A 144,179-nucleotide genomic window follows, 5' to 3' on the forward strand; every position below is an offset into this window, starting at 1 on the left:
TGCTTTCTTTTTAACAGGGTGGAAGATTATTTGTATTGTGTATCAACCTGATGCACAGTACAAAATAAATTTATTTAAGACACAAGCACACAACTGCCAGCAGCCCAAGAGTACAAAAATGACAGGTTAGGCCAAAGGTCCTTCTAACCCAGCCACCTGTAGCAACCAACAGCAGATGCCTAGTGCACAATACAAAACCCAGGAATCATGTAGTGATATTTTCGGAGAGCGATGTCCCTCTACTTAGCTGCCCATGGATATTTCTTGCATTTGCCCAATCACTTACCGAATGCATATACACTTTTACAATGAGCAACACTACCACTATAGAATTTTTGTAGTTTATTTTCTCACTGTATGGAAAATCACCTCCTGTTGTTTGTTCTGCATCTGATGCCTGCTTGCTTTATTTGAGAATAATAAATCAATAAATCAATAAATCAATAAATCAATAAATCAATAAATTTTTGGATTGTAAAACCCAATTGTCCTCTGTCTGTTCTGTGTGTTGCTAATGGCTGCAGAGGCCTCTATATTGTATTCCCTCCTCAGCAGTTCCTCTCTCATGCTAGCACTTGTTCTTCACAGAGCTGGTCCAGACCCTGATCATCTCTGTTGCCCTTCTCTGAACCCATTCTAGTCCCTGGGATGGGAAAGTCGTAACATCTCAGAGTACCCAAGGTGCAGGCACAGGGGTTTTATACAGAGAAAAATATAATGTTCCCTATCCTGTTCTCTCTTCCTTTGTCCTTTTCAGTACTGGATTTCTTTGTCTGAACCAAGCACTTGAGCATTTAGGTGACATTTTATTAAAATTCGCAATTCCAATGAAGAGATCTTTTCCCTGAATGGTAGTAGCAGTAAGAGCAGCGATTATTTTATATATAAAGTTTTCCTGTGTGAATTGTCTGATCTTTAATACTTTTCTCACTCTTGGTTTTGTTCCCAATACTCCTGGCCTTTGTTACCAATAATTCAGTGATGATTTCAAAAATCTTGTTTTGCTTCAGATTATTTTCAGCTGCTGCCTATTTTGCATGTTGGAAGTACATATCCAATTATTTGATGTAAATCAAAGCTTCTAGGCTATTACTCAATTTAAATTCTACTTCAAAGCCATGCCCAATTTGAATAGAAAAGGTTAATATCCCCTCTTTTTATTCAGAGACTTATTTTAATTCACCAAGTTTTTCATCACACAGAGCAGGCTAAGATTTCTACCTTAGATCATATGCAGTACTTTTTTAAAAATAAAACGCCCTTATACTTTTTCCTCACAAAGAAATTTTCATCAGTTTGGGGTTTTTTTTGCCATTAGATTAGATCTATCATCCCTTATTCTGATCCCAATTTACTTTTCTCATTCCTTGGAAGTCCTTCATAACTATCCACTTTTCCTTCAGTGGCATGTATATTCCATGTGGAAATAACTAGGTGTGAAATTTCCTGAATTTGTGAATTCCTATTTTTTACAAAATTTATGTTAAAATCTGACAAACTGCACTTGGTCATGCTGCAATGTTTTTTTAAGATTCAGGCATCTGTGAAGCAATTCAGAGTTCACAGACCTGTACAACATTCTATATTGTCACTAATTCTTCTGTCCTACCTATCTTGTGCATTTAATCCCTTTAGAGATGCTCTTCTGTTGTGCACTGTCGGTGTCACAGAGGCGGAAACTGCAGCAAATGTATTTTCCCTGTTTATCCTGTCTTCTTCTGACAAATACTTTCTGTTCTGACCAAAATTTGTCATTAACTGCTTGCTGATCATACTAAATAGTCATTAAAGAATCCTCTCTGGGGGAAAAGGCTATCGGCAGTTTTGAAGGCACAACATGTGATGTTTGGATAGGGAGAAGAGAAGAAAAAAGGAAATACTTTTTGTTGTTGGGGTGGTGGATAGAAGTCAGTGCGCTTGTCCTGGTTTCCACTGGGATAGAGTTAATCTTCCTAGTAGCTGGTACAATGCTGTGTTTTGGAATAGTATGAGAATAATGTTGATAACACACTGATGTTTTGGTTGTTAAGTTGTGCTTACTGTAAGTCAAGGACATGTCAAGTTTCCCATGCTCTGCCAGTGAGCAGGTGCACACGAAGTTGGGAGGGAGCAGAACCAGGACAGGTGACCTGAACTAGCTAAAGGGATATTCCATACCGTCATGATGAATATATAAACCGGGGGGAATTGGCTGGGGCCAGAACCAGGACAGATGACCTGAACTAGCTAAAAGGATATTCCATACCGTCATGATGAATATATAAACTGGGGGGAATTGGCTGGGGCCAGCTGATTGCTGCCTGGGGGCTAGCTGGTCATCAGTCAGTGGGGTGGTGAGCAATTGTATTGTGCATCACTTGCTTTTCTTGTGTTTTATTCCTCTCTCTCTTTTTGTTACCTCCCTTTTCATTACTGTTATTGTTATTATTTACTTTATTTTAATTATTAAACTGCTCTTATCTCAACCCACGGGTTTTAGCTTTTTTTCCATTTTTCCTCCCCATCCCACTGCAGGGGCCAGGGGGGAATGAGCAGCTGCCTGGTACTTATTTGCCGGCAGGGGTTAAACTATGACAACACTGAAACAACGTTATACCCAATTCATATTGTATGTGCAATTATATGCTCAAGAAAAAAAGGTAGCAAAAATATTTTTGAAAGGTTTTAAATTTCTTTATGACCATATCTCATTTCTCTACTTGTAGTACTCCAGTGAAGGTGTACAGCAGTATCAATCCAGTATATTTTCCCATTTAACAGTTTGCAGGCTTTCAGGCCACTTAGAATATTCATAGAATGATAGAATTGTTTAGGTTGGAAAAGACCTTTAAGATGCTGAAGCCCAGCTGTTAACCTAGCACTGCCAAGTCCACTACTAAACCATGCCCCTAGGGTACCAATGGGGCAAAACTCCCTTCAAGCTTACAGACAGTCGCACTGCACTCTACAGCATCATGTGCACACGTTAATTTTGCCACTATCAAAAATAATTGAAAAAAAAAAATACAAGGAACAGAAGTAGCATTCTTAAGTTAATTCTGACATGTTCAGTTTGAATCAAGAGAAATTAAGATCAGAAAACTAAGGTAATTAAACGACAGTTGTACAGCACATTGTTTCATGTCTGTCTCTTTAAAATCTGCCTTTTACTAGTGTGCTGTTTCATCAGTGGTCTATCCAGTATAAAGAGATTAAATGAGAATTTTGACCTGCTTCATTGCTTCTGTAAACAAGTGTATTCAATGAGTTTCAGCTTGTTCATTGACATAATTATCTAGGTCATCTGGAGCTTGACCAAAGCCCACGAAAAATCAATGGAAATACTTCCATCAGCTTTAGTGGATTTTGAATCCTGCCTTTGGGGCTTGGAATAAAGATGACAGCAAGGAAGCCATCTATTTCTGAGCTTAAAAAGAACAGATCATACTTCTATGTTTTTTTTTTGATAATTTATTGACTGGCTTTTAAATACTGAATTGAATACAGACCTCATGATGTTTCTAATTGTGTTATGAGTGTCTTGATAGACATTTTTTATAAAGAAAACAGGAATATAAATGAAATAAATTTAGTAGTGGTAAAATAGGATGATGCAGAATGTCAAAGGGGGAGCTGTTTGCACGTCTTAATTTTAGTTCTGAAAAAATATAGTTAAACTAGTAACAACATAGCATTTTGTGTTTTTAAATAAGTCAGTGATGTATGCTAGCTAAAGTCTTTGAAGTTATGTTGGTAACTAAAGAGGTAGATGGGGTCTTGGGGCCATTCAGATATTTAAGCACGGAAAGATTTAAATAAACCATTTTTGGAACTCTTAATAGCCAAAACTAGTGATAATTTAAATGAATCCATGGTTGTTGAATACTGCTCTAGAGTTTTAGTGGGTTCTTTTTTTTAGGCAGAACACCCAGAAACCATCAGTAATAACATGAAACCAGACTAGTGCTTTGCTTCTAGAGTAAAACTTGTAACTGTAAAAAATTTACAAGTCTAAACTCAAGACCTTATGCAGAAGAATAGTTCACTTTAAGGACTGAATGAATTTAATCAGTTTTAACTCAGTCATGTTTTAGCAATATCATTGCAGAATAAAATTCACTATGGTAAAGTAACAGCATGAAGAGTGTCTCCATTGGAATCTTATTAGTGTTAGTTCCCTTTATGTGGAACAGTTTCCAGGAATGGAGATGGATCACTATACTTTTCTTGCAAAAACTACCCATTTGAAGCTGCTAGGAAATGTATTTTAGTCTTGGAATTCTAATTTGACAAAAGATTTCCCTGTTGCAAACCTCATTATTTTATGAAATTACTTACTGCAACTAAAAATATCACTAAGAATGCCTGTTGAGACATCAAATTTACTTCAAAAAGCCAAGTAAGCTCATTAGGTGTATTCAAAAGACTAGCTGCATCCATTATCTGTTCAAAGTCAATTAACTGACTTACTTAAGACCAGAAATCCTTTCTACAACTGTGCACACTTTTTTCAGTGATAATTAAGGGACTAAACATATGTAAAAAAGTAAGAAAATTTCAGAATACGTTTATATCTAGGTCTCTCCCCATCATAAGCTGCTCAAATCTATTTCCTTCCAACAGAGCTTGTAGATGCCACAAAAGAAATGAAGTATTTCAGTCCTCAATCCTCCCAGTTTCAGTTGTTCTCTGAACTGTCCAGACTGATGCCATCAAACTAGACTTAGGCAGCTAAATGTTGAGGCCTAAGAAACTCCCTCAATTACTCATCCAATCTCTTGCACAACACCAACTATGTTTGGCCTTTTGAGTTTGTCTATAGAACTAAGGAGCTTTAAAGCTCCAAAGGGGAGAAAGTATGTGGGGCTGAAACTGGTTATACTTAAAAAGCTCATTTTTCCGTCTTACCTAAAGCAATTTATTTTTTTACCACCTTTCTCTTCCAGACACATTTACAATAAAAATATCTATAGTTGTAGTGTATAGGGAGCAAGCGTGATAATATTTAGCAGATCTAATTTCCGATAAACAGTAAAGACAATAACCTGGAATTTATAATATTCAGTATGACTTATTTGATGGTTAACAAACTGCTTTTCAGATTTGTGAATATCCAAGATTTTTGAGGCTGTATTTTGGAGCTGTTTGGTAATGTGATGCAATGTTTCCTCTCACCACACTTGGGACTATGTCTGGAGATCAAGGAATTTGGTAAGATTTCTTTTGTGACTGTACAAATCTGAAACATTACTTTTTTCGTTCCTTAATATTAGATAGGAGAGAGGTAATGCTTACTATAAAAGAGCAATGAGACTCTTTGAATGGAAATGGTAGTTCATCACAAAGAGAGTTTACTAGACACTTGTGACTCATCAAAGGGGTATTCAAAATGCATTTACTGCTCAAGTTGCCATAGCAGCAGGAAACTTTAAACCCCCATGGGTCTCAAGTATGGAAAAACCCATGATTCTGCAATGTTTTCTAAAATTCAGGCTCTTTTGCATCAAATGATAAACTGGGAATAAGTTCTACAGTAGTAGGCTTGCTGGAAGACTGTCCTAAAAACCCCTACACTCTTCTCTCTTAAATTGCATAGGTGCAGCGTTGGCACCCTAACTATCAGATGTCTGAGACACTTTCCAGCAATCTACAGGTTCAAGAAAAATTTAAGCCAGAAACGTATAAACTTCTAATATTTTCATCCCTTTCTAAGAAATTAAAAGATGCCTCTTAAATGTGATTTTGATCCAGAATGAGGCAGTTTTAATACCATATTGTGTCTCAGGGTTGTATTGAAGGGCTCATATTTCCTAAAGCACAGCCCTGTCTCATGCCATTCTCAGTGCTCTGTGCTGATAGAGCAGCTCCAGTGGTTTGGGGTGTTAAGCTGGAGAAAGGAAATTAAGTTCTCAGACTTGACAGAAACATGTATTTACTAATTCTAGAACCCTGAGAACGACTAAAAACATTTCCTTCTAATAGTTCATCCCCCTTACTTCTTCAAGAATTAGACCCCATAAATACAAAAGTAAAACACAAGCAATAATGATGACCTGAATTTCTGGAGGAAAACAAAGATGGCCCCAAACTCTTATTTTGCCCTTCTTCATTTATTTTAAAGAAAAAGGCACACACCGAGTAGACTTCTTCTGGATTTACATTACTCTTGAATATTTTCTCTAATATGAAACTAGGATCCTTTTATAAAAAGTCACAATGTAAAATTCTTTTAAATAAAGGAATGTCATATAAGACCGCTATAGCTTTAACAGGGTTTAAATATATATAGCTTTAACAAGGATGATCTTCTACCTGTCTTTAATTTCCTCATAGATGACAAAATATAAGCTTCACAGGATGGCTAATTATCTGAAAACACTCTTGTAATAGTTACAGTAAATAAAAGCAAAGTCTAAGGCACCTTTTAAATTTTGGTAAGTTGGGGAAGGAAGTTCCTACTGCAGTAGGGCAAATCTGCTTTCATAGAAGTATGAATCCAGTCAATTTCTAAATAAAAAGACATATGGTTTTGTTATCTCACAACAGCTAGTGCTAATACAGGTAGAAAACACCCACACTGATTTTACCACAGGTTTGCTCATTGCTGTTAGGTAAGCCTCTCCTATTTCTCCTAGACAGGTATACTTTTCCTTGTATGAACGTTCCCCTAGAGAATCTGAAATGGATGAATTAAGCCTGAGGAGCCAGTGTGTATGGCAGTGGTTCCAAGGAAAGCACTGGGTGTTCATGAGATGTTGTATCAGGATTGCTGCAAGGTTTGTTTTTACCAGATTATACCATATACAGTAGTAATGGATTGTGTTACTGCATGTATATATATTTGGAAATGAAACAAATACCTAGCAGAGTATTTATCCCACTGAAAATGTACTATATCATTGGCTTAGCTGCAGTGTAGCTCAGGATCAGGGGAGTGAGGCTTTATCAGTGTACGTTTAGGGGTGGAGAAAAGCAGATACTGTGAGTCACTGAGGTCACCAACAAATAGGGACATGAATGGAAATATTAGAAACGTTGGGGCAAGAGAAGATAGAAAAATGCCAGACTTGCATTTTTTCCTCCCCAAGGCTTGAAGTGCAAGTTTCCCTAAACTGAAGGTGAATGTCTGTAGATGAAGTTTATAGTGTTACAGTAATATATATATATATTCTGATAACAAAACATGAAGGCAATCTTTACAGAGTATAGCAGCAGGGTTACGTATTGGCCACTAGAGAGCAATAGATAATCAGTAGTTGTATGTTTGGTACAGAAAACCTGAGCCCTCTATAGCCATGTGACGCTTTTAAAAATACAGATGCAGAAATTAACATAATAATGTAAAATTACCCTCTTGACACTTCTTAATAGTCCTAATGCCCTCCAATCAAACGAAATAGCAGGAGGGAGCACTATGGCAATTAGCAGCAATCTGTATGTAAAGAAACCTCTAGAACGCATGATATAACATATGCACTTTGCTTAGCCACTTGAAGCGGAAATGTATTGTACAGCATTAAGATCAGCTGCAGAAATGCAAATACAACAACTAAGCTAGTTCCTTCAGTTTCAGAGTCCAAGCCTGCGTTATGAGGGGCTGGGAAACTTTCAGCAGTGAAAGTTCTTTTCCTGCTATTTTAAATCCTGAGTATTGTAATTGTATGCAGTTTGTGCTTGCGTTACCAAATTTTGTAACTGGAATGTATGAGCTAACTAACAAATACTATATGGACATATGGTTTTGTTTAACAATCTGCACGTATTCTTGAAGAAACAGAATGCATGCGTTATTTCAACTCAGGATGTCCCATGCAAAGAACTATCAAGGATGATTAACTGAAGTAATTGCTGCTTAGGACAAGGCAACTTTGAAGAACAATTACATCCTGGAAAGCTGGCAAAGACTCTGGCAATTAAGATGTATCTGATACTTGTTAGACAGCCAAAGATGGGTCCTTATGCAAGCTACCTTCATTATAATACTAAAAATCACACCCCCTACATACACCAGGTACCCCGACCCACAGCGAGACCCTTCCTCAATGATCTTGCATAGTTAACCAGTAAGATTGCGTAACCATTATGTAAATTACCATCCAGTCAGTGTTAGAGGGTTGGAAGTTTACAAGTTAATATTCATGTAATTGTATATAAATCTGATTGTGGAAACTACCAAGCTGTGCTAGTTCACCTAGCACCCAAATTTGCACAACTTTGTATTAAAGGCAGTATCTCGTCTTCTTAGACTTTTTCTTCAGTTCTGCACACTGGGTAACTAACTCACTTTTGAGATGACACTTGCACATTTTGGAAAACAAAAGATGGTGTTTTTCTTTTCTAAGTGCTCTGAATACTTACAAAGTAATGTATTTTCACCCTGGAAGCCAAAGTATTCCATGTGACGTAATTCAGATCTACCAAGTGCATTCACAGCGTACATACCCAAAACCAGCTCTTTCCTCTGTGCTCCCAGAGTTCAATACTGTGCTATTGCATTATTGCAGCCTAGAGAGTGAAAAATGACATCCATGCGACTATAGTTAATGCTAGTGTCCTGAAGGGGGATAGGAGAAGCTGTTATGTGAAGGTACTGCAGTGGCTCAGAGAGAAATTCTGCATGTCTCCAAAAAGCACCCTTTTTAATTTTCAACTTGAGTTATCAATGCTGGTTTTCACAGGTTTTTCCAGTACGTTGCTTGCTTTGTTTTTGGGGAGGGCTTATGAATTTAGTAACATGCAAAGCAAAACTGTTCCAAGAAAAGCTCCTAGAGCACCTGATTAATCTTATAGCCTGTTTACTCACCCTCTTTATTCTCTTTCCTCCCGAGTCTTCTCCAAACACAGCAGTTTCACAGTTTTGCAATTGAACTGCAAAGCTGAAGCTCTACAGCAGCAACTGTCTACTTGTGGGTCTCATGGCTCTACAATCCACAATCAGCATTTCATGTCAGATAATCTTGTTAGAGGGTGGAAAGAAATGCAGGCTGACAGCAGGACAAGCAGTAGCAGCAGAGGAGTCATGCTGAATTCCTAGTATGTTGGTGTCCCACAGCAGATGACAGGACCAGTCTTACAAGGGATAGCAAAAGATACAGGAAGGGCATTGTGCCTTTCCTGTAGAAACTAGGACCCGCTGCAAAGTAAAATAGGCTACTTGCTTGGATGCTGCTTCTATTTGCCAATTAGTAGCATTACCACCAGCATCTCCTACTTAGGTGACAAGTATTACCATTACTAAGTGATGACCCTCCCTTTAGGGCCCTCAGCAGGGACCCTCACAAGTCCCTAACTAGGGTTGTGGGGTGGGTGAGTCACAGGACAAATTGAGAAGGAACAAAAGGCTTCAAGAGAAGTGGGAAATCAGAGGTCATAAAAAAAGACTAGCAAATGGCAAAGGAAAGGGGAGCGATATGGTGGTAACTGCAGCAGAATTACTCCCTTTCTGATAGTCTAAATAGGTTCAGGGCTGGAGACTAAGAGGAGCTATGATCTGGTCTGACTCATCTCTGCTAAGACAACACTCGCATGATAGGGAAAGGAATAGCTTTGAATGCAAGATTAGAAAATGCAGGGAAAGGACTGAGTTTATGTAGCTGGAAAACACTGAGGAAGATGCAAATTGACTCTCAAGCTTTCCATAACAAAGCCTCTTCTGGATGATGTTTAGTCTGGCCTTATTTAAATACTGAATAACCTATTCGAATTTGTTACAGGCAATTACCTTTCTAAGTTCAGAACAGGCTAGCTACACGTATCTACTAAAGAGTGGTAAAAGTCCTTAATGTTGTGTATCAGATAACTGATTCCATTTTACTGATATGCAGTATATTTATTGCTCTCTGGACTGTTGCAGATAAAGCTAGACGAGCTGAAAAGTAACAGTTTGACTAGCAAACTGTTTCTTCAGTTATCACTTGTGTTAGAGAATATAATTTTTTAATTTTAGGAATGTCTCAAATTTTTCAGGTTTTTAAGAAAATTATCTGCGAAGTGAAGCTCACTGTTCCAAAAATTTGCAACTGCCCCGTGCTGACCAAGCTAGGAAACAAAGTATAGAATTACATGGGTAAATATTTATCTGCATGAGGTGTCCCAGCCAAACTGGGTCACCTTGATGGTGGTTTCATACAGGGTTCTTACACCCTTCAACCATTCAGGTACAACAAAATTTGACTAATTACTAAGACCCACACTATACCAATTACTAATCCTAGTAAAACTTTGTAAAGCAACTGTATTTCTGCAGCATTCTTGCTGCTTTATCTATTAATCCAGATGTCCCTGGAGTCAATCGTGCTACAGTTACTTATCTATGATGCCAGATGACAACTGGGAGGGTTTCAAAGACATATTATTTGCGCTAGGATCCTGGCTTTATCTGGGTTGTCTATGGGTATCCTTTATCCTTCCTGGACAGCTCTGTTTCCAAGAAGCAAAGTCCTTTTCTCCAGGGCTGGGTTATCCTTTAGTTTGTTTTAGTTGAGCATGTCTCAGTAAATTCTGCTACCTTATTACATTGCAATGTATAATGTGAACTAATACATATTAACAAAGTGAATACACTTTCATGTTATACAGACTGAGTGATATAATAGTTAGGGAAGTCAAATTTTCTAACACCACATAATCACCTTTGCAGAGTAGCTGACACAAGCCAGTAAGTGCAAATTGTCCCTGGTGGCTTTCATGGGGTTCACACACACAATTCCCACCTCTAAGTGTTTACATTACAATATACACTCATGATTTTTAGCCCTTTGTTATATCAATAGTCAGCTTTTCTCAGACAGAAGCTTATTTATATGAAAGGTGAGTAAAGTACCTTTGATCACCATTTTTACCTTTCATTGAACCTTTTCCACTACTATTCTTTCCTGAGCTCAGGGAACTTGAAACCACAAACAGATTTCACGATGTGGTCAAATCATATATTTACACAGCAGCATAAGGATGCTTTATTCTCTGCTCCTTTTCAAATCTCAGCATACAGCTTGTGTTTCTGAACTCCATTAACCATTAAAGTGAAAATTTCACAGAAATATATTGTAATTCCAAGATTTTGCTCCTGCACAGTACATCAGCTTGGAGCTCATTATTTTATATTTGATGTTAGGATGTTCTTCCCCACTGTGCATCACTTCTACCTATCCAAAATGTAATCTGCCATTTTACTACCTAATTATTCATTCTGATAAAGTCGTTCTGCAGATCTTCAGTGGGCTTTTGTCCTTAAGTCCCTGAATAGCTTGGTATCATCAGAAGGTTGTCACTTGAGTGTCCAGCTTCTTTTCCAAGTCACTTATGAGTATGCACTACAGCAGTGCACCTTTGACATGCTTACAAAGTACTGCATGCTCACTCTCATCCCCTGTGCACCATCTTTAACCAATTATTCATTCCAAGATGTTTGGTCTTATGTAATTACTGCTTAGTTTCCTTGACAGTCTTTGCCAAAAGCATTCTAAAAATCCAAATGGGCTCTATCAGCAAGATGACATTCTTCAGAAATGTAAAAAATGTTCAATAAATTCAATGTTCCAAAGTCCACCGTTAACATTGTTTTCTTACACTGCTGATCAAATGATGTAACATCGAGGGCAACATTTCATTTTGGAACAAAAAAATTCATAGCTGAGAGGCCTCTTTTTCCCCAAAGTTCCCCCTCTGATAGATTTAGCTTTCCCTTTTTTTTGTGACCCGAAGGGCCTATCCCAAAATCTGAGATCCTTGAAGATCTGTGTTCATGTCTAGACAATGGTACGAATAGGTCAAGCCTGGTTTCTAATCATTCCAGTACAGAATCAATCAGAAGATGTAAGTTACTAGTGGTTCCTCTTATCACACAGAATCCATGAGAACAATCAGCAAAACATGGTTTTACGTCTAAGCCACATACAAAAATAGCTTCATTTTAAAGATGCCATCTGGGAAGACTCTGGGCCCTGTGTAAAATACGGTCTCCTTTTGAAGCAGAGTGGTTAGATATTGCAGTGATGTTAAAGGTACTTTTAGAGGGCAAGATGCTGGCAGTTAAAATCGTACTTTCTCCCTTCAAATTTTACTAATAACAGTTTATTTAAAGAGAAATTTGGATTTTATAGGAAGCATATGAAAATGTGCTATTACTACATCACTGCAGTACTTAACTGAGGAACCCCTGTGGTATGTTTGCTGTGTTTGCCCGCGCCACATGCTCATGAAACGTGGTGGTATCAGGGGTAATGCGGAGAGATTATTGGGAACAGCAGTTCTTCCTGCGGCCTGTTGTCCCGAGCTAGCAGGCATCAACACAACAGCGCGTCTTATACACCCTCGTCTGCCATCCTGTCGTGTTTCAACACCAACCAGCTTCTCCCACCATGGCTCGCCCTGCGCTCCCCGCGCGCTGCTGGCTCCCACGGGGGTGACAGGTCCCCACGCGGGTGCGGACTGCGCTCCCCGGGTCTCCTCAACGTGTCACCCCCAGCGCCGGGGCCTCCCCAGCGGGGCCCCCCCCAGGCCGGGCCGGGCCGCTGTGCGCAGCGCGCATGCGCCGCCGCCGCCGCCGCGCCCGGGGCGCCTCAGTAGAGCTCTACACGGCGCCTGGCGGGAGCGGCGGTGCGGCGCAGGCCAATGGGGTGGCGCGGCAGCGCAGCGGCCGCTGAGGTCAGTTCCGTCGCCGCGGTGGGCGGTGGGTCGTGCTGAGGCGGCGGCCCGCGCTCGCTCGCTGACGCTGCGGTAAGTACCTCAGGATGGAGCGGGGGGGCGGGAGCTGTGTGCCGGGAGGATGAGGACCGGCGCTGCGTTTCTCGTGCGGCTGGAGACGAGGGGAGCGATGGCGGCTGGCGGGGTCTGCCGCTGAGGCAGCCAGCCACCCACCCACCCACCCAGCGCGCTCGCCCTTTTCTCAGCTGGTCCTTCTCCGAGCCAGGTAAGGCTCACACACCTCGCCTGTGCCGGCCAGGCCAGCGCCGCGGACGTCGGCTGCCCGGAGCCGCCCTGCCTGCCCGCCCGCGCGGCGGGCCGAGGGGTCCGAGCGGCGAGCGCGGGCTGCGGCTTGGCGGGCCGCGCGGTGCTGCCCCCTGCGGGCCGGCGGCGGCACTGCGCGGCGGCGCGGGCGGAGCCGCCTTCCCGGCGGCGGCGGCGGCGGGCCGAGGTCAGCGTGGCCTGCGGAGGGTCCGCCAGACGCCCGGCAGCCTCTGCTTGGGCAGAGGCGGGGCTCGGCCTCCGGCGACGGGCCCTAAGCGCGGGAGGACTCTCATCCCTGGGGAGGCGGCAGCCACTTCTGCGTGGGTGGGCTGGATGCCCAAGGAAAGGGGAATTTTTGGTGCTGTTGGGCGGGCGCTGCTGTCTGCTGCTGTCTTGTGGACGCCATCAAGCTGCTTCAGACTCGTCTGGACTGTGAAGCCGTTGTCCAGGTTTGTCATCTTGGTCTTCTTCCTGAAGGAAAGAAGCTTATGGGTTAGTGACTGTGTTACTGAGCAAGGTAGGGCATCCTGTATTTTGTGTTTGAATTGAATAGTTAGGCATAAGATACACTTAATTAATACTAAATTAAATTTTGTTGCAAGGGAATCGGTCATAAAGTATTACATTAGACACTTAAAATAATGTAGACCTGTAATATGACTTAGATTTTTTTCTAAATGAATGATCCAGTCTTATCATAGATGTAGCCGAAGTGTCCCAAAATGTACGTTTAATGAAAAAAGTCAGTTTCATTATTAAGGCGACTAATGGCATTTTGCAGGATTTTGCTAGCATTCTCTTCTGCATTGTTGCTACAGTAAATGGTTATAGTCGAGGCCATTTTCTTGCACATGCAGATTGTATGTGGCTCATCTTAGCAGGAATTAAATCTCTAGACATGAATTTCAGCATCTACATAAGTGTTTTAAGGACTGGACATGGAGGGATATGTACTTTTAATGGGACTCTCTCCCATTTTATTCAGTGCCATACTTCCTTGCTTTCTTGCTTATGCGCCTTAAAGCATAAAGTAATGCTTAATATTAGTATGTTTTGGATATACAGAAAGATTTTGAGAATGGTTGTAAATTGTGTGATACGATGAAATGTGCAGAATAAATTTAAAAAATGGTTTATACATGTAATGATAACTGTATAAACATCTCTGAGCGCTCTCAAATACTACTTTTGATACAGTAGTTATTTGAGAATGCCTTGCTTAGCTTATTGCAAGAAGACACCAAGCAATTGAGTGCTATGTTAGAAATGTGTATCTTTTAGATACAAATAAAGCTAGGCCTCAGTCCTAGAGCCACAGAGAAGCAGACCTCCTTTTCAGTAGAGTACTGTATAGTGCATACGTGTACCTGCCTTCATACAATGCCAATAAATGTTAATGGCTGGACATTTGTTCACCTATGCATTTGAAAAATAGTGATTTAATCAGCATTTTGCATAACTTTAAGTAGTAAAAATGTTGAATAATTATTTTTTTCTGTAGAGTGAAATAGCTGTATATTTTATAATAAAAATAAGCTCTAAAAACCTAATGAATGGTCTTTGCTCTTTTTAATTCTCTGCATTGAGATTCCTCATTCATTTTCATGGAAAAACTTTGTGTGAATTTCAAATACAAAAAGTGTTATGTTAGCTGTTATTGTGAAACAATGTCTTTTTAAGAAGAAATAATTGTAGATAAAATTTCCTTGGTGTATTTGACTGACTTGTTTTTCATACAAACCCAATAATTTTAATTAGTACAATATATTATACTTGAGTGAAGCACTTAAGATCTCTCCCAGTCACTGGGCCTAAAATTAGTGACTAATAATCGACAGCTGCAGTTGGGTCAGTGGAACAGTTAACTCTGCTTATCAGAGGTTGTCAGTTGATGTTCAATGTGTAGTATGTTGCATATATATAATTGTAAATTACAGGCATGATGATTTTAAGCTTACACAGTTATAAGCTTTTCATAGACTCAGATTTAACACACTGCATCTTCCTGATACAGTGATGCACAGTGTCTTCCAGGTCTGTTTCAACTGCTATCTTAGGGAATGACTTATGTGTGCTTTTCAGTACAAAGCAGGTGTTCATAGCTGGGTGCAGTCTGTGTGAGGTATTTGCTTTGCCAAAGTAAGGTCTTACTTATTTGATCCCATATGATAAATGCATACTGCTTTTCACAGCCATCTCATTGATAGCAGCATATAATTTGAGATAAGAAAGGAACTAAAACACTGGAAAATACATTAATATTTTGTTCATCATTTCAAAGAAAAGTATTTCAGGTAAATGGAAATTTCAGGCATATAGAATAATGGGAAGGCACTGGTAGTTCTTGTCTTGACAGTGGCCACATCAGTGTTTTGTAATCTACTGCAGTGCAAAAAACCTCATAAAAAAACCTTGAAGTTGGCATCATCAGGCTGCAGAGGATGTTTCTTCCTGTTTTTCTTGGTTTTAATTGATCTTTGTTTTCTAACCTTTATGTACTTTATATCCACTGTTTGAAATGCATTTTGACTCCTGCAGATCTGTTGTTCTCTGTGTGTTGAGCAGCAAGTTTCAAAATACACTAGTGTTGTGTGAAAGGCAGGATTATTTCCTTTTATTAAATGCCTGACTTTTTAATGTTGAATGGCAGGTGTTTGAGCAAGGTTGGTTTACCTTCCTTTTGTTGTCCTTTTTCCATGTGCCTCTAAATCTTTGCTGCTTCAACACCCCCACCCCCCCCCCTCCCCCAACTAGGGCTCTAATTTTTTTTCATGTCTCCAAATTCAGGTACCACCAGTTTTTTTCTGAATCCATTCCTATAAAGCCAGTGACTGGAATTAATTTTAACACTACTAGTGTCTCTTACTCCATTCTTCATTCATCCTGTTCCTCTTTGCCATTTGGACTTCATACAGACTTCTAGGTCTTGCTTTAATGATATCTTTGGATTGGTCTGTGTGCTCTGCATTTGATTGTAACTGGAAAATATCGCATATCGCCTGTGTCTTTTAATTAAATATTCTGAAGCATGTCTTTGTTAACCCTTTAAATACCAAAACAAATTTTCAGGGGAATCCCTCTGGCCAGGCCCTGCCCCCCCCCCCCCCCCATATGGAGCAAATGGGTGCTGGATTTTACCACCCCTCTGTCTACATTGATGACCTCATTTTTCTGAAGTCACCAGAAAAAGCAAATAACTTTTTAAAATAAGAGTGACATTACAGTGTACTGGTTGGGCTTGTTTTATCCAAAATAATGATACAGTGGACCTGTTTGCATCAAAACTTTTCTTACTAACTATTCAATGTTCAGGAAGGATTGGTGAATAACTGTGTAGGGCGACAACAGTGATTTCACTTCAGCATCAACTGGTTATTCAGTTCTTTTTTGTTTTGTGCTAGGTCTGGCTGGGGTGGGGTGAAATTTCTTCATAGCAGTTTTTACCGTACTGTGTTTTGGATCTGTGGCTGAAACAGTGCTTATACCAGTGTTTTGATTGTTGCTGAACAGCAGTTTTACAGCATCAAGGTTTTTTTTCCCCCCCATCTCTGCCTCAACTGCAGGGAGTAGGCATGCGGTGGACAAGAGTTTGGGAGGTCATGCTGCTGGGACAGCTGACCAGAATTGGTCAAGGGGATATATTCCATACCATACAATATTATGCTCGGCAACGAAAACTGGAAGTAGAGGAAGATGGGGAGAGTGGGCTTGTCTTCCAAGGTGGCTGTTGCTCAGAGACTGGGGCATTGGTCTGCTTGTGGAACATGGTGAGTGATTTCCTTCGCATCACCTCCCTGCCTCTTTCCTTGACCTGTTAAAGTGCCTTTGTTCTGACCCATAAGCTTTCTTGATGCTTTTCTCCAGTTCACTGCCCTTCCTACTCAGGGAGGGGTGGAGAGCCAGCGAGCAGTTGTGTGGCTGCTTGGCTGCTGGCTAGGATCAACCCACCACACATCTGGAACACAGTTACAGTAACTCCAGCAACATTCAAAACCTGGGTTCTAGCAATATTGTATTTGTCACAGGTGTGAATGAAAGCTTGGTTTTGGGGTTAAAACATGACAAACCTGTTTGCTTCTACTTTCATATATAAAGCAGTTTGAGTTAAAAAAGTTTAGAAGGATTACTATCCTGTTGTTTGAATTATCTCTGTTACGCTTTTTAGTGTCCTCTTGGGCTGAGCAGCAGCTCAGATCTGTCTGGTAAATTGGAACATTCTTAAAATGTTTGACAGCATTTCTTGAACTTTCTTGCTCTTTAAAGGTGGTGGATCCTTCTTCATATTGTCCCATAATGTGATGTTTATAGTCATATAAAAATAGAAGAAATAGTAATTAAAAAATACAAGAAAAAGGGTTTTAATATTGTTTTTTTGTGGTCAAGGTTGTTGATGGCATAAAATGCTCTATGCTTATCAGTTCGTATGGAAGGCCTTTTCAGTATCAATGGATAGCTGTTAACAGAAAAAAAAAAAGGGCAAATATTGATCAGACTTTCAAATGCAATTTCAGTTTGTTCTTAAAGCTGTATAGAACTCTTCAAAGACTCTTTGGTTTGGATCTTGAGCTTATCAAGATCTCTTATCTTTGTCCCAAAATAAAACAGTGAATCTCCTGAACATAGGCTTACCGTCACACTTGTGTGTCAACAAGGTTCATCTTAAGTCTTAAGAAGTGATGTTAGTAGGGGAAGAATAGTCCACCTGAGGCTACCAGAAATGTATGTCTTCTTTCCTCTATGTCCTCTATTATCCAGATTCTAAAATGTTACACTAGAACATTAGACTTGCTTAAGACAAGTTTTCAGACCATGATGTAATAGTCATGTATACTTGCTTCCTTCTTGGGAGCCTGCCATTGATTTGTTTTTCACATGGGGATATAAAGGTTTTTTTACATAGGGGTATACAGCTGTCTGCGTTGCAATGAAATGAAGTTGCTACGCTCTTAAGAACTACCTGCTGAGGAGTTTTGCAGGGGTGCTGGCTGCCATCCATCTGCTAAAGAATGAAAAGCCCATTATGTTGTCCCTAACCAGTTTTGTAACTTTATTTTTACTGTTGTTTGGGATTACATCAGTATACTTGCTCTTAGCAGAGCCTTACCTTTAGGGCAGCATTCCTATAGCAGTTAGGGATTTTTGGCAGATGAGCACAGGGAGATGCAGGAAAAACTTTCTGGATCAGGTGCTTACTCCTGTCAAGCCATTGTGGAGATGTACCATAGTGTAAAGCTTTCCTCATTCATGTAGGATTATTGTAATAGGTTGCTGCTTAAGTGATCGCAGTGCTGTGCTTGTGGAGCCCAAATCGGGTCCTGATTTCTGTAGAACAGATTTGTAGAGGAACTGGATTTCAGAAGTAGAAGCCTTCTCTAGGATATATTGTTATCTAAAGGAACCTGGAAATAACCTCATGAAATAGGGTCACTACATGAATGCAGATGTGTGCAACAGTATGTCTGTAAGTAAGAATGTTTGAATAAGGAAGAGGTAATTTTAGTTGTTGCTGTTAGCTTTGGACTTTGTTTTGTTTTGTGTGTGTCTGACTACTATAGTTGTTCATTTTCCAAATAAGTGGCCTCATAGTCTTGGCAAAAGCTTAAAGGCTGAGATCTTGTTCATGTTAAATATAGAAGAGAGACAGTTAAGAGTGCTGGAACCTGTGGGGCCAAATCTACTGCACCAGTTAATGTGGTTTTACACTGATACACTGGTATTACTGTTCTCCCTCTGCCTTCTGTTGCGTTATTTTGCTTGATTGACACATTCTGTATTGCCAGGATGGAATGAATTATTTATATACTTGTCCACATACATAGAAGTGATTGCACTGTGATATTTATAAAGTGAAAGTAATTAATTTTGCAGCTGCAAAAGTTTTGACTTCATTACTTTGAACACATGTGAAGTATAAATCACATCTTGTTATGAATTAGTGTTCAAGACTGTTCGAGTCTGAAACATGGGCACTGATTAGAAAAGAACTTCCTTCTGTACTTCAGGAATTTCCATGCTAACTTAAAATTCCTTATATTTAAAAACAAACTCACAGTTGCCTGTTTCTAGTAACTATTGTTAGCCACTCTCCCTTTTCCTGCTGAGATTCACAAATGAGTGGCACTTGCAGTGTTTCATATCTTTTCCCCGAGTTAAGGGCTGTATATGAACTGAAATCCTATTCTGCTGCTCAGTTCTGTTACCAGGTGTCTTTCCTGTTAGGTTTATAAATACATGTCTTCAATGTAAAATATTTTATGATTTGGAAGAAGTAGCATGAACTCTCTAGGTTTTGATGCATAGCAAATAATTTTATGAATTTATGAACATTTTGAAGAAAAGCAAATGTTGAAGGATTATTTGATTGGGTATGTTTTGCTTAGAGTTAATGGTGGTATGTGTAGAATACAGTCAGTGGTATATCAACAGTAGACTTGCACTCCATAATTCAACTGTAGTCCACTAATAGTTACTAGTTCATTGTATTTCAGCAATTGGTGAATCATTAACTGACTTATTTTTCTGCTTTTTATTCTTCAGTGCTAGAAGCTGATAAAATTAAGAACATGGAATATAATACGGATGCAGTTGCTTGAGCACCGTTTCTTCCAAGGTCTATATTCTGCAGATTGGTGGCCTGAATGATTGATTAATGAGCAGCATACACAAGGCTAATATCAAGAAAACATTCAATCTGTTGATGCTCTGTTTGACAAAACTGGTGCAGAGTCACGTCTTCTGAAATGCAGTTGAAAAAAATGAGGGAAATTTTACCAAGATTGTACCCTGGCCAAGTCAATGATAAAAATAATTCTTTAACTACATCCCCAAAGCAATCTCCTGAGGATAAAACAAATCCATCAAAAGGGGATGATGACCAAAACTGTTGCTACCAAGGGACTGAGGCTGAGAACAATCAGTTGTCACTGATAAGCTGTATAAAATGCAGAAGTGTTCAGAGAATTTCAATGCAAGATACAGAGAAGCATAAGAAGCTTGGGTGGACTGAAGACAAAAATTTCATCTGCAAGAAGTGCAGTCATATTACACCACCAGTTTTCCATTTTGTTCCTGAGGGTGCCAATGCTGTTGAAAAACATGAAAAGAAATCCCCAAGTAAAGCCCAGAGAACGTTTAAAGTTAAAAACTTTCTGCCAGGTAAATACTACTGTGATAAATGCAGGTTTTCGACAAAGGATCCTTTACAGTATAAGAAGCATGTAGGTCAACATGAAGAAATTAAATTTATCTGTTTCCACTGTAGTTACGTATCCTACACCAAAGGAGAATTCCAGAGGCATTTGGTAAAACACACTGGGGTTTTTCCATATCAGTGTGAATACTGTGAATATGGTGCTGTTAGACATGACTATATAGTAAAGCATACAAGAAGAGTACATGAAACACCCACAAAACGGCTGTCAAAAAATATCATAAACCACAAGCAAAAGAAGCAGAGTCAAAGCATTTTATTTGAAAAGCAGAAATATGATAAAATTCCTTTTCAGAATGAACTTCCAAATTCGTCTTCAAATATGGTTTGTGAGGTTCCAGGTAAAGCAACTAAAACAGTCTGTTTGTCTCGTGATGTAGAATGTAGTGTAAACATGGCACCAGTCCAGGATAAAACAGTATTGGAGCCATCTGAAATAAGTGTATGTGAGAATCAAAGTGTGGAAGTTGAGGTTTATTCTCCAAAAACAGAGCCTTTAGAACCTGGGATGCCTTTAACAGTAATTGCACCATCTGAACTTGTAGTTCCTTCTAACTGCTTAGCCCAGATAGTAGAGATTAAAATAGTGAATGGAGCACAACAGCTGGTTCTTAAACTAATTCCTATGAAAGAAGCGACTTATAAACCTGTGAACAATCCTGAAGAGGAACTTGAGAATCAAGGTATGGAACGATCTGCAGAAGGACGAAAAACATCTTCTGTGTCTCAGAATGAGTTACTAACCATGGAAGTGAATGTTGACAAACTCTCCAGCGTTAGTAGCCAGCTTAATTTGGATAGTACCTATGACAAGAATTCTGAATGTCTTTGTTCTTCTGATTCTCAAATCTCAGACTATAACTCTGTATCTGTACATAGGGAAGAGGCGTCAAAATTGTGCTTTCATTTAGTGAAAGGTATTGATGTCCATTCAGGTGTTATAGAACTTTGTTCTCAGTCTCTGGTGATTAATAGTACCGAAAAAAAAAATAATCTCAAATCCTCACGGTGGGAAGTAGATGGGAAAAATAATTTACATTATGACTTGTATTGTTATGAAGAAGGTGTGGATATACCCTGTCCAAAATATGCTGCTATTTCTGAAGATAAAAGTTATGAGAACACTTCAGTAGAGGCTGCTCAGGAGGGCAAAAAATCTTCTGTAGTCCTTGAACAAAAGGATCCATTGCCTCTAAAAAGTGATGACAAAGAGTGTAGGAGTCTGCCAGTCAGCTCTACAGAGACACATTTAGCTGGTAACGGTTTTGATAAAAAAAGTGTTACACCTTCTGAAGCAAGAAAAAACCTGAATGTTACTAAAATTCCACCTTGCAAGGACCTGACTTTCGACTTCAGCAAAGCAAAGAGAGCTGAAACAGTAAGTCAAAAGAACAGTCATCTTGTGGAATCATTAGAACTACAGAAGATGGAAAATAAAGGCAATCCTCTTGAAGGACCTGTTATTTCGTCTGTGTTTTCTCTTAGCTCTGGAGCTGAAAATGTTCCAGAGGGTGTCAGATGGGATGACACAACATGCAGTAAGAAGTCAGCAACATTACTGTGTAGAAAGATTGCTCAGCTTATGTCTGCTGCTGAATCTAACATGAAATCTATGCCTGTGAGATGTCAAGCTTCTAGTAGAAAGGTGCTTTTCCATCAAGAAAATTCATCAGGCTGTGAGAGAGTTTCTGCTGCTGAAGTGGAACAGCCTGCATCTTTGCCTCCAGGGCATGGTGGAAACAGTGTCATTAACAGTGAAGAACACAGTAAAGATCAGTTCCTTACATTTGCAAGAACATCTAAAAGCAGGGTAACTAAAAATTCCCATGTTGCTACTCCAGTGTTTATTCCCAAAGGGACAATGCTGAGAGTGCTGAATGCTACTAGCAGTCAAAACTCAAATGGAATAGAAAACAGGAGTGAAACATCAGCTTCTGTGTATTGCAATGAAATGTTTCTGCCTCGCCCAGTTCCTGTCAGTGTTTCTGAGACAGTTAGTAATTTGCCATGTTTGCCTAATCAGAGTGAATGGAATGCTGAGTCCCGAAGTATATCACTCAGGCAAAGACCAAGGCGAGAGGCAGGTGTTAAAAATCATAGCAAACAAACTGGTGTACCATTTCAGAAAAGCAGTGATTTGAATAAGCAAAGCAGACCCTACTCAAAAAGTCAACTAGGTCCCAAAAATAAGGCAAAACAATCAAGCTTCAGGGAACTTTCTAAGAGGAAAACAAGAACTCAGTCGGAGACCAGTTCTGACATGTCTTATCTGTTGACAGCAAGACGTCTTCGGCTTGTCCCTCTGAGAAGGAATCAGTTGATAAAATGCCCTCGTCGTAACCAGCCAGTTGTGGTACTAAACCATCCTGATGTTGACTCACCAGAGATAATTAACGTCATGAAGACTATCAACAAGTATAAAGGTCAAGTCCTGAAAGTAGTTCTGTCAGAAAGGACAAGTAGTTGTCTGGGTGTCAAACGTTACCGAAAGCGTCTTACTCTTCAGAATGTTGAGATAGGAAACCAAGTGAAAAAACAGAGTATGCTAAAAATGAAACTAAAAAAGACCCATAAAAACAACTACCAAGTGGTGGAAAATTCACCAGCTGAAACACTTCAGTGTCTGTTTAAGTGTTGGTTTTGTGGAAGAGTATATATGGATCAAGAAGAATGGATAAGTCATGGGCAGAGGCACTTGATAGAGGCAACGAAAGGCTGGGATGTTCTTTCTCTTTCAGCAAAAAAGCACTAAGTGAGAGACTAGGGGTGGTTTCCCCTCTTATGTTTAATGAGTGCCACTAAGTTACTTGGAAAGGAAGACTGAAATAACTGCTTTATTTTGCCAAAAGGTCTCCACTGTTAGCAAAGTGCAACAAGAGAGCAGAGTTATAGAGATACAGAAAAGCTGATAGTGAGGATTAAGCACTACTTTGCACTCCTGTGTGTGAAATTTGTATTTGAGGTCAACTTCATCTGTTTTGTAGGAGAAATTTGTAAAAGATTTGCTATGCAAACTTCTTTCTGGTTACCATTTTCTGTGCTAGTATACTGTGCTGTAACTAGTTTGTGCTCAATCTGTATGAATTAAAATCTTAGACAATGAGATCTTTGTAACTTTAACAGGGTTTAGTTTGCTTTATTACAGTGTAGTGTTTCAGAGATCAAGTGTATGTGTACTGAAAAGCACCTTTGATCCTCTCTGGGCAGCAAGTGTGTATCATAGGTTTTAGTGGCAAATTAAGCACCGCACACAAAAAGTAAAACTTACATTTTTAAGTGGTGTGTTTCAAGTACTTCTGCTGACCTCAGAGGAGACAAAAGGGTGTAAATGAAGAATCTGTGGGATCGGTTACTCTCACTAGGTCAGATAGCACTAAAAAGTTTTTACTTTGATTTAGTACTTGAAGTTTTGAAGTCTTTAGCTAGCCTGTATTGAGTAGATGTGAGAGCAGCACACTGTCAGCTTTCTGTACCGTCTTTGTTCTGAACAGGCAGATTCGGAGATACCATCGGGCTTGGACCGACAGAAGAGAAGCTTTTCTCTAGATCATCTCAAGGCTGTTCTGAAATGTAAGGAAGTAATAGCAAAACATAAACCCTTTATCACCGTGTGTGTAGCTTGATAGAAACACGTTTGCAGAATTAGGCATTTGGTTAGAACTCTAGTCTGTGAGGTAATACTTATTTACAGGGGGAACTTGCTGAAGATGAAGAACTTTCAAAATGGAAAAAACATGTTGCACAGCTTTTACATTGACAGTGTTGAACCAGATTCTCAGTGCAGTCTTTCGTCCTCCTTAATGTCAAGAATTTAGATGTTAAAATACACTTTTTGTAGGCCTCAATTCATACAAGCATGTGCCTAGTTACATACGTATGTCTGATTTGTATCTACTGACTTCAGTGCAGTGTGAACATTGCTCAGTTGCTAAAACACTTTCCTAAGTCAGGGCCAAATTTCAGGTTTTTAGTAAAGAGGAGGGATGGATGAGACTGAAGTCTAATGTTTCTGTACGTGAACAAATGTTTTTCTTCATTGTGTCAATTTTATGTAATTTTAAGTAATTTTAAAATCATATGGAATGAACTATATTGAAGCACATATTTATAATTCAAATCACTTCGCATTTTTACAGATTAAGAAAATACTGACTAATGCTGGATGTTTGTTCCATGTTTGAACTTGGACTACTCTAGAAAAACTGGTAGTCCCTAATTCTTTTCACTGTTGGTGCATTTTTGTAAACAGTTTAAGCTAGGAATATTTTTTATATACTCCAGCAGATTATACATTGTTTTGATAAAGTATGTATTTGCATTGAAATGTAAATATTTTAAAACTGCATCTGATTGAGGCTTATTTTCAAAGCCAGTTAAAACATAGCTTTCCCACCTTTTTGCAATACAGTGTTAAAGTCCTTCAGACAGCTGGTGCTTTAAGTCAGATCTTTTTCATCATATACACATAGAAAATTTTTGTATCATTTGTATCAGACTAACCTGTTCCACAAAATAACCTTCCTTTTGTCTGTTTTGTCAATAATAATGAAATGACAGTTCTCATTTTATATTCGAATGGAATTATATTTTTTTAGATGGGTGCACTAGAGGGTTTTTTTTCACTTCGTATACTTCAATGCCAAACCTAACAGTACCACTTGCATTTTTGATGGTGAAAATAGCATCCATTTTAAAATTGTCATATCACATATAAATGTTGAGATTGTTAATGTAAGAAAATATGGTTAAAATTCCTCCTTTGTTTTAACTCCTTCAATTCAGATTATGGTTTGAGTCAATTTTGTTTCTGTAGAAGCTACTAAATAAATAGTTTTGAATTTGCTTCTTAAGAGTTGTCACTGGCAAAACTAGAACATTCCTCATGAAAGCTATACTGGGCAGGGCAGGGGAAGTGTTGCTGCTCAGCTTTATGAAATCTAGGTGGTTTAAGTGTACTAGTAATGCTTGTCTTCTGTAAGCAAGTTTGCTGTTTCAGTAAACATCTGCAATGCTTTGTATGTCACTGCCTTAATCTAGCTGAATTGTTAAGCTGTGGGGGTTTTTCATGTGTTTAATTTAGAAAATATTTTTTTTGTTTTAACATGAAAACCATTTGCAAGTTGAATTGTATGATGGTTACAAAACTCTTAAAGCATATTGTCATGCCTCTATGAGCTTTGCCAAACTACTTAGCAGCTTCTGTTTTGTTGATTTTCATTCTTCTTGTTAGATATGTCATGTCAGAATAATTCCCTTCAAGTTTAATAGTCTTAGTGGTTTGAAAGAAATAATTATAACGAATGTTCTCTTACATTTTGATGCAGCATTAAGAAATAAAAGGTTATGAGGAATAACAATGAACTGCTGAATTTTTTTAGAGCTAGTTTGTGCCACTACACACTACATCCATCATAAATTGGGTTGGAATGTCACGTTTTGGGCTTCAGTGTTTTTATTAGTCTTGTTCTATTCTGTAAGGATAAAGTAACTGAGGTTGTTTTCTGGGTATATTCCAGTTACCTAGTCAGACTTCTGGGTGTGCTTAGAAAGGAAGATTATGGACGCTTTGCTGAAAAATACTGGTTTGCCTTTCATATCTTAATTTAGTTAAGCCTTCCAAAACTCAAATTATATGACTAAATAATACCATAGTTTTTTGCTGGAACAATACTACCTTGTTGTCTTTGGTACACACTGGAACATGGTTTCTTGCTGAGTTTGAAGCACATCTGTTGTTCTTAATAAAGATTTTTATCTCTGTGTTTGCACATGGTATGAATTCAAAGGGACTGTTTGCGTAATAGTCCTAGTAGGTGTTTGAAGGCTCAGATACGGAATACAACTATCTGCTACTTAAGTTGAAGAGTAAGTGTCAGTTAAGTAATAGAATTCACATCATTAAAGCTAGCTTTATAATCTGCTGCAATACCTGTGAACATCAGTTGATACCCGCTGACCTCAGTAGCTGCTGAGCACAGCTTGTTACTCTGCAAACAGACACAATGAATGAAATTCTTAAAACAGTGAGTACTTAGATAAATAGCATTTCAAATGTGTTTTTAAAAGCAAGAATGTTTTTTCTTATATGAGTGTAGTACGCTTTATTAGGTTTTGCTACTAACTGAGCTTCAGTGACATTTCGGTAAGGAAGATGGAGTCTGTTTTTTGTCTCATGTTAGAAGGTAGGGTACAAGATAATTCAGTCATTGTCAAGATACCAGGGGTCAGTCCTCTCTTAATACTTTTCTGTGAATTACTTTAGGCATATACTGTACCGGTATCCTCAAAGTTAGAAAGAGATTAGAAGAATCAAAAAATGGAGTAGATCTGTATTCTCAGTTGGAGTCAAGTTTGGTGGAGCATTTAGAATGCTTTGTAATATGGGGAGCTTCTCAATCAATGGCTAATCAGATTTTTGAGACATGTCAATTGTTCTGTTTACATCTATACAAACGAATCAGTGACATTAAGGCAGAAAACATCTTCTGTGAGATTTGAATGGATATGTGAGGTAGCACCGTTCTCTCTGGATTCCTGACTTATCCTTTCCGTCGATGAGTGTAATAGGAACATATTTGTAGAAGTCAATGATCTCTTTCACAGAATTAAATTTCTGGGGGAAAAAGAAAAATTATAATCAGTGACTGAAAACAAAATTGCTAGATGGTTTTATCTATAACATTGACTTGCAAATAGCAGTGTTAGAAATATCTAATGTTTTGCATAGAATTATGATCTGAGTAGATGGAAGCAACCATAAAAGGAAAAGCACCAGATTTTAATCCTCTTCCTTCCTTTGTGTGTCTCTGTCTTGTGTAGGACAAAGTAAGTGGTAGCTTAGGGCAAAAGGGGAGTGTATCTAAGCCCTGAGAGTGCACTATCACCTGTAAGAGTTTGTGATGCCAGATATGATGATAGATTTTGAAAAGGTGAAGCAACTATAAATCATTACTACCTTTACCCTGTCAAAAGCTACACTTACTTAGCAGTACATGAAATTTTACACTGCAAGTTCCTTTGTAGCTTTTATTTTCCCATTCAGTTTACTGAGAAAGTTGCTATAAAATCCCTTTAATGTATAGAACAAGAAGGGTCTCAGCAGGGTTTTAGTCTTGTTCTCTGGTACACAGAACAATTACATCTTCCATTCCTAAAATGATAAAGGTGTGGTTCAAGATTCCCGGGTTTGGTCAAACAGCAATGGAAAGCTATCCAGGATATTTATCCTCATCTGTCCTGCTGGGAGTCTCAATTGTACTATTCCAATGGTTAGCAGTCCTTCAGTTTAAATAGTTCTTCCTTGTGTGTAACTTCCAAGCTCTCATCACACTACTAAGTTGTCATTGCACTGCTGTTTCTCCTCTTGAGCTATTCTTTGGACTCACTAGTATTAAGAACTGTACGCAGTAATGCAGGCTTACTGTGACATTTATACATAGCCTGTATCTACATTACTTCACATTTACAGTAAGCATGGTCATTCATTGTGTATGTGATGGGATCTCATGCCTCAGGTAGCCTCTCATCTCTTGATCCACACCTATTTTATAACAAGAGAATCTGATGAAATCTGTGATTCAGTGAAACTGTTCCTATATTATTTTAAGATGAAAGTTACTTTATTTCAAAACCAGTGTGCTAATTTTTTAAAAGTGTTGTTTTGATGACTTTTACTCGTATGCATTTGCTCTGCTTTGCTGTAATTTCTTTGCCTTATGTTCAAGGCCCCTGTTGCTGCCAGAAAGCTAGGCAAAACTGTGGTTTGCATTTCATGCCATACCAAAGTAATGGTGACTTTTTTTTTTTTATTCTAAAGTTACTCCTTATCAGTTCTTTTCCTGTTTTCTAATATTTTTTTGTTGTTTGGAAAGTTTAGAAGTCTTACTGTAATTATTTATTTGCTTCAGAAATTTAACTTGGCTTCACTTGGCTAACATCCCATTATTCATCACTGTACCTTCAAGGTGTAACTGGTAATGAGGGAAAAATGGCTCAGATGTTACTTAGATATTTTTCCTGTTTTATTTCATCCTGTACTCTTTTATTTTTAGTGAGATTTGAAATACTGAGCTCTGAATCTCTTCAGGGCTGCTAGAACATGAAGTTGACTTGGACATCATAATGATGAGCACTGATGGTCCAGAATGTTATGTCTTCAGCTCTTTTAATGCTACCCCACGCTTTGCTAGATGTAAAAACACCTGAAGACATAAAGCTGAAGAAAATTCAGTACTTCAGATGTGTTCATTTCCCTTCACTGTCTGAAGGGACTCAAAGTGATCTCTGCTGTCACAGGAATGTCTTATCTGCTGGTCTCCAAACTGGTCTGGGAAGATAGCAATTAGGGTCTCAAGGATTGCTTGCGAAAGGTTTAGTTTTGAATTGTGTTGGGTGGTGGTAGGACTCTGGACTGTAGGTCACGCTTCCTGAATGAGAGCAGTTCATCCTTGAACTATCGTTTCAGCTGTGGACAAGATGTTTAAAAGGTAAAACATCTGTCTTGGTTAAAAGTATTAGAATCCCCTGACAGATGTTCACTGTGCCCATTTTCCTGGTGGTAACTTCTGACAACACTTTCAGTGGAAGGCATTGTAGAAGTGTTTCCTTATCTACTGTGATGAGTCAGGCCAGTTTAACAGCTGATGAGGGTAGGTGGAGCGTATCCATTTGACTCATTGAGATGAACTGAGTTGAAATGATGTGACTTTGAATGACTGGTGGTTTGAAAATGAAAGTTAGTTGCAAATGGTGATAGGGAGTGGTGAGAATGGAGGAAACACCTGTGGCCACAGCAGTGAAATCCAGAGATACACTTTGGCCTGTGCTCTTAAGCTTGTGTGTAAAACAGGCAATGAGAGAATCCTACTTCTGGCTTTAATTTTTAGTTACTGCATTGTGAGTTGAGCCTGATGCTGCAATGGCAGTTTTGCAAAGGAGATAAAAAAAAATTACGTTTTGTCATGATCAGGTTTAAATGCGAGCAAGGTTTTGATTTCTTTGTCTTCAAAAGAACAATGTACATGAAAAGCAGCAGCGTTACAGGTATCTCTGGATCCTTAATATTGAAACTAACTGGAACAGAGGAAGGCAACAGCCAAGTAAAGGGTGCTCAGGAGAGCAGTTTTGAATGTAAATGCCTAAATTCCATATATGTCCCATTTGGGGATCTAGTCTTTCTTTTGTAGCTGTATGTGTTTTGGCCTTTAGTGAGCTCGGTTTAATTTATTAAATATGTATGTAGGTGTGAACATCTGTGGCTAAATTGCTAGCAAAAGATAGAGCTCCACTAACAGAATGGTGTTGGTTTTTTTTCTATACATGTATTCATTATATCCCAGCTTGGTACTAATCTAGCTGCATGGAATTTCAGTTACTTCTAACATAAACAAAAGTCTGATGATCAACACTTCCCACCCCCACCTTATGGCCTTACAGGGCTACATGAGAGCTAATGATGGAAGCACTCATAAAATTTGAATTATATAATTAAAAAAAATGTTAATTGAAAATCTTCTTTGATACAAAGTGTTAAGAACTCATAAATGGTATATGAAAAATCAAAAGGTGGAATAGTATGGAGAAAACTTGGAAAAATTATATTTATGTGTAAGGAAAATCATGTTTTTAATGGATGCAAAGACTAATCCAAAAGTGAAAACCTACTGCATAAAATCTGTAAGACTGAACCTTTGAATAAAATCACTAACTGAGAAATGTAATAGGTCTGCACTTGTTGTCCAGGTTTCTTTCTCTTTTGCGGATGAAGAGGGAGTATTCAGCTAATTTAGATAAAGCAGCTGGTCTGTCTGCACTGTGCACCGCAAGATTTAGTGTAACAAAGGGTTTCCCTGTGGAGGAACGATGCAGAGTACTCTAAAGCATTCTAACAGGCATTGGAAAATTATAGGCAGCAATTTTGCTGTAATTCACAGCCTTACAAATAGTTTTCACCCTTCTGAGATAAGAACCTTAAGTGAGGTGCAGAAGTTGAGGTGACAGTTTTCAAGAAAGGGCATTTTGGGGAATCCTTTGAGACTGCCTGAGATGGAAGTAGCTCTTCTGAACAAGGCTGATGCCACTGATTTTTCATTATTGCATATGTGCTTTGTGCCTAGTTAATTCTATGTTCATGTTTGCTGCTGACAATAATGCACAGAAGTAGGAGGCTGCTGCCTCTGTGGCTCTCTGGTACTACACATAACTGACGAGCAAGACAAATCTTAAAAGTTTTTGGTTGTAGTTGATCTATGGGAGGATTTCTGCGTTAAAGAGAAAAAAATATAATAAACATAAGGCTTAAGGTAGCATGTTGTGACAAATTTGGCCTGGTAGAGCCAAGCCTTAGACATACTGTTGGTTGTTAATTAGATGCTTGAAATCTTTATTCCGGAATTGTAACTTTCCAATTTGACTGTTGCAAATCCAGACGCACTGTTTAAGATGCATGCTTTCTGTGTACAAGTCATGTATTTTGGTGTTTCCTGAGAAGGGAGGGATTGTGTTTTCCTTCCTTTTAGTTCAGTAAAAATTGTTCATGTATTCAGGTAATTTTCTAGTTGCCTTAATTGTTAAAACTGTTAAAATGATGACAATACAGTTTTATGTCTTTATTCTGTAGACCACTAAACATGTACTACATTATCCTGTAGTGTACCATATTTCAGTTCCATTCTTTTAGTGACTCACTATTTCTGATATGAGCATTTTTTTTTTTTTTTGAGGGCTGTTATAGGAACCATGGGAAACTAAATCTCCTGGAGTTTAGGAGAAAGTAAGTTATCTGGGAGGTTCAGTTCAGAAATGCAGCCAATGCTTTATGGAAGACTGATGGTTCACTACAGCAGTGCCGGGATGATGGTACCTGCAGTACAGTTCTTGATTTGTTATACCCTTGGATGATGGTAGCTGCAGTACAGTTCTTGATTTGTTATACCGTTTTGCTTCCCAAACTGTTTCAGTATGCTCGAACAATGGAGGATATTTCCCCCCCTCATTGTTAAACCAATGTTCTTGAAGAACAACTTGCCAGTAAACCTTGCTCCCTATCTCTGAAAGCTCGTGGATCCTATTCCATTGTCCAGTTTTCAGCTGGGATGGACTCAATTCTTAGGAGGTAGTGCGGTGCTGTGTTTTGGCTTTGGTGTAGAGACTTTTCAGTTCCTCAGGCCTTGCTAGTGAAAAGGCTGGAGGACACAAGGAGCTGGGAGGGGACACAGCCAGGACAGGTGACCCGAACTAGCCAAGGGGATATTCCATACCATGGGACGGCATGCCCAGTATATATAGCTGGGGTCTGGCTGGGGTGGGCAGGTCGTTGCTCGGGGGCTGGCTGGGCACCGGTCAGCGCATGGTGAGCAGTTGTGTTGTGCACCACGTGTTCCTTTCTTCCTTTCCCTCCCCTCTGGATGTTATTCTTTCCCTTCCCCTTTTCGTTATAACTGGTATTGTCATCATTGTTAGTGGTCTTTCATTTTCATTCTGTTTCAATTATTAAATTGTTCTTATCTTAACCCTCGAGTTTTACGTTCCTTTCCAACTCTCCTCCCCATCCCTCTGGGTGAGGGGGGAGTGAGCGAATGGCTGCGTGGGGCTTAATTACCAGCCGGGGTTAAACCGTGACATCCATGGTTTTTTTAATAAAAATCCAAACATAAATCTTGGACCTGCCAAATTTCTGAAGTCATCTTGGATCAGTTTTGATTTCAGGGTTTTTTTTTTTTTAGTCTACATATAGAAAAGATAAGTTTTGAGAGTATTGACATGAATGAAAAGGACATAATTGAAGATTCAGCTACAGAGGCTTTGACGCTTCACCTTAGCTGCATAGCTAATAACACTCATAGTAGGGTGTTGCTTTGCTTTTTTGCTGTACAGCTGAGCGTTCTTTTAAATTCTTTTTTTATCACATCTTTGTAGAGATTATTCAGTTTTATCTTTTTTTTTCCCTTTTGTGAAAGACCTGCAGATACAGTACTCGTTATTTAACTATATAGGTAGAAAAATAGTTAGACTCTTACTAATATAATTGAATTTAATTATGTAAAAAAGCATTGTTAATCTAAAGGAATTTTCTAACTGGAATGTACCATATCTGGAAGACTGATTGGTGGTGACTCACATGATTTGATTGCTTCTGAATATCCATTACAACTTTTGTCCTATTTCCTCTTTTTTTTTAAAAAAAAATCTTAATTTGCCTTTTGCTGCATGAGACACACAGTAAAAGATATTACGTAGCAGTAACAGCAACAGGCCATGCTGTCAGATATGTGGAGTTCTATATATTTTAAAATATCTGCTTATATTATAGCAAGTTAAAAAATATGCTAAAATAATATGTGTACCTGGAAGGGGAGGACTTTTCTTTCCCGTTTGCTTTGCAGGTGCTGCTTAGAGTAGGTAGAAGCATTACAAGTACTTAGGAAATTTTCACATTGATTTAAATCTGAATGTGAGCATGGTATATGACATTCAGTTTTAAATTACCATCTTGAAGTTGCTTGAAACTTTGAGATATACTTGAAATGAGAGTATTGTAAAAGAAACTTCAATGAAACAGCCAGTTTATGTGGGAGAGTTTGTAACTAATCCTTAGTGTTAAGAACTTGTGAAGTGTAACATAAAAGCAATAGACTGTTAGGTGGGGTTTTACTTACTACATCTCCTCTGAGGCCTGTTCCCAGTGCATATTGTTGACTCTCTTCCAGAAAACGTATTTTAATATTGTATACTCTTCTTCCATAATAGACAACCAAAACGTATGGTTCAGCATTTGATTTCTTTGAACAATCTCTAACCAAAAATGTCTCATCCTGTATGACACAGATTTGTTACAGATTGGTTAGTTTACAACAAAACTTGTAAGCAATCACAGACAGTTTATAGACATGTTGTCCAAGAATTTACGTCCCAGGTTTTGAGATAAATTGTACTTACAGTGTTTTCCTGTAACAGTGCCTTCTCTGCTTCATGGCGATCATATTCTCCAAGGTACCATTCATATTTGTTTAAATCCTTAATTTTAAGACAGCATAATCAGTGTATAGAAATTAACCACAGTTGGCAGAAGCAAAAGCCAGTGAAAACAGATTATATCTGATCTGCATTTAAAGGAAGTTTAGCACAGTCTATAAAAGTAGTAACGTATCTAGTGAAAGTAGTTGTAATGTATCTGTATCAGGAAGTGCTGTTAGGAAGTCTGAATCAAATTAGACATCTAAATCCTTCTCTGATTTTAAGAGCTCATATTGGACTGTTTTCAAGGGTGCTGAATACTCACAGCTTTCAAACTATTTAACTTCTTGGGGGAATGTTTTCAGTAAACAGCAGTTCTTAAGGTGTGTGTGTGTGTATGTGCCTTACAGGGATAATTCTGTTATCTAAAAAGCTGTCTCTCTATGAAGTGAAGCGTTCTTTACCTTTTCAGTGGATGGGGTAAGAGATTGCATTTCCTGTTTTACAAGTGAATGTTTTGATTTATTTTTGCATGCTGCATGTGGTGTAGGAGATGGTGACCTCTTCACTGAGAAATTTTCTGTGTTTAATGTGGACCCTGTAAAAGTAAATTCAGAAGAAAAAAAATTGTATTTTTTTAAACAAATTGCAATTTCATTTTGCCCTATCAGTTTTACTTACTCTGAGAACAGCATTTACAGTTTAGAAATACAGTATTGTGATATTAACCTTTAAAAGTTGGAGCTGTCAGTTATGAGTGGTCTTGGGCTAATGAAGCACGGGTGATTTCAGATTCATGCGCTAAGAGATTTAACACATTAGTTTCCTGATGTTTTTTAATTGACATCACACTGCCAGGTTCTTGCATGTATAGTAGAATATTAAACTATTGATAATATAGCAAGTGCTAAATAAAATAAGAAATATGGGACAAGTGTAATGGTTCATTCTGTTCTGCTTTCACTTTTTGAGCCCCGTTTATTTGTGTTGGATCAGAGCTGCTGTTACGTTGGATCATATTAAAGCCCCTTATTATCCCATTGCCAGCTAGCATTGTTTCTACCAAGCTTTTGAACCCTTAAAGGATTGAATTTCGGTCTGCTGTGTGATTTGTTTCAATTAACAAAATTAGGACCAAGAAGTGAGGTTGCCCTTGCGTTAAGGAAAAGGTGAAGGTGGTGGTCCCTGGCAGCATGTTCCTGCGCCATGCTGCACTGCTCAGAAGGCAGCTGGCCAAGGGACCTTATGTAGCTGAAAACCATCCTCCCAATGCAAATGTGATTTAGTGTCTTTAGATTTAGGACTGCCATTTACCAGCTGGACTCGGCTCACCATATCACTGGGGAGCTGTGCGAGTGCAGGGGCTGGGGCAGGAACGTGAAGCATGGGGTAGTGTGTGAGGCTTAGGCTGAGGCAGATTAGGATGCAGCAGAAACAGCCTGAGAAAAGTAAGGGCTTGCTTTCAACATCCAGGTCAAATGCAGTTTGCAGGTACATTACGTGGGTAAAAAATGGTTAATAACTACCATCATATCCTGCTCTACAACAGAAAGCATTTTTGTTTCATGCAATGCTGGTGGGAGAAATGACCTACTGTACTGTAAGAATAAACAAGAAAAATGTTATTATCAATGGCTTCCATCTTTTTCTTCTGGTTACTGTCACAAGAGACAGCACTGTTTGCCAGAGTGGCATTTCATTATATTTTATCTGTTCATGCTTTATCAGTTTATTATTTTTCTGTCTATACATAGCATATGACAGAATATTAAAGAAATGTAACTTGGAAGACATTCTTTTACAGAAGAAGAATAATTTTCACTGTTTCATGCATACATGTACTTTGTTCTGATTTATAATAGCATTACATTGTTTTTTAAGACAGTAAACAATGCCCGTTGATCTCAGTAGAGAGACAGCCATGATCTTCAGCAGGCAGGCAGTCTGTTCAGAAATGAAATCACTGTTCAAAGGCTTTGGGGCTAGACATCTATGTTTTGTTTCTACTATCAGTTTGAGTTGTCAAAATGAAAATATGTCACTGTTCAGCTTATCGGGTCCTGATTTTGGCATTTGTGTTCACATTACATTTTTGGTGACTATGCCTAGATACTTTATTTTATAAAAGAGACCCCACAGCTAGGACCAGGTTGGCTTTGTGACTGGTACCGTGTATGTTCTGTGGAATTTTCCTCTGGTATGTCTTAAGCTGTGGGACAAGAAGCAGAAAATTCTCTTGAGATGCTCAGGTATTGGGTCTGGCAGGGATGGACTTAACAAAAGCTTGCTGAGAAATTGAAGAACTTTGAGTGTTTTAGATTTCTACACAAAATCATTTGTTATCAGGAATAAAAGGTAAAACTACCAGAGAGAAATACAGAGAATCATTTAAGTTGGAAAAGACCTTTAAGATCAAGCACAACCATAAACCTGACACTCATGTTCTTATATAGGATAAGAAAAAGATATTTGTATAAATCTAATAAAGTTAATATTACTGCTTAAAATATTTTAAAATCTAAATCGGGACTTTAAAGACAATTCCAGGGTAGCAGGGGGAAAGGCCTCTTCTTTGTTATCTTCCTGTTGTTCAGGGAGGCAAGGAATTTGGAGGGAAAAGGAGATTATGCTATACCAGAGGGCCTGAATGACCGAGAGCAGTGTTGGGTATGGTAGGAAGTGTCTGAAGTGGAGATGGGTATGGAGCACTTAGGAATAAGTCTGAGAGGCTCCTGAGAACAGCAGCAGTGTCCTGGTTTCAGCCGGGATAGAGTTAATTTTACTCTCAGTAGCTGGTACAATGTTGTATTTTGGGTTTAGTATGAGAGTAATGTTGATAACATGCTAATATTTTAATTAGTTGTTGCTAAGTGACACTTATACTAACTCAAGGACCTATCAGTTTCTCAGGCCCTGCCAGTGACAAGGCTGGAGTGGCACAAGAAGGTGGGAGGGGACACGGCCAGAACAGCTGACCCGAACTAGCCAGAGGGATACTCCATACCATGGAGTGTCAAGCTGAGTATATAAACGGGGTGGGGTCGGTTGGGCAGGCTATTGCTGCTCAGACTGGCTGGGCATCGGTCATCGGGTAGTGAGCAATTGTCCATCACTTTTTTTTTTTTTTCTCTTTTGGGTTTTATTCCTCTTTCCCTCTCTCTCCTTTTCGTTACAATTGTTGTTACATTTCATTTTATTTAAATTATTATTTTTTTCTTATCTCAACCCCCAAGTTTTACCTTTTTCCCCATTCTCCTCCCCATTCCACCAGGGGAGAGGGGGGAGTGAGTGAGCAGCTGCATGGTGATGAGTTGCCAGCTGGGCAACTAAGTGAGACCTAAGTGAGCTTTGTGGATTCTGTGAATAAAGATTATTAGAAGGTATGCAGAGGAGGGTGTATGGAATTGCACCCCCAGCACAAGAAGGATGTTAGTAACCGGAAGTGGCTCAGTGGAGGGTCACCACCAGAACCGGGAAGCTAGAGACTGGGAAACAAAGCTGGGGGAGATGGGCTCGTTTAGCCTGGCAATGATCAAAGTTAAGGTGAATCCTGCTTGTATCTGAACAAATAATAGAGTCCATATGTTCTTCCTGGTGGTGGTATTTGCTTTTGCTGTAAATTCACGTTCTGCAACTCATAGGTTCTTGTCACAGCGCAGAGGTTGGGTTTTTTTGATACTAAAGGGCATTTGCAGAGGCAGTTAAGGGAGAAAAAGTTATGGTAACTGTAGTCAAGGACAGTGGGAAATTACTGGTGTGGATTTTTCTTATAACCCTCAGTACTCAAAGCCTCTGGATCTCCCCAGACATGAACTGTCGTCTTTTTGAGGAATGAAGACACAGTATGAGCCAACTTGGCTGGTGCGTTCTAATGACATTCAAAAAACCAGAAAGACCAAGGTCGTTATTTATATGTATTCCATCTAAGGTATAGATACACCTCTACCAATCAATTTGTTTAGGAAAGACAAATATATCAAAGAGTTTCCTTTCTAGCATCTTACATTTTTAGTATGCAGTTCTGCAAAAAGAAATCATATTTGCAACAACAGAATGATAAGTATTTTCTTTTGCTTACATAATTCTTACGAAGTTTGGCTAATAAACGTATTTTGCTTTTCAGAAGTCTGTAAGTACATGCTGGCATGGTTTTCTGTCTGGTGTGTTTATGGAAATACTTTTTAAAGCAGGTGTAAGTATTTTGAAAGGTAGGGATGAGCCACCTAGTAACTTCAGGTTAAATACTAATGAAGCCATATTTTTCTAAAGGAAAATAGGTAGAGGGGTTGGTGGATGACAGATACAATATAGTATGACAGCAAAAAGCTAACAACATTTAATAGTGTTTGTAGAGGTATTGTCTTTGAGAATAGAGGCTGTGCATATGAATCTAGTTAAATTACTCCTGTGTGTTGGATTCGGTTCTGGCAATCTTAAATCTAGGGAAAATCAACAGAAGGATATTGCCATGGTTCCTCAGAAAGCCATTCCCCAGACTGTTTCTTGGCAGGGCACCCCAGCAGTGTTAATGTTGGCTTCTAGTACTTTCCCTTAGGTAAAACCACATAGTCCAGGGGAAGCCCTATTTCCAACCATCATTTTTTGAGAGACCTGTTTGATAATGGCACCTACAAATCCTTCCCTCTAGGAACCTGGGATAAATCTAAAGCAATTTATTCAAAGATTAGTTTATTTGTTTACACAAAGGCATTAAACCCATAGTATCTTCTCTATCATGTCCTGAATATCTGTAGTTTCCATTTAGCCCAGCTGATCGCATCTCTGCCTGGAAAAGCAGGAGGCCATTGTGCTCACAGCATGCTCTTTCTCTATGGGCATCTCTTTATGACCAAGCAATTTGCCTTCTCTTCCTCTCCACTGTCCTTCAGTAGCTTGTCCAAATCTGTCCTTTTCTGGGTGTGGGGGTGTGCAATGATTTCACACTTGCATTCTAGGCTGGGCGTTTCTTAACTTGAGCCAAGCATGGGGTATAACTGAGCAAGTAACTCTGCTTGTTTCTTCACTACTATTGACTGTGCCATTGCTTAACTTGTTTTCTGTTGCTTTCTTTAACGATCCCTTTGCACTAACTCTGTGCATTGAAAATCCCTAATGCAGACATACATAGAAACATGGATCCATTTTTTATTCTTATTTATAGATGCCCAGTTTAGTTTTCAAAGCAATCTGCAGTTCTTACCTGAGCTCCAGACATTTTTAGAGGTCTGCATACATTGAAGGCTAGGAAAAAGCAATAAATGAAAGTAATGTCAGAAAACTATTTCTGTTATTGGCAGTATTTAAGAAAGAGAGCAATGCATGTCTGTGCTTCCCCAGAATACTCCTTCCTCTACTGTGTGCAGCTTTGAGCCTTCCTGGGTTTTGGATGACAATTTGGTATTCAGCATTTTTTTTTTTTTTACAGAATTTTCTTTCATTAATTTCACTAGCCACTTTTTGAAGTTATGTAAATTTTTACTCTCCACAAGAATATGTGGCGAGAGTTTCACATTTTATTTGCATGTGTAGTGAAGCACAATTTGCGTTTGTTTGTTTTAAGCCTGTTCCCTGCAAATTTCACCTGATGTTCCCAGTCCTCCTATAGGAAGACCCAGGGAGCAGTTGTTCCCTGCCCTTTCTGATTTTCTAGACTGCTGCTGAGTACCCAGCTGGTATTTTGTCATGCTATTAATCAGAACAGTTACACTGGGAAGAGCACCGACCAGATAACTTCACATAACAGACCCACTGGTACCACACAAGAAACAAAATACTAGGGGTCACAAATACTGTCACATTTACTGCAGACAATCATTTTTATCTTGGAGAAATACCATCATTGTAAACAAGGCTAGATGAGAAATTCAGTATTTGTCTGGGAAAGGTGTTAAATCATTCATGTACTTTCTATACTTTATACTTTTGGGTTTTGTTGAGTACTTTAGGAGACTATAGATTTAAAAGCATACTTAGAAAAGAAAGATTTGTGTAGGTTAGAAAAGAAGAATAGGAGCAACTGTGGCAGATTTCTCTGGAAGAATAATCGGTCTTTGAAAGACCTAGAGTGTATTCTTTGTATATAAAAATAGAAAATAAGGGGGAGAGGAAATGCTGAGGCCAGAGATGGCAGAGCTTCTTTATACAGGATATTGAACATCTTATCATGGAAAGTGAGGCAAAAATATAATACAGTAGTATGCTATTAAAGATAAAAATGGAATGTGCAATTACAATAGCTTGAAAGCAGTTCCAGAAATGGTTCTTGTCATGTATAAGGACAAAACATAGTATATCACTACATGGCATCAGAGAATGTTATCATTTTGCTTTTATTGCATAGGGAAGTATAATTTTCTAGGGCAGAATGTTTAGTTCTTGAAGCATTTAGTACAAACTCATGAAATTCTTATATTCATACCTGGGTTCAGGATGATCCTTTAGTTTGTACTGCTGTGCTTGAAAAGATGTTTCAGGTTTTTTCCCAAACTTTGTAACTATAAATAAAAACAGAACTTATTTCCTTTTGTGTGTAATTTGACAGTATCTAGCAACTACCGTGAAGTGAATTAACTAAATTCCATAATGAGGGGGAGGCAGTTCAGTAGAAAAACCTAATAGGCTGCAGTCAGCCTGGCTTTAAAGTCAGCTAATGGTTTCAGTGGGAAACATTTATACTAGTACTGAATGTTACATGATGAACATTACAGGTTTTGCTGATGCCAAGTATGGTTTAACATAATGGTAAGTAATGTAGAATGCTGTACTAGAAATATATGGAGGGTTCATAAATCCTTTTTATAGGACAGGATAGATAGGCATTGAATGTATTAATGGAGTTAATACTGTTTCTAGATGAAAATCAGGAAAAACTGTGCCTTAATCCACAAAAGGAAATGCCAAAGGAAATTATGAACTCATTAACACAAAGTTGTAAACAGCATAAAAATCCTGTATCCTGTATCTATCTTCAAAATATTTAAGTGTAACATTTTTTCATGGACATTCATGCATGCAGACACAGCAAGTGGCTTAAGCTGTTTTTTCAAAGCTGTATGCACATCTAAAGAATTAGTGTTTTTAAAACTTTTTTTGAAGAAAACTTGGGTTTTGTAACTTTAAATCCTAAAACTTTAAAAAAATCTTTCTTTCAAAATTCTTACCCTCAAATTATGGAAGAGGAGAAAGATGGAGAGAAGGGTGATGTTCTCTGTGTAGATCAGATTAATCCAGTTTTTTCTCTTCAGGATATCCTTCCCTTCACTTGTATTTTCCATGGAACCTTGGATTTACTTAGAACAAATGTGATACCCTGGTTCCCCACATTGCTGTAGTTAATGCTAAGTGAAATTCCTTTCTTCCACTGTGTCTTCCACAACTGTTGAGGTCACTCTGAATCTCTTTATTCTCAGCAGATGCGTACCCATGTCTCTTAGTCATTTAAATATAGAGCCAGATGGCCTGATGCTACATAGCAGGATAGATGTCAGGTTCCTATACTGATTACTTCAGCTGGAATTTTAATGATAGAATATTTTGTTCTTGGAATATGAAGGAAAGATATATTAATATTAAATACTAACCTTGTTCTTCTCCACGTGCCTATATAAAATGATAACATAGTAAATATTTTTTTTTTATTACCAACTTGAATTTACCCCAACAGGCCCAACTATCTTTTAATTCTAAACCAATTTATAGACATTCAATCATTAGTACCTTATCACTTTGTCAGAAACTCAGGCTGAATCCTTATCTCTGTCCACTGGCAACAACGAGAACTCAGTTTTAGGGGTATAAGTAAATATACAGTTTACTGCAATGATCACCATTTCATGATGACTGTCGTGCATCAGATTAATTTATAATATGGTTTTCATTCATTGATCTTGTATTAAATCAAGAGATTGATTTTGATTGACTGGAGATACACTATCCATAGGTTAAAATCGGTCAGTTCTTTTCAGGCTCCTTACCTGACGGTATGGCTATTTTTACTGTCATGGCAGATACATCATTCAAAATCACTGTGTGGAGAGTCTTAATTCAGCATATTGCATTATAAAGAACTGAATGATAGGCGTCTAAAGACCAGAGTTTGACTCAAACTTTCACCGTATTTCTGTATTATTTTGATTCACATTGGAATAGTAATTGTTTGTTACTGTGATTCAAGACTAAAATAAATATTTAAGAGAAGACTTGTGTTGTACATGTTGCAGTTTGAGTATGCCTTCGAAGTTACTTCCCCAATAATGTTTGGCCATTACTTAGAAATTCATAGTCTCATTCAGGTCAGAAGGGACATAGGCAGGTCTCTAGTCCAAGCTCCTGCTTAAAGCAAGGGGAATTCTGAGACCTAGGCTCAGAGCTTTGACCAGCTGGGTCTTGCAAACCTCCAGAACATAGGTTTTGCAGCCTCTCTGGGCAACCTGTTCCAACATCCCCATAAATACCCTCGCTTAATTTTTTTTGTCCTTATTTCTGGTTGAAACCTCTCACTTCAAGATCATTGCTTCTTGTACTTCCACTCTGCACTCTCTAAATTGCCATGCTCTGCCTTCTTGATAATGATCTCTTATGCATTGGCAGCTGCTGTTGGGTTCTCCCAGAGCCACCCCCCCTCCAGGCTAAGGGAGCCCAGCCTCATCAGCCTCATTTCCCAGGGCAGGTGTGGCACACCCTGACTGTACTGGTGACCCTCTGCTGCCCACTCTCTGTCAACTGCAGCCTTGTGCAGTACTTCAGGTTTTGTCTAATGAGTGATGAGTAAAAGTCTGTTTCCTTCATCTCCTGGCTACACTTCTGTCAAGACAGCTTGATGCAGTTAGTCTTTACGGCCACCAAAGGCATGCCAGTGGCTTGTGCTCAGCCTATGGTTCCCAAGTCCTTGCTGCCAAGGGGGTTAGTCTGTCCTGCGGCAGGATTTTGCATTTGTCCTTTCCAACTTCAGGAGGCTTGTCTTGACCCTTTCTACAGCTTGTCTGGGACCTGGTGAAGGGCAGTCCTGCTCTCAGACCTCTTAGACCAGCTGTTTGGTGTCTGAAATTTGTCTTGTTTCAGACACCAAACTCTTGTCTCCTTCTCCACGTCACGCTCAAACTACTTGTGTCTTCAGATCTATATGAATGGGAAGTGATCCAAATTAAATTTTATCTTTTCCATGTTATGAGATATACAATATTTCTCCTTAAGATGTTGCCAAACTAAGAGGCTGTTAGGAGCTGCAGTATTTGTGCAGCTGTACAGTGCCCAGCCAGAAATATTAATTACAGATGTAAGATATTGTTCTTGGGTTGGTGATGGTGGTGTTCATATTTGGTTTGTAATGGGTCAGTATCTAGGCCAAGACAAAGCTTTTTTGTGTTAAAGTATTATCTTGCCAATATGTAATCTTTTTAGCATTAAACATTAATTACAATATTGCAATCAAACTATGTTTCGTACTGATCTTTCAAACTGAAAGAGTTTCTAGCTGTGGAAAGAGTGAGGTTTGGGACAGCCTTCCAGTCAGAACTGTGGGGAAGAAAAACTCAAAGGACTTGAAAGTTAGAGCTAGACCAGTCTATAGATTTGTGCTACAGCCCACTGTGGGGGGGAATGGCTGGGCTTCACTAGTATAGAGATTCCTTTCTTTCCTTGCAATGAGATTAAAACCCAGCACAACAGAAACTAATATGTTTATCTTTAAATTAAACATTAAATAGAACATTCAGTAAGAAACACAAAATGTCATAAATTATAACCTGTCTCTGAATTTTACAAACATCCTTTAACACTGCATTGTTGTTGGGACTGTATCTCTTAATGCATCTTATAGGAAACCACTTGTCATAATTAAACCCCTTTATTGCTAAACCCATTTCCTCTGCTTGACTTCATTGGGCTGAGCAGAAAGTGAAGGAACTCATTACAAAATTTTTATAGAAACTGGGATTGGGAAAAAAAAAAATATCACTTGCTGTTACCGGTGTCTGTGTAAAAGTTACTGCTTTACATATGTCTATAGGTGCATTTCCAGCATCACCTCTCTCAGTGGGGCTGGAGGTGGTCATGCTGGGAGGAGAACTGGTCAGCTTGGAGGAGTGGGGAGGGAGGGAAGCGCCCTTGTAACCTGTCGGACAGGGGAACCCAGAGCTTCAGCTTCAGCATTGCTGGCATTGAGAGAGCATGTGTCAGCGGTGCCTGGAGCAGAGCCTAGAGCTGCCCTTGGTGGATGTACTGAGGCTTACAGGGCTGCCTGTGGCCCAGGAGGTTTGGGGACATAGGGGAGTGTGAGCTCAGGCAGGTGGGCTGTGCTGTGGGGCGCTCGGCGGGTGGTGAGGGCCATGCATCACTGTGGCTGTGGTCCCTACCTGGGACAGCAGTGAGGAGTTCTGCTGGAGGAAGCCATGGGACCACGCAGGCACCTAAGCAGCAGTGTGTGGCCCCCTCAGTTGCTGCTGGGGCTATTTTGCAGGCAAAGCTGCCATTTGTCTGGGGTGATGGATTTTGCAGGGCTTGTGGAGGCCCTAGGGAAGGAGTGGGGGGAGGAGAGGGTGAAGGGAGCTGGGGGATAACAGGTGAGGTTCATTCTGGATATAAAATTTGTTGATTTTTATTCCCCTTACTGAAAAGGGTCATCCTATTTTTGAGGTAGCCTTGTATTTACATCACAGTAATACTATTATACTCCTCTGTTGACCTTATAATTTCAGTTTTCTGCTTTTAAAAATGTGTGGAATCTCTGCTTCTCTGAATGAGAGTGTCTGGTCCCACTGCTCACTGTTCATAGGCACCCTAGACATAGCATCTGTCAGTTGTAAGATGCGCTTTTATGTGGATGCTTGGAAAGGTAGCTTTGTGCTGTATGTATGTTTTTGTTTCTGCAAGCAACTTCAGGAACGTACCTGCTATTCAGAAAGTAGCAGTAGTGAAAATGCTACACACATTAAAGATAGATGCGTTTATGACCCAAAGCTAATATGATTCTTACAGTATTTTTACCTAGTAAGCTAAAATACTGTTACAGGAGAGGCTATGCAGCCATGGAATGAGTATGTTTTTTATGGTCCTGATATATACAAAGATGATTACTTACTTCATTTAGTTCCTTAACAGATAGATGTCTGGAAAAGAAAGAATTATATGCAAAACATTTCATTATCATAAAATAGAAATCACTTTGAGTACTTAAACACTTTGATTACATCATCACTGAAAATTAACAGCCCTTAGCAGGGGAAGGATTTTATTACTGCTATAGAAGTTCAGAGGCTGGTTATGTTTTTACATAAATTATTTGCAGGAGAAGGTTATAGACTTCCATTAGAAAAATAGCATCCACTGAATTCATTATGGTAAATGAGAAAAGTCTTTGTTAAGGATTTATTTTGGGAGGAGGGGAAAAGAGAGATGAATGATTATCGGCTCTCTTAAACACTTTTCATCTCATACCAAAAAGTCTTATTATGAACTTTAAAGTTAGCTATAAATAGAGGTAAGTTCATTGAAGACTGAAGAGTTTCAAAAGAAACATGCACAGAGGCAGAATGGAAAGGGCAAAGGAAAGGAGGTGTGAACCAAGAAGAGGAATGGACATGCTCCTCATGGTCCTGATTCAAGTATGTTATTTGAGTTATTTTTCTGCCTTCTCCTGATATGTCTGATCAACAGGGATATCTTTCTTTCCTGAGAAGGTTTGTCAGAAAATATTCTGCCCTCAAAGAGGGACAATGTATTGAGTCTGACATCTTTTGTTAGATATCCTGGATATGATGAACACTCGTGCTTTTTAGCAGCATGTATCTCATCATAAAAGAGATAGAGGACCAGATTTTAGAAGTTATTTAGCAATATAAGGTGTGGATATCTAGCAGTTTTTTGAAGGCTCCAGGATGTAGTCCCTGCTTAGCTTACCTCCTGGACAGAGAAAATAAGACACCAGGTTATTTTGCTAAATCAGAGAGAATGCAAAAGGACAATACATCATAGAAAACCCTGGGAGCTATTTTTCAACACATTTTCAGTGAGAAGGGGTCTTTTGCTTGTACCTGTGCTGAAAACATCAGCATGGAGGCTTAAAGAGGCAAGAAATTTGGGAATTGCCTGTTAGGGGAAAGTTTCAGGAAGGCTGGGAGGAAGGAGAGGAACTGTTTTGAGTTTGGATAGTTGCTTTTGTGTTAGCTTCTGCAATTTGTTAGCTTGGTCTCAGAGGTCATTATTTCTTGTGTGAAAGCCTATATTCAGGACATTGGATACATGGCAAAGAAGCAGTAATAAAGGTGTGCTGGCAGGGCTGGCCTCCACCATGAGATGACTTGCTACTCACATGGCCTGCTTACCACAGGCATGTAGAAGTTGAAATCACACCAAAGCTTCTAAAATACATTCCAGGATCCTGCACATGCCTGTTTTTTATGAGGCTATTTATAGACTGTATAAATAATGATGTGTTTAATTTTGTAAGTCTTCCAAATCTTGTTGGAAAACAGGACTCACGCTCCTAAATCACATCTGTGGTTTGACAGCTTTGCTTGGAGTCTTGCAGGTAACGGTCATAGCGCCGTATTCCTCCACAATGCAGTTCATACGTATGCTTTCTCCTTAAAAAGCTGTGACTGGACTGAAGATGGGTGAGAAATATTTTGAGTGAAGTGCTTGTGTGGGAAATTTGGGAAGTGTCTTCCCAGATCACATGTGGTCTTAGTGTGTGCCACTCCTCTCTTACTTATGTGATTAAAAAGCCTAGTACAATCAAAATACCCCAACAAACTATTAGAATTATTTTGATACCTATAACTATAATGAGAAGTGGAGCTTTGTGGTTATGATTTTTGCTGCTGCCTTTTACTTCTAGAATAAGAAATGGTAAGTATTTATATTAAAGAAATTGGCTTTACAATAGGACCTTTCAAATCCAAGGGCTCTGTATACTGATGTCTGGCTGGCAAACGTGGTTTATAACAGTTCTCACAGAGCTTTCAATGTATGTACTGTCCTACCAAGGGAGGGAATCAGTCATGGGACTTGGAACTTTGCAGCTATAGGTCAGGTCACACATCTGACTATGAAGCTACTTCATGTTAGTAAAATGTCTTAGCAGCCAGCAGCTTTTGGAACCTAATCCATGAAAGAATTTAAGCACCATTCAGGAAAAAAAAACCCACAATCCATACTTAAGCTCACTCCTTAAGTATATATTTAAGTTTAAGCAGAAGATTATTTCACTGATTTGTAAGCTCCACTCCCCCACCCCCCCCTCCCCCCGGGATTTGTAGCGACCTTTGTAAAATGAAGCAAAATTCCATCCTGATGAACTGAAATTGAAACCATTTAAAGAGGGATGGACAGGATTGACACTGCTCAGTTGTGCTCAGACTTCTGGCTGCAATAGGTTTTCGTTGAGAGGCTTTTGAGCGTTATACCCTGTGGCCCCTGGGTGTGTGTCGTTCCTCTTCCCAGCATGTGCCCACCACCCCCCCCATGATGAATGTGCATTTTTGTCACACAGCAAGAGCGCATTTGCATCTGGTTACATGGCAGTGAGCAGCAGCAGCGCACATACGTGCTCGTCTAACTGGGTAAGAGTGTTGTGTGAAAAAAGCAATCAAACTCATAACCTGACATATGCATATGCTTGGTCATGCAGCTGGACACAAGAGGTTTGTGCTTCAGGACTTGGTGCTCATCCACACTGCTGTGTCAGGATGCTGAATGAACATGGGTGTGGTATGAGGGAGGACGGCAAGATGGAAAGAGTAAGAAGCAACTCGTGGTCTGGATTCATGGTCTCATGGGCTGGAGCAAGACTTCTGGCTAAAGATTAGTAATTTCTTTTGCTGAATGGACTGTCCCCGGGATATGGAGTGCCTTTCTGTATCTCTGCTGCAGTCACTGTATTTCCCTGTCACTTGATTTACCAACTGTGCTGAGCAAGCGCTATTGTTTCTACTTAGAAGGGGTTGCAAAACCTCTAAATGTTACTACAGAAAAGTAGGAGAAACCTTAAACAAAGTGTTCGTGGAAGTTCTGCCTACTTTGTTACTCCTTTACCATTATTTTGGCAGTTTTTTCTTTAAAAAAATGCCTGTGTCACATTACGCTAAATACCACTTCTCTCAATTATTCACAGCTGTCTAAAGAATAACTTTTGTTTTCTTAAGTAAAAGCAGAGGTGTGATGGCAGTGAAGACTTGTGGTTTGACCGGAGGGAGTGTTTTGGTTCTCAGGGAACGAGGATGAGGAATGCACCCATACCTTGTTACTTTTGCCGATATTGAAAAGGTGTGAGTTTGGCTGAGCGTGTTCCGCATGTAGAAGAACTGTCTGCTTATCTCTGGCTCTGGAGGAAGTGGCTGATACTGCTTTGGCAGTGTCTTCAGAGGTCTAGGGAAGTCAAAGGGGAATGTTAAGAACTGTTAAGGAGTAAAAGAAGTGCAGGGACTGCTATAAGTGCAAGCTCAAGGAGTAAACCACTGGAATTTTCCAAGGGTATTTCAGTGTATTTGTGCTGAGCTTAGCTCAGGTCCAGGAGCTTCTTGGGGCCCTTCAATAGCAACAGTAATTTTGGATAATATTCTACATTTGCAAGACATTACTGTACTGTGTTACATGCCATTTAACGCTGCTTTCATGCGCTTCACCGGTATGTGCCAAGTACAGCTCTTGGCTGTTGATATTTCTGGGTGGATATGGCTGTGTATAAGGCCCAGCCAGGGAACACACTGCAGTTTAGACGCACAGGAAAAAATGCTCTTTATCCCAGAACACCCACTGGTAACACGTGCCCAGTGTTTTCTGGCAGACATGGGCACGCTCTGCCTGTGCTCTGAGACCAGCCAGTCAGCCCAGCTCCAGCGGGAAGCTGCAGCATGGGGAGCTTGGGTCAGTAACACTGGAGGTGCCTCCATGCTACCCTGCAGACCTGCCCTTCTGCAGCGGGCTCCTGCAGCATGTTTGTGTGGTACAGACCAAAATTAAGTCAGGTGAGAGGATTAAGAACCATCCTGGCCACTGTAATATGAACAGAAACAAATAGTGAAATTTTGTGGAATGGAATGAGATTTCTGTGCTTTTACAATTTTGAATTTGTGAAGCTACACTATCCTTTTATACTCTTATTCCTTAAGTTAAAATCTTAATTAATCTGAATATGTCTATAATACCAATCATATTTTAAACTTCTTTATAGCTTTTACAGCAGTCATTGCAGGCACAGAAGCATAAGCTTGTCAGGCCTGGATGACCTTTTGGAAGGATGTCTTAATTGTAGCAGTTAGTGTTTGGGGTTGAAAAAATGAAGAAACAATTAATTTTTTGTTTGTGGGCATATCATAGAAACATATATTCATGGAACAGAGCTTGGTCCACCTTCTGTGGGAGTAAATGGCAATATTCCAGTTAATTTATATGGACCATGGTTTGTAGCAAAGAAAACTGGCAGAAAGATTTAAGAGGCAACGAAGTCACTATTATCATGGTAAACAGAGCCTAAGGCACCAATACAAATTGATGGAAGGTTTTTCCCCCCCCAACGATTTGTATCTGTGTTGAAGAGGATTCAACATTTCTAGACTCTCAGCTTGGTGGTAGGCTCAGCCAAGCTGATTCTGAAGATGCAGCCCTGAGCTGTAGAGGAATGAAGGCAGTGGGCTGATTAGCATTGATAACATGCAGCTGTGGCCTTGCCTCGAAGGCAGTGGGTTGGCTGACATGGATGATGTGCAGCTGTAGCTCGTTCCTGGTAAGTAGTTAAATAGCATTGAGGATTGTGGGGGAAGGGGTTGGATGGAGGAGTAGTGTGTTCTGACCTCTGGAGGAAGGAGAAACAGCACGGACAGTAGAATCTGACCAAGGGCAAAAGCCTTGTTGCAACCTACTAGTTTGTTAGTGCTGCAACACTGAGCTGCTGCTGTGAATGCTCAGGGCTCATTTTGTTCTCTAATTTCATATCAGAACCTAAAATAGTCCAAACAGAGCCAGGTGGCAAGAGGATGCCAGCTCATTTCCAGCCATCTCGTTGCCATGGGCGGTACAGATGGATGTGAGTGTTCGTTAGCATTGAGTTCCCCAAGGACAGCAGGGGAGTAATCTCATAAGTAATCTTACCGTGGGGGAGGTATAGGGTCCTGGAAAACAGAGGAAACAAATATCTGTGTCAGTTTTTGATTTGTATTACTAAAAGAAATGTAAAGAGTTTAAATCAAGCAGACATGCCTGTGTCAACAAAGGGTTCATGTGCTCTACAGCATATGTCATTGTTCAATATGCCATTTTAAAATCACTGAGTGGTAAAGGACATCTACGTAAACCATAAATGCAAGTAAGTGACATAATTTTGGACTGCAGATGTGAGTGCTCTTACCCTTCAGGTATTGCTAGCAAGATTGTAGCCTGCCTTTAAAACTATATTAAATGGCAAAACTACCTGTAAAAATTTTAAATGATGACTGTCTACTTACCTGGGGTCCATGTATTTTCATTCTTTCTCCTAAAAATAATGATTAATGATCTTTAATACAGTGCTATCCATATAATTCATAAATAAATGTATAGCTTTACGCTGGTATTGTTGTTAGTATTTTTATTAGTATTGCAGCCGCTTCCCCCAACCCCTACCAGCTCTGCTTCCAGAACCTTTTGCTCCAAGGTCATGTTGTATCTCTGTATCTTTGTAACTTTTCCTGTTACTGAATGGGGAGCGTTAATTTATGTGAACCTAGAAGAAGCTGGAAGCTTTGGAAGTTCAGTGGGAGTTTGTTCTCTGTGGGAATGACGGCAAGTCACAGTCTAGACCCAAGAGAGGTCACTGAAGCACGTATTTTCTCTGTTAGCTGTTCTGTGCATGAGGCCAATGGGCTTCCAACAAGGCATATTGGAAGTGGAGAGGATTTTGTTTGACCTGTACTTTATTTAGCCTTTGTTATGGATGGATTCACTGATGGATGCAGGTGCAACTTATTCTCAACCATTTGTGCTTCTCTCCATATAAACCAGACTAAATATACTTAGATAATTATGGCAATCATAGAAGTGTTGAGAATCTTCCTGTGCTGTAGCCAATAAATCTTTTTAATATCACTGACATTCATTTCATAAGAGACATAACCCAGAATCAGTTAAAGCAGGAAAAAACATGTTTGATATTTTCAGCTTAAATTCTACAATAAAGGAGTAAAATCGTCATGATACTTGATAAAACAGAGTGATCTTTGGTTTTACCTCTGGATTTCAGAATGAAACATTTGACAGTGATATTTATTCAGGTATTGTAAATTTAAATATAATTCAGAGACTACATATATGCTTATCAAGTTATTTGGGATGCATTTTTTGACTGTTTTGATTTTTATATAGAAATTTCTAAAAATCTTGACAAACAATGAAAGTAAACCTATTTTTTTGCTTTCAAATTTACGAAAATATGACTGATTATGTAAATGAACATAGGACATGTTATTAATAAAACACCCTATCTTACTCTTTTTGCATTAGATTTTGACTTTGAAAATATTTTCGTAAGTTCTACATACTGAAGTCCTACCAAATGCAAAAAGAGGTGCAATATATCTTAAGTTCTTCTTAACGTAAACCATAACAAATTACTCTGAATAAAATCATGGTACCTTAAATATTTAAAAATTCTAGAAAATAACTGTTGATAAAAATTCTTCTGTGCTGTTCATGCCATCTTGTGGCAAACCCACTTAATAGCACTGGGCATAAGCATAAATGTTAAGAGACAGTTAGTAAAAGTGTAGTTATATGCAGTGTTAGCTAAGGAGGTACTAAAAATATGTATAAGTTGCATTCTCAAACTGCAGAGTTTAGTTTACCTGCCTGTACTATCTTTGGTTCATCTTAATGTCAGCACACATCTCATGGAGGCAGACAAACACGTAAATCTAACCTGCTAAATCCTGGTGGAATTTGAAGCTTTATATAAACTGGCAAACTGTCAGTGGGACCTTACCTAATGATTTCTGCAGCTTTTGAAGCTGGTTCACTTGATTCTCACTCAATTCAGCTTTTTTACAAACTACATCAGGTTTTGCTCACAAGAGTCAATCTCATTCTAACCTTTCATTTTGCAGGCTTTATAGTCCTTACTTTCTCACAGTCTGTAGGAATTATTTGGCTCTATGTTTTGTATTGTAATATGAACTAAAAGGAAAAAATAAATTGTTTTACATGGAAATCTCTGCATTATTTTTCCGGCAAATATTTTCTGATCAAATATAATACGTACTCTCTGAAAATCAGCTGTTAGAGCAAACATAGAAAGGATCATATTTTCCTGGCTTGGCAATTGCATTCTTTTTGACCATAGTCAGCATATAGTTCAAAGATTTGAAAATGCTAAGAGAAAAAATATCATTCTTTTTCAAGGTTAATCAGATACTTATCCCTTCAGTAGTTGACTTCATGAGATACTGCTACATGTAAAGTATATCAACTATTTTAAAAGTAGTTTTTTATATACTTTTAAAATAATCTTATGATTGAGTAACCATCAATTGGAGGATTTAACAGTTGGACACCTCATTCGATTCTTGAAGAATAAGATATTCTGTTTCTGATTTCACCACAAGAAATGAAACTGAAAAAACCCAAAAGTTAAAGGTACACTTGTGACTCAAAATTACTGGATTTTGAAGCAAATTTACAGTGAAAGGTAAAACAATGGAGGAAAAATATATGCTAGGTGATATACCACAGAATTATAATATTTTGGTAGGAGAACATTGTCAGGTAGCTTTTGTAAACAGTTACCCTGGGATGTAAATCCTTAATAGGAATTGCTAAAATTGTTATTACTATTTAAAAATAGTTATTAGACTATGCTTTACAATATATTAATAAAAAATGCCTGAGAAGGTTAAGGAGCCAAAAAGCACAAGATTATGAGAAGGAGAAGCAAAGCATAGCAGGGATCTTGCAGCCTATTGGTGGAACAATTCAGGAGACACAGGCTTCCCCATCCCCCTCCTTATAATTGTAGGGAAAAGGAAAACCCTGTTTTTAAACTGAATGGCTTTTTTTTCTGCCCCTTGAGGAACAGAGACCTCATGAGATAAAATATGTTTCCTTTTGTAAATAATTACTTTGATGTTAGAGAATTGAAACAGTATTGCAAAATTTGCAGTATGATTATTTTGGAAGGCAGCTGCTGTTCTGAAAACCATGTCTAGTCTATCATCTGCAATCTTGGCTTACAAAAGCTAAATATGGAAGCAACAATTTCTATTTCTGATTGCAGAAACAGGTAGTCTTATTTTTATTATACCTCTAACACTTGACATGCTCCTCCCCTCCAGAACAGGCGTGTGTTTCTGTTAATAAAACAAAATAAAGATGTGTTTTAGTCATCATCCTTGAAATTATGTGTAGTAGAAATGGTGCTGCTCCTGACTGGGATTCATCTAATTCTTGGTAGATCTGAGCAGTCAACAAGTGAAAGCAAGTGGCAAGAACACTGGTGGAAAGTGAAACAGGAACAGCTCACAGGACCTTGTGTGACCTCATACAGTCAAATGTTGTGTGGCTAGGACTTTAAATAGACTGCACTTAACTTTAAATGATATTACAGAAAAGGAGAAACCTGTTTGTGTATAAGGTTTTAGATCTTTACTTACAGCCAAGTATTGAGGGGGCTGAGATGTGTCCTGGCTATTCGTTGGGGAAGCGGTGCCTAAAGGCCTTAAACAATGTTTATCTGTAAAAGAGGAAGAAAAATCAAGCCTGAGTAATTCAGCAATGCTATGTTTTAAGGAGAAGTGGGTTTAATGTTCAAAATATGCTTTTCAGGTCAGATCTTGCCATTTTTTGTAGCATTTTAATTTTTTCCTTTTCAGAACTCAACCATTATTTTAGTAGCTGTATTGAGGGCATAAGCATGACCCTGGTAATAGCTTTATGGTTAACTTCCTCACTGTGGTTAAAAAAGAAAAGCCTTCATAAGCTGGTACAGAGTTAAGGAAGAAATTTGACCTAAACTGTGAATAGATTACTGAATTTTTCGTTTGAACCTTTGTTCTTCCCTTGCTGTTGTGGTGGTCTGGTTTGGCAAGGGGTGTGGTGGCTTAGTCTCTAGAGAGCTTTTTAATTTTACTTCAGCTTCTAATAAATGCTGCACCCATGGCCATCTAAAACAAATGCACAGCTTGTACACTAGCATGTGTTTTCGAGTCATTAATTTTATGTCTCAAGGACATTGTTATTTGTCTATGAAAGATGACAAAATTGGATGTTAGCATTGAGTTTTGCCTTTCTGAAATAAATGTTCAGAACTTTCTTCAATCTTGTATCCTGCCACATTATAGTTACCGGGCATAACACACAGGCAAAAAGCAGCTTTTTGTTTAATGTTTTTTTTTCTCTGAAATCACACACACAAAATGGTGTCTTTTTGCTATTTCAGGACAGTCTTACATAAACAACCAAAAATTCTGACTGCTAACTGGAAGTCTTTACCAAGATCAAACAAGTCTTTGGAATTTACTTCAGGTTTCCAAATAAAATGCACAAATGAGTCTTTGGAACATAATGTAGAATATCTGGACGTTCAGACTGATTCTGATCTGCTCACACACTGCTAAGTTTAGTCACATTAAAAGCCATCTATTTAGACATCAATCTAACTCGCACAAAAATCAGTAGAAAAATCTGTGCCGCCTCTGTGAACTGGAGCAAGCTTTCATACCTGTATTGATCCTGTATTTTCTGACATTTTTGGTTTCTGGTTTCCTTTCTTCCTTGTTTAGGATTTCCCCCCAGTTTTTAAATGATTTAAAACCTCCATAGAGTGTTTATAATGGCTTAGGGCAATGGATAGCTAGAATGATATTTCACTTCTGTAAATGGGATATTAATTGGCTATGTATGTTTGGGCATTAAATGTGACTTAGAATGGCTTTAGTAAACCAAAACTTGATTAATGCAGCTATCTTGCAAGGTTAAGAATGCCTGAGAAATAAGCTCAAAGCTTGTTACAGCTATTGAAACTGGCAGAGAATGCCTTTAAAAACAGTACTACCTTTCTTGATCTGCAATTATCATCTGGAGGAAAGTTTCATGTGTTCTTTAGTAAGTTTTCCAGCTTAAAGATTTCTAGCCTTAAATAGCGCTAGGCTTTTCTGAAACTGTTGTGGATTTGAGCAGTCAGTTTTTTGCACATTCCAGGTGGAATAGGGTCATAGAATTTCTCCCATGAAGGTAATGTTGAAATTACAAAAGCAGCATGTAATTATTAATAATAATGTAATCTAATGGAAATAAGGGTAACTGTTGAATATGAAGGTGCAGACAAAGCTCTTCTCTTGTTCCTGCCTACTATTTTATTTTTTAGTCAAACCATTTCATTTTAAAAAATATCCAGACTGAAAACCCTGTCTGTACTGTTCCTGTTTACCTCTAGGTTTGCTCACTTTCTTTCTGCAGACAGCAAGAGTTACCTGCATATTCGGATTCTTGTTGAGGTTTGGCTGGAAGGATTCTCAAAGCATGGATGGCCTCCAGAGTGGAAGAACTCACAGTCTCATAGTCACCTTCTTCCTCCTCAGATACCTTGGAGGAAGATTGTAAGTCACTCTTGCCCTTCATTGTCAGATCTTTGTTCTGGATAGAAGAGGAGATACACAAATAATACAAATAAATTTTAAGTTCAAGATTAATACTTGATTACCAGAACCAGACATTTGGTGCATAGGAAATTTTCTGATGGAAATCAAAGGGTTGGAAAGTAGTTGAACAGAAGTTTTGGGGATTAAATTTTTTATTTAGATTCATAAAATAGCCATTTGAGAGCCAGTTTAGTTATCTCTGAATTTGGCCTGTCCCCACTCTTGAAAATATGATGAGTGTTTACTTTTATGATCATTGCAGACATTTGAAATTGTGCCTTGCATTATAGTATTTTCCATGTGGTGTTTGTATTGTACTGACTGTTTGCATATGTTACTTGCAAGAACATATTAACTAGCTCATCACAAATGTTATGCTTTAAAATAAGAACATGCACTGTTTTTGGGAATTTGTGCTAGCAAATGTGCAGTCCAAGTGAACACAATAACAAGTATGTATTGAATAGCGGAGTCCACAGAAATGTGGTGCTGAGAGTGACTCAGGATGTCTCTGGATGTATCTATACACTTGTGCTAGGCTTGTTCAAGATTATTTTCTGGAGTCTTGCTCAACCCCACATGCTAGAACCTAACTGCTGGCTTCCTTCAGGAGGAGACTTGTACAAATAGTGCAGAGCTGAGATTAGTGCTGAGTGAACTCAACTGGGGGTACCCAGTGTCTTTGTAAGTTGTATTTTGCTACCAGAGACAGTACAGATGCATCCACGCACTTGCATCTTCCCTGATGTTTGTTTTAATCTCTTCTTGAACTCACAAGTAATGGTGAATCAATAGCTTCCAGAGATGTCATCTTCCACTAGTTAACTGTCCTTTCAGTTTGTGCTTTTTGAGTGCTACAAATTAAATCAATTTGTTTTACCCTCCAAGGACACTAAAAAAAATTGATTATGACCCACTTTATTTCAACCTTTATTATGCTTAATGCCTATAATTATATTTCATTTTAACCTTCTCACTAAACAGGTACAATTCTTTAAAGCTTTCCTGAATTGTCAACCAACTTAGAAGATTTTGAACCTTGTATCCCCACTGTTACTTTCCTGTGAACTCTCTCCAGGTTGTACATGTCTGTATTACAACATCAAGCAGACCTTCAGGTGTTCTTGATAGTACATTTCAGGGTGAGGTTTGCCTTTTTATAAAAGTACATAAGAAAACCCACCACACCGTAGACAGACCCCTACATAATACATGCGTTTGAAGGCTCTTCTGCCTCCTAATGCTCTCCAGTTCAGTAGCAGATTGTTGTCAGCTAGGCTGAGGGTGGGTATTTTTTCAATCACTTGTGCAAACACTTCACACGTTTTCATCTAGACCAGGTTTCCAGATTTCTACTTGTGAGAACATCTTCTGTGAAATGTCAAAGACCTAACAAAAATCAAGGCATGTCACATATAATGTTTTATTTCTCCCTGCTACAGTTGTATTTCTTCTGAGAAGGAAATTGCTTTGGGTTGAGGACTTGATGAGACGTTCATGTTCACATTAGCAGTTTTTTACATAATCAGACTTATTATTTCCAAAAGATGCTTTCAGACTGACTTTGTTTAATGGTGTCTCTGGCTATGTAATATGAACCCTTTGGTCAAGGATTTGCTTGCTTTCTTGTAAGAAATTTAGGTTACCACTGTTCTTTTCCATTGCTATAGAAACTCAGGACTCCTTGGAAAGTCCACAAAGATAATCAATTAATGTCTCAGAAATTACTTCAAATACTTCCTTAAGTGCTTTATCATAAGTAAATATTCTCCTGGCTGTTCTTTCCCTGTTCCGCTCTGCACTATTACTGCCTTCTACTTGGTATTAATCCCATATTGCATCTGATTGTAATTAACCTTTCTATGAAACCTGAAGCAGCCAAAGTATTGATTGCATCAACCTTCTTTAGTCCTTCTTTACTTGTTCCACTTGCTTATTAGGCAATAGACCTGTGCTTTCTTTTCATCTTTCTCTGGCTTGTAAGGTATTTGCAGTCTTTTCTTACACACCTGAGCTGAAATTTAAACCCAGCTTTCAGATACAAATGGGAAGACATTGAAATGTGTACTGTAGCTTTTCATCTTTTTTTTTCATCATTACATATGAAACCTTGAAGTTTATGACTCATATACTTGTTCAGCTTGACTTCTGTTATTTACACATAATCTTGTGATAAAGGTGTATTTTAGATTCAGACCATAAATGGAGAATTGATTAGCGAGCGAGTCACTTCTCTAACCTCCCACTAAAATAAATTAAAAGTTCTCATATATAATTCAGAATTCTCATGCTTTATTTTGCACTAAAAACCAGTGAGGATTGCATTTTCTGTTACCAGTGTTATAGCCAAGATGATATTAACAGATCTCAGGAAGTGAAAGAAAAGTAAAATTTTAAGAGGAACAGTGTGATACTTACAAAACGGTAGGTATTAGTGAGAACAATTCTTCTGTTTTCTGTATGAAATGAAGAAAAAATGTCAGCAGGTGTCATTCTGTAGAAAATGATGCAATAATATCTTATATAAAGGAATAAAAATCTGCCAACTACACAGTATTTTACAGATACTAAAACAACGGAGATGAAGCAAATCCACCCATGAATTTGTTGACCTGTGCAATGCATGAGGAAGTAGCTGTGTGGAAATGGGATTCACAACCACTAGCAAGTCTAAGCCCTCCCACAGAAAATACCCAGAGAGGGATGTGCTTGAACTCCTCTCTCTCTTCTGAGTTTTGCTGCTTGGTGCAGAACTGTAAGGGCTCACCCTGGAGAGCTTTGGGATCCTGGTCTGGAAACCTCTCTTCTGAATAGAAACATCTTGTTCTTTTAGTGACAGAAGAAAATCTGACCTCCTGCTTTCACGACTGAACTGGAAAATGAGTTGTGCTGATTTATGTTATGTAGTAGTAGCACAGCACTTACCCAGGCAATTGGTATCCTGGTTTCGGCTTAAGAAGCTCCAAATTCTTCTCTCCCAAACCGAGAATGCTCCAGCTATTGGGCTATAAACTACTCTAGGTAGTAGCTGCCTGGCTATGGAAGTTGGCTTATGGTATAGCCCGGACAGCATGAGCTACAGGGCCAAAGAGCTGGGGAACAGGAGAGTGAGTTCACTTGAGAAGTTCTGCCCTTAATCTGATTTACACATTTAATGCAGTGACTGCTTAATGTAAAACCACCGTGGTATGTCCTTGTCCAGTATGTGTCCTTGCTGAAGGAGTGGTGGAAGGACTGCTGAAGCAATCCTTGCTTAGGCTGCCTGCAGCCTCACAGAGCTTGCATCTGTGGCTACATAATAACCTGATTTCAAAAGCAGAGCATGAAGGTGTTTCTATTAAGTTTAACCTATAATATACAATTGCAGCATGCTCTAATGCTTAGGAGGAAGGAAGAACTGTGGACTGAAACTGTTTTATGCCAAGGAGAGAGACTTAAAACTAGACCCATGTCTTGCCGAGGTGTTGTACCCCGTGTTGAAGTGTGTGAAGGATGGGTAGCATCCCAGAGCCCTGCCTTCCAGCTGTGTTTTGAAAAAACCCCAGTCTTTACCTAAACAGCCTCTTTATAGTTGTCACCATTGTTCTTTTAAGGTCTGAATACTGCATGAGCCTGATATGCAGAGTTTTGTATACCCCAGCAGATGGCATTGAGTGTTCATTTATTCAATATACATAGTACTTTTATGTCTGCTCAGAGGGTCATTTGCCAGCGGTGAGGAGGGAGAATTATTCATGCAAACTAGTTGTCTGATATTCTGTTCAGTTAGGCCAGTGCAAATCAGAAGTGAACCCAGTTAAATCAATGACATTACCAAGGAAAACTGATACAGGTGAGGATAACTAGGTGGTACCAATATAATAATGATACAAGGCAGCCAGTGTCTTAAATTGCAACTTCTGTTAATAAATAAATGGTTGTTCTATCCTCAACAGTAAGAAATGAATAACAGTGGTAAACACCTAAGCTATTAGCCAGGCATTTCATGGCTTAATGCTAAAAGGGGACCATTTGACACAAGCCTTTGGGGTGATTTATTGCTATCCAACATTCATTTATAGTTTGATGTCCAGGTTGGTTTAGAACATATTCTGTTACACAGGATTCACCAGAATTCGGAGGAACTGCAGCCCTCCCCCTCCTTTTCTTCTAACACCTCCTTTGCACAGTGGGATGAAGGGAGAGACATGGGTGCTGCTCTCCTGCAGGCATTCCTTTTACATAAGGTGAATGCCCAAATATTTGCTCTGTGTTAGCTGAGGAGTGTGAACCAGCTAGAAACCACTCCTCCTGTTATTTAAAGATGACATTTTGGTAGCGAAGATGAATATTTCACTTGTCAGTTCCGTGGTACATATCAGGCCTTCAGAATGAGATGTGCTGCGTGCCATCTGGGTGGTGGAAGGCTATTGAAGAGGCTCAGCACTTGGGGGGAGGTTATTTCTGCTGTTTACTATATATATCACCCTGAAACATCCAGTTTATTACAGAATCATAGAACAGTTTGGGTTGGAAGGGACCTTTAAAGGTCATCTAGTCCAATGCCCCTGCAATGAGCAGGGACATCTTCAAATTTCCTGGCTTCTGGTACACTGACTGTTGTACAGGGATGGAAGAGGACAGGATCTTTGTGCCAGGTAGTTGCAATCAGCTGGACCTTCTGGCATCAATATTTTTTCCCTGCAGGCTAAAGACTTAGAGCTGGCAGGAGTCAGAGTCTCCTCAAGCTATAGGGACCGATCATGTTTTATTCAGTCTGAAATTTTTTGTTGCTTTGCTACATCCTTTATGAAATTAATAAATGGAGTATATAAATTATAACAATAGTCAAGTGTTATATTTCTATGGCATATGCGTGGGTGTGTTTCTGCCACTTGACAGAGAATGTCTGATGTCAAAGGAGAAAAGGGAAGAAATTAATTTCTCTTTAATTTGCAAGAGAATAAAATGGTGTGCATTTTGCAGCAACCTTGCCTGCTTTTCATAGTGACCTAAAAAAAAAGTCTGTTCAAAAGCATGACAGGTTAGCAATTTGTATGTGAAAACCCAATGTCAGAAACATAGCCCTTCTTTAAATGAGAAAGCAGAAGTTAAATCTGTTCTCATTGACTTCTGTGAGTCTGTGAACACACAGTGGTTTTTTAGTCACTGTTTGTGGTGTTTCAGCCAGTGACAAAAAGCAATAGTCTTGTGGGTTGTATTTTAATAAACCTTGTGATCCTGACAGAGTGTCTCCTAATCACTTCAGCAGAAGAAAATAAGGCTGGAAAAGCTTCAAGGAAGAGCCTGTATGGGAGGTTTCAGAGTCACTTTCTCTGTCTGGTCCAAATGTACAGTGTAAAACCTTGCCCTGTTAAGGAGATGGGCATCTTTGCCTGGCCTCTAGAGGGGTTCAGGAAGCTTCTACTTGTCTTAATTGCATAGTTTAATTCCAGGACAAAGCAAAATGCTAGGCAGGCTTTGCTTCAGAGACTGTGAAAAAGGCATGTGAATAAATGCCAGTTATGGTGAGCTTTTGTGATATGGCCAGCTATCCACAGAGAATAAAAGATTTGCAATCAGATGATAGACTGCTGGGTGTTATTTTTCCAGAACGGCTTTTTCTAGCCCTAAATCTAAATCTTCTATATTATATGGATATTGCATGCACTTAAGCAAATTTCACATAACATAATAAACATATGGTATCCCAAATAAATTTGTCTAGTTGTGTCCCTATTTAGATAGATAATTTTGTATGCTTTGCGTTAAATGACTCTTAGCTCAGCTACAGTTGTGAAATATGGTATCATTTTCCACTGTCTAAGTAGAAGTGTTTTACTTTTGAAGTCAATGTGATTGAAACACATGCTTACTACTGACCATAATCTGTCATGGAATCAGATTTAGAAATCCTGTGTCATTGTCCCATTGTTTTGGAACAGCAAACAGCAAAAAGAGGAGAGTCCTTCATGACTGGTAGCAAAGGTAAAAGGAAGCTTGCCTCAGTTGCTTTCTGGAAGTCATCAGCCAACATAATGTTTTCAGTCCCCAACAAGAAGATGGCTTTTATTGATGGCTTTTTGCAGTGTATAACATCAGGAAGCCAAGATTTTTTTGGGAAGTCTGTAAGTAAACACCTTTTTGCTTTCTTCAATAGTGGGTTTACATTTTCCACTTAGTGGATATCAATTTCTTTTCCTTTTTTCTTACAATTCATTTTAACTTTTATGATCTTACAGTGTTCTGATCTGTCACACTTTGCATGTTACAAACTATCACTGAGTAATAAGTATGGTAAAAAGACATGCTATAGTACTTCCTTTTTCAGTACTGAAAGAATTTTACCTTTTGGTTGTATATCCAGATTCATTGCTGCACATATGTTTGGACAAGATCTAAAGACATAAAAAAAGAAAAAAACCCAATCCACTTAGTTTAATATTAGAAATTGCTATTGTTCTATGAAACTTTTCAAAAAGTGTAGCTTAACAGAAAGAGCAAAAGCTGCAAGAATAATAATTAAATTTGAAAAACAGTTTGGCAGATTTGGAAATTCAACAGTCTTGGGTCAAACCCTACATTTTTGTTCACTTACACCTCCAAGTTTGGTGTAGTTACAGAGAGCTCTACTTTGCAAACGTTCATTTGAAACAAATACTGTAACGGCCTTATTGATGCTTTAGCATATTCAGTATATTGTTCAAAGGGATGAATTTGCTTAGGGAAATAGGAGCTAAACCTGTCTTTTAGCATGCAGCTGTGCCACTGCACATGGCTCCCATCCCATTCTGCCAGACAGCAGAATAAGTATAACAATTTCCCATAGTCCTGATGTGATGTTCTTCCATCCTGCTATTACTCTCCCATGTGGAATACATGAGATATATTATGTGGAAGAAACAGATAATAAATGGATCTTGACTGTACTCTGGTGTCCTGGATGATGGGCATCCTGGATGCCATCACCCTCTTTATCCACTGGACCTTAGATCTGTATCATCCTGTCCAGCAACATTTATGGATCGTTGCAGTAGTAGCACTTAGTATTCAGAAACCACAACAAGAAATATTTTGCAATGAAGATGTGGCCAGGGATCGCAGTAGGACTGCATAAATGCACACTTATTTTGTGTGCATTTATCTAAGCATCCACCCTTGGAATAGCCCAGAGTTTGAAATGCCAACACAAATTTTTGAGTTTCAACTGTCCCACTATTAGAATTACAAATTAATTCAGGTTAGCAGCAGCTTTTGAACAAAGAGTGAAGCTGAGTGGTTTCCTATTTACTGAGCAGGCTAGTCATCTGGTCTTTCGCTGTCTGCTGTTTAGAGCATGGACACATCAATAATAAAACTTCTATTAATGTTACTTGTCAGTGCTTTAAAAAGTAATTTATTTATTTACTTATTTTTTGGCAAAGTTATCTTCCTGCTGTTTGGATCTGCTGGGCGATGTACTATCATTTTCCTGTTAGCTCTGACAGAATTGAACAAAGTTTACAGTTAGTAAGTGGGGAAGAAATGTGAATCTGAGCAGAACTGAGAAAGAAAAAAGTTTTCAGATCTGGGAAACGCATATATGTAAATTATTTCCTTCTTCTCTACCTCAAATATTTCCATTCTCTGAATATTTTGCTGATTTTCTTGTTTCAACTGTTTGGAAAAAAGAACGATGGCTTCTTGCTGAGAAAATATAAAGCTGGAAACTGAATTCCTGCATCCAGTGTTTTGGTTTCTTTAGAGTATGGTACTTATTAAATTTTTATACAGCTCAATAGGAATTAAAACCCAAAGACACCTAACCAAGATCTCTGTTGCTAGTAAAATACATGCTAAACACCAGTGATGTATGTAGCTATCAAAGCTATAGAGATCAGTTCTCTTGGCCTCTCTACCTCTGGTTGCTCGAGCCCCACTTAGAAACAGATCTTATTTTACTCATGGAAAATAGTACTGATCTGTAAATCCTGGAAACAAACACTGAGATGATTTTAACTTTTACCCTTTGACCACTAGAGACTCCAGTGTTTGCAGCAAGAGTTAGGATTATCTCACCAAATAATTCCTACAAATTTTAAAGATGGTCACGTTCTCTTAATCAACCTAGTCCTGCCCAAATTCCTTTAAATTCATAGATCCTACAATCAAGTTTTAATTTTTCTTTACAAACACAGCCCCAAATATTATTTAAAAAAAAAAAAACAAAACCAAAGATCACTAATAAATATTTGAATGTCCACAGCGATAATTGATTTTTCTGTCAGTGTGGAAATACTGGAAATAAAGGGCACAAATGCAAAGATGCAAATTTTAGGAGAATGAGAAGGTAGTTACTATAACTATAGAGAATTTTGGTTAAATGGTTAAATATATACTGCTGAATTATCTCTCTGGAGCACCAGGATATAAACAGGTAACTGATTTCTGTCATCTCTTGTCACAGCACTCTCAAAATATCAAGCTGCAACAACATCTTTTACCATCGCATACCAACATACTCTTCATGCCAGTCCCTCTGCTGCCTTCTCCTAGTCTCTCCTCATCCAGAGCACACTCGCTCTCTCTTCTCTTTGTTTCTTCCTTGGCTGCCCAACCTCTTAACAGAACCAGCCACAGCTGCACCTTATCCACATCAGCCAACCCACCGCCCCTGAAGCCAGCCCACAGCTCTATATTATCAATGTTAATTAACCTGCCTTCATTCCTCTACAGTCTCTATGGTCTTTATCATTCATGTATAATCTTTTTGTCCTTTAAAAGAACAATTTCATTCTTTTCAAAACTATTTCCCCAACTCCCCCTAAGGCAGTATGTATTACAAATACAAAAGTTTATTGCATATGAATATTATACATACAGTGAATGCATATTTTGTGTGTCTGAATTTACTGCATTCCTTCCTGACCCTTCTGGTGACAAATTTCCCAACATGCACCTGAAAAGTGACCTTCTACAAGTTCTTCCTTGCTTGTAGCAGGGAACTAGTTCAGTCTCTTTAGTCTGGTTCTGGTCTGTGTAAGATGCAGCACTGAGATTGCACACCTCTTTTGCTGGCTGTCTCCATGCGTCCTTCAGAACTACACACGTGTTACTCGTAACTAGTGGCATAAAACACTCAGAAGTACAAGATTTGTCTGAAACTTACCGTGGGTTCAGACTCTGAGGACAGTTGGCACCTTTTGGGTGATTTATGTTAATAAAATCTCCCCCTTGCCCAAAAAGATTACACAAAGCCTTTTTCATCATTTTTGCTTTAAAATACAGCTATGCCGTTTTTTAAATCCCTGTGTCTAATTATAGGGCCAAAGCTTTTTTCCTTCACAGGATTTTCTTCATTCTCTGGTCAATGCTACAGCAACATTGCTCTTCTGCAAAAAGGTGGGTTTTTTTCTATGCAATTTAGGACACTTTCACCTCTTTTAAATTAAGGAGAATGTGGAATTTCATTTATCTTGCTATGCTCTGTAACTTTTTCCATTTATGATATTTATTCCAGACCAACCAGATACAAGACCCTTAATTGTGTCTGTGATAGTGCAGTTTAGTGGCACAGACAGAGCAGTGGTACCCATTCAGCTTAAGATTCAAGTTACATTATGTATGGCCAGAAGATATACTGGGGAGAAAAATCGAGGGTAGGATTCATTTTAAGTGATGATTTACTGATATTTAACTGCAGACTAATTGTAATGGAGCACCTACAGAAATATGGATGACATTTACATTAATGTCAACTGAATTAATCTTGATGGGTTCTGTTGCAATAAATTATTATTAATTTATGATGAATTGGATGTCTGAAAGTTTCTGTTTCAAAAGTCTTGAAATTTCCAAGAGTTATGAAATTATTAGGTAAACTGTAAGACACTCCATTTGAAAGTTTGTTTACTTCACAGCATTTAAGGGGATTATTGCTAGGGTAAATTTTACTTGCCAGGAATAAAAGGTGGCTAAGTCAATAGCTGAAGTACAGATGGTTAAAAACAGAAAAGTAATTTCATCTGATCTTTATTCTCTCTCTTTTCTTCTGTTTCAAGAGTGAAACAACAATAAGGACATAAATAGCTATTATATTAAATAGCTCTCCTCTGACTGCAGTACTTTACATGAACCAGTTAAATATTGCCTGACATTTTGTTTAATCAATTACTACATTCCAAAGGCCCTGCCATACTCATGTATCACATTACTCTTCATGAGAAACTGTAAGTGGCATCATTTGGCTCAAAATATTCAGAAGCAATTCCTTATTAGTTAAACATTATTGCAGTTATCTGGTTTTGTAGTTACTTATTTTTGTCATTATTTGTGTAGTTATTTGGTTTTGCAGATATGTTTGAGAGCTCCTACCATAGAAGACGTCCTCATTCATGATTCACAATTGTAAAGTTGGTCCCAGTCCAAAGGATGCATGAATGAGAGAAAACAGGTGGATACAACTAACAAACAGGGGGTAGAACAGCAACTGAATGTAAAAAAAAAGTTTTGCTAGAAGGAAAGGAAGAAAACTGGGAGCATGCAACTCTGTGCTGACTGTAGACATCTGAAGGGGGTCAGTCATTCACTAGTTTGAAAGTCCAGACACCTTTCAGGCCTGTGGAGAGAAAAATCCACCTTTATATCATTACTGCTCTTGAAAGAGGTCAGTATCATATTTTATGGGCTACTTAATACAATGAAAGGATCCTACTTTTTATCATCCTGATTATCCCAATCCATGGCTTAAAGCTATTTTTTGAATAAATGGTTACCAAGGTGATTATTAAGGGATGCTCTCTTTCAGAAACCAGCTTGTTTCCTGAAATGGTGACTAAAGGTATGTGCAGTGCATATGGCAGTGTGACTGGATTCCAGGGGCCTTTGTAATCACAAGGTCATTCTCTTACAGGTGGTTTGCAAGTGCATTGTACTGTTCATTTTGTTTTCTGGTAACGTCTGTCTGTAGATACCATTATAAATAGCAGGGTTTGGGTTGGGGGGAGGCTTAGCCAGATCCGCTGTGGCCCTGATTAAGCAAAACTCAAGTCGGTAGAGCAGAAATAATTTTAAAATAGTTTAAATCTAACAACAGATAACATCATTGTCCAAAAACCCTAAGGGAATGCACAGAAGAGAGTTCAGTTTTGGAAGTGATACAGGCAAGTAAGAGAGATCACAATCTTGGATCGATTGGGCTATATCACTACTGAAGTTCAGCTCAGATTTCCTGGTTGCCTGAACACAGGTGTGCCATGCCATTGTGGGTGCCTGGGTATATCCTGCCTGGCATCCAGGTGCTGCTCAGGAGGGATCTAGGTCTCTTGCAGATCATGGACTGAACTTCTTTGGCTGGTGCCTGTAGAGTTAGACATCTGATAGCAGAGTCCAAAATCTCAAGCTTGCTGAATGGGGAACTGCTGTGAGCTAGAGCAGTTGCCTGAAATCATAGCTCCAGTGACTGCTCAGGCTGCAGGGGATGTGCGTCCCTGTGCTTGTAGTATGCAGCTGGGAGCGTAGAGCAGACTCTTCCCAAGGAAAAGTGAAGGATAGCTATCCATCACCTTTCCTATTGAATAATCTAGTGATCAGAGGAGGTATGTAGCTTAGTATCTCGATGATTGCTGTGTTCTGCTTATATTTGTTCTCCACTGAAGAGAAAACAGAGGTTCAGTAACCCGGCTCCCGTGCCTCAGCTGAGCATGTGCACCTCTTGATCTTCACTCACAGCCTCCTCTGCTGCATGTGATGGAGGAAGGGTGGGTTTTCTGCATGGTGTTTCGCAGTCCTGCAGTTCTTGTTCTGTGGGTGCTTTCCAAAAAGGGGGCGTGGATTCCCCCAAAATGTGAGCCCAAATCTTCCTTTTCCTGAATACCATAACTACATGCAGAAGGGCAGTGGGAGAGTTTCGCTACTCTCCCCATTCCTCCTATGGGGCAGCAATGAGAGGTGACTTTGGGACTGATCCTGCTGGTGGATGGGAGGTCTGCTTGGGGAGTACGCGTTTGAGCAAGCCTGTTCCGGACCTTTAACAGGCTGAGATGGAGCCTCCACACCCCGACTTGCCTGTGGTACCTGCTCAGCTTTTAAGCCCTTTTGAGGTAGTTTTGGACTGGCACAGAGTTGCCTTTCTGTGTATGTGAGATAATTTGCAGGATGCTGTACGGGCTCTGGCTGGGGTAGAGTTAATTTTCTTTAGAGCAGCCCATATGGCATTGTGCTTTGGATCTGTGAGCAGAACAGCGTTGACAATGCACCAGTTCTGGCTGTTGCTGAGCAGTGCTTGCACAGCATCAAGGGTTTCTCTTTTTCCTGTTCTTTCCTCCCAGTGAGCAGGCTAGGGTTGGGTGAGGGGTTGGCAGGGGACACAGCTTGACAGCTGACACCAGCTGACCAAAGGGATATCCTGCACCATATGACATTGCTCAGCAATAAAAACCAAGGGAGTGTTTTTTTGGAGGCAGCTACTGCGCCGTGATTGCCTTCAGACCACTTGTTTGGTTTAAATTTTTTCTTTCTCTTTCCTTTGTTTACTAAACTGCCTTTACCTCAACCCACAATTTTTCTTGTTTTTGCTCTCACATCTTTCCCTGTCCCATGGGTTGGAGGGAGCGAGTGGCTCCACGAGGCTTTGCTGCTGGCCAGGGCCTGCCCACCATGTGCACACAGGCAGGCAGAGCTGGAGGGAAGGCAAGGCAAGGAAGAGTCATTTGACCTTTCAGCTGTCACAGAGGTTTCAGAATCACAGTTTTGATGGGGGCATATAAACATTGTCCAGGTCTGAGGCAAAGGCCTAACCACTTTTCTGAAATATGTTCCAGATACTGCCCTAAAACAGAGCTTTTTTTTTTTTTTTCCTTTTAATTTTTGAAGGTCAGTTTATGACTGAACTGCAGGGGATGTGCATCCCTGTACTTGTAGTATGCAGCTGGGAGCGTAGGGCAGACTCTTCCCAAGGAAAAGTGAAGGATAGCTATCCATCATCTTTTCTATCGAGTAATCTAGTGATCAGAGGTCAGTTCAGTACTTAACTAAAGTCTAACTGACTAAAATCAGTTTAGTACTTGGTGTCATGACATTACAAGAAACCTCTATAAAACAGATGCTCAAATGATTAACATATTCAAACTACTAGAGCTGTGGTCCTTCAAGTGCATCATGTAGAAGGGGACTTGCTCTTGTTTTTTTTTACCTAAAGTAAATGTTAGGAACATAATAATAAATATTAAAGGCTATATTCTCTTAGCATAAATAAGAAAACTTGAAAAAACTGTTTAAAATTATGGCTGGCACAATTAATTTGAATTATTTTCTTCAAAAAAGAATGTTCTAGGTTTCCCTGGCAACCTTTAAAACGATATGTATAAACACACCAACCATTCTACATAGTATCAGTTCAAATAACCCCACAGAAACACAAATACAATGAATGTTAACTAATTATTGTACTGGTTAAATGCAGGTTTTAGAAATGTCAAATAGAGACATTTTCTTAGTGCTAAACTGCATTAACAAGCTGCAAAATGCCAGCTTTTTGCAAGTCCACATACAAATTATTAGAAGATATTAAAATTAGCTTTTTCAGGAAAACAGGCCCCCTGGCAAACGTGTTATGAATTCCACTTCTCTAGTACTGGTTAATACAGGTATCCAGGCTGACAATTAGGATATACAGAATGCACTGTTATTTGTATTACAGCCTTATCTCCTTAGGAATTGCTGTAATGAATCCAAGCCAGGTGACTTGGCACTGGATGGGACAGATTAAGAGGAGATAAAATGATAAACCATTGTAGTTGAAGAAAAGGATGGCCCTACATGAAGGCATCTTTCAAGTCAAATGTGATCTTGCAGGAGAAAAAAAAAAATTTACTCAACCTGAACAGCAAATACTCACAGAAACCAGCCCTTTTAAGCCATTACTGTTGCAAAACTGAGATTTAGTTTTTGTTGTTGCGTGTGACGCTATGCTGTACAGAGAAATGCCTGGAAAAGATTTGGTGTTTGGCATGGTTTTCTTCCCATAACTCTTGTATGGAATCAGAGAAAACATATTCACACAGCAAGAGAGTGGTTTGGGACACTTCAAGCCAAATGCTGCAATATAACCTGAACCACATTGCAAAGATTCCTCGGGGAGGTGCGGCATAAAAATTTTGCCCCTGAATCAAATAGCATGAACCTTGAGCCTGCCTAGTCCTTGCGTTACCTTTCTTGTATATCCCCTTAATGGGATACATTGCACAAGACAGTACAACGCAGCTTCATTAATAATATGTACTTATATAAGTGTAGCATCTGCCACCTCAGTCCACACACTTGAGACCAGCATGCATTTAGTCATGTTTGTGTACTTTGAACTACTAATAAATTGTCAGGCAGTGACTCGCTGGCTGAAGAGATACTATCACGAGAGACAGAGTCTGTGAGTACCTGAAAGGTAACCACAGGCGTTTGACTTTTAGAAGAATGCTAGTGGGAGGCTTTGGTACCCATGATTACTGTTTGTATTACTGGGCATGTTTATGCCAAGAACTTTCTTGTCTACAACAGCAGCTCTGCCATGGCACAGTATAGAGGGGGAAGATCAGGCAAACAGTGGGTTGAAATAGAAATGCTTATTAAGTGCAAATAAAAATGGTCTCTCCATAAGTTTTGCTAAACTCACCTGAAATCGTATATTTTATGAGAAGATGAGAAAAACCGGGAATGAACCAAGTCTGTCACGTGGATAGGCTTTTTACATTTTTCAGTCCAAGCAGCTAAATACTAAAGTGAGTGGGCATGACTGAGGGAAGTCTTTAATGCATGTAAAATGGTTTATAGTAACATAATAATAAAAAAAAGATGCTCTTGAAGCACTGTGGTTTGTAAGCGTAGAAATGGGAGTCATTCAATTACAACACCTCATCTGAATTTGGTCCTGGGATGAGAGTAACACTTTGTAGAGGTTTAGGGCTGCATCACCGTGACAATTTTAATTTTTACATTTCTTAGCTTCTGTGCAAGCCCTTGGGTTTTTTTACATCTAAAATGGTAGAGAGTTTCTACTGGAATAAAAAGCAAAGATGCGAATGCAAAATGAATGTGGTTTACTTTTTCATGAAAACCCTGGTAACACAGACACTCTCAGAGGACATGCAAAATTTGAAAACGTTCCATCTAAAGATAATTCTGCCTGCAATATCTGTCTTTCAGAATGTTCATATATACATATTTTAAGTTATTCTCTCCTCTGCCTCTCTCTTAAAAGCAGTACAGTTTTCAGACTTGTTCTGTGTTGTTACCTACCAAGTGATTTTTACTGGCAATTTAATTCTATACATCAGGATACGTTGCTTATCTCTGCCCTTGCATCTTGTAATGAAGAGTGCAAATCCTTATTCACCTGGGGAAGTCAGTGAGGAAAAAAAATTAAGTTCTTGATTCTCTGACTAGTGCTTGAAATCTTGGGGTTGCCATCTGTCAGACCTTTTGGGGACTGCTTGGTGTGAAAAAGGAAGCTAAAGACTTCTAGCTTTCCACTTGCCTACCAAATGCCTAGGTATCCCAGTCTCAATGGCCAGAGGAGCTGAAGGTTTATTATCTACCTTCTCCTCCACAGATGAGCAATATCCTGGGAGCAGACAAGAAGCCAGGCAGATGGTATCTTGTCTCGGAGGATGTGGTGCTGGCTACAGCTACTTGCCAGAGAATCTGGGAAGGTGCTGTGTGACCCAGCACTGCCCAGGGTGTTGTCATTATGCATATAGGTCTTCCTAGCATATACCAGAGTCTGGCAATCTTCCCCATATCCCTAGGCAAGCCTGCTGTTTCAGCAGACATTTAACTCAGACTTAAGTGCCTGAATCAAAATTCCCTCCTTATTCCTGTTATGCTGATGGTTTGCTGCTTCTCTACAACAGCAAATCATAAAACAACTTGAGCAGACCTATTGCACATGACAGGCAAGTAACAAGACAGAACTCGAAGAAAATGCCATTTCTGTCCTTCCTTGCTATTTGCTGTCAGGAAGGAGCTAACAGGTAAGCAGCTTTTAATTGAATTTCACTCAGTCTAGTCAAGGTGGAGTAATCTGCATATAAATATAATAATGTAAGTGCTAGATCCCTCCCTCACTGACATAGAGTCTAACCTGAAATATAGCTCTTAGTATCCAGGGAGAATAAAATTACCCTGCCCAAGGTAGCTGAGAAATTATGCACCTAGAGAACAGTGTACACTGAAGCACTCCAGTTTACAGCTGCTGCAGTGTAAACCTATATCCTTATCCGTGAACCCAACAGCATTACCCTGTAGTTACAGGTTGTTAATGAAATCCAGTTTATAGATGGATGAAAATGATTGCTCCAAGTATTCTCACAGGAGTGATTTCCATGCTGTATTAGAGGTAAGCACAGTAGCCATTCTTCCAAGTAAAAATGAAAGCAAGCAAGTACCTTCATATTTGTGTGCATAGTGTTTGAGGTTTTGAATCATCAGCAAATAACAAACAAAAATAATTATTGTGATGAGTTATTTTTTTTTAATTACCTATTTGTGTTTTGTTAGAAAACCATCTCAACATTTCCCAAACACAAAGTTCTTCATGGAGGATAGCAAGTAGTAAACCAGTGGTGTCTGCAGGGATCTGACTAGAAAACAGTATCTATTAATTACCTGAAAATTTCACAGAATATTTTGGTGTTTTGATTTAGCAATCTGTAGAACTCACACTGAAAAATCTAATGTAAGAAATGCTACAATATGGGAGAAAGAGAAGGGGCTTTGCTGAGTAGGTTACATTTGCTTATTTAAACATTTCTATCACTCAGATTGGGGTCCTGAAGTATAAATTACATGTTTGAATTAACCTGCTGTTGACTCAGTGTAGGTATTCATGTTTGAAAAGACTGGCTTTTCTCTGGCTGTAGCTAAGTGCCCCTAAGAATTAAAAAACCCCTCCACTTAAGAGATATTTTTTTTCCCTCTTTTTCTCTCTCCCTTTCACTTACCCAACCTGATGCAAAAACTCATGTTCTTGACAGTCCTAGATTGCCATCTGGTCTGAGACTGACTAATCCCAGATTAACCCTTTTCTTGCTTTTGACCACTCTTCTACATTTGTACCCAGCTCTGGAGGGTATAAGCTCTACAGAAGTCATGGCTGGCTATTAGCTCAGCACTGCCAGCTACCCAATCCTAGGGCTTCCTGGGATTTCAGTTCACACTGCCTGACAGCTACAGACATGTACATAGGTGAAATGCTGGTGGATGTCTACATGAAAAGCTTACTAAGGGAGAGGAACTGGGGCAGAGTAGACCTGGCTGTTGATGCCTTTGTGAATAAGTGCCTGATTCTGGTAGCTGGCAAAGATGAAAATCAGACACATTTCACAAGCAGCACAATGTTCCTTTTAGAAAAGATTTCTTAAATCACCATTTTCAAGTGAGCCTCATATTTAATCCTTGTCCTAGTTCTCTTCTTGAAGGCTGTTAAACAGAAGCCAAGTCCAGTTACCACAAGTAAACAAACTATTCTGTGAATAACTGGGCACTCTGGATTTTCATAATGCATTAGCACAAACTTGTTAGGTCAACTTTGTGTTGCATGGGGATTTGAAGGTGATAAAACGTCAACAATCCCCAAGTTTTCCATCCTTGGTGCATGAAGTGGTCTTGGAATCAGACCAGGTATGGGGCTTGGCTCCACACTGGGCTAGTTAATGTCTTCCAGTTATGCTCAATTGTTTATTTTATTTCTGTGTTTATTTCTGGCATGTAACAACTTTAGTTGTTGTCATTTACTTAGAGGAGCAGAGACTAAACATAGTGTTTTCATATCTGGGAAGAGGACAGCGGTTAGGCTACTTGCTAAAAATCAATAGTGCTAACAATGGCATAACCTTTCAAAACACCTTCTTAACCTCTACTATTTCTGCAGTTAATGGCAGAATCATTGATATTACATAATTTCATCAGCAAGCTCATTCATAATCTAATGAATGACCTAGAGTCAAATAAGCTTATGGGAAAATTCCCATTGATTTCAAAAAGGTCTTGATCAGATTCCTACAATGCCTTTCTTTGCAATACAGGTCTCTCAAAAACCAGGATTGTAAATATACTGCTTTTCCAACTTTTCCATTTTCAATAGTGGTACCATTACTGCTTGCCTTTATTCTTGCATACTGCAGAATATTGTTGTATGCACATGCTATTGCATAGATATACATACATTCTGGCTAAATGAAGGAATATAGCAAAAGGAACTGGAGATTCACCATACAGCCATAACGTGACACTTAAAACAATGCTATCCAAAGTGTCTAATGTTCAGATACTGTGCCTACTGAAACCAAACTGACCTCCATGCCCAAATTAAACAAAACAAGTTTAAAGGTCAAGGAATCATATCTGCAAATAAAAACTTATGCTGGGAAAGGCAGTCAAATGAGAAATGGTAGGCTCCACTGCAGGGAAAAGGATACTTCAGCAGTATCTTTAGTGAAAGCTGAAAAGAGTTATGCTAGGTTTTAAAGTAAAGCTTAATCCATTTACCATAAATTGAAGTTTCATTCAATAACATATATACATCCAAAATGACCATTTTTGGTATTCATACCTCCGTTAGAATATGGAACAGAACCTAGAGAAAGAGGTCCAGGAGAATCAAAAGGAAAGCAACATTTATCCTAGTCTGTCTTGGCCATCACTGCAAAATTGTTCTACAAACTCCGTACCTTGCTCAGTATGCACAACACACTTTTTCAAAGGAATTACTTTCTGTTAATAAAAACATCTATTCTCAGGTTGTTTGATTTTGCATTTGTATTCATGTGCATCAATATTTTTTTTTTCCTTCTTGCTGTCAAGGTGTCAGTGATAGCCACAGAGATATTCTTTTTTTGACAGCAATAGAAATTTGATGTTGGAGACAGAGGGCTGCAGAAGTCTTATACTTTTTTTCTGTGGATGTCACCAGTAGCAGCATCGGGATGCTACTGAAAGGAGAAGGAATGATTTGGCAGCTTAAAGGCTGTCAAATGTGAGCATGTGCTGGAAGAAGGAGAGATTATTTTATTAACATGAATTAACATACTGAACCCCAGTTTATAATAATGCATTTTTGCACTATTAATCCTGTAACAGTCCTGTAATACAGTTGTCCTGTTTCTATAATATCTATTACAGTAAAAAATGAACAAATTGGATTTTCATGATGCCCCCATAGGAAAGCTAGATTAGTCTGAGGAGCTACTCCTTCCTTCCCTACTGGACAGTACATTATTTGCTTTAAACCATGTTTTTTAAAAATGGAAGGCTTTGCATAATTTGATCAATTTTTCTTGTTGTGACAGAAGACTCAAAGGTTCTTCACTGGCTATATAGGGCTCTCATACTTTCAGTTAACCCACTGCCACAGTATTAGTGCAGGCTTTGCTGCTTGCCCTTGCTGACTTTCAAAATGTTACCAGTAAAATTACTTTCAAGGATAAGGTTAGTAGCTGTGCCCAGGCAGCTTTACTATGATGGTGTGCCCAAAGTGGTGGACCTAAGAAAAGTCCTGCAAAAGACTGGCCAATTTTCCATCTAGATCAACAGATCGCTAGAACTGTTAAAACTCAGATGCTTTGGTTTCAGATTCAAACATACTATTAGTAAGACCTAAAATTCAACAATTTCAATTACAACCAAAACCTCTTCAGAAGAGGGATCCACATTCAGTATTTGTCCATGGTAAATTAACAACTGACATACACACAAAATCGTTTGTTTTTCTGAAGGAATAAATTTAGCCAAGACTGTCATCCATGTTTTCAGTTATCTGCAAGTTATTCCTGTTCACACTCAGAAAAAACCCCACCAAAAACCATTTTCAGGATTTTTTTGCCATTGCTATGGTTTAACCCAGCAGGCAGTTAAACTGCACACAGCAGCTTGCTCACTCCACACCCTGCAGTGGGATGTGGGAAAGAATCAGAATAAAGGTAAAACTTGTGGGTTGACATAAAGACATTTATGTATAATAGGACAGAACAGGAAGGAAAAATAAATTATAAAGGATATACAAAACAAGTGACGTACAATGCAATTGCTCACCACCTGCTGACATCCAGCCAGTCCCTGAGCAGCTGGCTGCCACCCCCTGGCCAACTCCTGCCAGTTTTATTGTTCAGCATGACATCCCATGGTATGGGGTATCCCTTTGGTCAGTTTGGGTCAGCTGCCCTGACTGTGTCCCCTCCCAGCTTCTTGTACACCCCAAGCCCTCTCGCTGGCAGGGCAGCATAAGAAGCTAAGTCCTTGACTTGTTGCTAAGCAGTGCTTACACTAAAACATTATTATTATACTCATCCTAAATTCAAAACACAGTACCATGCCAGTTACCCAGAAGAAAGTTAACTCTATCCCAGCCAAAAACAGGACAGGTGTCTCAGTAAGCTCAACCAATACCTGGATTTTCATTCCAAGTTGGCAAAAAAATGTGTCAGCCCCATAAAGAGTCACTGCAAAACAATCTATTCTTATCCTGAAACCAAACACAACTCATTCACTCAGCCAGCCACAGCTCTTATCCTAGTCTTGACCGATCCAGCAGTAAACCGTGCCTTTTACTACCACTTACCTATCCCATGAGTGGAACTTAGCCTTAACTACACTTGAGTGAAAGCTTCCATAGACCTAACCATGCTACTGCTGTCAGACCCATATCCTAATTCTGTGAAGTTTGTCTGACACAGTTTAAAGCTGTCTCCCCAGTCTAGGTCTTGAGCCTCAGTCCCGATTCTCAACCTTAAAGGTAGCTCAGGGACTCCTGTTAACTTACCCGTCATCACCTACGGTAGGGCCTTGACGGCACTAATAGGCCTCACCCCATCCTGCCCATGGCCCAGGAGCCCCATTTCAGCTCAGCTGGGGACCGTCAGACCCTACCCAATGAACAATATCATAGAAGTTTTAGACCCCAGCTCAGCCATAGCCATGGTTATGTCTGGCCGTGGACCCTGTTGATTCAGACCTCAACACACAAAAGAACTTCCCAGCTTGACTTTGAACCTGTCCAGCAATGACTGGGCTGTGTCTGAACCTGATTACCCTAATCAGGCATGATCATAATCCTGACCAGCTAACTAAATGACTTCCCAGCTTTGTCTTGGCCTTGCCTCACTGCCATGAACTTGTCTGATCTGGACCCTTGGCTGAACCTGGCTACCATCCCTGTGTGTGCCCTGCTTGTCCCGTTGGGGTGGTGTGATGGATCCCCTGCCCCAATGGTTCTATCATCCCCCTTAGCTCCTAGCTTTGCACCCCTTGGGGCAGTTCTTGTCCTAACTCCTCTAGTCCGGTCAAATCCACAGGCATGTTAAATTCAGGTCATGCTCATCTAATTCCCTCATCTTTGCCCCAGATGTTACTGTACCTCAACAAACTATATCCATCTGTCACCTTCAATAATATGTTTTTGCTGGCCCTGTGGGTCTTACTGGCATTTAGCAACATGACCATCTTTTCAGTTCTTACTCTCTGAGAACTTTACACTAACTAGTTCTAGTACTAATTTTAATATAGCCTCAAACAAACATCAGCTCTTTTTCAGTAACAGCAGCAGCAGCCTTCATCTAACCCCAAATGCCTTGCAGAGTCCCATAATAAGCTCTGGCTGCTTTAGTCTCAAACCCCAGTCCTAGATCTGATTGTGTCCCAAATTTAAACAATGCTCCACAATCCCATCTCCACCCCCAACCCATCAGCAACAGGATTCACACTTCTACTGACTGTTTTCATCTCATCACCCAGTTCTTTCCACGCAGCTACAGTGGCTTGACAGAGACTTGTGGATACTTGGCTCTATTTGAGACATTTGTCCAGAGGAACTGCAAAGGAAAACGGTGAGGTCCACCTTGCCCAGTTTATTGGATTCCTTGGAGTGATTAGGTCCCTGTTGTGACTAATTCCATGTTTTTAATAATTTGTCCTGAAATAGCTTCAATTTCTAAAAATGGAACTAGAGTTATATTGCATGAAATAAGGAAAGCAGAATAAAAAAAAACAAAACAGGAAATTCCAATTCTGTGCTAAAAGCATAAGGATTGATACTTGCTAAAGCTTTGCTCTCCCAGCCAGGGTTCCTGTTTTACTTTCCCAGGGGCCAGAGATGGTATAAGCACCTTAAAAATAAAAACTTTTAAGTGCTTCCATGTGAATTGAAAGGTGAAATTTTAAGCATACAATTTTTGAAATATGTTTAGTATGCAAGGGAAAGCAGATGAGAGGGAAATCATGAGTGTGTTCAGTTCAAAACCACAGGAGCATGAGATGCTCTACCAGTTGCTGGAACATTGACCTTAATAAAGCTACAACAACTCTCACAAGCTGGGCTCTGTACCACAGAGCAGGGAGAGCCAAAATGGCTTCGAACTGTGTTTTCCACTCCTCCCTAATGCAGGCTATAGTTGTGTTAGATGTACATAAAATGCTCAGAATGAAGATTTACAATGGAAAAGAATATTGCATTGGGAAAAAATGGGTAACAAGCATGTCTTTGCTGTGACAAAATAAAACAAAACTAATGTTTAGTACCAATGTATTACATTTTTTGCTGGCTCTCCCAATCATGTACCATCTAGAAGAGCATTTTCCAACATCTCATAGCGATGCCTTACTTTAAAAATTTCAACATTAACTGGAAAATCCAACATATTTTAATAATAACAGATGGCTATGAAGTGAATACAGAGCTGTATTTCACTCCTGGGGCTTTGTGGCTATTCAGAAGCCACTTGAGTTACACGCTTATGGTTAATAACATCAGCAGAGCCACTCCAGTTAATTACAGCATTATATTTACTCCATAGCTCTCTATTATGCTTTAAGTTGCAGTAAGTTAAGGGTAAGCATAAAATCCCTCCAAAGACATTGTACTGCCCTTGTTAAAATGACTGAAAAAGCTTCATAGCTGTAGACAAAATGTAAACCCCAGCATGGAACAAGAGAGGCTCTTTAATGTCTCTTGCACAGAGCAGCTTAATTCACAGTAATTCCAGACTGGCCAGATAGCAAACATTGTATTGCTTCTCATCCAGGCTGGTGAAATGGAGTATTGCTTCAAGCCCAGAGGAGGAAGGAAGGAAATGGGAGGTGTAATAAGTACATACAAAGGACTCTTAGGAAACATCGAGCTGTCTCAAGTTTGATTTAGTTTTTCATCCTGATTTCACCCTATTCTCTACATTTTTGTCCTTTTTCAGTTTTATTTCTGAAGGAGAGGAAACATATAAATAAAACCAAATAAATTATAATGCTTTGTTCATCAAATAACTAAGACAAAGTAAAGTTACTTCACTAAGAAAATCTTAAGAGGTTTTTTAAGACTTTTTCTGTCAGTAAGGCTGTAAATTTTTCACTTAGCTTTTTCATTAAAAATAAAAGGGCAAACTCTTAAATGTAGAGTTTCATTTCAGAGGAAATAAACCCCATGCCTAAAACGTGGAACTGACAGCCCCCAAGAAGCCTGTTCTTAAGATACTTTTCGATTCCTCCTACTGGCTCAATACCCCCTGTAGACAATGGACCAGCAGGTAGTTTTCCTTTTGTGTCTCTTGCCCACATCTAGATCCTCTCTTTAGACTCCAAACTCAGGAGAGAAAGAATGGCAGAACTGCATATCTGTGGATCAGGGATAAGATAGGTGGGTTTGTGGATTAATCTAGGACATACTATTTAAAAATATATCATAGAGATCTCTTTTTAAGAAAAAACCAATATTGTAAAATCTATGCTTTTTCCCAGCATGAACCGAGCTTCCCCTGGATGCAGTGTCTCTGTTGTTAGGAGCTTGTTCTCATCCACCTTGCCACCTTTAAAGAGTAGCAAAAGCTTCAGTCTTGCTCTAAGTTCTCCCTTCAAATGCCAAGCTGTGTGCTTAAAGTGTTTTGCTTATTTCTGAACATCATCTGGGGAATAATGCTGTCTCTCCATATAGTAGCACTGGCCTTTTTTGCAATGAACACTGTACTTGGCTAGGTTGTGAAGTCATTCCTCAGTATATTGTATAAATATCTCAGAGGCCTTGATTGATCACAGGAACAGTTCTACCTGACATGCTAATAAAGGCAAATGCTACTTTCAGCACCTTACAAAACTACAGGAGGTATATTTGTAGTCCTTTGGAAAGGAAAGCCTCTGACAAATGTAAATAATTCACAAGTGCTAAAACATCTACTTCATCTAAATAATACTTTAGAGTGTAGCTATACTTAAAATTGCATATTAGTGTTACTGATGACTTCTAATTTATTAAAATGTGTACATTCATAAAACCAGTGCTGCAAAACTTTGAATCATAAAACCTAGTGGGTGTTGAAGCTAGCATCTTATTTCTAGCTCTAGTTTGAGCTGTGGCTCTATGCCTTTGAAGCCCTCACAGCTGGGGTTGAAGCTCCTCTCTGCAGACAAAGAAACCCACTGTCTTAAAACACTGGTTTTAAATTTGCTATAGCTTAGTTGGAACTTGACTTAAAGACTTGCTTCTCAACATAGAGACGCATCTCTGTATCTGCTTCAGAGGTGATACTACAGCATCTGCAGTCTCAGGTGTGGTTAGGAACCCACTCTCATAGCAAAGGTAAGCCATTGGCCTTAAAACAGGTTAAAATTCAGTTTATAGCTATGTTACGGCTAGATGCAAAAATTTGAACCTTTTTCCTATGCAAAATGTCATTTAATCAACTGCAATATTTCTAATGTACCTGTCACGCTCCTATTTGACTGACTTTGCCTGCAGCTCACCATGAATTTTTCCAGAACAAACAGAAAGTAAGCTCTCCAGGTTCAGGCTTCTTGGTTTAAAACAGCAGGACTTTCCCTGCTGAGCTGCCCCTACCTGCGAGCACTTCAAAAGAGCAGTCGCAGCAGGGGACATAGCTGAAACCGAAAGTGGTAGTTTTGTCTAGCACAGGAGGTTTCACAAGTCTTCATCCTCGAGGGCAACTTGTTCATTTAAAAAATACTTTTTTTAAAGAGGTACATTGCACGGCTGTTATAAGACCTTGAAGAGGATAATAGTAGTACTTAATAGTTCTTTCCCTCTGGTCAGCTTTGTAAGAAAATGAAATAAACAGAAAAGAAGATGAGTGCACTGTTCCACAAACTCTGTGTTAACCCGATTTCTATACTGCACTTGCTGGGTGACAGTATGTCAAAGGGTGAACCACAAAGGTTGTTTCTTTGATGTTATTTTATGATGTACAAAGACAGTACCATATCAGACATTATTCTCCTCCATGGTCTTAGTTAAAATTATCAGGAATACTGGGTTATGCCTTTGCTTTTTGGGCTAGCGGACTGACTGTGGCAAGGTTTTGAGAGATTTAGGGAATGCCTTTGTTTAAGGATGAAAGAAACTGTTGACTTTAACACATTTTAAGCTCATGGATTTGCAGGTGTTTATTTCACATTGATTTCTAAGTTAGAATAAATGGCATTGTTTTCCTTATGATAAGAGAGAAAAGCATGTGCATCTCATGTGTTTTATATAGTTTTACTGACTATAACTCTGATAAAACAAGTGCTAAGTGTCTTTATACACATGGGGTTTTTCCACAAATATACTGGTCAGGTCCACAGACATGTGCTTTAGTGCCAGCAGATCTAGGGACTGCAGTAGTTCATTCAGTGATTACTGAATTTCTGTATGTACAGAATGCTGTGCGTCATGTTCCAAATTCATACATTATCATAATTTTTGAATTTTTGCTTTTTTAAACACCTTCAGAATGATAGACTCACATTGGATGATTCCTGCCACTAATCAGTCAGTCTCAAAAAGGTAGTTAAACTAGGATGGAGAGCTGATTAGCTATGTACTTGACATTTTTAAAAGCTATAGCGAAGTATATATCTGATAAACCTGGGAAGACCTCAGGAACTATTCTTAATTTTTTAAATCAAATTTACCCTTTCTTGCTCCTAGGTCCAGTGCTTCATGAAAGTCTAACCCCCTTAAAACATGCATTGTGTGTTTTGTGATAGCTCAGAAAATAGATATTTATGATGTCTTCTCATTAAGCTAAGCTTGAGCACTGATAATTGAAGAAGTCTCCCTTTCCCCATCTGAATAAGAACAAATTCTGGAAGTGGAACACAGGTATCATTCTTCAGACAGGATGACCTGATACTAACTATTATACATACAACTTTTCTTTTACTGTAAAGTTGACCAGAGTTACCTGCCAGAACATGAATTTGTGCTAGGTTATTATGTTAGTGCTCCTACACACCCACAAATTCAACCCCATACCCCATGCGTAAAACCTAACTGCATATCTTTAATTTAGTTACTAGAGGTATTCCAGCCAAGGTGAATCTACTAAAGCTAGTTTTAAACTAAGAGCTGCAAGCCTTGCCTGCACATGGGGGTAAATACTCCGGTAGTTCGTTTTATTGAGCAGTGAGCTGCTATCAGTATGTTACTATCAGCAGTGAGCTAACTAGTTTAAGCTAAGTTAGCTATTTCTTTACAAGATCTAATAGCCACAGGATGTTTCTGCAGTAACTCTTTTCTGGTGGCTGGAGTACCTAAAAATAACCACAACAGAAAATGAAGTAGACACTGAAATTTTCTATGGAGAGAAAATACTTTTTCATAGATGCTTATGATTTCTACTGAGGTGGTAAGCAGAAGCTGCAGGCCCCCTGATCTTTGTGCAAACATTGGGAGGTGATTCTGACTGATGGATCTAAGCTTGAACAAAGGAGTGCCATGGCTTAATAAAAAATCCACACACACACACCCCATCTGCTGCCCCTTTCAAACCATAACCTCTTGCTGCTGCTGAAAATAATGTCTTCTGAAATATGGCTTCTGTTGCAGCCTCTGTGACATGCAAAACTAGAGCCTGTAACTAAGAAAATGCATGGCCTTTCTTATGTTCCCTGTGAATTTCAGTTCTACCCTGCCAACAGATGAAAAAAGTAAAATGTGGTTGTGTCCCTGGGAGAAAACTACTGATTAGCAAAACTCAAAACCTGAAGCAAAATTAGACACTCAACTATTACTGCCCTCTGAACTGCACAGCTCCTACACTAGTCACAGGGTGGATTCCGCCATCCACACATACCCACCCAGCCCAACTCTGGGAATAGCAGGGGTTAAAGTATGTATGGGGTGTGATGACATCCCTTCTAATATGCTGTTAAAAGAGTGGGAAAACAATAGGAAAAAAGAGCTGCAGCATAATAGGATTTGCATATGTGTGTATGATTCATCCTCATAGAGGAGCTGTATCTGGATTAGATAAGCAGACAGTGAAGAAGACTGAAAGCAGGCTGAATAGCCAGGCCAAGAGGGTTGTGATCAGTGGCACAAACTCCAGCTGGAGGCCATTCATTAGTGGTATACCCCAGGGGCTGATATTGGGGCCAATACTGTTTAATATCTTCATTAATGATCCACACAATGTAGTAGAGTACAGCCTCAGCAAATTCTCAGAAGGTACAGGCCTGGGAGGAGTGGCTGATTACAGCAGCTGGGTGTGCTGCCATTCAGAGTGACTTCAATAGGTTGGAGAAATGGGCAGAGAGGAACCTCACGAAGCTCGAGAAAGGGAAATGCAGAGTCTTGCACCTGGGGAGGAACAACTCCATGCACCAGTCTGTTCTGGAGCTGGAAAGCAGCTTGACAGAGAAAGGCTTGGGTGCCCTGGTGGACATCAAGTTGAACATGAGCCAGCAGTATGCCCTCGCAACAAAGGCCAACTGCATCCTGAGCTGCTTTAGGAGGAGTGTTGCCAGAAAGATTAAGGAAGGTGACTCCTCACCACAGGTGAGGCCACACCTTGAGTAGGGAACTTCAGGCTTACTAGTAAAAGACAGACATGGACTTGTTGGAGTGAATTCAGTAAAGGGGCATGAAAATGATGAAGGGACTGAAGCATCTTTTATACAGGACAGCCTGAGAGATTTGGGACTGCTCAGTCCAGAAAACACAAGGCTTGGGGGTGTGTCTTGTACATGTTTATGCATACCTGATGGGAGAGAGTAAAGAGGAAGCCAGGCTCTTCTCAGTGTATGCAGACAGGAGAAAAGTACACACCAAAATACAGGAAATTCCATTTAAATACAAGAAGAAACTTCTTTACTCTGAGTGTGGTCAAACACTGACACAGTTTTCCCAGAGATGTGGGGTCTCTGTCCTTGGAGATATTCAGAACTCAACAGGACACAGCCCTGAGCTACCTGTTCTAGCTGATCCTGCTTGAGCCCGGGGGTTGGACTAGTTGATCTCCAGAGGTTCCTTCCAGCCTCAACCATTCTGTGATTTGTCCACCTATATATTGCAGCAAATTAAAGCTTTCCAACTGTTGAAAATACATTTTCATGTTAGTAATGAGAGGATCTGTTAAAGGAATGGAATTGTCTTTAAAGGAAGGCCCTATATGGTGGCCTCCATCATTTGGGAACACTGTAGGAAACATGGAAAAACCAATGGAGAAGAGGCAATGTGGGAAGAGAGACAAAGGGTAGAGCAGGAGAAATGTACAGGAGAAGGAAGGTAAAACTATGAAAAGTCTGAAACACAAAGATCTAAAACTAAAGACTAGTTTGGGGAGATGTTTCACACTGACAATTTTAGTAATTACTCTCAATTGCCTTAAGGCATGTTTTGAAATAAAAAATACATTCCTGGCAGCATTTGAGTTGCTCCGTTCCTTATAACTTAATTGGTCTGCAACAAAGGGAATAAATTGAGTTAAATTTAGTTGTGAACCAAAATGTTTTGTTTCTCAGTTAATTTTCAGTGCTAAGTATTTCCTTTCTGTGTGCTGTGGATCCTGATGCAGCACATAGCACTTCCAGGAAGCCTGTATGCTGTTAGGTGTTCGCTACAGAAGAGAAGACGGTGGGATTGGTAAGAGTAGTAAATGGACAGTGATTTTGTGATGCTACCCAGAAGCAAAGTCACCCTAAAATGAAGATAGATTGCAGTGGTACAATGCTGCAACATCAGTGTAAGTGTTTTAAGTGAGGTAACCTGAGCAGAAGTTCAGATACTCACTATGGGTAAGAGGCAAGATGTCTCATAGTAGAAGAAAGATGGGTCTCCTTATTAGAGAACTAGATTTCCTATGGGGAAAATATCTCAACAAACACAGAAGCTCCTTTCAGTCTTTGCCTCTCAGTTCTGTCTTAATATTTTTTGCAACAGGCAGAAAAACATTCGGAAAAGTAAGCAAGGGAAAAAAAAAAACGCATAAAAAAGTGAAGAGTTATTGACTTCATCTCCCAGACGAGTTGTTCACTTTGGATGCTTACACAAGATAAATATTTTTAGGGATAATTTATGGCACAATAATAACTTTAAAGTCTGTTTAAAGTCTGTTTATTACCCATGGAAGAACCCGTAGGCTCCAGTTTATTTAAAACATATTAGAACTAGCCACTAATATATGACTCTGGAGCTGCTTTGAAAAAACTTATCTTCAAATATCTCTGTTGAAACAAAACACAGGAGGCAGTGTTTCTCAGTGAAGGACATCAGAACGAGATTCAGAAAGCTTGCATTCCTTGCAAGGATGTGCTACTAAATCTCTATATGATCTTGCCATGCATTGAGTGTATTTTAGCTGGCTTCAAAATCAAGCCTAGACATTGTTGCTTATCCACAATGTTACTACTAAAGGCTCCTACAAGCTAAATCCAGAGCGCTGCAGCTGTTTTTCCCAAGTATCAGAGATCCTTAGGTTTCATTTTCTCTTGAGGTCTTCTCGAGGTTGCATATGTGTAATTTTTTCATGCCTTCACTGCCTCCCTGCATCCCATCAACCCTGGCAGTAGCATTGTATGGCTAGCATCAGGATGATGGGTCTTTAGTCTTCTTTAAAATATCTGAAATGCTCTGATAGAAAGACAGATGAGGTTTATATACTGAATACTAGAGGTAAGTGTAGTGGAATTAAGGACACCTTTCAGAAACCATCCTGGAGGAGTGATTTGAGAACTAGGAGAAGCAGGAGAGGTGGTTTCAGAAAGGAAAAAAGTAGAAGGCAATAACAGATTACCAAAGATGTGGAAAGGTTGTGAGACTGCCATGTAACCTTTAGCACAAGTGTGGCATAATATTAGCATCAATAATCAAATGCAGAGTATACAGCAGAGTATAGCATGCCAAAGAGAGGTTGGCAAACATGCAGATACAATACTTACTCCTTGTTCATGATTCCTGACTCATGAAAATGCAAATCTTCAAAAGAGTCTGTGATGAAAAAGTAAATATATTGTTTATTTAGAGTCTTAAAAATCTAGATGTATGCCTTTGTAGTCCCTTTATTATTTTCTGAGTACTTTTTGCGAAATAGAAAAGAACTTAATTTGAGGTATCTATTCTGAGGAGAAAATGCTTCAATTTTGACAGGAGTTATTCAGTCTGAAGATGTGACAATGACTATGACCAGCACCAGAAAGTGTATACCATAGTCATGTTTTTAAAGGTGGCCTTAATGATATCTCCATTTGTACATGAACAAATTTTCATTTATGCATACATTGTTCTACCATTACAATCTGTGCAGTCAGTAATGGAATTTGTACATATAGACTTGTATTTATGTAAGAATTTGTGAAGTGAGATTTAAGTTTTACAAACAAGCTTAAATTTTTGGAAAGGATCTCTGAAAAATCTAAACAATATGGGTCTGTGAAACTCCTTGGTCACAAATGCGGGAATTAAGATAGATGTATGTATATATATATATACACACACACACACTTGTTAAAACTTCAGTTTTGCAGTTGGAGAAATCTAAAATTCTAAAAGCTGTTTCTGAGTTGTCAGCTATTGTATTGCCAAGGCTTTTAAGCTGGTTATTCCATCAATTTTCCAATTGTCTGCTTGTCTCTGCCTGATATTTCCTAATAGAAGCCGCAGCAGTTGCATAATTTGGACATAAAAATGGAATTTATAACTTTTGCATTTACTCTGTATCACTGTCCACTGCCATTGCTTTCAGCTTAACAGCCATGGTGAGAGTGAAAAATAGCCTTCTTGTCTTCTAAAGTACAGGTACTTGTTAAATGGCAGGGCCTTGCAACTGTGTGTATACCAATTGTTTCTGAGCTTTCTACTATCCTCACCCTATTTCACATTTTCATTTTAAATTGGCCTTAAATTCACAGAAAAAAATTTCTTATGCTTTCTATTTACAGGGGAGTGTGCACATTTAGTTCAGTTTAAAATGTCTTAACCCAATTTTAGCTATAGCTGAGTGATATTGGTTGTGAACCAAAATGTTTTGTTTCTCTACAGTTAATTTTCTCCTGCTTTTTTTGTGTACTGATTATATTTATACAGTGTTTGTGGAATTCTTGGTAGATTTCTATGGCAGATTGCTCTCTATCTGAAATCACAATAGTGTGTTTGTGACAGCAGAAATAGCCAATGATGGCTTGTGGTTTACAGTAAATGGTCACAGCAGAAACAGATGGACATCTGACTGAGAAAATGGGTTCCTTAATTACTTTTTAAAATTAAGACAGGATTAAAATTCTGAAAGATGCACAAGAAACAGTGCTTTTGTCTGAATGACTGCTTTTTAAAAAGCTCATCAGAAGGTGTTGACTTCTTTTACCACGGAACAAGAGAATAAAAACTGTTTTTCCTGCCTTAAATATTGGATGTTATGCTTCAGATACCTGAAAAGAGCTTGATATTCTGAAGAAAGCAACCTGAAAATTGGCTATTGAATGTGAGATATAGGATCAAAAGATCATTTATGAAAAAGTTTGGCCCGCATTTTCTCTGTCAGGGCATTTGCACTTGTTAAACTTGTTTCAAAATATTCAAAGATAACATGATCTAAACTGTAGATTTATAATCATTTCAATGATTACCAGTAACTTGCACTATTACAAATGAGGGGATTATTAGGAATTTAAAAATTACATAGAATTATGTAATAACCTCTCTTTTTGAACATTTCCAAGCATTTTGGTGTAGAATGGAGCTCAAAAGTATAAGGTCTACATTGGAGGAAAAAAGAGAAAACTCACATCAACAAAAATCAAACCATACAATTTTTCCAAGGCTTGCTTGGAGAGTATTGACATTGAAGTTGTAAGTAGAGGGAATGTAAGATGAAGTAGGGCGAGAGCTCCAAACAATTAGCAAATTCAACTGAGAAATATGCTAGGGAGCACCAAGTAGAACTTGGCTGATGTATCATCCAAATCCTATTCAGCCAATTCACAAAAATAACTCTTTATTACTTGTACCTAAACCTAGCTGGAAATCACTCACAGCACAGAAATAAGACTACACAAAGTTCTGCTATACAACTGTAGTGATAAACCACTTTTTTAGCAGTCTACACCTACTGAATTTGGGTGGCTGCCTTTATTGTGGATGTGGGGGCCTTTGGAAATAAAATTCTTGTAATAAATGCAGTTAGTCAAGCTACCAGACATGTCAGCTATTGATTGAGAAAGTTTTGCAATGATTTAGACTAGTAATTTGGCCCAAATCATAAATGTAGAAGTTCCATGGATTAAAAGAGACAATCAACAAACTGTAGCCGTGTGTCTGCCTTTCAGCAGGACCACAAAAGTGGTTTGCAGGCAACCAAAATGCTTTGGTTTTTACGTTTTACAAAACAATGTGTTTTACAGTGCCTTTCTCCCTTTGTCCATCAAACACAGGGACACAGAGACATGAAGCACATTGTGCAGGAGTCAAGGAGAGCATCTGTTTCTTTTGGCTAAAACCCTGCAGTGCAGAGGACCCTTGCCAGGCAAACTGATTTAGAGGCATTTGCCAGTCACGTCCTTGTCCTAAGACCACCATCTTAGTCAAAATAAACAAAAAAAATCTACTCTCCTAGAAGCTAAGCTCTGATGAGGTACTTCCATTCCATTTAAAAAGAAGCAAGGAAAATAAAAGACCCCAGCCACCAACAGTTTGCAAAAAGCATAACTAAGCATAATGAGAAATCGAGAATTAGCTTTTATGTGCTGTCTGAAAAAAATAACTACGTTCAACATATGAAGCACAGTTAAAAAGCCAGCCAAGTACTATTTGCTGAGAACAAAAAACTTTCAAATATTGCTACTTGCATGGAATTTCAAGATGAAAGGGGAAAAGAATTTGAATACTTGTATCCTTGCTTTTGTTTTAGCTGTGTTGCACAAAATGCAGCACATTTCCTGGGGCTTTTACTTTCAGAAGAAGGATGTGCAATGCAAACAGATTCCAGGCCTCTGCAGGAAATTTCATGAGTTGTTTGTCCAAACCTTACAATGGAGCAAACCACAGCAACCTGCAGTATCCTTGGGGTGACCCGGTGTCTTAAAATGCTGAGCAGAGATGTTTCATTTTAGAACTGAGAAGGTCACTGTTGTCACTGTCTGTTCATGTGGATAGTTAGTGCTAGTTTGTTCTATGAAGAACTTGCTAGACAACATGTTCTAGTTAGTACTTTAAGGTTTTATGCCATTGTTATTTGAGTAAGAAGAAAAGCTACAGGTTCTGCAGGGCATTTAATTTTTTCTAAAAAAACCCCAAAACCCAAACCCAACAGAAAACCAAAACAAAACCTACATGGCATTAGTGCGGAAAAAAATGACTTTTTTCCCTAATCAAAAGTGAGTTATCAAGCACTTAAGTGCTTCTGAAAATAGGAGATAAGCTTCTAAATCATTTAGACACCTTTGAAAACCAGATATGAAAATCCAGCCAACAGCATAGCCAGTTTCCTTGTCAGGCACCACTGGAGGAAGAACTGAAGAATTTGGGTTTCAGTTCTGTAAATAATTAATCTGTCTCTCATATCAATTCCTATAAATAGCTAAAAATGTCTACCGGAAGTCAGATCTTCATGCAGAGACTGCAACACTACAGAGGCACGGTGTAAACTTCACACTAATTATCCTTGCTCATTTGGCCGTCTGTATTCTCACAATAAAGTTTAATGGAAATGGATAAAAGTTGCTGCAGACACGACTACATTCCTGGTTCAGAAAATCAGTTGTAAGACTACAGTTAAGCTGCAGGTTGCTTAAGTTGGGCAGCTTAATTTTTATGCTGCCAGTGTCTTGCTCTATCTCCTTTTGAAGTGCTTTGTAGTACCAGGCCAATTTTATTTAGTACAAGAGGGAACAGTGGTAGAAACTGAAACAATTATTTTACCAGCAAGTATAAAGCAGTTGTCAAATGGCACTGTCAAGATTATTTTCAAAGTCTGTCTTCACAACAACAGCAAATAGTCACATGTAGGAGGAAGCACTTATTTATCTGATTGAAATGAATACAATCTGGTTTCACTAATTTGTTTCTGGCAATAATTAGCATGTTGCTCAATTTATTTTAATAGCACACTAATTTGATTCCATCTCTTGCCAGTAATGCAACCAAAAGCTTCATAATAACAAAATATATCTCTAATAGGAGCTGCCAAAGTTTTCTGTAAAGGCAGTTATTTAGGAAATGATTTGCATTGGTTTATTAAGCGTAACTTTACAATGCAGTTCTAATACATTACTTCTACCTGGAAACTTGAATTAGTAATGCAGAAAACACATACAGTGGAATTGGGCAAAAAAGGCCAGTTGCTTGGTAGAGGGTCTATTGATTTGCTTAAAGGAGAAGGGAAGTAAATGGTTTAAAAAGGCAGACACGAGCTTTTGCTGTATGCCATGAGACTGCCCGGGGGGACAGGGTATTTCTCAGACCTGCCTCCCACCAATCCGCATTTCAAGTCATAGTAGATACCTGCTGGAATTAAAGCAGACTGTGGAACACAAAATAACCCCTTGGTTAAAACTCTTTTCTTCAGCAGAAACCTTTTAAAAGCAGAAAAGCACAGGAAGAAACAAGGGCAACTCACAGATGCTTTCCTTCAGGGCATGTGGGTTCAGCACTAGCACAACGCCAAGTTGGTTTCCTCTGTAAAGCAATTTTTGTGTGCTTTTGCTAAATTCTGTGCGAAGCTATCAGGTCAGTGGTAGTGATAAGTTGAAACAGGGCAAGTGGAAGAATATTCTGCAGGTTTTTGATGGTTTCCTGTGGACAGCTACCACGTGCCCAGGCACCAATCAGCACTATTAGCCCTGACCAGTGGATACCCAGCGTTTCCTCTCTATGAATCTGCCTCAAAGCAAGATAAGATAGAGAACATACTCACTCTTGTGTACCTTAACCCATATTCAATGACTCTTGTCTCTGTAGAAATAGGTGTTTCAAATGTTGGCATAGAGAAAATTAATTTCTTTTGTTAGGCTGCTGCTTAATTTTGATGGAGGAAAATAATTACTACTCCTGATTTTAAATTTTCTCATCTTCTCAAGCTTTTCCAAGAGCTTATAAATTATTTTAAGTTATGTTTAACTATTTTCATTATCTCTTTCTCAAAAGAAATTAATATTTCTGGAACAATGTGCTTATTCTTACACTATGGTTTCAAGGGATTTCAGTAGATTTTTGTACCTATGTATAGGACTACTGTGTAGAACATGAAGAATGTTTTTCCTTGTCTTAAAACAGAAGACCTGTATGCAAAACCAAAATATGTATGTGATTTCTGAAAAGATATACATTCCCAAATATGATTTTTTCTATTAAAAATAAAATTTTATATATAAAAAAAGTTGCTGTGGGAGAAAGCTGTACATCCTGAAAACATCTGTCCATAGTATACAATGAGGAATGGTGTCCAGCATAAGAGCATGGCACCATTTCAGAGAGTTTAGAAATTCACATGCGTGGGGCACTCACAGTAGAGCCCCAATAAATCTTTGTAATGGGATTTCCAAAACAAAGTCTTCTGTTGTAAGCTGACTCCCCCTACAATAGCTTGCTACAGGCTTGTTGTATTTCTCAGGAAAAAACAGTATTTTTTCTGAAAATCTGCTCTTCATGCAAGAAGTCAGTTAAAAATGAAGTAGTCCCAATTCTCAATTAGTTCAGCATATGGCCTCAAACCCAATATGTATTTTGGCTGTATTTGGAAAGCATGTTATGTTTTTATTTGGGATTTTTAATGCAAACATTTGAAGCCATAGCATTTATGACACTGTGTGTATAAAAAAATTCCATGTGTTGTATGGAACCATCATTATGGCAGATGGACAAATTTAAAATTATATGTTGCAAAACTACACTGTCTTTATTTAGCATCAAGTAGAGTCAACAGGAGTCCTACTGATCTCTTTCATTGTTCTTTTAGAGAACGAAGATGAATCCTATGGATTGCTTTCTAAAACAACCTGCACGTTCAGTTTTCTTCTTTCTTACTGTGCTACAGGCAGTCCTAGGTATCCTGCTGTGGGGGAGAGACTACAGGAATTCCTTGGAAGAGATTTAGTGGAGGAAGAACAATGGTGTGATGGCACTAGTACTGTCCATTGCAGGACACACCTTTCTGGCTGCATATTGCAGGAGTGCCTCCACAGCTGCTCATCCTTTCTTCTTGCTTTCTGTTCAGAGCAGGGTTTAATTAATGGAAGCAATGCTAACATGACTTTTGGTTTTGTTCCAGTAGTCTGTCCTTGCTCATGTTTTATGGAACAGAAAGTTCTGGAGCTGTGAGGCAGTTTCTGGTGGGACTGTGTCTTGTGCTGTGCTTATGACTCTATGACAAGAGCATTTTCTTTGCCTAGATTTATTTCTTTTAGTCACTGATAAAAATAATTTCAGTCATGTCTGCTTACAGACTCAGTATACCACTGGGTCCCATGAATAGTTCAGCTAAAGAAAAAGTGAAAAAAAAAAAAAAGTGCCATTTAAAATAGTTTATTTTGATATTTCTGAAAGTAAACATTTGTCTTTTTCAAACTATAGTTCACATAGGTACCATTTTAAAAAGCACCATTTCATTCCAAGGAAACAAACCTTCCTTTATGACTTTGTGGATCACACAAAAGTATTTCTGACAAATGTATATCTTTTTTAAGGCTGAACAGCAAGGTACATGTTACTGCCATGGAGTGAAAAGTCTCAAAATTTCTTTGTGTAAGTGTCATCCCAGAGCAACGGACATTGACAAAAGCTTAAATCTGTAAGGACTGAGCTCCTATTTCAATCAGGGGAAGTTGAAAAATCTCACTTCCTCAGAAAATTTCTCAGCATCTTAAAGTGGTTAGCTGCTAAGTTCCCTCAAAACCTCTCTTCTTCAGAAAAAGTTCTTTTAACATTATTATTGACATCAATATTACTTTGCCTTTAGTAAATGGTACATTACTACTTTAACGTCCAAGCTGTTCACTGTAAGAAAATGTCTCATTTACAGTGGAGGGACTCAATGGCAGTATCATGCCTGTGAAAAAGCAACATCCCAGGACAGATGTAAACACAGCATGATTCATCCCCCACAAGCTTTCCATCTGCATGGCTGCCTTGGTACACAGCCGGTAGACTGCCTGCAGGGTAGGCTTAATGCACACACACATGCTGGGCTTCCTTGGACCTGCAAGTTCTCGTGGATTGTGGAGGATGCTCTCCTGTCCCATGTAAAGCTGCTTTTGCAGGTCTACAGTACTGAAGAGCTGAGACTTAACAGGGCCAGTAGAAGTGCCCTCTACTGAACTATGGAGCATTTTTCTCAACAAGGTAGAGAAGAATAGATTGTATGTTGTTACCTTTCCTGTTTTGGAGGACATTGCCTTTTCTGTTTTGCAGGACAATATCTTTTCTGTTCATTCCCTGTAGTTCTTGGATGTACAACTAAAAGCCCTACATTTGGATATGCATTTTACTTACCTTTCATTTCTGCACCATTTATTTTCCTTTTTAACCAATAATTTTGTTAGTCATGACAACATGGGGACATTCCTCACATTGTGAAATGCTACAGGTAGCCATCAACATGTGAAATGCCAGAATTGCCAAACTCAGTTTCTAACAACATAATTATTTTTGTGTGTGAGTGCTGATGAATTGTGATGGGAAAGTAAACACAAATAGACAACTTTTATGACAAAATTTAGAGGGATCTAGAGAAATTAGAATTGAGAATAAACTCAGCTTTGAGTTACATGGGATAAAAACTTGTTGCCTTTGCTGTGTCAGTGAAAGGGCTAAAAAAAGCGTTGAAGAGTAGGGATGCTTAGGAGGAATCTTCCATCTTACCTGGGTACATCCAAAACCTGCACTGAGGGAAGCTGGAAAGAGTAAATGGTAGGGCAAGATCTATTATTTATACATAGTTTGTTTGCAGGCTACAGGGGAGATCCTGTAGGGCAGACATTGTCTATGTCTTAAAAAGCCTCCCACAACATTTACCCATCCCTTTTTTTCCTAGTTTATGTTGTGATGATGGATATTTTAAAGGATAAATTCTATTCATAATAATGGAATTTCTAGTATACGTAGAATGTGTATATTGTGGCTCACTTCCCTGAATTGATAATAAGTTGCCTGTAGCATGACAGAATTCTATTTAAACCTTTCTAGGAAGGTTATTTTTCATTCACTTATAGATTTTTTTCCCCCGGTGTTTCTCATAATACCACTTTGAAAAGTAAAGTACTTCCCTCTATTTACAATGCATTTTGCTGACTTCCTGGGGTTTTTTTCCTTATCTATTTCTCAGTGTCACTTACAAGGCCAAACTAAACAGCAGTAAATCCTTTATTTTATGCTAATATAAATAAGGCTGGCCTATCTGGCTGGGAAGCTCTGTGTACAGTGTGCCTTTGCTACTTTTTGAATGGAGGCCATCTCTATATTAAAATGCTTATGTGTTATCAAGGTCACAAAGTCTGCAGTAATAGATCAACTCTGCCAATATAAATGAGGAAAGAACATATCTTTATAATCTAAATTTATTCTTCTTCCAAGCTAAATTAAAAGATCACAATGCCAGGAAAAGCTTATGGAAACCTTTGCTTAATTACTGATCAGGTGAGGATGCAGTACACTACTGCTACTGTAGTTTCATATAGTTTGTTAAGGAATTTATGTCAATAGACATGGAAAACCACTGGGTTTTGCTTTGGTGGATTGAATGATAACTGGAAATAAACAGGACAAATCTTGCATCGGTTCAGGTCAAAATGTAACTTATTTCTGGAAAAGTGAAAAAGCTGAAATTTTGGTGTACAAAGAAGTGTTAGATTTGTTTCAGTTGATAACTCTGTTGAACCTTTTTCATTTGTGCAGTCTAAGCTTTAGATCCCAAGCTTGATGATCAAAGTAGGCAACTGCTCGCTCTATGGTCAATGCAAAGAAACTGAGATTTTCTTAATGATTCAGAGCAGCATCTTTTTATGCCCTCTGAAGTGCTCGATTTCCATTCTCTGTATAGGGAACCTGGAGAGAATGTGAATTTCCAGTGTAGGTCTATATGAATCCTTCCTACTCATCCCCCTAGAGTGCTGAAATGTTTCACTTTATTGTGTACACTTTTTTTTTTAATGGCAAAATAAATTTTGCCATTTTTGGACCAGGACATCATACTTTCATCAAATTTATGAATATTTTTGGTCTCCTTTTCATTACAGTCATCCACTTTCCTCCAAGATGACTAGAAGTGTGGTATTTGCATATAGCAAAAATGTCTGTCAGGTACAAAAATTTACTGAAACAAGCAATAAAAGATTTGAGTGGTAATAAATTAAGTTTTCCTTGATATTAAGCTGATTAACTCATTTGTGTGGGTTTTGTTTTGTTTTGTTTTTCCAGAGAGACAGTATTTAATATCTGCACACTGTGCCGCCAGGAAGCCTGACTTAGATCACATGGAAGTTTTAACACTGCTTAAGAAATAAAAATTTATCAGGCTTGCTGAACAATGAAAATAGTCTCCATTCATATTTTATTCTAATTCAGCTACCTCTAGAATATACTAATTAAAAAATTACCACAAATAATTAGCAGCTTAGCTCCTTTCAATTTAGGTAGTTGTTTGTACTCAACTTGGTCTTTTATATAACACAGCTGTCAAATATGGGCTTGGGTAAAAGTTGCTGAAATCAATTCCTTTGTGGAAAGAAGGGTGTTTGGGTTAGTCCATGTACATCACAATAAATCTCTCTCTGATCAAACCTGAGTTTGGGGAAAAGGGGTTTAATTTTAAATTTCAAGTAAACCCAGAGATACCTTTGTGAAATATTTTGAAATTCCCTATCAATGTAAACATGCTTTTGGGAGCAGGATGCACCCTGTCACATGGCTGCCTGGTGTTAATGTGGGACTGCCAGAAGGATCAGCAAAGCATTACTGATTTATCTGCTGTTAAAAAAAACAACCCTACTTTATTTCTGTCTCTTCCAGTTCAGCTGATATGACAAGATAACTTATTCAGTGCCTTATGTCTAATTCGGGCATGAAGGAGTAACTGAGCAATTGGGGCAGTTGCTGTTCTGTATCTTTTCACTCATCTATGTTTCAGTGTCACTATCACACTCCCCAGGCATTAAAGTAACATGTCATATTCTGTCTTTTCATTTTTTTCTAAAACAAAGTCGACCTAGACTCCAAATTTTAGAGATGAGAAGCATGGTTTCTACCCCCCCCCCCCTTCTTTTTAAAAATTTGTACTTTCTATTCAAGCTCTGAAATGGTTTCATATGAAGGGTTTTCAAGCAGTTAAAATCAGCACACCAGTACATTGTGTACCTCAGTAGCAAATACTGAAGACATAAATACAACTTTCCACCAATATAGCACGGATTTAATGTTGTCCAGCATAGACATACAGCTCTCATTAGGCATTATACCTGTGCAGCTCAGAGGATGAACTGACAGTAGCTGGCTAATGACTTTTTGCCACCCTGAGGAGCACGGGCTTCTGGCCTGGTATGCAGTTGAGAAAAAAGAATTACGCAGGACTTGCTGCCTGTCCAAAAGGCAGTGTCCTCCCTCAGCGTAACAGATTTTCTGTTGATGCTAAGCTCAAAGCTCAGCAGGAAGCACAAGCCAGGAACCAAGAACAGGATAACATTGACCAGGTGATCACTTATCTTTTCCTTTGTGAAATATAAGGCTTGATGGACTGAGCTGGCCTGTCTTATGAGAATTCAGTACCTCTTGTTGGGTTCCTGCACACATTCCCAGTTCAGGTGTTTTCCACCAGAAGTAACTCTTAGCTGATGTTCTGCTCAGCAAGGATAAGTCTGGCTGAAACTGAATTCTGAGCACTGCTTCTGTGATATATGATTGCAATATAATTGCAGAGTATTTTAAACAAAATTTACATATCTTGTGCTTGAGTCTGACCCAAGACCAAGTACTTAAAAATTTTACTGGTGATAAATTTAAGCAGTTAGAATGGGAGTTGACCAATTTTAGAAAGACAGAACTTGGTAAAAATTCACACTGTAGTTAAAAAACCTTGAAGACCTCTGCATATGTTCATGATTTTCATAGGTACTTTTCTTTCAGTTTACATTTTTTGTGGTTGGTCATGTATCCTGGAACAGGTTATTAGAACTAAGCTCTCAGTTATTATAAAACTACTTGCTGAATGAGCATTTGATGTAGAGCACAGCAGCGAGATTCTCATTTAGGTAAACAGAGATTAAAACACATGACTGGATGTGTGATACATTGAATAAATATATATAGTAAAACACATCTAACAATGTGCTTTAATCTCTGAGAGATTATACAAGGGTTCAGCACTACAAGATCTTTGTGGAGGCTGAATAGGCAGCCCTCAGAATTTAAGTAATGCTGTAATTTCTGTGTAGGCAAACCTATTCTGATTTCCTTTTTCCCAGTGTAATTTCTTGTTTATATTGAAGAAAAGCATCAAGGTGCCTTGCTAAATACATTTAGTTAGTGGGATCTGCTCAGAAACAGTTTATTCTTTTTTCACTGTTTTACTGTATGTTGTTGGAAACCTGCTCTGAAGACAAAGTAATTACTTTCTTTGCAGTCTTGACAGACTTTCTTATGGCATCATCACTGTGGTATCTGAGTACTTCATAAACATTAACTAATAAATCTTCACAGCACCCTTGGGAGGTGATGGCATGATATTTTCTAAACATGAGTGATGAGCAACTGATGGATTCAGGTAAAAAGCTTCCATTAATTTTGGGAGTCCACTCTAAGGTGACAAAAATCTAATTTTTCAGAGTGCTTATCCTTCTATAGCGTTCTATTTATCCAAAGCACTGGTCTCTCTGAATTCAGTTAACTAACAGTCACATTTTAATTTTTTAGTTTTTTTTTTTTAATCAAAAAGCCCTGTTACCCTAAGGTAAAGGTTTCATTTGAAACCTCTCACTTTTGAGAAAATATCAGTGAATACAACAGAAGGTAGACAAAATCTCCACTTCAATTACAATGGGTTACACAGTGGTTCTGCCGCTGTGGGAGAGACCCACACTGGATGCTCTGACACAAGAAAACTGGCAGCTCTGAATCTGAAATCCTTGGGTACCTAATTTTCCAAGGGAAACACTGCATTCTGGAAACACTGGTCCATTCTGCCTGAAAGAGATCTCAGAAGCAGGCAGCCTGGGAACTCTGGTGACCCAGCTCTCGGGCAATCTGGCTAATGTGACTCCAGAGGCCACAACCTTAGGCAGTACCATTTAAACAGAGCTTCTCTGACTGAGGATCTCAGGCTCTAGCCACACAACTCAGCTCTCACCTTCACAAACGTGAGCCTGGGAACACTGAGAAACTCAGTCCAAGTCACATTTCTCTGTGATTCTTTGCTGTGAAGTTGGGACTTTGGAGGACTGTAGAGTAGTCTGCAAGGAGGGGATTTCTCACAGTCACAGCAGGCAAGGTGCCCCTACAAGTCACTCAGAAAACTTGCATCTCAGTTTATCTAAGCAACTATAGATTTCTGGGACTACTTAGATGGCATAAAATTTTGAAGTATAGGTGTTTTTTCACAGTAGAAAAAAAATTCTGTACACAAATATTATTTCTGTGTCCCAGACTTTCTTTAAAGACTGGGTGCTGGAATACTAGAGTTGTACGTAAAGTGGTGAAAACTGGTTTTACACAGCTAAATTATATTTAAACGCATTTTTACATGGGTAAATTATTATAATAATCATTAGAATACATCTTAGAAATAACTGAGTAATTTGGACCAAGGCAGGAAATTACAAAAATGTTTTTCTTGGTTTGGGTTCTGAGTTTCTAGATACAGTAGGAACATAAAAATTGATAAGAAATGGATTAATAATAGTACATACGGAAATCTGATCATATTTTAATAGCACAAGGAAAATGAAGGCTATGTTAGTAAAATTGCTTAATTTAGGCATATTAATAATCTTTGCATAAGTATATATTTATGTAGATATTTTATATATAAATCTCACCTTTGTTTACACTGGCCAGATGGTAAATGTGTTTTCTAAATTTTAAAATTACTTTTAATTAATTTACTTTAAATTAATTAATGAGGTCAAAGACCAGTAGTCTATGACATCTTTTTTGATCTTGTTGATATTACAGATCATCAGGTAAGACCATGTATTTCATTACTTGGAAAATAAGTTTACCACATCTAACAATATAGTGAGTTTTCTGCAGTGATAAGGACATGAAGAGAGTAGAGTTACTCCTTTTAAGTCAGAAATTGTGAAAAATGAATGTTTCTGCCATTCTCACTGGAGAGGATATTTATTTCCCTACACCAGATTCAAATATTTTTGTTTATTTAATTATAAAGTATACTGTATAGGCTCAGAGCTTCATACTTCTTCATGTCTTATCCTTGCCCATAGCTAAACTCTTGTTGCTTCTGAAGGGGGTAAGAACCCTTGCCCCTTTGGCACTAGACAAGGTGCCGAGGAAAACCTGTTATTTTCAATTCTTTACAGGCATTTTCACAAATCCCAAAGCACAAAATCTGTAATCCTTATCAATGCAGAACTACAGAGCATATGGGGTATGCACATGCAAGTCTTGGCCTCCCTGGGGCTTGAAATAAAAGACATGACTGATATTAATTCAGTTCGAAGAGTTCAGACCCAGATTCTCCAGCCTTACTATTCCTTTCTTACCGTGATCACAAGCCAAGGAATTTTTTCCAAAGGAGAAATTAATTCTGTTTGGGAGAAATACATCTAATCTCACTTTACAGGCTAAAGGTGTTAGTAAAGCTAAGTTGTTGAAGTATTCAATTGCTGTCATTTCTCTGAAATTTCATCTTTTGTGAAATTTCAGCTACTTTGAAATCAAGTTGACTAATTTCCATTTCCAGTCATTGGATCTTGTTATGTCATTGTCAGCAAGGTTCAAAGACCTCCCACTATCAAGAAGCTATTTCATGTATTGATGATCAAGCACTTATTTTATAAGTTGAGCTCTTTAAGTCTCATATCATGGGGCTTATTTTTCCTATCACTTAGTTCATTATTTTCACCATCCTTTGAACTGCCTTTGAATTTTCATATCCTTCACTTGCGGACAGCCGAGAAGGTACAACATTGCTAGCAGTGGTCTTACTAACACTGACTGTTAGTCCATAACTGCTTGTTGACAGTGCCTCTAATTAGCCTGTCACTGTCGACAGAGTCTCTTATGTGCTTAGTGTTGTCACCTACAATAATTTCCAAGTTAACTTTTTCTATAATATTCCTCTTTTAAAATATAGAGGAAATACCATTCTAGGGGTCTAGCTATATAGAATGTATTCACTATTTTGCAAGCAAAGCTACAGGTTAGCTTTATGTATTTATTATTGCTTTGCATATGAATATTTACATAAAAACTTTACATATTTAATATGTTAAAATGAATCTGTAAATTATTTTAATCTCCAGTATATCATTTCATCCTGTATACTACAGGAAAGGTCATTTTTCTAACATGGTAGTACAAAAGCTAAAAATGCCTACTATCATACTAAATGAGAACAAAAGCATTTAGCAATCCATAGGAGAATGAGCTCTTCAGTATAAACCAGAATACTGAGTGTGTCGATGTCATCTTGTGCTCATGTCACGTATGTGGTTTCAGCTTTATATTTTGTTCTTTTATAAGTTTAGTCATTCAAGACACTGAAGGACTGCTTATCACTACTAATCACATAAGACTGCTTCTATGCAGTTACTACAGCTGTTTTCATCTTGGCACATGCTGCTCAGTGTATACATGGTCAATCCTGCTGCCTGTGTGAAATTCAGCAGTATCCTCCACCGAAAGTGAAGCCTTCCCAAAAACCAAGCAATTTCTGAACCTCACAAGGCTGCTGAGAAGTCAAAATTATTGAAAATGTTTTCTAGGACTTTGATGTCTGATGCTTTGAATTGAATGATTGTGTCAACTAATTAATTGGTCAGTGTTTTTATGTATATGCGTGTCAGGAATGCACAACAATGAACAGTAGTGTACTTTGCCACTACATATATAGTGTAAATGCATATGGTTACTTCAAATAGCCCAAGGAATGATTTTTAAAAGTGCATGGAATGAAATAGTGATAGAAAAGGGCAGGTGTTTTAAGTAGATGACTCTATGAAGACTTCTCTGAAATAGTTTGCAGCAGGAGAACTGATTTAAAGCAATCAGCGTCACCGGAGGAAGCTGACTTCCGGTAAATATTTCATTCCACTACTGCTGCATGTATGCAGGAGACTGGTTTGGATAATACCAATTTTTCCAGTATATTTTTCCTAAACAATGTTTATTGTTGCTGGGCACTCAAACGATCACTTTCATAAGTGTCTGGAATTCCTGAAACAACAGATACATCTGTTTCAGATAAAGTAATATATTTTATTGAGATTCTCAAGTATAACCTAGTCCAAAGCACACTGAAATCACTGAAAAGTAAACTCCTTAGATGTGTGCCACAATAAGGCATCATAGTGTTAAGTGCTGTAAGAAAAACATCATCATCTTATTGACATATAGATACAGTGTGGCTCAATTTCTTCAAAGTTATGGCTTACAATTATTATTTTGTGGTGTGACAATGTTTTATATTATGAAAAGAAGCATAGCAAAGCCTCACATTTCTTATTTGTTTTAACATGCTAATGCTGCTGTCTTTAAAAATCCATTTCTACAGCTTACTAAATAATCACCAGAGATAGATGACATGAGGAAAATAAAAAAAGAAATATTATTTATCTTGTCCCCAACAGAATTACTTTTATTGAGATTCAGAGAAGCTTGTGCTTAAGCAAGTATTATTCCTATTTGTCTACAACTTTTTTCCTCGTTCTGGTTTACAGGGACTATGCCAACTTGAATTTGGCTTGTACACTGCATATAAACAGACTTTTATAGAACTAAACTGATAGAAATATTTATCACATTTTATTCTGATTTTATAGATTTGATTCCAAAAATTCTATTATGATGATTGTAAGATCAGCATTGCACTCACTGCTGCCAATTCTCATGTACGAGTCTCGCAATACACATTATTTTTCTCTAACAGGTCATAGCCCCAAAGTCAAGTGGTTATGTGAGGTTCAGCTTTCCTTTAAAAGGGAATTATGTTTCTAACCCTCAGAGGAAAGCTTGACTATATAAAGCCTATATTATTAAAAAACCCACAAACACTCCCCAAAATAAATAATGAAGGGTTTTAAATAAAGAAAAGATAGATTTTTTTTTATTATTATTATTTTAAAGGCAATGGAATACAGTTTTAGTGTTGTTTAGACATAATTAAAGTCATGAGGCTAGAAACAGAGAGAACCTAAAAGTGGGGAAAAAAATGAAAAGATTGATTTGCCTAACTACAGAGAAATCTGGAAAATAAACTCACAGCAGAAATAATACTCTTTCAACTTAATCTTTAAGGTTTTCTTAGTCTAGATAGGTGAAGAAATCTGGGATATGTAGCTTGATTTTCTGCTACTTTATTTCTCTTAAATAATTTCCAGCTGTGCAAAAGGGTAGTAAAATGCTGTATGCAGATGGGTAGAGCAGAGAATCAGGCTACTGGTTGTTAAAGGGATGGTGTACTATCTCAGAGAGGCATGAATTAAAAATCTGTTTAAAAACCCTCAGCAAACTATTTTCTCTAAGTGAATTACAAACTACTCCAGCAACCTTGAACATTCAGTGATTTTTTTTCTCTCCATCCAAAATCAATCTTCCAAATGCTTCAGTTCTTGAATGGCCTCATTTAGCAACATTGCTTTAGATGTCCAAGTATGAAGATCAGTGAGGCTATCTAGAGTCATGTACTGCATACTCCCTTACTGGGCTTCATGTTTGTCAAGAAAGTGAGGCAAGGTGTGGGTGGTTGATTTCAGTGCTAAAGCTGAGAAGCTGAGGTTGGTGTGGGTTTTCTGTCAGTGTTTTTTAAATAAAAGGGTAGGGATAATCAGGAGTAAAGGTTTGGAGAGGGAAAAAGAGGATGAAGAATGGATCTAGGCTGAGCTGGAAGCTGAAAAACTGGCATTGGGAAGATAAGGTGTTGTTTTACCTCTACTAAAATTAGCCAGCCTTGACATTTTGTTGCTTTTATATATTTAAATGAAACCTATTTCACAGTGTTTTCAAGTGTACCTAAGGAGTTGTCAGAAAATAATAAGGTTCTGTTGAGCCAGCTACAAGAAGTAGTCTTGCATTCCTGTGGTTGAAACTTCTGTACTAAATTCTCCCTGGAATCATAACTTGTTGGGAAGCTGACTTTAGGAGGACAACTAATTGAAGAATGGATAGAAAACAAATTCATAGAGCTACAAATCGAAACAGCTAATGTCTTAAATACCATGATATACCTTCACCCAAAAAGCTGCCATATTACTCAAATTTATATGAAGTGAACAGTAGGGGTAGAAATAACCCATATACTACAATCAGGAAAGTGGGAAGCATCTAGGAGGAATACATAGAAACAAGACATTCAGCTTTAACATTCTTGTTAGTCATATGTGAATGGGGCTTACACTGAGTAAGGTTTATTTGAACATTCAGCCTATGTGTACATCACAGGAAAAATTAACTTCTGAACATCATTCTATAATAGATTCAGAGTCCTGCAGTTTGTAGTCCTAGTCTCAGATCACTCTAACAAAGACACTTCTTTGTGCTTGCATGAAATTTCATTGGCTTTGAGTCGCAATGCTGTACCATGACTGAAAAAATTTAAGCATATTATTTTATCCTCCAGACTGTGGGCTATATTGTAATAATTTATTTTTTTCTGACAGCTACTCATTCAGCAGCAAAGTTAACTACCTGTTTAACTGCTAATGTGAAGCAGATAACTTGTTGCTTGTGAAACAGGAAGACAGATGTGAAACTGGGCATAAAAAGGTCTGGTAGGAGACGTCTGTTTGTCTTCATTTGGAATAAAAATCTGGAGAGTTTCTCTACAACAGATAACATGGTTATGGTTAGAGGATTTAAAAAAAAATCTCACCTTCCTATGGAAAACAGAGGTTAGTTACTTTCTTATTCTAAAGAACCCTCACTTTCACTGTGATTTTTTTATCAGAATGTCCACAGGATTTAACTTTTCATAACTCTTCCTGATCATTGATAGTACTTTGCTAAAGTTTGGCCCAGGAAGGATTTGGGTGTGTTTGTGTTGCCATTAGACACTTGCTTTTTGAGTAATTTCAAGTCTGGGTTTCCTTGGGAATTAAAAAGAAGAAGAGAATTACAGTGCTCAACTTCTGCTTTCTCATGAAATGGTTTCCAAACACGGACCCTTAAGTGAATATTGTAGGTTGGTGGGGAAAAAGAATGATTCTTAGCATCTTACCTGGAAATAAGAAATTGAAACACAGCATGTAAGGAGAAGATATACCAAAGATATACCAAGTATACAAGATGCATATGATGAAAATAAACAGGAACAGCTTGTATAACAAAGTCTGGGAAGAGATTCTCTGTACTAGAAGGGAAAGCAACAGGGAGGGAAGAGTTATTTAAACTAAACAAAACTGTCACAGGAACAAGTGTGTATGAGTATATATATTGGACTAAAGTTAGAAGGTAACCTCAATCAATGAAAAGTATTTGTGTAACTTTTTCAAAGGAGAGACCAGCCAGAGGAAGAAGCTGTCTTTTAAGATGAAGAAAGAATGGTGTTTCACAAGAATCAGTTAGCTGCTTTAGAGGGGGAAAACCCCCCAGTGTAGTGCTATGACGTACCTAGGAGCTGGGGATACACAGAGGTGGCAGACCCAAATCCATCCTCTAGTGCAGAAGAGGCAATGCCATATATTGCATTTCACAGGAGAGAGGCCACCAGCCTTTACAATTTTCTTACTCTCTAAACTTCCCTAAGGTCTGCTTAACAGCAGAGGAATTAAAGTATATGAGGGTTTTGTTGGCAATACAATAAATATCTCTCAATGCCAATAAATACCTCTGATAAATACCATTTTTGTTTTTGTAATACTAAGTAATTTTGAAATATGTAAGTTTTACCAAGACAGTAAAGATGCTGAGGTAAAAAAGGTGTCAAAAATCCAGTATCTTAATGGGAAACTCAAAGTGAGAATAGCCTATTTTAAAGTACGGGAAATAAATTCATGATTAGTATAAACCTAATAAAGCTTAGAAAAGCTTAGCTGAGTGTGGATATAGCACTGCTGTGAACTTATAACTGCAGAAACTTATGAGATAAAATTTTCCAAATTGGAAAAAAAGGCACATGTATAATCACTTAAATATTAGAGCTATTTAGGTGGGATGTTTTTCATTTGGTGTATTTACTCCAGAGAGGTATTTGGAGAGAGGCAGAAGCAAAACAGAGCACAGAGGGAAAAACTGAAGATGCCAAAACTTGCTACAACTACAAAGACACAAGCCTGGAGAGAGTTTGTGGCAGAGAACTGACTAAAAGTGCCTTGTAGCTGTAAGACACAAACCCATGTCTATTTCTTTATCTCTGAAAGGTATAGTAATAAAACAGGATTGTACCAAAGATCCTGAATTCATTTACTGTTGTCAGAATCCAAACTAGTTATTCAAGTAAAAAAGGGTAATATTGGATTAAAAATAATAAAAAAATTGTTTATTTATCCAAATCTATTTTTTTTTAAAAGTTTTAGCTTATGCCCAGCTTGTTTAGATATTGATGAATTGCTCGGGGTGCTTTTCTTTCAAGAAAGCTCTCTTGGATCTGATAACACCAGAGTGCTGAGTATCACTTTCTTCCCACTGGCTTCACCTCAGTTGTCCTCAAGGAAGAAGTAACCTTTCACATTTTCCAGGTTTCCTCGACTCAGAGTGTACATGCTGGGCCAAAGAAGATGAAGCAGCTTTTCTACCTGCTGCCCACCTATAACTACGTAAAGGACCAAAATCATGTAAACTTGTAGTAACTGTGAATAAACAAATTAAAGAATTACACAGTCTGTAACAGAAAGAGTGTGAGGTTGGAAAACCTATCCTTCCTAAGCATTGTATCTGGGTAAATGGAGACATAGAACAGCTGAGTGATTTGCTCAGGGTCTAATCTGTGAGTATGAAATATCAGTGCTTTGGGAGAGGTTACTTTTGCAGGGAGATCTGTGTGGCATTTTAAAATAATAATTTATTTTAATAATATTTCCAACAAACAGGTTTGGTCCCTTTCTTCCCTTTTTTCCCTTCTGATGTCAAACTAGAAGTTAGGCTGGCATTATAATCTTGAAACAACTAGAAACTGTAAATCCAGAAGGAAGAAAGCCTTCTCTTATTCTGAGCAATTAGGAGATCATAAAATTCCTGAAGGTCGTTATTTTACTTTGGCTTTCATATCTGGGAAGAAAAGGATTTTTATGCTCTTTACACCCAGGTGACACAATGTTCTTGTGAGGACATTCCTTCCTACCACCACTTTTCTTCAGAAAACTTACCTTATATTATTGATTCCCGTTTACCAGAAACTATATTTGCTACTTAATCACTGACTTTAGTGTTAGAAGAGTGGTTTCTTGAAGTGCACATCCCTGGCTCCACCTGTGTAGGACACTTTGATCCTGCTGCGTTACTTTGAGTGATCTTTGCTAAAACTGATGGATTGGATTTGCAAAGGAAGCAAGGCAGACTTAGATGTAACCTCCCCATTATTTACAAGGAAATATTGCACTGGTATTGCTATTTTCTATTTTAAAATCTGTGTTAAGAAAACTGACAATTGGCAGTGCTTTCATGTGCTTAACAGCAGACTGGCAAAAAGCTTAAAGCTTAAATTATTTCCATTAGAAAGTAGGTATTAGTGGAAAACAAACACTGGCACAGTAAACAGAACTATAAAAATACTGGAAATACCAGTTTTAATGATTGATAAAAATAAACTGATCTTGATCCAGGTGCAGATATAGGCTAGACCTATATTAGAGGGATAACAGGGGCTGCATAATCCCAAGATTAGGTTATCATATGGCATTGGATAGTGGGGTTTTTGGGCAGAATTTTAACTCTCTCTCTGAAAAATCCGTATCTCAAATTCACTGCTGGTAAACATTTAAAAGTGCTGAAGGATTCATATGGAAAACACCAGTCGATCTGTTATAACCCCTTCTAAAATGCCTCACCTTTGGAGATTGATCAGAAAGGAATTTTTCCAAGAATCCAACAAATTGACTGACAGTATTTTTTGACAAGGTTTGTAGCAATCCAATGTTCAATGCCATATTTGACCATGTAGTTCATAAATTATTCTGTCCTAGCTATTAATGCTTGATAGGAGATTGGTTCATCTCATAGTTGAATTTAACGATCAAAAAAAGCATGATCATTTTTCAAAACAAAAATACCAAGCCTCTTCAAATAAGTGACAGCATGTTCCCACCACAGCTTGTGGTAAAACTGCAAAAACGAAAAATGTGATGTAGGAAACATATTTAGTAAGAGCTGTGTATCAATAATAGACCTGAATTAACAGTGAATTAAATCAACCTGTTTATCAAGGCAATCAGAGGTGGGAGGTGAGGGAAAGAGGGACCACTTCTTCCCGCTTACAGTATGCTTGTGGGAGTTTGAAATTATGCACAGGTATGAACAGAAGTATATACATAATAACTGTGCTTATAGTATGCTAAACGCTAAAGCAATGTGCCCTGGACTTACACAGTAAATCTCAATCTGTTCTGAAGCATTGGAACAGGCTGCTCAGGGAAGCAGTTGAATCACCATCCCTAGAAATGTTTAAAAAATGCACAAGTGTGGTGCTCTGGAACATGGTTTAGCAATGGACTTAGCAGTGTTGGGTTTACAGCTGGACTTGATGATCCTAAGGGTCTTTTCTAACCTGAATGATCCTATGATTCTATGATTTAACTACATTATAGTCATATAAATGTGCTATATCAACATTACAACTGTTTTAGAACGGCAAAAGGAAGTCTTAGAAGATAAATTTTTTTACTGAAGAGGGTACAATAGAACAAACTGGAAAATTGAAAGCTATATTTTAATAAGAAAAACTGAATTAAAAATTCTGATGCTATCACATGAAAAGTTCAGTTCTAAGGATGGTTTTCTGACAAGCAAAGGACAATAAAATATTTGAGCTCTGTCACCTGATACATTTGATATTCTGGCTTTAGTTACTGCCTGGCATCTCAAAATCTCTCATTTCGTTCTCTTCCTTCTCCATTACTTACTTCTGTTATGTTGCTGATTCGTCATGGTGCTACAAATAACTTTAAAATCATCTTCATTATTTACCAAAGGGTCCTCACTTACCTGCAGTCTTTGCACTGGATAATTCTATTCAAGAAGTTCCTTGAACAGCCATATGGATAGATTCTGGGACAAGTATGTCTATGGAGGCAACGTCACCACTTTCTAAAATGTATATTAATTTATTCCTATTTTTAATTGTATGCTGATTTTAATTAGCAGTAGGATTTCATTGTGTTCAATCATTCTTCAGAAAAGAGAATCTGAAATTCAACTATTCATGCAGGATTAAAGGTATTTCTATTTATTCAGCTACTTTAGAATAATAATAATTTCAGAATAGATGAGTATTTGTCCAGGGTATAAGGAATAGCATTGGAAACCCCTTTGAAAATTAATTAAAACATTTTATAGGTAATTTAGTTGAATCAAGTAATGGACTGTGAAGACCCAGGCTTTTAATGCATGTCAGGAGCACTTGGATATTTAAATGCTGTCCCAATTGAGTATTCATTCATTCATATCTTCCATTTTTATAATACTTAAAATTGCCTTTTAGCCATGCAAGAGCACTCTACTCTTCATTTCCACCGGTAGGAGATTTGAGCATATTTGAAAGACTTTGAGTCAATTGTTATTGCAAACCCATCAGAACAGAACTACTTTTTTAATGGAATCACTGTAAGCTCATTGTTTGGTGTTTTGTCTCTGCAATACATCAAAATGAAAGGCAGACTATTGATTTAATCTAATTCAATCCATTTCTAGTGACACAAAGTTGAGTTAATACAGCAATGGGAATCACGCAAAATTTTCAGATTTAATTATTAGTTATGAAAGTACAGGCACATCTAAATGTCATCTGATTGACTTCTGTGTTATAATAGTTTGTCTTTAGACTTTTATGCCAGGATGGAATGGCAAATGTAAATAAAAAAATATTCTTGGAAGAGATACTTCCATTTTAATTTCAAAGGCAAATAGATGACATGTAGAATAGACATTTGCTGGCATCAAATAATTGTTGAACTTTTAAGGTCACATAGTTTCAAATTTTTCAATCTGACAACTTTGTAAAATTCTGGAAAATGTAAAGGGGTTACAAAAACTGTCATGTACTACAAAGCAAATGAATTCTAATTAGTGCTAATAGAAACCTGTGAAATTTGTGTCAATTGTTGACAAGCAGGACTGAAGGAACAAGTAAAACTCTTCCATTCTGAGGTCAGGGCAAAACAAAGACCCATTCACTAGGTTGTGTAACTATCATTGCCAAGTCTCTTTTGTGATCAAAACATTCTGTTTTAGGAGTTACACATAAAAGATTTTGAATGACAGAATTACCCTTTTTCTTTTGTTAAGAACTTACCAAACTAGAAGGTGAAGCCAGTTCTTCGGTAGCTGTAATGCACAAAATTCGTAAAAAAATGATACAATAGAGCAATGTTTTCAGGTCAAAGTTTTAAGGCCTTTTTAGTCCTAAAATCCATTATGAGGAAGACTGGCATTCCACTGGTTAAATAAAACCAGAGTACAGACTGAAGTAAGGTATTTTTCTCATCTGCAACACTCATTAAAGAGGACTGAATATTATCATTGGTTTGACAAACCTTGTTGATTTCCTCCCCTGAAACTGGAATTAACATTGCTGATTTTGTTGCAGAATCACAACTTTAGCTGAAATGGCACTTTATCCTGCCAAAGCATATTTGCTCATGTAGTGCACCTGCTTCATCACTGATGTCAGCTGAGCCCCTGAAAGGGTGGTTTCTAGATAAAAACCACTGTAGAACCAGCCATAATACTATAAAACTTATAGGCAGTTGCGCTGTTTCTATAAGGAAAAAAGAAAGAAAACAGTGGGCATGAGCTAGTGAGACTGTTAGCGCAGCGTTTACCAGAATTATGGGGAAGATGTTAACCCAAAACACCAGTATTAACATTTTTTAACTGCTGAAGCAGCCCACAGGAAGTCAAAGATCTTCTCTGCCCTCTCATGCACCTCACATATGTGTATCTGACAGCTTCCTGTGAAAGCACCTGGGGCCTGACCTAGTTTGCAGGGTTCAGTTAGAAAAATGTGTGGTATGAAAGGCCTTGCAGCTCTCTGTTCATACACATGCTAGGTAGTCCCCAATGTGAGCTAGCTAGCAGGAACGTGATGACCATTCTGAGAGGTTCTAGCAGAACCCTGCATACAGTGAAAGGCAGGCACCTTATTCCAAAGACCATTTATTTCTACTATCTTTGGCAAATTCTCAACAATAAAAAATACAGTCATTTAAACTCAAAGAAATGTCTTTCAAATCTTATCTAGTGAAGTAATGACCATATTTACAGAAGTTCCATGGATTATCAAATTAACAGGTTTATGTTTGAAGATATTAAAAATTATTATAAAGCATTGAATTTTTCTTTAAAGTATCAAATACTTTCGTCTTTTATCTGTCCTTTGACTTTCCCATTCACACTGCTTCTCGTTTACCTTTCTTGTCTAATTCCTTGCCCATGTAGAAGTGTCACCAAGTACTGACAAGAATTTTAAATGTAAAGGTAGTGGCTCTAGCCTACTTAGTCTCTGTAGTGACCCACATTCAGGTATAAGCTTAAGGAGACTTTCCTAAGCATCTTAACATTAGGCTCCCTTAGACTTGCACCTAATTACTAACATTTATCAAGTGTATATTATTATGCTCCATCCCACCTCATCACGCCCTGCTGTTGTCCAAAAAGTGGAATTGGGTGCCCAGTGTGTAAGAGCCAATGGACACACAGAGTCAAGGTATTTTTTCATTACACTACATTACAATACAAAGCTGGGGGCTAGGTGGTATTCCACAAAGCAAACTCAAAACTCAGAACAAGAATAATATTTATACAGTCTAGTTACACATATGTATTTCCCAAACTCTTCCTAAAATATACTATTGGTAATTAATTATGCATAGTAGTTTTCTATTGGTCTGTATATCTCTTACTTCTTAAAGTTAGTGTATTTTTAATTTACTATGCATGTCTGAGGGAGGCGGGGTGTGTGTGTGTGAGTCTCTTAATCCTGAATTCAATTGGTGGTTGCGATCTCCCACTGCTGCCTTCATCTTTCCCCTAGTTACAGTCTCATTCTGCTGACTTCTTGTTTTTGTCGCAATTAACCGGCTGTTGGCACCTCCTGAGGTAGGATGTTCACATTCTCAGGCTTGTAGTTCTCCCTCAAGGACACAGTCATTAATATAAAGTTACAGATATACGACTAACCTAACTTCACCAGAAGAAGAGAATCAATTCATGTTGACAACAATAAGATAACGGGGATGGAATGCATAGCTAGCCATCACCGCCACAAGCTTTGCCTGCACTAGTGTCTAAGGATCATGCTAACACTGTAGCTCAACTTTTTCTTCCTTATGGCTGAGCAGCACCACAGATTCTCAGCACTCAGTAATGTTACAGAATCATAATTTGGGTAGAAAAGGACCCCCAGAGGCCATCTTAATCCACCCCCCTGCTCAGACAGGGCTAGACCGATCGGGTTGCTCCAAGCCCTGTCCAGCTCAGTCCTGAGCTGCTGCACACACTGCCAGAACTGACCACAGGCAGCGGCCTGGCACCCTGCCCTGCCAATGGCCACCCCGTTCAAACTGTGCCCCCCGTGGCCGCCCCTGCTCACAGGCTCCAGGCTGTGGCACTCAGCAGTGACCCAAGCCTGGCCTGTCCCACAGTGGTCCCCCCGCACCCTGCCATCCCACAGTATGAAAGCAGTCCTGATTAAATCTAGTCCAGACTAAGTGAGCATGAGGTGGAAATGCAGCACGGTGTCATTTGACAAACCAGCTCAGGCCCAGCCTTCCTCTGTGGTCTGCAGCTGCTGCTAATTACACTCTTGAGAACCACAAACTACGGCTCACCAACAGAGAAATAACTGCCTTTTTCTTTGTTCTCAAAGAAGGGTTTGAACAAGTTATTCTCAAATCATGTAGCAAACTGTTCTTTTAACTTGCCCAGTTTTATACTATTTGTTACCGCTGTGTTATCACATAGGTGGCATTGTGTGTCCCCTAAGCAGAAAGATGTCACTGATAATTCTGGATTTGATGAATAGAACATATTTGACAGTTGGGGTTTTTTTTCTTTTTTTTTCTTTTTCCTGGAGATGAACAACATATACAAAAATTTATTAAGAATCTAGGATTACCAAATATTGCCATAAATAAGGAAATCTGCAGAATATTCTTGAGTTTTGGTCATCAGAAAGGGATCCATAGTCCAATCACTAGTGTTATTTACAATTATATTTGGTATCATTCACTCAAAAATATCAGAGGTAGCCAAACTTGGTGTTTTATTTATTTATTTTTTAACATCTGTTGTTAGCAACTAATAACTGAGGGATAGATTTATTCTTTTTAATTGTTGACCAGACCAGGATTCAGGTTTCCTCACTTATTACTTGTTCTAAGTGGTCTTCTATGCAAGCATTCTCCTGAGATACTATTCATACAAATTCTGTCCAGCTCCATGGACTGTTAATGTGCTGCTGGTTGGCATCAGTTCAGTTGTGTGGAGTGGTCTGCTAAACATACAAGCAAGGTCCAACGCATTCTTCACATCTTTGCATTTGCCCTGGAGAAGAAAAGAGAGAAATTGAGCAGAAAGAATATGGAGTGATTCCTATCTACCTACCTTTGGATCAAAAGCTACCCTGTGCAAGTTGGGGGGGGGCGGAGTGTGTGTGTGTTATATCTTCCTTTGTCAAAGCAAGAAGCACAGGTCCAGGCCAAATATGTACTAAACTAAAAAGGAAAGTTATTCCAACAAAGAAATGCAAGCTGCCAAAATCTTTCTGTTGGAGTAAAATATTTTTTTTTTACTAATTACTTAATGCTAGCTTTTGAATATGATAGTGCCTATAGATTTGTCTTTTAAATAGCTATTAACAGTAAAAGGATAAAATGGAAAAGTGACAGAAATAATGAACAGAGATTTTACATCTCAAGGGCCACCGTTCACATTTTAAATAAACTGAAATACTGCATAATTTATGTTGTAGGGTTAAAATAATCGATTTCAAAAATTAAACAGAGTTGAAGGGTTAGTAGAAATTTATTAGACTGGAACAGAATATGGCATCTTTGAAGAAATTTATAGTAGGCTAAGCAAGGAATGTTATTGAATTAAAATTAATGAGCAGGGAAAATGTACTCATCTGTACTGTTCCCAGTGATTGCAAGTAACCTGAGATGAAAGAAAAATAAATGGGTTTCTAGAAGTTCTAGTCATCTTTACCTGGATTCATATTATTTTATTTTAGCCATCAAAAAAATACATCTCTAAACTGAGCTAGTCATCCAGACACACCCCCTAGTCAGTGGAGAGAAATAGCTGTCTCTAGAGAGCTATTCTTTTCATCTCAAGATGGATGAGATGAATTACCTTTGCAAGTGTCCATCTCTCTTCATTTACTACAGAGGAGCGTAGATAGCTAATTTAGGCTAAGAATGGGATATATTTCCCCAGTCCTTTTTGTTCTCTGAAATCTAGATGTCTAGTGTAAGGATTGGGCTACAACAGTTCAAGGTTTTTCACTTTTTGTGAGTCTAGAAGGCAACCCAGTGAGGATTTCATGGTTAGCATCAGTCAGCATCCACCAACAGGACTTATCTGGTAATTATAGAGCTTCCTTTCTGGCTGTTATTCTAATCTGTGCTGAAAGCACAGTCAAATCCTTTCCATTATAGAGGCTGACAGCATTCTTGTTATTTGGAACCTACATATTCTGGCCTCTCATGTAGCCCATACTTGCCACGCCTTCTGATCTGGGCTATAGAACTGCCCAGAAAAAGCACTTATAAGAAAGCACTTATTTGAAAGCAAAGAAGGTGAACAGGCAATGTGGCTACTCCATCTGCTACCTCGTGTTTCTTCCCTCTCCCTCAGTACAGCTGCAATTATTTTCGTATAGGCTTTCTGTGCAAACCTCCTTCCATATTTTTTGTACCAAGATTATAAATGCTAATTGCCAGCATTTATTTACATTTACCAATAATTTTCTTTTCCTTCCTATAGCAGGTTTCACTTCTGGTGATAAATCAACACTTCATCTGTTAGTGCTAATTAGCTTGTGTCATGCTCTCGACAGTAATACCACTTAGGAAGCATATTCTTTAGGGAGTCAAGTAAAATGCCAGATGTCAAAAGTTCAGATGAAGACCAATAATCCAAAATGTGACATTCAGCCAGTCTTTGATATCTTAATGTTTCTGCTTAAGCATCTGATTTCTAAAGATAGATACTTAAAAAGCCCCAAACCTTCACCTTTAACTAAATTGGAATTTCTAAATATCAGTGCTCCAATAATGTTTAAAGAAAAATGACAGTGAAGCATGAATGGACTTTCTTAAATCTGGCATATTGTGCAGACAGGGCAAACAGGACAACACAAGAGCAAAATGAGATTGAAGTAAATCAAGAGAATCTCTGTGCAGAATGATAAAATTCTCACCCTTACTCACCCTTTTCCCTTGTGTGTCTAAGGCTCAAATTCAGTATCACGCATTAAGATATTAGCAATTTTTTTAAAGGAAGGGACATATTGACAGGAAGGAGTACCCATCAGTGTAAAAAAGTATTACAGCCCTTATTTTGAAAAGATATCCAACATTATACTTCAGGGCTTAAGCTGTTTTGTTAGTGTTAGAAACTGGGAGACAGGCAGAGACAACCCATGCTGTGGATGGACGTTTTATCTGACCCAGCACAGAAATTCTTACTTTGGTTGCTTGGATTGTTGGATCGTGCAAGTTGAAAATTGAAGCAGAGAGATCAGAGGTAGTGGGGAGGAAGAGGAGAAAGAAGGAAAAGAAATAAAGTACGAATTGAGTATAGAGTGTGACACTTCAACAAAAGAAAAAGGGAACATAACAAGGTTGGCAGGAAGCTGTTAAGTGATTCTCCACTTAGCCACATATGTCTACAAGAGGCAAACTGTTCTTTCCACTATAATTTCCATTCTCTTGTCCCATGAATCCCACTTACAGTTTGTTTTCAGAAAGTATGACAGCTCTAGAACTTTGATATGCCTGTGAGCAGCATTGCCTCAGTAAGTGATGTCAGGCCCAGCCCTTATACTTCCCGCATCTCATTTGAATTTAGTGATTTCAAAATTGTATAGCTGCTGACTAGGAAAGCACTCTGCACAGATTGCTCATTTGTGCTGCTGTCCTCTGGGGCTTCAACAAGTATTCTCTTTGCACAGCAGTCTTCCAGAAAATCATCTCCACATCATCCTCTGTTAGTTCCTATGCTGAACCATACAGTCCATGTGACACTCAAGCAGAGAACTAACATATCTGAGACTCTTAAGCAAAATTTCTGTTGCCAAAGCTAAATTCCTGTTTTTAAGATGGAAGTTATTCTTGCCTAAGTGAGTTTAACTGTTAACTAATGCTGAGTTCATGCTAAGATATGGTGGTTGACAAAGTATCTTTGGAAGATATCTGAGTAGAAAACATGTGTCAGTGAAGCTGTCTTTATTCATCTAGACAGGGGTAGGAAGTTCTTTCATTTTGGAGCTTCTATTAGCATATGAGCTTACTACCCCATGTAGACAAAGCAGCTTTGAGAATGCTCTTTACCCTAGTTGTCAATGTAAAGAGCTTTTCATTCTCCACAGCATTTTTAAATGCCTTCACAAAGGGACCTTATTTCCAGACTCTTGACCTTATTTCTGACATCTGTCATCAAGCCTTAATTCATTTGATAGTCCCAAATAATCTTAAAAAAAGCTTAAATAAATATAGGTAAAAGCTTAGCACAGCATAATACAGCCCCAGTTTGGCTTTAGTTATGTGAATAGGAAATAAGATGAGTAGGAACTGTTGTCAGGAAGAAAAATCAGAAAAAACAAATGATTCAGGGCTTTTCATGAGCTAAAATTGAAAGGCAGCTAGACTCAAATAGACCAATAGTTTTGTTTTTACACATAAAATTTAATAATGGATCTATTTATTTGTCTTATGTAGTTGAGAATAATATGGTAATATTCACTTACCTCCTGCAGAGTAAGAAGATAATTCTGTATTACAGACAGGATTATAAGGAAGTTCTGTGCTTTAAAATGGTATTTACCTTGCACTAAACTTACATACAGGAACAGGCTCCGGTTTCCATTGGATTCAGTCTCCTGGATCTTTGAAACTGTGTCTCTAAACTGAAATTAGCTGCCTTTCCAGTGAAACAAATATTCATTCGTGATATGCAAGTTAATATTTGAAGTTTTGAGTACAAACATTTATTTTTCATTTATTATCCACATGGTCAGATTTTACACTGCTTTTGTATGTAAATTACTTGTGTTTTATCTGCAATGCACTATATCATTGTATTGTGACTTTATGATGTTAAGTGAAGTTGTTAGTCTGAGAGCCAGGTTTCTCTGGCAGCTGTTGTTTCCCAGCATATATCAGGCATCAACGTTTCTGACTGCAAAAGCCCCTTTTGCAATATAATTTCCATCAAGTTCATAACTTTACTAATAATTTGTATGACCCCAAGAAGTTTTGTATCTTTGCTTTGAGAGGTTTTGGTCTAGCACCTTGGAGTTTTAAGAGCTAGTTTTAAAGCTGATTTTATTCCTTCTAATTTTTTTTTTCATTCTATTAATACATTTTATTTTATATTAATCTATGTGATTTTATTAACTCCATTTACTCATTTTATTTGTTGTTTATTTTTTCTCTCTCATCAAAGATTTTATGTGCAATATGCCTGCTAAAAATAATAATAAAAAAAATCAGAATGTGATTGTCTTAGATAGTACTCTGAAAAATCTGCTTTATGCTGATTCCAGACTAATTGTACCTCTGCTTTGGAGATAATATTTGAGGAAGGGAATAATTTCATCACATGTATTTAGAGGGGCAATGCACCCTTGTCACAAAATGCTGAAGCAGAGCCAGAAAAAACTTCAATGCGTGCAACACTTATTTGCTAATGTTTACATTTCATGACCTCCAAGTAAAATTAAGATGAAAAATACACCTAGTAATTGCAAGTGTGTTGCAGTGCCACTTGGTTAGGATGTCCCTTTCTTGGTGGGCATGCTTTCTTGATTTGCCTGTATATTGTCTGATCTATATATCCAATCCATACTTTATATGTAAACTGTATGTATTTAAATTACAAACTAAGAACTGTGTTGAGGAAAATATCATTGGGAAAAAAACTCCCACATAAGCAAAAGCTATATTTAAAAGACTATTTTCTCTTGCATAGGTGGGAAAAGGGCATGATAGTGACATGTTGGCATTATGCAATAGAAAGAGTAGAGACAGGAGAACTAGGTATAATCGGTACCTCCTTAAGAGGAGACAGTGAATGTCAGTGGCAAATTCAAAATGAAGAAAGAAGGCCCTAGATTGTGGACAAGAGTAGGACTTTCATGTGAAACAGGTGCTGATTTGCTCAGCCTTGTCCAGACTAAGAATGCATGACACACAAGTTTTGGTATGTTTTAACTTAAAAGTATGGAAGAAAGTATGGATTTCTGGATTTTTGAAGTCCTTCTGTTATCTGTCTGGGACAGTCACTCATGAGCTAAATTACAGAATGTAGCTTATAGCCCTGATAGTTTTCAGAATTTATATAGGCTGACATATAGCTGATGTAGTTTTATTGAGTGTGTAGAGCTCACAGCTATATTACCCTCATTAGTAACTGATACAGTCAATGCAACTACTATGCCAATAGTTATATAATTTGTTTCATAATCCTGATTTTGGTGCAGGTACTGAACTATTAGAACCTGCCATGGTCCTGCATATACTAAACATAACTGATACAGTTCACTGAGAGTAAATGCTGTCATGAAAAGTATGCTTAGGAGATGGAGAGAAATGGATGTAGAAGCAAAAGGAAGAATGATGTAAAAGTCAAAGTAAATTGTTATTTTTTAAGCAGTGATACAGCTAGCAGTGATTTTGTCAAGTCTGGTGACTGAGTCCTTTTGCAGTATAGATAGCAGTACTTTGGAGAACTGGAATTATTAAAGGGTCTGAAATACTCAGTGTGGCAGAGTGAAGAAATACATACATGTTAGATAAAACACAAGGCTGATGTATATATTTCCAGAGTGTCATACCAGTTATGAAAACAGGCCCTACTTTGTAAACAAATGAAGTATATCTTCTTTCTCTGCCTTTCCCCTTCTCTTGTAGGATTATGACAAGATAAATGCAGACAGGTGAGGAGGAAAAGCAGTAGGAGACATTACCTCTGTAATGGTGAGCACATTTCTGCATGCAGCAGGTTTGGTTAGTTTGGACAGTGAAAGAAGTTACAGCAGTAATCTTTAATCTGTTATGTCATAAAACACACTATGTGCCCTCTGATTTTTTTTAGCTGTCTATCAGAAGTGGTGTGAAAAAGTGTTGTACCTCTCAGTGCTTCTGCTTTGCCAGAAGACAAAGCAGACTTGTTAGTAAGTCATTGTCACTAGCAGTATTCAGTAGTAAAAGCTGACTTTGTGTCCATTGTTTGTCTGATGGAAAATCTTGCCTCTAGCTGAGGCAAGATTATTTAAAGATATACTTTAAGAAGTTGAAACAATCTCCTGAATTTTCATGGTGCTCCAACTGAAAATGGACAACAAAAAAGGTCTACTTTATGTAAAAGGCTTTGTCTTTTTCTATATTGAGACATTGGTTTAGAACAAGAGATCTGAGCATTTTTTACTGCACATAAAATTCAAATTTGTACCCAAGTACATGCAACTATACCTTAATGACACTATTGAAACTAACCTGAGTAAGAGATCCAAAAATCAAAGTAAATTTAAAATCAACTACAAACAGCAGAAAAATATCTATATTGTACTTATATTCTTCCTAATGCCTGACCTAAAATTTATACTTCTTTTTTTTAATTATGACGTTAAAAAAAATCCAGATGCTGTCACCAATTTATTAGCTGCAAGGTGTAAACAGCTACTGGAAACAAAGAGAAAAATATGTCATAATTTTTTAACAGTAAAGAAAGTTATATACCACATAGCTCTGTTGTCCTTAAGCTGAGTTAGGAAAATATAACAAATCATCTAAATGACTGCATTCAGTTGTAATGGTCAAGCCTAAGGGCTATCTAAATCATCTGAGGTCTTGTCTATACACGGAAGTTGTAATATATTAACTGCAGTCATAGCACTGAAAAACCTCCTTAGGGATATGTTTAATCTAATGTAACACTGCCCGGAGTTCACACAATTTATACCTCTTTCCATATGGAGATTAAAATGTTTAGAATGGCATAATTGCATCTGTTTGGTGTTCTATGGGTAAAATCTCTCCTTCTAAATGACCTCATGAAACTACAGAATAGTCCCAAATAAATTTTCTAGGATATTCCCTGTGTTAGCAAAGGCTAATATATTCAAATGGATATATTAAAATCACAGCAATTATACATTGATAGCATTAAGAAAAAGTAAGAAAATCCTAATAGTACTGTCTTTAATGAGGCTCCTCTTCATATTGTGCCCGATGTTCCTTTTACTTTAGCTCTTAAGTAGAATGGGAAGCCTCAAAGGTGTTGAGAAGCGTCAATCTGGCAGCAGTGAATGGAGTTCCTATTTAATGGCTGGAAAGTAGAGTGGAGACCAGGTGGGAGAAAGGCAGAGAGGTATTACCAAAGGAACAGAAAGGGTGTGGGTGTAAGCCACAGGTGAAAAATGTAAGCAAAATACCAAAAAAAGAGTACCTTAAAAAGGTGAGAATTGGGGCAGGATAAAGATGCAGGTAAGATGAGCGTTTGATGGAGCAGAAATTATGGTCTGGGAGTGTTGAGTAGCAAAAATAGCAAGGCAAAGGAAAGGAGAAAAAGAAGAAAAAACAATAAAGAGAAGGTTAAACCCCAAAACTAAGCAAACCCTCAAACCCCTCGAAATCTGTAAAGCAGAAGCTGCTGCAGTACAGAAAAAAATTTCCAGACATGGACTGGTACTTATTGTAAAGAGGAAAATCAACAAATAAACTAAAAAGGAGTGCAAAGCAGAGCTGAAGAGGGAAGGTGACAGAGTCAGAAAGGATAGATACTGTATCAAAGTGGGGCTTTTAAAGAATTTAGTATGCTTGGATATTCCTCTGCAGACCTAATTTATTCTGTTATGTGAGGTCTGCAACCAGCCACATGCAAATCATCGGTACAGTACTTATTCAAAACAAACACTAATTTTCAAAGGTGCGTTTCCTTCCTTTCTTTGCCATGACTTTCCCTCCAAATGATATTGGTTTTGTGCTACTCAAAAGTCTTTGGCTACTAGGAGCTGAATGGCTCTTCAGCTCCAGTACTGCACATTAGTATTTGGATTAGAGGAATCTGAACGCTGTCACTAGTGTTACCTATTCTTGACAGCCTGGGATTTTCAACCAAGTTTTCATTGTCACACATGAAAGGTAAAGTCCAGGAAGAGATCTGCTGTTTACTGAAATCAGTAACTGTGCTGTTAGATTAAAGTAATGGCATATCCTGTTACATCCATCTCCATGTAAATCTTACAGTTTTAGGGAAGTGGTAGTGCCATGGATCCTCAAATTCAGTCTGTCATTTTTTAAAGGTCACTATTTCTGTTACTGAGCACTGAACATTTCATAGTTTATATCATGTCTTGTAATTTCAGTTGTCACTTTACATGGAAGTATTTCACATCTAAATATGTGTTCTATAGCTGTTTAAACCTTGCGTGTTGCAGGACTGTACTCAGACCACATCTTTATTGTCTTCTCAAAAAGACTTATAAACCTGTTTAAAACAACTTATTAAAATGCTGGGCTGGGTATATGTGCAGCTTTTCAATTGCCATATTAGTCTATAAGAGTATGATGTAGTCCTATGCAATGATGTGAATGGATTTGGTTTAATTTGAGGTCTCTAGTTTAAGAATCCTGTGGTCTGTAAATTGCTTTCCTGAAATCTCTGGAGCTTTCAGGGTTTGTGGCTTCTTTGGGCTGTATCCATACTACTAAGTAAAGGAGGGGCAAGAACTGACCATTAGTCCTCAGTATAAATGCCAATGACTGGTTTGTGTCTGAGTCTTAGGACTTGTTCTCTCTATAGAAGACCTGTTTTGGAAAGAGCCAGTTGGAGTGAACCAAAGCAAAGTCATTGTTGTCTAAAAGTGATACGGTGTGGATGATTTGGGATGCAATCCATTTGTATACATTTTTTTTTTTTTTTTTTTTTTTTTTTACATTGCTGGCTCAACTTTCTGATGGAATAAGTTGTTCTTTCTTATGTATAATTTATTACTGGGCTTTTACTATTACATCTATTACAAATAGAACAAAAATATGGTCAAATCAAAGCTGTAATTAAGGTTCACTTACTAGATCAATGATTCCCATTAGTCACATCAGCAAATGGATTTAGTGGATAACCAATTTTGTTTTGATTATATGGTTGGAGCTGAAAGATACTCCATCATTTTAATCCTCTCTTGATGAAATTTAAGGAAGGACTCCCAGATACAATGTTTTAAATCATGAGGGTGCTGACCTGGTGAAAGTATCTGTAAGATCATAAATTTCTACTAGATTTTATTTTATTCTTAGAACTTGAACTAAGGGATTAAAACTTGCTGAATCCTCCAGAATGGAAAGGTTGTAAAGGAACTGTGGATCTTCCTAGGTCTCCCAAAGAAATTGCCTTGTAGACTGCTTCTATTGGCCAGTTCAAATGTGTTTCCCCATAAGAAAGTATGATAAAACTCTGGCATGTCTTCATTCCTGACAACAGGGGCCACTTGTTAAGAGGTGTATAAGACTGAATACCTGTCTCCTTAGAAGATTAACCATTGGAAAGACAGAGGCTTTTGAAGGACAGATGTGGGGATTTGAGGAGACTGCACTTTGGAAGGAAAATGAGAACCATTAGAATTGAAGATTTGAGGGACTGGGAACCATTTAAAAAGTTGGCTTTAGGTGAATTTATGATAAAATTCTATAGTCATAGAGAGCTATGCAAATGGTATAATTTTAGTTCTGTCACTCGTTTTATTTTATCCATGCATTATTTTATCCATGGATTTTCTGAACTATCTGTCAAACACATGCACTCCTAGAACATATGATGTGAGAAAGCAGGTTATGGAACTTGGGTAGATGCCTCTTAAATTTTTGGACACTAGTTTTAGTATCCAGGTTGATGGAGCACAAAGAATCTGTATCCGCCTACTGCATACTTTTGGTGTATTTTGCTGAAAACAGAATCCTGTCATATTGAAAGGTCACAGACTGGGAGTGAAGTGGGGAATATAGTGACAGAATATAGAGTAGTTATCATTCATGAAGTTAATCATTTGTATCATTCATGAATGACAACAAGTGATAAAGAAGCCAATGAGGTAAAATAACCAAACCTTTCCTTTCGTCAATAAGTTCATACATATTTGCCAAAAAAAAAAAGGATAATCTGGAGGCTATTTTCAGTTTCATATATTGTTTTGATTATTGTCAGTTATAAACTGTACAGTTTTATGAAGGTACCTCATGCTGTGTCCCTAATCCTAAATAACCAATGCCACGATTGCTATAGTTAAATAAGATTATGTTATCCAATTGGTACCACATGCTAATTCCTTTGCTTTGTAATTTCATTTAATACATTTTCATTGGAGGCAGATTTTTTAGAAAGAACTGGACTGATAAATTGTTTCTCTATTTATAGTAAGTGTGGGTATGTGATATGTTGATTTGCACTTTTATAGGTTTCAGTGGATACAGTGAATATTAGGAAAGAACAACAGCACTGTTTCAGTAGGTTGTTTTAGTAGTTTAGCAGATTTATTATAAAATTTTCAAGAAGGTCAAATAATTGCAGGAATTGCTTTGGTCAGTTAAAAGTAGCAAAATGTAAACTTGTTCGCAAATATTTATCTGTTTAGGAAGGGATGTGAGAGAGAATATCCAATCAAATTTAAGGATAACAAGGATCATGAGGCAAGTAGAATACAATAACCTGTTCAGAATCAGGCCAGGACAACAGTGATAACAATGAAAAGAAATCACATGGTATCTTCAGGGACTGCTAATGACCAGTGATTCAGTTTTATTTCTAAACTGAAGATGGAATGGCGGCAGGAAGCTGCGACACACGGGATGCACTTGTTTCAGCCTGACCTGCATTTTGTGGTTAGTGCTCGGTATGTGTCTAAGCTTGCCCAGGCAAATCTGCTATGATGCATTCCACAGCAGGTTTGTGACAAATTCTGAAGGGCTTTGTGATAGGGAAAGCATGATACAGCAGTTAAGGACCAACTTTGTCTGCTTCAGAACTGCTGGTTCAGCTCCTCATAACAGTGGACTGTCTCCTCAGCAGCAGCTTGAGCTGCTGTAAATATTCAGCTTGTCTGCATGGCAGAAAGCAAGGACTGCTTTTCTCAACAGAGGAACAGATTATCATCTCAATTCTGCAATGCTTTTAAAGGGCAAGGACGTTTTCCTTGGTTAAGCCTGGCTTAGCATGGATGAGTTTGTGTTCTCTTGTTTTCTACTCTATTCCTCTAAAAGAAGGCTTAATAAGAAATCCAGAGAAGCTACAGAATAACTAGAGAAAGACTATATGATACTTTGATGAAGAGGAGTGTGGGCTTAGGCTGTCTAGGCATTGATTACAGGACCTAAATCAAGTGCACTGCAGAGTTTTACAAGCTGAACAAAAAGCCCAGTCCATGGTCAGAGTCTGAGACCATGCCTTTGACCAGTCAGACTAGGCATGCTGACTGAATTGTGACTATCCTCAGTTGACTGGGAAGCACTTGGTGCGCTGAGTGTAGGTTTTTCTATACCTGATGCAATAAAGATCAGAGATACATCATGACATCAAACATAGAATATGTCTTTCTTGTGTGTTTTTTCTTTTTTTCTGTTAAAGGAAATACTTGGGTTTAATAACATGTGATACACAGAACTGTTTGATCTTGAGACAGAAGTTTCTAATGTGCTTTATTTCCAATTCATACCCTTGCAACTGAATTGAACAGGGATGTGGATCATTGTTTGGATCTGAAATCAACTGAGAAAGTTAGCAGTGTCACAGAGTTTCACCCATCTTAATTTACAAGCAGATCAGAGACAAAAGTAAAATCCTTTCTTTCATATTGGGAAGGGAACTTTTTATAAATGATACCCCTTGCTTTACAGTAAAGTCCAGATGCAGTTGGCACCCCACCCTCAAAGGAGTTTTTACTCCATTAAATGGGAGGTAACAGAAGTTTCCAGGCACAGACATACAGTTTGTTCTGTGGCCTCAGTGCGTTAATGCATTTGATTCAAATACAGTAGGAAAAAGGTTCCAGTTCAGAGATGAAAAGGATTTACCTAAACCCATTTAGCTTTTTTGAGGTGTGAATGTGCTTCTTGGCACAAAACAATGGCCAAGTGCATCCCAAGAGTAATACCATAAATTTACAGTAGATTTGCACCTAGATTTAATTTGGCTTACTGCTTTTTTCTGTAAATTTGTTATTTGTAGCAGATTTGCAAAAATATACTAACATTTTACAGAAAACATGTTAAGAAAGAAAACATTATACGGGTAACTATTTTGCTTACAATTTTTAAATATGGTATTGCAGATTTTATTTTCCCAAAATTGATGTGGACTTGAAGAACAAAGAAAAGAAGTGTTATACTAAACCACTAATCATTCTAACAATAATTGCTCCCAAGGTGTGTGTGTCCTTCCTAAAGGTTCAAATGTTAAGTATGTGGGTGATTTTCAGCATAATCTTAAGAATCAAGCTAAAAATAGTTTAGTGTTCCAGAAATTCCTCTCTGCAGAGCTTAGTCAACCTGCCCATCAGAACCCACAGATGAATTCACCTACCACTTCCTTTGAGTTGTGATCACCAGTAATGAGCACCACCACCCACCTGGGACATCTATAGGCCACTCATTGCATTGTCTCTGCCCTGAGCATGCTAAACTTCCCTATTGCTAAAATGGTTTTGTGGGCCAGTGAACTGAGTTTAGGTTTCTTGGAGCCACTGCTTAATTTTATAGGTTGTGATACTGGAATTTTTGGCATTGAACTTTGTAAGTAGCGATGCATTTATTTGTGTTAGTATACCTGACAACAGTAGCTCTGCTTGTGAATGTAGAGAAATGCATCCTAACTGCCCCTAAATAATTGAAGGGTCAATGTCTGTGTGAACAACTGATAATTTGATTTGTTAATGCAGAGAATTTCTGCAAGAAGTTAGGTTTAGCTGTCTCAGAGAAGTGACAGACCAGTGCAAAAAGAATCCCCATTCTTGCTGGATGGAACTTCATCTCTGAGTCAAGGAAGCTAGAAGTTCACTACTTGATATGAATTTTCTAAACAAATTTTTAAGATATGGTTGCTTAAAATATGGGATTCCTGGACTGTATAGCAGTATCTGTAGTATGCTTTCAAAAGCCTTGTATACTAGATTATAGTAGAATGTGCCCCCAAATGTATTTCTATCTTCCTTCTGAAATACAGATTCCCTAAAGGAAAACATCTGAATGTCTCCCATATGGCCCGACTTTCAAAGCTACAGAATAATTAGTAGTTTTCATTATAAAAGTAGTTTATCTGCATTCCATGTAAGCATAGTACTTTTTGTAGATACAGAAAGCTTACAAAACATACTGTAATATAGCGATATTACATACAAGAGATGCTTTGACATTGAAAATATTATTTATTCTTATTTTACTAGGTTGCTAAATCTTAATGGCAATATATTCAGATCAAACCAAAGTACACAGCTCATTACCAATACTACCCAATTACAGTATTAATTATTTAAAAAGCTGGTGAATGTCAAATAGAAGAGAACAAAATAAATATTTTCAAAATTAATTAGCAATCCCCTATTACCTCATTCCATCTTTGTTCTGTTATGGATGTTTGTTTTACTTTGTATATTTCAGTCTGCTCTTATATATTCAATCTGCAGAAGTTTTTTCCCATTTCTAATCTAATGACTATATCTATAATTTGTGCTTTAGCTTCCTATATTATTCTGTAATTCTAATACTTGAGTTGAATGTTATGTAAAGGAGAAAAAGTTATTAGAGCTGAATATTAGCAAAGTTTTTCAACTGTTACATAACAATTTGTCTCACCTGGTGAGTCTGTAACACCTGACAAAGGAAATTTGACAATTACCTCAGCCAGATTCCTGAAATTTGACCTAGTACTCAAACCTTTATTGCTTTTGTCTTTATTGAGGCCGATGCATTTATTTTATTTTTCCTGTCAAATGATGGCCGAATGCCCCCTGGTATCCATGCCTTTGTTCTTGTGAGGGCCCTTGGAGAAAAGCAGTCACATAATTTCACTTGGTACATGTCTTTTTTTTATTTTCCCAGACTCCTACCGGGATAGAAGACATTGGTTAGAATATTAGAAAAAAACATTCTATTTGTTTCTTAGACTGTTGTATCAGTCTGTTGTGTGCTGTAACACTGTCAAGATAAACATACAGCTATATCTCATGTAGTTGTTATAGTCATAACCACTTCATCATATTTCAGCATCGAGCTAGTAAGGCAGTTAACAACAAAAAACTACACACAAAATGTTTCTCTTAGTCAGAAAATGCATGCATTCCAATAGCACAGCTTTTGCACTTTATTCCTAAAACTGTACTCACCAAAGGTGCTAAACTGAATAGGTGAACGTGAGGGGCCTCTGTTTATTTTTATTTTGGGGAAAACAAATGTGAAAACATTCCCTGATATCATGGTATGAAAGTCCGACTGTAACTATCATGACATTATGAAGAACTGCAGAATCTGATGCTGACTCCTGCTATTTAGCACACATAATTTTTAATCTTGCTATCTCAAATAATGCAAGCTGTTTAAAGGGATGGTGCTAAAACCAGAAGGATTTTCGGAGGATTATGTTTAGTAAGATTCTAATAGCAAGACTCTAGAAAAATCTTACAAGACTCGGAACTTTCAGATGATAAAGATGAAGCAAGCCATTTCTCCATTTGCCCCCATAAGGGAATGCATCTCAGAGGGACATTGTTGCAGCTCTCTCTAACTTTTACTGAAATTTGTGTTAGATTTTGCATGGAGCTTATCCAGTCACTTGATAGCTTAACAGAACTAGTTAATAGCTATTCCATTGGGTAGGAAAGGAAAATCTAAGTATGCTAAAAATACCCAAATATTTTAAAACAAATGCTCAGTTTTCACGGAAGAAATAATTTAATTATCTGTCTTAAGTTATTGTTTATCAGTGAAGCTGCTGATAATTACTACACCTCTAGGGGCCAAGTAATGGTTTCTTCTTGATAAATGAATGTTGGGAACCATCATATACTGTTTAGTAAATGCCCAGCAGAGCAGTGTTCAAAAGTTGAATTTTCATTCTGTTTTAAGGCTATTGCACTACCTTTTGATTTTAGCTTTTCTGATGTGGGAACAATTAATTGATTATCATCTTATCATGATAATTCCTGTCTTCTCTATTTTGTTTCTATCATTAAATCTGAAAGCAATTTACAGTGGAGGTCAATGTTATTATTATTACTCCTTTGCAGGAAAAGCAGAAGTGAAATGACTTGTCCAGCACATCCAGAGGCTGAATCAGGAAGGGACATGTAAGTGCATGAAATAAAATTAGGTTCTGTTGTCAAGCGGGCAGTGCTGTCTTCCTTGCACAATAGAGTGCAGGGGGAAAAATCCTATTTGTTTCATCTTATTTATGTCATAGGGTAGGTGGTTGCTTAAAAAAGGTGATGGTCTGATTTGACAGCACATACTGGATATAAATCAACTCTAAGTTTGGCATGATTAAACACTTACCTAGACTACATGGTGGGTTTATATACTGATGTTGTAAATCTGACATCATCTGCCAGTATTTTAACCTAGATAATTCAAGAAACAAAACAAAACAAAAAATCCCATTCTAATTTATTTAGATCAGGTTCTGATTAAACGTTTATACTTTAGTAAAAAAATCAGCCCAAATAATTATGAAGTTAATTTATTTACTATAGCAGACTTGAGTAAATGGGACCCTCTTTGAAAACGTACTTTTTTGAGTTAATTAAGTGAAAGAAAATTCACTTGCTTTTGCTCACCATTGATTTTCCTCTTGGTAAAAAATTCAACAGCTCTCTACTAGAGCCACTGAAAGAACATTGTGCCCCTTTGGCACAGACTAGTAAACAAGTCCCACAGAGCCTGGAAGATTATCAGCTGCTGAGGAAGCAGACGTTTGACTGTGAGCCTGTAGACATACACAGCAGGGTGCATAAAATAAGGTAAAAATAATTGTGCCAATGTGTCTGGTTGAGAAATTCAAAATTCCTGCAAGTGAGAAAATAAACAAACATATGAGATGGAAAATTGTAGTAACATCAGAGTGAGGTTGTTGGTGGATTTGCTGCTTGAGAGCAGTTTTGCTCTTTGTATTTTGCAGAGAGGAGCAAAAGTATTGGGTTGTGGATGTCTGACAAAAAGAGGAAAAGGACGGGAAGACAAAGTTGTAACTGAAAGCATAATTTAAAATAATTGAAGATGGGAGAAACACAGCAGACTTCTGATATTGATCTTTAATAGGTATAAATTACTACAAATATCAGTGGACTGATTTATACAATTTATACCAATTTTTGTAGTTATCCTTCCTGAACTCTATCCCCAGGAAGAAAACAATGGTATTAAATCTATCATAAATTGTGAGAGGAAAAGAAATTAATGAATTAAAAATAAAAGAAGTCATTTAAGGTTTTTGCTTTTTCTGTGTCTTGGGTAGAGAAGATGTGCTCCATAGCTTTTGCCTCATATGCTGCAAAAGGTGCAAGATTCTCCATGACAGCATCTTTGAGCCTCTGAGTTTGGTGTGAATGTGAGGAGTGGTACTGAGAAGAGGTTGTGGCTGAGATGTCAGCCATTCTGTTGTATACTTCCTTACAGAGGGATGCAGTCAGAAGAGACAGAGTTTGAGACCTTTAGGCTATACGAATACTACTCACAAAATCACAATCTCAGGAATGGCAGGGCTCATGGTATGTTGTCTCCAATGAATGCTGGCCTAAGGACAACATTTGCATAAAACCGCTGGGTAGTACTGTCAGCATGCTGTGATTGGGTTTGAAGGCCAAAATAAGGCAGAGGTACGCTGAGGAACAGTGGGATCCAGAAGGCAGCTTCTGGGCACATCTGGGGTTTGCTGACAAATTAAAGCAAGTGGATCTGGGCCTGCAGGCATCTTCAGTGCCTGTATCAGCAGAAGAGTATCCAGCACATCACAGAAAAGAGCCAGAGCACACATGGTTAGACTCAATATGTATGCATGATCATTTCAATCACAGAAGGCCAGAACAGAACAATGAGAAAATTAGCATTATGTGAGAAAACCGTAAAATGAGTAGTCAGGTAAGGTCTGAACAGCTTTCTAGCTTATTTTTCCTTGTGCATACTCACTCCAGAATATCCATTCAGCATACTTTGATTAATATTCCCACAAATTGTTGCTGTAAGTGGCTTTCCTGATTTCCTCTTTTTTACAAGGGTGCCTTGGACTGTGCTTTTTGTTAACTGTCAACTACTGCTACTGTAGCACTGCCTCACTGCTTGCTTTTGTGTCATACATCTGTAGGAAACAAATCAGACATGAACTGTGGAATTTACTTGGTTTTTCTTTTTCTTCACTGATGGATTTCACTCCTTTTTTTGCATGTTGCAGCAAGTGTCCCTCTGTTTTAAGTGTCTACTAAGTCATTGATCTGAAAGAGAATCAAATACAAGTACAAAAAATGAGCTGGTGCGACACGCAAAATCCTCATGTAGATTTTCTTCTACTTTGCAATAGGTTTTGTGGGTTTTTTATTTTTTCTACAACATTGTAGAAAGCAGTACACAAACTTATTCGAGCTTATTTGGACTTACTGGTATTACCAGCACATGGTGATATGGGCTTACTAAAGTGGTCCAGCAAAGGGCCACAAAGATAATTGTAAGGGATCGAAGCATCTTTTGTATGTGGAGAGGCTGAGAGAGATGTGAATGTTCAGCCTGGAGAAGAGAAGGCTCGGGAGGAGACCTTATCAGTGGTTATTCCCTCCTGATGGGAAGGAATGAAGAGAGCCAGGCTTTCCTCAGTAGTGGCCACTGAGAGAGCAAGAAGCAGTGGGAACAAATGAAAAAATATGAAATTCCATCTTAACACAAGAAAGCACTTTTTTATTCTGAGGGTGACTAGGCACTGGTGCAGGTTGCTCAGAGGGCAACTGAACACGTTTCTGAGCAACTGTCTGTAGGTGCCCTGGCTTGAGTAGAGGGGTTGGCCTTAGATGATCTCAATAGGTCCCTTCCAACCTCAACTATTCCATGAATCTATGATTCATTGCAGTTCTTTTCACTGTGTTTTATAATTAATGCTTGCCTGAAAGACTGAGATTACATCATTATTCTGTATTTATTTGTTTGTAAGCAATCTTTTTACCTAGTAGTCCTGAAATATTCTTTTTTCTCCTCTCCATTACATATTTACAGTTCCATGATAATCTTTTTTCAGAATAATTTCATATAGTCTTTGTAAGATTGTCTTTTTTCAGGGAACTGATGCTAATAACACCCATAATACTGTAAATGTAGAAGTCAAATGTTACAAAGTCAAGTGCTTGATTAATTTCTACTCAGCAAAAGCATTTAAAAGTCCAGCATTAAGCTGGCTGTTCTATTCCTTTCTGAAATAAACAATTGTTGGTAGATGTTTGTCATTTCCATGTGGAGATGATCAAACAGTCTAATATATGCGTGGCCCTTTCCCCTCTCAGTTCTTGGTCTAGTCTTGTAGTCTTATCTCTTACCTCTTTCCTTGCTTTTCAGGATCAGTGCTATGTCGGCTGGGAATTTTCCCACTGTGTTTCAGTCCACCTGTTTTACTAAAGGGAGTTTGTATATGTTACTATAATAGCAAAATGGGTATCTTTTGAGACAGTGGCTGCCATTTCTGGTTTTCTGAAAGGTGCAGAAAGTTTGCTACTAGACTCTGATGCATTTATTCAGTTATACATTTTAAAGGAATTTGCTATCAATATTTATTATCAATATTATTTTTTAATCACAGAAATATAACTTTCTAAAAAATCTCTTGAATGCCTAAATAATATTCTAATTTTCAATTTTTGTATCACAGATAATTGTATATAGGTGCCAATCAAGGGATGGTGTAGATTAATGATTGACAGTACCCTGATTATTTAAGGGTTTCACACATTTTCTAGTATATCCATTCTGTGCCCTTCTCAGCATTTCTGGGTAGGTGGATAAAGACTGTTGTTGCACATTTCTTTGATCAAGAACTGAGGATAACTCAGCTTTGTATGGAATTTGAAATTATATGTCCTGACTTGTTTCAAAACTGGATGGTTCTGGCAGTGGTTTTGGGTGTATGATTTTATGGTTACTTATTTTTTTACACAGATTAAACATTTTCAGTAAAAATCAAGCACACGCTAGAAGAAAAAGGGAATACTTATACATATTTGTTATGTTGTATCTAATAAGAAATTAGCAGTTAACGAGATGGAGTAGTTGAATATTTGAATTGAAACTGAAGTTTTTAAAACTGTTCAGGTTTTTGAAACATTAATACCTATAGTTTCCTCTTGTCTCTCCAAACCAGAACATCAGTAGTTACACTGCTTCATCTCCAAGGCCTATTTACATATGTATTTGAAGGACGTTTAAGGTGATTCTAGTTATCTCATGGCTGAAATGTGAGAGATAGCACAAGGGATCCTAGCCCACCTACATATGTGATCACATAAACCAAAAGTTAGTTATATGTATTACCTGAATTTTGCTCTTTGCCATAATGATAGTTCAAAATAAGAAATACATGAAAGATAAATGTTAAATAACTTGACATGTCAAGTAGAACACCAATAAAGAGTTATTTTCATTAGCTTTAAAAACTGTCTGCTGTAAGACATGTTTATATGTACCACATAAACTTGGGATAAATCTTGTCAGTGTTTTTCCCCTTATCAAAAAAAAAAAAAAAGGAAAAAAGTTATCTGTGATATTGTGTCAGTTAATTAGGTGTATTTGAATCCTTCACTGCTGTTCTTGTTACCATGACATGGAAACAAGAATCATAGTACGGCTAACTATCCAGAATGAACAGGCGTGAGGGAATTTCTTCCTTTATCTGATTATACAAGTTGGGAAAAGCTAAGCAGAGCGTCACCAAGATGAAGGGCAGTGATAACCATTGATGGGATAAGGAGGACATGAGAGGTTTAAATAGTATATTAAACAATAAAAAGGAAAAGTAACATATGGTTTTAGAAAAAGTGAGCGAGAAGTTGAGTTGTGGCTTAATTTGGAAAACAGCTTAAAGGTTTTGGAGTCTTTGTGTGTGTTGATTTATATGAAATAGGTTTCCCACTTGCTTTGAGCCATTTAGAAGAAGTCAGTTTTTCACAGTCATCTAAATGTGCAATGTGGTGCAGTAGAACAGATGCTCTATTTTGGTGTCCTAAGGCTCAGCATATGGGACTCATGGCTTTCTGAATTAAAATAACCAATCGTCAGCTTGTGGAGAGTTTTTCAGGGCTTTCTGATGTGATCTTGGAAGATATGTTCTAATTGAGATACAGATCTACTTTTATACATGGGTGTCTAGGTCTAAATAAAAGTAGATATAATCTAAATAAAAGCATCCTATATTTCAGAAATATCTAAAGGATCTGAATTTGGGAAAGACTTTGATCTCCTCTAAAAGAAAGACTTGTATTAATAGTATGTCATAAAATATGGATTCTATAAAAATATGCAAATGTATTGGCATACCTTGGAAATAGAAGCTGTTAAGTTTGTTTTGTTGGTGGTGGTTTTTTTAATTACTGTCAGTAGTTAATCACCAAACATAGAATAACTGCAAATTCATGATACAGTTCCATGCTAAGTTCAGTTACACAGGACTTGATGTCAAGAAACTCTTGTACAACTTGTACCTGTTCATTGAACCAGGTACAGAAATTACCAGCTGTTTTCCTTCTGTAGTGAGGTTGTCCTCCTGTCCTTCACAATAACTTTCTGCTAATATTCATGTTTATCTTGCTCGTGTTCCTGACTTCCCTTTTATTACTGTCCTGAATGCTAATGCTGTGAGACTGAAATGTCTGAAACTTTAATTACTGAAGTTTTGTCAGAATTGAGCAGCACTACAGTATGTGCTCATAGAAATATACAGCATTTGTTACTGCCAATGACTGCTCAGTTATAAATTTAATGAAGAGCATAAACATTGTCATTGTGCTTTCGGTGTTCTCACAAATTTTTTTAATCTGCTGTCTGAATGTCTTTCTTTTTAATTTTTTTTTTCCTACTACAATAAAAGAGAGATTAAATCTTAATCACATTTTAAGAAATAAATTGATTCAGCAGCAGTCTAGCTGTTTGTATCTTTTAATCACATTATTTTACACTCTTTATTTGACCAGATTTGTGTATTTATTGAACTCTGAGCATTTTGTTTCCTACACCAGACACCTTGTGTTCCTCTAAATGTATCATTTCTGTTTGTAAATACTTTTTCTTTTCTGCCTTGCTTTGTTCTGCATTTGATTTTTTTTTTGTTTGTTTGTTTGTTAAAGGAAGCCAGGGAAAGTGAGAATGCAAATAGAGCACTGTGGTTTGCAGATGAACACTGTGTCAGGACATGACATCAGATACTGGGTCCTGGACTGTTGTCCTTCTGCTTTATTTCATGCTATTCATTAACTGACTGATTTACTTCGTACTACTCATGGAGCAGCGAGAGAACTGGATGGAAATATGATATGGACGTTGTGATGGTGCAGCATTGCAAGCTTCCTGTTTCCTGATGGTGGTACTATAGTTTTACTCTGTCTTTCTTAATGTGAGTTTAGAACAAATTTGTTTTATTAAATTATTTTTTATTTCCAAACGAACACAATGTCTATAGAGTCATGCATCAGCACTGCAGCATCCTCTCTCTCTGCTACTTTGACAATTTGTAATAACTGAAGTAGATTAAAAACAAAATCAGAAAGAAAAAGTGATCAAACATTTGGCTGTTTAAACCAAAAAACCCTGTAGAAAAGTTATTATTCTGATGACCAAATTTGGAAATATTTTCTAGACTTGGGACACAGAAATGAGAGGCCCCTTCACGTTCTCCCATGGGTTGCATAGGACAAGTCTGTAGCTTCTGTTCTCCTTGGTGGGAAGAGAGATTTGAAACTGACTCTGCCACCTTCCCTTTGAGAGAAATTAAAAATGTCTTGGATTTTATTGATGAAAGTTGAGAACAACTGTTAAAATCTTTCTGTTTTTTATGAAACAAATTTCTTTTTTTCCCTTGAAGTCCTACAAATAATAGTGTAAGAGTGATTTTCAAAACAAGAATGACCTTCAGTGGTTCAATCTCCCAGTTGCGCTCTTGTCTTCCATTTAATGTTTGTCTTCTTGGACATATGAAAAAAACAGTGGATTTGGGGATGGAGTGTGGGGACTGTCAGCAATTCTGCATTGACACCACAGCTACTGAAAGAGAATGGGAGAGTAAGAGATTTTCTGGGGGTTGGAAGAATTCTGTAGGGGGAGGAATTCTTTCCAGCAGCTGGCAGGGAGGCATAGATGTCTGATGAAGGAGATATAGTCCATACATTTATTTAGATTAAGCTGCAGGATCACCAGATCACAAAGGTGTCTTACATGAGACCTCCCTCTCTCTTACTGAGTCTCTTCTGTGAGGAGATAAAGGCTAGAGCCAAAGTTCCCAAGAATTAGATTCTACAGGGTTCTGGAAATATTTATTAATTTCAGTATTATTATTTTGATTTGAATTACATGGCAGTTTCAAGAGAAACTTTATCTCCTAATTTAGATGTGTCTGGTTGCAGTTTGCTTAACATCAGTTATATATTGGTGTAAACCACTGCTTCCAATTTCCTTTCAGCCTAAGTCTGATGCAAAAAAAACCCAACAAGCCATGAAACAACAAACGTACTAGTGTAAGAACTTGCACTGACTTGTATTATTAATGAGTACTTGACTTATTTGTCATTATCCATATCAATAGCTCAAAGCAGTTGGGTCAAAATTGTCTGTTGTTGCCTTTTTGAGCTCTCTGTGAAAGTATCTACATCAATTGTCTGTGGGTTTGCAGTAGTGACTTATTGTATCTTACCTCCCACTTTAAGTAGTAAGTGCTCTTGACTAGAGAGCTGGTTCCACATGAGGAGTTAATTTTCCTAGTCACCCTTTATAATCAATATAATCAACGTAGTGGTTTTTTTTCAGATGAAAGTAAATCTAAATAAAGTAACGTGAGCTGTTTGTCCAGCAATGCCTGTTTCTACTTATTAAGGTAAAGCAAGGCTAGCAAGATAGCTCAGATGAAGTCAGAATTAAGTGAGGTGAATCCTATCAGATCTGCCAGCTGGTTATTTTTTGTGTTGTACATGTGGTCCTGCACATTGAACCGCTGGTTCTGACACAGGCTAGTATGTGATCAAGCAGAGATCACCCTTTTGTGCCAAGAAAATGACATGAAAGGGGCAGGAGGTATGAAAATGACCATGACTTGTATCCTGAGACAAGGTCAGTAAATAACACTTAGCTGCCATTTAGGGAACTAAATGAAGTTGTTTCCTGTTCAGAGAAATAACTCTTTAATTAGATTTTTTATGTTTAATTTAATCCAAGACTTGTAGGAAACATCAATCTAAGATCTAAGCACATGGAATTTGCAAGAGGTTGACAAAACTCGGAGGTTTTGTTCACAGTGGGATTTCCTTTGTTGCCCTTTCATGAGAGCTAAGACATTCTGAAGTGTGATAAAACTTCTGTTTCAGGCACAAAGGAACATCTGCATACTGCTCCCTGTAACAGGCATTGCAGTTCTTGCATGGACTGCAGTTACAATAGACTCACTTTGCCGTGTTTCACGTCTGAGTTGGATACAGATGCTAGTGGGTAGCTGGAGATCCAGACACTCATTTGCTACTGAGCAGGAAGTATATTCATCTGTGTTGTCCTACATGAGGCATGAGGTACTTTGCTTCTAACCAAACAGAGCTTTAAGCAGCAAAACCTAAGATAATATGTCTGTTTGGCATGTCTGGATCAGAGCTATTTTATAACCCCTAATCCTAAAAGAACTTAGGCACATGCTTCCTTCTTAATCACATGAACCATGCCAGAGGTCAAAGTATGGCATACTGTGTACTTGGAAGATCTCAACTGCTGTGGCAGGATTTTGAAATATGGAGAAAACTTACTGTTAAAATAAAAAGCTTTTATGGAGAAGTAACCTTCTTACCAGTTACATCAATGGTTACAAAATTCCTTCTGAACTGAAGGCTGCCCAATTACAATCAAGCATCATATCTGATGGATATGTCTCAAGGCATATGGATATAGATAAAGACCAAATGCACCAATACCTTGAATTAGAACTGAAGACAGGTGCTGCATATGTTTGTATTTGACACTGTTAAGTCTCCTGAAGCAATATTTCTAAAAGCTTTTAAAAAGTGTTTGCATCAGGTGGGAAAATGTGATGCCATCTGTTTACCTCACACAAGCACATGTTGGTTTGTGCAAACTAGTTATTATGGATATTATAACTGACTTGACAAGCAAACATCTGTTTGTTTCTACAAATACCAGTACTGAAGTTTGCACACACTCCCACAGACACAGAGGAGCTATCTGAGAAGTGAACTCATGCTGAACAACAGCAAATGAAGACAGCATTAAGTACTGTTCACAGTGTAATCTTCATTGTTCCTTATGGATATGAGTGGGTCTGTACTCCATCTTCTCCATTTATAATCATTTAAGTATGATTACCCTAACTTTCAACCTTTCATTTCTCTTGAATGTTATGCTTATTTCTCATCATCACAGATGTTGGTAAGATGCACATGGGCAGAAGTGTGGAAATCAGGTGAACAAGGTAGGAAGCATGACATTCTGGCTGGATAGTGCTTTAAAGCCTCTGACAGCAGGATGTCTTGATATGGAGCCCTAGCAGCAAATTCAAACTTCATGTTTGTGACAGAAGACTCACAAAGGAGGTGGCTACCTGCCTGTCTGGAGTTTCTGAGCTATATATGTTTTCCTTAAAATTGCAGCAGGAAGCTAGGGTGTGGAGGTGTAAGAAAGTTTGTGAGCAAAGGCTATGGGCTGAAGAAGAAAGGCAGCAATTAGCTTTGAAGAGAATGCTGGCTTCTTTAGCTTATATATCTTGGTGTTATGGGATTCTTCCTGAAACACTTGTCTCTTTCTTATTGTCATACAACAGGGCTGACTCCCCCAGTGGAGCCATGCTAGCCAGAAAAGGTCAAATCTACATGTCTTTGCCAAAGCTTGCTTATCCCAAAGTGTTAAATGAAAAAAATGCTTACACCTTTGGGGACAAGTTTGTAAGTATGCAAAACAAGAACTGTTGCTCATTGCCCCTGATTCTTCTGTGAGCCATTCAGTCACTGTCAAGAGTAGCTTCTGAAGTAGGTTAGTGCAGTTGGATCATCAGAAGTAGCTTGTGGCAAGGAAATAAGAAAAGAGTAGTTTTATAAACCCATCAGATTTCATCATTTGCTTTCTCACTGAGTGCTGTGAATACAAGTAGTCCCAGCACTCTCAAAATACAGCAGGAAACCTCCACTCTTCCTATCCCAGAGAAACTGTAACCTTGAAACCAGTTTTCAGATATGTTTAGATATATTCACAGGTAGAAGAAAATTAACTTTCCTTCCTTTGATGCTGTCTCGAACAGCTGCTAATGCTGAAATAAAATTATCCAATAGGGGTCAAATTCACCTGTGTGCACCTGTCTTCAGAGGCATTAATAATGTCTGCTAGGTTCAAATGGTTATTTTGTTTGGGGGATTTTTCACTCTTCTTGGCCACTGACCACCGCTTTAACCAAATCTGATTTCCCTTGCCTGAAACAACTTTTTAAGTGTACAAATAGTGCAGACACTGACTTCTTCTGAGCTGTAGCTTCTTCCAGATTTGGTGGGTTATACATTAGGATTTGATTCAAGGACTCACCATTGAAACAGTTAACGGTACAGTAACTTCATTTTTAACCAGATTTTGTAAACTGTACCTGTGTATGTTCTTCCAGTTGTTAAGAAACAGGATTTTTTCCTGATTGGGAAATGGAATAGATTATGCCAGAATACCAATGTAATCATGTCTTATAAATCTATTAAGATAGGTAATAATAATAAAAAAATATATTATGGAAACATCAAGCTTCATAAAAATGTAGTAACGCTATTGCCAAGTTTGTTCAGTGTACTGGATATTAGGCTATAATAAGAAAGGTGTTTCAAGCCACCAGTAATTTTAAGGATGAGACCAAGGAAGAGAGGGTATCCTTTCCCAATATCATATAAGTGTGCTATCATATCTTGGCAATTGTTTTAATTCCTGCTTTAATGGAATCTTTATGCTTTCTTTATTTTCCTTTTCTGTAACTCCTTATAGCCTACTTTCTTCCTCCATGTGGATGACAAGAGTGAAAAATGGGCTCGTGCACAGGGTTTAAGAAAGTTTGATCCTGTAATGTACATATGCATTTCCCATTAGATTCTTATATCTAAAATGCAAATCTTCATGACATTATTTAAGAAAGTTTTTTGCATTGCCACTGAAAAAGTGGAATACTAGAAAAGGAGTGGTAATTTATGAATGAAACTATACTAAAACAATCTATTTTTGTAAATAGATATATACTTTATGTCTCCAGTTGTGGGTTTTACAGGATAAAACAGTTTTAGAGACTAGTAGCCAGTTATTGTCCCTGCCCATGGCAGGGTGGTTGGAACTAGATCTTTAAAGGTCCCTCCATTCCAACCCAAACCATTCTATGGTTCTATGATTCTGTGCTTTGTGTAATCTTTGCCGATTTTTTGTGTTATGGAACAGAAAGTATTAGTTGTGTTTTATATAACAAATAAAAGTTCCTTGCATAGGCTTTGCTGTCTAACTGCAAATCTCCTCATTTTCTAAAGCATAGTATGAAGCAGATACCTCCTTTCATCTTTATCCACAGAGACACTGTTAGGAGGAAATATTTATAAATAAATGTTATAATTAATAATGTATTAAATAATATAATTTTTGACCTGAGGGCACAGTGAAAGTGAATTAAATGGCCAAGATGAAAGTGGGAATTGGAGCAGAATGTTGTGCTGCTGGTTTTTCCATGACAGTATGCCTGTGTGCTAGTCTCTGGACCAAGCTGCCTTGCTGGATGGAAAGAGATTTCCCTTGCAAAGGGATATGTAACTCAATGGATATATACAGGTGCTTGTATGAATTCTGTTGTAGGTGAGAAAAACAAGTATTTGATGGCCATATAAGCATAGAAACCTCTTTGTAGAAAAGGAAAAGTTTAAGAGGATTCTACCTTGTTTTAGATATTTTATCCTGGAAATCAGAAGTTCTCAATCATTTCTGAAAGCAAACTTAATATGGGATAATGAACCTGTGGTTCACTGTAGTGACCTCTTTGCCACTTTCCAGCAGTTACTCTTCCTGCCTCTTCTTCAGCTTTGCTGGCATCTACTGTCCAATGTAGCAACTTTGGTACAGAAACTGGAGCTTAGATGCACTTCATGTCTTTCAGCCACTAATTTGACCTCCTTCCCAACATCCTTAGCTTGTTTCTGAGCCACTAAAACCACCATAGTCAAAGGGGATCACAGCCCAAGAGGTTAAGGGTGCTATGTTTTAAGAATATTGTGGACAAATGCCTGACTGGGACAGGATTTCTTATTGCAATGTAAGCAGATGGTAAAACAAAACAAAACAAAACAAAACAACCCCCCCCCCCCAAAAAAAAAAAAAAAAGAAAAAAAGGCTATGAGATTGTGGTGAGATGTGTTTGTTGTGGGATAAGCAAAGAATCACCGAGAAAGCTGATTCCATAGCAAAGAATCAAGGAAATGAGGAAAAGATAACTGCAATGCAGTCCCTTTATTCACATCTTCCAAATGTACAGGAGGATCAGAAGATGTGATGAACTCACAGTAGATAAAAAAATCATAGACCTGAGCTGGACCAAGCTGGTATAGGTCTGGCAGATCTTGTTTGTACTCTTTGCTATGTTCCAACAGCTGGGCACTATGGTACAGACCAGAAATAGTAGAATTCAGCTGTACATAGGAGGGAGAAACATTTTAAGTTATGAACATTTCTATCTCTTCCCCATCTCCCTTGCTATTTGGCCATGGCTGACAAATATAGTGATAAGGTGTGAAGCCTTCTAAAGCAAGTAGTAATTAGAGGGAAGTAGAGGAAACTGAAATGAACAGGCAGTGAATCTTTCACCTTCCAGTCTTCTGGATCATTTTATAAAAGTACAGACACCAATGTTGAAATTAGAGATTAGGTTTCATTATGTTGAGAAGTTTCTCCCATGAGGACTGCTTTTGTCAACCTGTGTAATGAAAACCTGATTCTGATAGTTGCATCTGCAAGTAACATCCCACTGTGTAAATACTAGGCTGTGACTCATTGTGCCACAGAACACAGGCCTGCATTTTTAGAGTGACTTTCCACTTCGTCTTACATACTCATGGTTGGGGGTTTTTTTTATTATTTCTTTTATTAATGAAGCTTCTATCCACCATTGTTCAGCAAATAGGATCTCATCAAGTGCATCATCTTCACCTTGATAAAATTGATTCAGGAGCTGAATTATATACCATGTAATTGGAATGACCTAGCAGAGAATGTGCCTGAATTTATAAACAGGATCTGAACTCAAATAACATATAAGTAGGTAATAAACCAATCTCCAGATTTCCTGGTAAAGTCTCATTATCAGCATCCAAAATCTCCTTGATTAGGTTGCACTCCTGTTATAAAATCCAGTTTATTACCTTGCCTTTTAAATAATGAATTATTTTATTTGACTTAGGGATTTGTAACTGAAAGATTTTGGTAGCTGTTCTAAAGAGACTGGAACTGTTTTATTCTTTTCCTTTTTATGTTGTAGCATGGCATCATAACATGGGAAAAGTGGTCTTTTTTTTTTTTTTTTTTAAGATTAGCTTTCCAGGTTTCTGTTATCAGGCTATCTTTATACAGCAGATTTTTTTTCCTGAAATTTCCCATGGCAATGGTGTATTCTTGGCTCTTCACAACACATTTTAAGTATTATCAGTTTGAAAGATTTTTAAAAATATGTTCTCAAGACTATTTTCAAAGTTCAAAAATTCTCCTTCATGATTTCTTTATTACTGTAATATAATAGATGAGATTTGAGAATACTTTTTCAAAAGTATGGAAAGTGGTTGTAGGCTGTAAGGGCTAAGAAGCGACCACACATATATTCTGCTTGTATTTGCTACTCTGCTTTAGTTGTCTTAGGCAGAGCTATTGCTGTAAAACAGACCTAGATGCATCATTTCAATGTGTGCAAAATAAATAACTAGGGAATCTGTTGCATGCTTTGGTGTGGACAACTGTAGAAGCTACAAATTGTCAAGATGTATTATGCATTTTCAGTTTGTTTGGGGTTTTTTTGTCATTTTTTTTCGGGTTTGTTATAGTCATAAATGAGATGTGGGAACAATGGACCAGAGCCCTGAGGGTTGTAGAGAGGGGCTTGCACTTGTTTGGTTTGCATAATTTGCTCACCTTTTTAGGTTTGAATGTTACTTGAGCTACAATCAGGAAAAAAATGTCTTCATCTCTAAGTAGCAGACTCATCTGGCCATGTCACTCCAATCTGTTCTATGCTAGCCATGGTTATGAGTGTTAATTGTTTTTTTCTAATCTCCGTCTGTTTGAAATTAAATGGGGTAAATTTTGAACAGAAGGAGGTGCTTTGACAGGCCTGAATCTCTAGAGCTCTAGCCTACCAGCAGAACTGCAGTCTGAAACTACAAATAGTTGCCAAAAAAGGTTCTATGTATGGTCCAGATACTCCAAATTTAGTTCTGAATTTTATTAGTATCTCATCTAAAATGTGTCTGGATTGGGGTAAGATATTTAGTTGCAGGCTAGAAATGAGTGCACATGTTCTAAAGGTTTCTTCTCTCCTTGCAGTGTAGGAAATGGTATATTGATACTGCAGTATTTCTACCATGAATAGCAGTTTCAGAAATATGCATGGTCAGTTTTTACATTGCGTCAGTCACATAATGATAATTTAAATTGTCATATATATCAACAAATAAAAAAATACATGCATGATTTATGTCAGTAATTCCTGTTTATACATTCAAAAGAGCTTTCCCTAAAACTTGAACTTCTAGGTGACTATGTCGTCGTAAGTCACATTTGCAACATTGCAATTTGCTATTACATTGCCATAACCTAAAATCAGCCTGCACTTCTCTAAAAGCTTGTATATGTGGTGAAACACAAATGTAGTAACTGGAAGCATGAATCCACTGGATACATGTAGAGGGATTTATTCTCTGTGTCTTATTTATCCCTCTAACACACTGGCAATTTTCCCATGCAGACAGCCTTAGGATTCCACAAGCTGATTCTTGTTGAAATTTGACCTTTCTGGCTCTTCTGATATATTTCCCCAAAGAAAATAGTTGCCCCATCTTTACTCTCAAAAATGAAAAGTGTCTTTCAGTACTTCATCTGGCAAAACCACCTTGAAGAGTAAACTGCTAATGCTAATACACGTTAGAAGCTGTTGAACACTGTGGTCCTATATAAGACCTGTCAAAACCCTTAAATCAGTGATTCTTCCTAACACCACTCCTGCAGAGGGGCACCTGGAGTCAATTAATTTGGATTAAGAGGAATGAATATATACTGTCTTTGACCTTGGATGATAGATGAAGGGGATAGTGGTAGTTCATTTAGCTCTTTTTTTCTGTATAGCTGAAAAGTATAGTGTTTTCTCACATGTATGACTAAGAATGGTTAAACCATGGAAAGTATGTTATTTATTTATTTGGCTGTTTCTAACTATTAAGTTTAAAGGTCCTTGGGGAGTGGCTGTAGAAAGCAGTAGAGAGGGGGACTCTGAGCTAACGTTTTGCTGCACTGTTTTGATTTTTACCAAATGAAAGAATGCATGCAGTTTAAGGCAGATGGCAGTTCTTGACATATGATGAATAAAAATAACATTGAGAGGCTTTGGGGGGCTCTGTGTGTGGTCTGTTATAGTTAGTGATGTGCAGTGCATTAAGCTTGTTGCTGTTTTAAGGCTGTATCTCTAGGTATCTTATAAACTGTTAGAAATCTGAGGCTGTGTTCATTTTGTTTGCTCAGTAACCTCTGAATCTTTCTAACTGAAGAAACTGTTCTGGCATTTGATTTTTGACAGGGTTTGAGTTTTCTCTTTTTTTCTCTCTAGATTAGTTCAGTTCCTCTGGCAGTTGTGCAAACAAAGTGGGAAGAGCCAATTTTAAATAATACTCCTACTTGCAGTATAAATAATCTTTATGTAAAAATTCTAGTTGAGAAACACCATTAAAATATTAAAAAGCTGAAAATCATACTGACATTAAAGTTTAGCTTTTCCCTAATTAATGCTGTGAATACTCCTAGGATGAGCAGAATTGTCCTCACACTCTGTAGAGTTGCTAACATCAAACAGAAATCTATTTCTTTTTCAACCTTATATTATCCAGCTGTTGCAATGTTTTATTTACTGGGTTTTTTTAAAAAATATTTCTAAAAGAAAATGAGATGGGCCATTCCAAACAGGGTGGAAAGAAATATCTGGATAAGGACTATAAAAGGTAAGATGGACATAAAATTTACTCTTACCAATATCTGTAAAAAAAAAATGTTTTTTCTTGTGCAATGCTTGCTTGATAAATATTAACTTTACTGTTCCTTCACGTTCACATGTGGAAGTCTGAGACTGTACTTTTTTTTTTTTTTTTTACTTTTAAAAAACTAATTTCTACTTATTTCTATTGGAACAGTAAAGAAACTTAGGAAACTGATTTCTAGTTTATAATCTTAATCCCAAGACAAAGTCAAATTGCACTACCTATTTTGAGTCAAAAAATACTGCTGTTTAGCTCAACCTACTTTGACATTAATTTAAGATGAAAGATAGTGGTTGAACGTCGGTTATCCCTGAAATGAACATAGAAACTTGGGAAATTTGTAGTTAAAGTGATGTGAGGAATAGACTGAAGAAAATCTTAGTGTAGATGTACATCATTAGGGTATGTTAAATCCTATAATTTCTGTACATTTTACATAGCTTTTGCTTAAGATTTTTCTGGAGTTCATGGACTACTTTGAAATTTAAACATAAGTCTAGATTCCCAGGGCTAACATAACCTGATTATGGGAAAATTATTCTTTTCATGTTCTCTATATGTTACCAGATTTAATTATATGTGAATATAATATTTTGTGGGACATTATTTCCTACAAAACAGTGGATTTCGTAAATAACCACTAATCTTAAATTAAATCCCAAGGAAATGTTAACTTGAGCTATTGCTAATGGAGTAACATCCTTAAATCCTTCTCAAAAACAAACAACCTTTTTTATTACAAGATTAAATATGTCTTCCAGAGCCCTTCTTCTTGTGTTCCTGCTGCTGTTGTGTCTTTGAAATGCATCAGCTATAAAAGTATGATTACAAGTTCTGAACAACAGCATTCATAGTAACATGCAGCCCAAAACCCAGAGTGGCAAATGGGAGAAGTGAGCTACTGATAATGACTCTTGGCATGTCTCCGGACTCTGCCATGTTACTGAATTATCACAACAAACTTGCTGATGCAAATTATGAGTAGAAAAAAGCCTGTGAGTAGCTGGGTCTCCTTTCAGTCTCCTTTTTAATATAATTGTTGAGCCTTTTATAGCATTATGAGCAATAAATTGTTAACAGCTTCACTTAATTACAGTCTAAAGTAATCAATTAAACCTGAATGTAAGATTTCCAATAAAAGTTAAACTTGTGGTTGTTAATGACATCACTAGAGGGAAAAATGAAACTTGGAGAAAGGGTCTTTTCAGAAAACTAGTCAAAAGATACACTTAACTTCACCAACTCCATTCCGGTCCTGAAAAT

The 144,179-nt window shown here is 38.0% G+C and overlaps 2 protein-coding genes across 7 annotated transcripts; one reads left to right on the plus strand and one right to left on the minus strand.

Moving 5' to 3' along the window:
• Positions 1 to 12,521: 12,521 nt before the first annotated feature.
• Positions 12,522 to 25,487, plus strand: ZNF518B (zinc finger protein 518B). 4 transcript variants are annotated; one of them, XM_055795043.1, is made up of 3 exons: positions 12,522 to 12,696; positions 16,491 to 16,694; positions 19,465 to 25,487. In XM_055795043.1, the coding sequence occupies exon 3, from the start codon at positions 19,668 to 19,670 to the stop codon at positions 22,887 to 22,889; it is 3,222 nt and encodes a 1,073-aa protein (XP_055651018.1). In that variant the 5' UTR covers positions 12,522 to 12,696; positions 16,491 to 16,694; positions 19,465 to 19,667; the 3' UTR covers positions 22,890 to 25,487. The 4 variants fall into 4 exon arrangements, with proteins under 4 accessions (XP_055651018.1, XP_055651017.1, XP_027650560.1 ...); XM_055795042.1 differs by lacking the exon at positions 16,491 to 16,694; XM_027794759.2 differs by lacking the exons at positions 12,522 to 12,696; positions 16,491 to 16,694 and adding an exon at positions 13,086 to 13,444.
• Positions 25,488 to 25,611: 124 nt separating this feature from the next.
• CLNK (cytokine dependent hematopoietic cell linker) lies at positions 25,612 to 89,646 on the minus strand. 3 transcript variants are annotated; one of them, XM_055795044.1, is made up of 19 exons: positions 89,505 to 89,646; positions 84,835 to 84,883; positions 62,078 to 62,149; positions 61,018 to 61,067; positions 57,109 to 57,146; positions 54,523 to 54,685; positions 52,705 to 52,784; positions 52,356 to 52,401; positions 49,531 to 49,559; positions 49,178 to 49,197; positions 47,327 to 47,455; positions 44,169 to 44,196; positions 40,672 to 40,690; positions 39,510 to 39,585; positions 38,292 to 38,332; positions 33,556 to 33,689; positions 33,074 to 33,151; positions 32,794 to 32,949; positions 25,612 to 26,750 (listed from the first exon to the last, which is right to left on the minus strand). In XM_055795044.1, exons 2-19 carry the CDS (start codon positions 84,843 to 84,845, stop codon positions 26,604 to 26,606), a joined length of 1,317 nt encoding a protein of 438 aa, XP_055651019.1. In that variant the 5' UTR covers positions 84,846 to 84,883; positions 89,505 to 89,646; the 3' UTR covers positions 25,612 to 26,603. The 3 variants fall into 3 exon arrangements, with proteins under 3 accessions (XP_055651019.1, XP_027650561.2, XP_055651020.1); XM_027794760.2 differs by lacking the exons at positions 61,018 to 61,067; positions 62,078 to 62,149; positions 84,835 to 84,883; positions 89,505 to 89,646 and having other exon boundaries at positions 57,109 to 60,505; XM_055795045.1 differs by lacking the exons at positions 47,327 to 47,455; positions 61,018 to 61,067; positions 62,078 to 62,149; positions 84,835 to 84,883; positions 89,505 to 89,646 and having other exon boundaries at positions 57,109 to 60,505.
• Positions 89,647 to 144,179: the final 54,533 nt, after the last annotated feature.

The sequence above is a fragment of the Falco peregrinus genome, chromosome 2, assembly GCF_023634155.1.
Source record: "Falco peregrinus isolate bFalPer1 chromosome 2, bFalPer1.pri, whole genome shotgun sequence".
In the NCBI taxonomy this organism is placed as follows: domain Eukaryota; kingdom Metazoa; phylum Chordata; class Aves; order Falconiformes; family Falconidae; genus Falco; species Falco peregrinus.

What these genes read in the sequence shown, in the direction of transcription:
- ZNF518B (XM_055795043.1), top strand. Translation starts at nt 19,668, where the DNA reads ATGCAGTTGAAAAAAATGAGGGAAATTTTACCAAGATTGTACCCTGGC.
- CLNK (XM_027794760.2), bottom strand. Translation starts at nt 57,315, where the DNA reads ATGCATTGCACAGGTCAACAAATTCATGGGTGGATTTGCTTCATCTCC. An exon ending in ATATCGGCAAAAGTAACAAG is followed by an intron (nt 44,197 to 47,326) that starts GTATGGGTGCAT and finishes TTTCTTTTCCAG; the next exon opens with ACATCTATCTGTTAAGGAAC. An exon ending in TTACCCCATCCACTGAAAAG is followed by an intron (nt 33,152 to 33,555) that starts GTAAAGAACGCT and finishes CTTAAAATTAAG; the next exon opens with GATTTAAACAAATATGAATG.